Consider the following 125,421-nt stretch of genomic DNA (forward strand, 5'->3'; position numbering starts at 1 on the left):
AATATGCTCCCCAGAGAACCCCCAATATAATGCTCCACAGTGGCCCCACACAGCATATCATACTCCCCAGAGCCTTGAGCCACTTCATTTTGATGAATACTTGTGAGGTTTTCCTGTTCATTTTAGAGCTGAAGTACAGTATAATAATTGGAGGCCCAGAGGAGGTTAGGAAAAATAACAAACAATTTTACTCACCTTTCCTTACTTCTCTTGGACATCCTTGTATTGCTCCGCAGTCTCCATCTTCAGGTCTACGACTGATGTCATGCGTTCCAGATATCACTGCTGAGGCCTGTGATTGAGCTTCAGAGGTGACGTCTGGTTGGTGTGATGTCAGCTAAAGGCAAGAAAATAACACCGGTCTTCCAGGAAAGGTGAGTAAAAATGTTTATTTTTACAGACCTCCCCTTGGCAGGCTTCTATTGGAAAAGGGCCCTGCAGCATATGACACCAGGCCTCTTTCCATCATTGATGTGGCTGGGCCTCATCCGGCGAGGCCCCTTTTGGGACAGGGTCCCCAGGCAATTGCCAAGTTTGCTCCCACTAACATTGGCCCTGCCTAAAGGCACTCAATCTTGCATTCACTCTCCACTCAGGTAGAAAACTGAGCATAAATCACACCGCAACACACTCCACTCACCCCAAATACACTCTGCCACCACCTATGTATTCAGAATCAGAATCAGCAGAAATCCCAAACACTACTGCTCCTAGAAGTCAGATGCAAACATACCGTATTTTTCGGACTATAAGATGCACCCAGGTTTTAGAGGAGGAAAATAGGGAAAAAAAAATTTGAAGCAAAAACTGGTAAAATATTTAATATATGGGAGTTTTTTTTGCGGGTCCAGAAGTACTTTTTAGTTATACCATTTTGGGGAATATCTATTGCTTAGATCACCTTTTATTGAAAAAAAAAACCCGGTGGTTTATTATATATGATTTTCTACTTTTATATATATATTCTAGGGACAGGAGGTGATTTATAACTTTTATTTATTTCATATTTTTAAAGCTTTTTTTTTTTTTTTAAACTATTTTATATTCCCCCCGGGGCTTGAACCTGCAGTCACTTGATTGCAAGTCCCATAGACGGCAATACAACTGTATTGCCGTCTATGGGACATTCTGTGTATTAGTATTACGGCTGGTCATAGACCCAGCCGCAATACTAATATATAGCAGTGACAGGCCTGGGAGCCTCATTAGGCTCCCGGCTGTCACCCGAACAGGTCGGCTCCTGCGATATCGCCGCGCAGGAGCCGGCCTGCAACTTTACAGGTACGGGGCCGGTGGGGACCGGCCCCGGGGGAGAAGAGGCCGCTGATACAGACTGCAGACCCGGCATCCGCTGTACTAGAGAGGCGGATGCCGGGGAGGGATAGACGCCGGGGCCTGAGACATCGCTGCCCTGCCCTTCATGAAGCCAGCGGCGGGGGGACGGAGGAGCTGCTGCTGGCTTCATGCAGGGCAGAGGAGCGCAGCGATGTCGCAGGCCCCGGCACCTGTAATGGCGTCTATCACTTGCCGGCTTCCGCCTCTCTATTACAGCGGATGCCAGGCGCCACATTTGGCCTATAAGACGCACCCTTCTTTTCCCTCCAAATTTGGGGGAAAAAAAAGTGCGTCTTATAGTCCGAAAAATACGGTACTTCAAAAGGTAATGGGTTCAGAGAGAAAAGTACCATTAAGTTTAAAGGTTTAATACCCAAGGGGTTCAGTGCTATATATTAAATATGTTATGTCAGTCCAGGTAGCTGCAACGGGGCTAAGGAACAGCAGTAGGGAATCTCGCCCTGCACTACTCCCACTAGCTATCCCGGTCCCTGCCTCACGGGTGTGGGTCGGCTGTACTCAGGCTAAGCCTGACCCCGACAGCTCCTCTCTCACTGATTCCGTAGGCCTAGAGGGAAGTGGGAGAAGGAATGCCCTATAAGATCTCTAGGGACTGGAGACTAAAGGGGGTCACCCCTAACGAACAAGTGAAGCTGCTACTGACAGGGACGGACAAGGGTGTGCGCTGACAAACAACACAAGCAGCACACAGGAAAAATGTGGGAACGGATGGTACTATTCCGTTATCGGGCCAGCAGCAGCGCAGTTCAGCAGCAGCTTTCGGGACAGCAGTTCAGCAGCGGGAATTACAATGACATCCGAGGACTGCTGGCCCGATGCTTGTGCCCAGTAACCAGTACATCGATGACCCCCCTCCCCCATCCTTCTCCTCCTGCCAGTGCTGCCCCCCAGCTCTCCTTACATCTTCCCCGTACCCTCTCCCCGCCACACGACTAGGCCTCACCTCAGCGCTAGTACCGAGACCGAAAGGAAAGACACCGGGGCTCAATCCAGGCCCTGACAAGAAACACGCCGACTATAGGAACGGTGAGCTACAGCGAGCCGGAGGGACAAACTTTCTGCAGCGTCCGGCGGCTATCTAGTAGCATTCATTGCTCAAGATTTACGGTGAGGCCTATTACAGGGAGAGGGTACGGGGCAGATGTAAGAAGAGCTGGGGGGCAGCACTGGAAGGAAGAGGAGGATGAGGGCATCGATCGATGTACTGCCTACTACACACAAGCACGGCCTCTATCATCGGGCCAGCATCGGCTTAGTCATGTGGCGGGGAGAGGGTACGGGGTAGATGTAAGGAGAGCTGGGGGGCAGCACTGGAAGGAGGAGGAGATGGAGGGGGGGTCATTGATGTACTGGCTACTGGGCACAAGCATCGGGCCAGCAGTCCTCGGATGTCATTGTAATTCCCGCTGCTGAACTGAACTGCTGTCCCGAAAGCTGGTGCTGAAATGCGCTGCTGCTGGCCCGATAACGGAATAGTACCGAACGGATTCCCCCAAACCAATATGGGAAGGAACCTTACACTAGGAAACAAACACAGGGAAACTGAGTAGAAATCAAAGGATAAGGCAATTCACTCACACAGTCAATTACACACAGAGGGAGGATTGGTGAACACAGAAGGGAAAACTAACACACCAACTCGTTCACCCAAACCTCCCAAAAACCAACCACAGAACTTCCTATATCTCAGACAACCTCCTGCTAAGGCCTAGCACTGAAAAGAGACACTCAGCACAGAACCATGGGAGGCATGGGTTTAAATACAGATTAGAGACCACTCCTCCCAGGTGCAAATGGGAGGACAGACTAATAAACCAGGAAATAAAGCTGCCTACCCACAGTATGCGCGTGAAAGTCAGAAGGTGTGCACCAATACCCACGAAAGGACAACCCCGCAGCGCCAGGATGCCACCCCAGACACCGCGCAGCCAAAAACTCCCCAGGTAAAAAAAATAGAAAGCAATGAACCTAAATACTCCTAACAAAATACATACAAATAAAAGACATGGATGACATGCAAACAAAACAATATACATTACAAAAATAAAAAATAAAAAATCCAAGGCATTCCCAGTTTTTCTAAGGTGATGCTCCTGGCTTGTGCTTAGCCATACTTGGAAATGAACTGTTCCATCTGCATCCAGCAGAGCTGGGAGCCACAGAGATCTGAGGTCACTGTCCAGTCACAACCCCCACTCTTGTATGCCTGACTGGATTTCAATAGGAACAACTAGCTGAAAACCCATAACCCTGAAACCCTGACCTGCAGGATATCTGGACTTGTGATTTCAGGAAGGTAATAGTCTCATTCCTATACATGCATACCAATGTAATATACTCATGACACACACATAAACAATTTATGCTCTAATGATATACTATATATGTACATATATATATATATATATATATATATATATATCTATTAGGATATATGTACAGGTGGGCTTTGATCACAGTATTTTGAATTATTTTATTTGTGGGCTGAATAAAGAAACATGTTTATTAATTTTTATATACAATATTGTGTGTGTTTCTTTTTTATGTAAATTATAAAATTTGGGAACACATCAGATTTACAATATATAAGCCCATTTATTTTGTTGACTATGAACGACAGCAAGCAGAAATCTAGAAAACCATGAGGAATTGATAGTGAAAGTATATTGAAAAATTGTATTAGTTTTCATTAAAAAAACAACATTTATTTGTTGAAACTGGGTGACCCCTTTAAACATCACTGTCTGGCAGTGGTGACTCTAGAGAATCTGTAGATACAGTCCAATTTCAACAGTAATAGTAGTTTTTGCAGCACAGCAGGGTACAGTCAATGAGAGTACCATAATTGCTATTGCTGAGGTCATACCCTGGGTGTGAAGGTAGCGTATCAGATGCATTAGCAAGAGACGACTGACCAGCTTTGCTCATGGTAGCTGATCCAGGTGGTTTGGCAACATCCAGGGGGGATAGACCATGAGAAAGGTCAGGAATCGATTTGTCCACCTGGAAGCTGATCTGCAATAACCTGGCACAGCTATCTGGCCTTGTCCACGCTGTAGTTCAGGTGTTAGTAGCTGCTTAGAAAAGCCGTTCAATTGGGTGCCAGGTGTCAGAACTAGGGTTAAGCCAATCTTTCAGGATCGTTTTTAAAATCCGATTTTCAATTATTTTCCAGCCGATCCCAATTGTGAAATTTGCTCAATTGTCAATCGGAATCTGATCTTTTCTGATCCCGATTGCTCAACCCTAATGCTAGCTTTTCCCACAATGATTGGCCAGTGGCCAAGCCTTGTGGGAACTAACGTGAGACCTCGATCCTTGTGAAATTTGCTCAATCGCCAATCGCAATCCGATCATTTCCAGTCCCGATCGCTCAACCCTAGTCAGAACCTGACCGATGTGGAATCAATGACCTATCCTACAGGTACGCCATCGATATCAACAGCTTAGAAAATCTCTTTCAGAAATTCTTTATGGTAGGCACACTTCCTGTCCTAAGAACTAATTTATCTAAAATCTCTGAAGTTGCACTCACTACAAAATAAGAGTTTTATATTTCACAATTGTTTGTTCCAGAACGGCAAGATGCTTACTAAATACAGAACATTTAGTGCCTCAGTCAGAGACCAGAAATGGCACTTGAGGCTCATAGGAAGAACAAGAATTGTGTGATTTTTGGGATTGTGCCATTCTATTTGTCGAAATTACGTTAAATTTACGAGCCAATTTGAACTGAAGAAAAGCATTTGGTGCATATTATTCTACATTGAAAATCAAAACCAACGATCACTAACTAGTTTTAAGATTTAAAAGGTATGACATAGTTAGATATGGTTATATTTTTCTGGAAATGAGCTTGTACCACATGCATGGATAGCTGAGTTGAGAAACCATAAAAATGGAGAGTTTTTACCAAAAATTAAGTTTTTGAACAGACAAAAAAGCTAGTGCATTTTAGAAAACACAGTGAGTTGTGTTTGTTTTTGAATCCTCTCCCATTATGTCCCAATTCTGATATTTTTACAATGTGTTCTTGCATTCAACTCTTCAGTAATGCGAAGGGTCTGTAGTTCTGTGGATTTTTTTGCCTACAATTGAATGAAGTGATCCTCTATTCCTCATGTCAAGCTTTGACTTTTGACCACAGCGGCTTTTGTCTGGAGAGGTTTTACTGATCTTTGCATACAAAGATACAATCACAGAAACCATAAACCTCAACGCCCTCAGGTCACAGATACCCTAAAAGGCACGCGGAGATACGATCACAGAAACAGTAGACCTCAACACAGTTGGGTCACAGATGCCCTACCAGGCACGCACCAACAATTATTCACATTTGATACTATGTATGGTCTGATTTATCATCCCCCCCCACAAAAAAAATAGAATAAATATGAAACATATTTTTTAGAACAGCCCAAGTCAGAAAGTTTTCTCAACCGTGATATACACTGATGAGCAAAACGGTAACAATGTTTAAAACTTTTGACTTTCAGGCTGCATGTCTCACCATCCACTACAGCTTCGAATATTAGACTACCATCATTTTATAGACAACTATTTTGAGACTTTATCATACATAAATTTGACTTGCAACTATTTACCATATGATTAGATATGCAAATTTCTGTAATGTAATGCCATTATTACTCTCTTGCTCCTCAAAATCAAAATTTTTATTATTTTGTTAGCATTTTGTAAATCCACCTTTGGTTTTCAACATCGCCTGAATCCGTTTGGGCATGCTCTTAATCAGATTCAAGCATCTCAACTTAAATCTGATCCCAGGTCTCTTCTACATATTCCCAGTGTTAGTGCATACTGTCCACTCACTTGGGTATGAATTCAGCTTTTTCTTCAACTCTACAAGTGTTCAATTGAGATGAGGTCTGGGGACTGTGGGGGCCAATCCAGCACCTCTACTTCATTGCCATTGAACAATGTATTCGCTAATCTTGATGTATACTTTAGGTCATTGTACTGCTTGAACACTGTCGCCCTTTTCAAACCCATAGTACTTGAGTGTATGACGTAACTCATCTTGTAGGATATCCACCATTGAGACCACCATCGTTCCTGGTCAAGTATCCAATGCCTTTGGCTGTGAAACAACCTCATATCATCAGGTTTCCTCCACCAAACTCGATAGTTCCTTCAATTTCTCGATCCATTAGCCCCCTTTTCTCTTGTTTCTTCCAGACCAATTTGCACATATCAGAGCCCAGTCTATTGACTTTCGTCTCATCACTCCAAATCACCCATTTCCAATCCTATACTGTCCTAAAGTCAAGATGATGCTTCTTATGACGATATTGAAGTCAAGGCTTCTTTACCTTTTTTTGAGCCATCATTGCAAACTTGTGTAATGCGTATTGCATGGTGTTTGTATGGACGTCAGTGATCGCACTAATACGAAGCATATGAGCCACCTCCACTGCTGTGTTTGTTGTGTCAAAACTGATAGACCTTGTAATGAGCTGACTTAATGACTCTGACATTTATGAAACAGAAACTAATGAATATGGTGCAATTTTTTTGTGCAATGTAGACTAAGTATAAAATGATGTAAACTTGTGAATTTCAGACAATTTACTTTGTGCGCCATAAATTTCCATTGTGTGTTTGTCTCCTCAATAAGTGAGAAATGATTAGAGTCCGCTTATTTTGTGCCAAAAATTATAAGGTTTTTGATGTGAGCGCCAAATATTTGTCCTTTCAGCCTGTGAGTTTTTTTGTCTACAGATTTTGCCTCTAATTTTTGTCGCATGGTGAAGCTTGATACTTTTAGTCAGACGGTATTTGAGTCAGAATTTCAGAACTTCTAGAAACACTCCATATTTAAAGGGATTCTACCACTAAAACACATTTTTTTCTAGTTAACACGTCGGAATAGCCTTTAGAAAGGCTATTCGTCTCCTACCTTTAGAAGTGCTCTCCGCCGCGCCGTTCGTTCAAAATACCGGTTTGTACCGGTATGCTAATGAGTTCTCTCGCAGCGATGGGGGCGTCCCCCATCGCAGGAGCAGCGATGGGGGTGTCCCCATTGCAGCTCGAAAACCGACCGCAGCGCCGCCTCTATGGTCTTGCGTATCCTCCCTTTGCTTCTTCAGCGTCCTGTCGCACGCCTGCGCAGTACGCTCTGTTTGGCGAAGATTGCCGAACGTACTGCGCATGCGCGGAATTGCGGTCCCTGCCATAGTGCAGGCACTGCAATTTCACGCATGCGCAGTACGTTCGGCAATCTTCGCCGAACAGAGCGTACTGCGCAGGCGTGCGACAGGACGCTGAAGAAGCAAGGGGAGGATACGCAAGACCATAGAGGCGGCGCTGCGGTCGGTTTTCGAGCTGCAATGGGGACGCCCCCATCGCTGCTCCTGCGATGGGGGACGCCCCCATCGCTGCGAGAGAACTCATTAGCATACCGGTACAAACCGGTATTTTGAACGAACGGCACGGTGGAGAGCACTTCCGCAGGTAAGAGACGAATAGCCTTTCTAAAGGCTATTCCGACGTGTTAACAAGAAAAAAATGTGTTTTAGTGGTAGAATCCCTTTAAGAAGGTCCATGTGACAGAAACGGAAAGTTCGACAGTATTGATAAAAGTGAAACAATTGTGTCTATTCAAATGTCTATTTTTTTAAACGTCTGTTTTTCACGGCTGTCAAAAAAACTGTCATGCACTTATCTTTGTCAGTCGAAAATGGACAAAGAGCCATGTGAACGGACCCATTGAAGTTAAAGAAGACCTTTCACCTCCTGGGGCTCATGCGGTTTAATACACTGCTAGAAAGCCGACAGTGCGCTGAATGCAGCGCATTATTAGCTTTCCCGTTCTGTGCCCCAGTGAAAAGGTACCAATGCCGGTACCGTAGCTCTTCACTGTCAGAAGGGCGTTTCTGACAGTCAGTGAGGAACGCCCCTCCTCACAGTAGCATCTATTGCATTGTACTGTGAGAGGGGACGTTCCTTACCGCCCAGCCAATAGGCGCTACTGTGAGGAAGGGCGATCCTGACTGACTATCAGAAACGTCCTTCTGACAGTGAAGAGCTACGGTACCAATATCTCTTCACTGGTGACACAGAATGGGAAAGCCGATAATACGCTGAATTCAGCTCACTGTCGGCTTTCTAGTGGTGTATTACACCGCATGAGCCCCAGGAGGTGAAAGGTCCTATTTAACAAGTTTTATAATGGCCGTTTCAAAAATGGCCATTGCATTATTCAGTGCCATGTGAAGAAGTGCTGGCTCTGCACTTGCATAGCCAGACACAGCAAATTTTAATGGACATTGGGTCCGAGAAAAACGGCACGGCCATGTGCATACACCACACGGAGCAAAATATAGCTAGAACACACTGTAGGAGAAAAACACAGGAGAAACATTTGTATTTTTGCCTTCCCTATTCATTATAATCTGTGCTTGGCTCTCCGTTGTTTGAGTCTGGCCCTGAATGATGGCGAGGCAGACACCAGTGAACCCCATAGATTATAATGGAGTCCATAAGGTGTCCGGCAGGGGGAAAAATCCTCCGTACAACGTAGACTCCAGTGCAGATGTGAACTTTGCCTAAGTCTATATAGGTAGATAAGGCTCGTTCACATCTGCGCCCAGTCTTTGTTCATACAGGTTTCTGTTTCCTGCACAAAACTGAGCAGGAGATGTAATCCTGCAGGACTCTTTCATACTCATTCATTTGAATGGGTTTGAAAGATGTCCGGCCGTGAGCGCCGTTGAGCGTTTTATGCTCTCCGCCGCGAAAGTTTTTTTTAAAAATCAGACACAGAGTCGGACATGCAGTACTCTGTCTCCGATTTTAAAAAAACGGTTTTGCGGCGGAGAGCATAAAACGCTCACCACCGCTCACGGCCGGACCCGGTCTGACAGCCGAAGATGGAAAGCTGAGAACGGATTCCGGGCGTTAGTGTGGACCTAGCGTGAAAATAACATGCTTCGTTTTTCAAAAAAATGTTTCTGCAGAGTTTTTACAATATGAGGATTTGTGAGCCATAAGAAATGCAAAGCAATACAGGCTTTCTTTTTCAATTAAAAACCGCCATGGAAAAGCTGTGTGTGAAGGTGGCTTAAGGAGTGTAGAAGCTGGGAAGGTATTCTATCCTATGTATTCTATCCTATCCATTCTATCCTATTAGAGGACACGACAATACGGACACACAGGACTCCTCTCCAGCTCTGCACCAGGACACCGCACAGGACACGCTCGTCCTCAGTGTATCCGTGTTGCACAAGTCGCAGTGTAGCGTGACAACGACTATCGGCACATTCCGGGAATACCCGATCACAATAGCCACCTCCCTCGGCGCAGCCCGAGATCGTCCAACCTCGGAAACGCTCGGGAAGTTTCGGTTTCTTCCGGGGACGCGAGTGTAGCCAGTGAGAGGTGAGTGAACGAGTACTCGCCGCACCTTGCCCTGGAGTTTGTGAGCCCGGTGACTGACAAGTGTGTGCCAGCTGTCCGCCCGCCCGCCTTCCGTGACACAGGTAATGGAGGCTGCTGAGGAGCGCGGGGCTTCACCTGAGCACTCTAGTACTGCATGAGGGGAGGGAGGGAGGGAAGAAAGTGCGAGGAGCTGAAAGTTTCCTGTTAGGATGCCGGTGCGGCCACTGGTGGCTGCATGGAGGTGAGGACACAGGCTGACTACTGCTCTCATCCTGGGTGTGCGGGGAGTCGTCGTGTCTCAGTGGAGGACACATTGTCAGGTAATGAGGAGAGGTTGTGTGTGTGAGGCCGGCTCCTGTGCCACATCTGCTGATGTCATTGTGACCAGGACATGCTATGCTGTGCCATGTTGATGCTGCCAATTTGCCTACAGTATAATAGACTTCCCTGTCTACAAGTTTCCTCCTGTGCCTACTGCTGCCCAGGGGCACAAGTAGGAAGTCAGGCTTTTATTACATATATCATATTAATACATACAGAAAACCAGAGACGTCATCTCCCCCTCTGAGACGGGAAATCCTACACCTGGAACCCCTCTGACCCCCAATACCGTCATATAGTATGTGAATGCCATATAATGCTGCACGTAGGCAGTTTTATATAAAGAACCTGCATATACTGAATGAACTGTTCAGCTCTGCTACAGCTTGTGGTGCAGTACTCCGATGACGCTGTATGATGTCATTATTAGGAATGATGGGGGGCCTCTGCCCAGAATATTGACAGCACTAAGCATGGATAGCTAGCCACTCATCATTGCTACTAAATCTAGTAAGATGGAAGCCACACAATGATCTAGAATCTCTAGTCACTGACTACATGAAGAGGGCACTGTGCATTATGGGCACACGACAAATGCCTATATTGGCAGTAAGCATAGCTTTAGGTTTAATGCCCTATCAGATTTTAACTGCTTTCTTTTTTTCCGTGTTTTTGTAGAACATGAAATCCTTCAGAAGGAAAGGGCTGATCTGACTGTTGTTTCCTCCTCGGCAGTTTGATTTATATAATCTTTGTTACTGGTCTGTGGGGCAGTGCGTGTCTCTGAGATCTAGGCAGGGTGTCTGCGAGTTTGTGTACAGACTTTTTAAGGGTCTTGTCAGCAATGTCTGCAGAAAAACTGGAGCTGCCTCTTCTTTAGGAAGCAGATTAGTACAGTCTGAAAAGCCAAATCACTATCAGACTCCCTGGCACCAAAACAGTGACGTGCTGGGTGCCCAGGTGAAGAATTTTTAGTGAAATATGGTAATTTGCTTATTCATACACTATAATAATTGAGTTGTGTTTAATAATTCTGTGTGTAAAGATGTAGTAGAGCTGTATTGGTCATTGAAACTTGCATTGTTTGCTAAAGTCTAATGTAACACCAAATATTGCTGTATAGTGAAATGTGCAGGATGATACACTCAGCTCTACTATATCATTATTTAGATGGTTGAATGTCGTGTGTCTTTGATTCTTCGGTATAAATACTTTGTGTTTCCTTTAGGTTGGCATCATCTTCTACCTTGCTGTCTTTGCTCTGTAAAGTGCCCATTTCATGTCCATCACTTCTGGAGAGCTTTGTGCTACATAGACACAGCGAGAGAACATGGCGAGCGGTGGCTATAGGTCACACACCCCATCATCTTCTAATACAACAGATTTTCTGGAGGAATGGAAAGCCAAAAGGGAGAAAATGAGGGCAAAAATGTACGCTGCTGAGACTGGGGGAACCTCTGGGGCCACGGACATAGTGAATAAACCTAGCACAGAGATGAACAATAATAATAACAGCAGCAGCAGCAGTAGCAATGCCCCTAACAGCAATATCCAAGCCACTTCTGCCTCAACTGTACTTAAGACCCCAGCTATCCGGAGGACAGAAGAGGACCTGCCCATAAGCACCTCTGTAGGACAGCAAAGGAAAGCCCCAGGTCCTGTCCAAGATGGTGTAACTGGAGGGGCAACCCAGGATGAATCACCACCACCACCTGCATGTCAGGAAAGTGCAAGTAAAACAAAAGACAAAGGAAAAAGCTCCAGTGGTCCAAGTGCCAGGAAGGGTAAAGGGCAGATTGAGAAGAGAAAACTCCGGGAGAAAAGAAGATCTACAGGGGTGGTCAATATTCCATCAACAGAAGTAAGTTATTTGAAACAATATCCATATATATTTATGTATTACTGAGAGACCTTTTTGAATGGCCTTCCCAAAACTGCATTGAAAAGAGGCCATCCCAAAAAAGTTAGCAGGTGTGCATCATATTTGGTGAAACTGAAAATTTACAGGTAATCTGTTCTGCTCTGGATTAGTTAAAGGGGTTTTCTGGGACTTATTAATTGTTGACCTGTCTGACACTTGGGCCCCGGCCGATCAGCTGTTTGAGGTGAGCGCTGCAGCCCCTTCAGTACTTGCCAAACACAGAGCTGTACATTTCTGAAGTGACTGAGGATGCTGTGTGACCAATGAACATGATGTGACGCCCTGTGAAAGGGAAACACAACACTGTCACTTCAGCCAGTTGATCTGCAGGGCTCCAGGGTGTCAGACCCCAAGAGATCTTAACTTGATGACCTATCCTAAGGGCAGGTCATCAATTAAAAACTACTGAAAATCGCCATTAAAACAATCAGGGAGATCATGGTGAATATTTTTTTTTACTTCTCGATACCTCCTCGGCATTAATATGAATATTTCCCTGAATAAGGCTGTGTTGTACTGACACTTACCGTAGTTAGAAGTACTGCTGGGCCATGGAAACAGCTGAAAGGACTACCCTACACTAGGACTAGCTCACCTTCTATTCTGATGCAGCATGCTTTTCTCCCATCTGACTTCTTGAGGATACTAAAGGTAATAGGGGATTCAGAAACTGCCTGGGGGGTCTGCTGGTAATGGCATATTGCAGTGATTTTCATTATTTACTATGATGGGAAAACTCAAGGTGGCGGTAATAAAATGTCTGTTTTATTAATGCATGCTTTCATTGTATTTGCCAAATATTATTTGTTTGTATTCTCTAAAGGCACTTTGGACAATTTGTGCTTGTTGTACAAAGTACTGGCATAGTACATAAGAGTGAGTTGCATCTTAAGTATTAAGAAGTGGTCCCTGCATCCCAGTTATGGGTTGGTGTGGATTTCAGCTGTTATTTGTGCCAAAAATGTTACATTTGTCGAACAGCGAAGCTCCATACCATTATTGCCCATTCCACAGCCACTTTTAAGAAAAGTGGCAAGCACAACATAAACAAGGGGAATGTTGCAAATTTTGGTATAGATACAGGTATGTGCCAAAAATGTTGACTTTTATGTCACATTCTGGCCTAAAATATAGAGTATGATAAGTTCTCATTGTGAAAATGAGAATACTTCCACATATGTTTTCTCTATTGGAAGCAGCGCTGTATGACGGGGGCTGCAGGTAGATACGTGTGAAGTCCATACTATTTCACTTCAGTGTATGGCAAATAGCAACTTGTCAGCAAAATGTCCCTGAACCAGTGCAAATGTGAATTTACATTAGAGAACTCTCCCCATCTAGGAGGTTCTTTACATGGAGTCAGGGTCTGCCCTGTCCCTATAATCATGTGCTTGGTTGTGCAATCTGCTTAGAATTAAGAACAGTCTGTACCCGTGGAAGAAATGCCGTCTAATTGCTGCCGCCCACTCGCCAACTTTTTTCTTTTGTTACAGTGTATAGTAGCATAACTGTCCGAACTGTGACCAGAGAGGCCTTAGCCATGTCCTTGGGGGTATTGTCTACAACTCTTCTGCCACTTTATAGCCCTAGAAGCAGTGAATTGGTTCAGTGGTACATTATAATGCATTATAGGAATCTGCACTTATTTTACATACCACTGGGTTATACTCAGAAGATGCTGAATGACATTAGAAAAAAACTCAGCTTTTTAGCAAATCAGTACCATTCTAGTACTGTAGCTCAGCCTTGTTCGCTTGAATGGAGAGAGGCTGCAGTGTTAGATGGATAAGCATGGCGCTGGTCTAGAAGTAAAATATATCTTATAATGAACTGTGGTTGTGATAACTTCCGTAGGACTTATTCATGTTTTTTATTATCTATTTTTAGAGCTCCATTAATTCCATCATGTTTTACATGAAACTATTTTAAAACTTTGTGTAGCGGCAGTAAATTTAGCTCTATTAACAGGATCAAACTCATCAAGGGCAAATATGGAGCCTTCTGACCTAAGGCCTGAGATGTGGTTTTCAGTAATGACATTATACTATGGAATTGCTGTTCACACAGCATCCTCATTGTTGTATTTAACACATGTTTATAAGATGGAGCTTTAGTTGTGTTTGCTGTAGTATTATATAGTGATCAGTTATTGCCTGGATGGTAATACAATAGTTTTGTTTTGTCACAGTCTCCTGTGGCATCTTACCTAGACAATGCTTTTTGTAGTGCTGACCCTAGCATATCTCCACCTCTGCTTTATAGGCATACAACTATTGAACAGACTACGAATGTTAGTTAGGGAGACTTTCAGGCATGTTTAGTCCAAAGCTTAAAGGGGTTGTCCAGCTTTCGCAAATATATGTTGTAGTTTGCATAATGAAAAGTTATTCAGTTTTCCAACATACTTTCTATAATTATTTGGTTTTCTAGATCTCTGCGTGCTGATATTCACTGTCTACTTGCAGTGGATAAAAATCAGTCCATAGTCATGTGATATACGGTCCCATGGTCATGTGATGGACACACAGGTGCACAGCTCATTACAACACGCAGCTCTGATTACTGTGCTGTGAGTATAACGAGCTGTGCACCTGTGTGCTCATCACATGACCATGGGACCGTATATCACATGACCATGGACTGTATATCACATGACAATGGACTGATTTGTATCCACTGGTAGTAAATAATGGCAGCAAGCAGAGATCTAGAAACTGTGAGGCATTCATACAGAAAGTATATTGGAAAGTTGTACAACGTTTTGCTATACGAACCATAACCTTTATTTGCTGAAGCTGCCTTCAAGGCCTTCTTGAAGCTTATGATTGTGTGGGACAGTCTTATGTGTCGTGGTATTCCAGAGTATGGGGGAAGCACGGGAGAAGTCTTGGAGGCAGCTGTGTGAATAAGAGCTTCGTGTCAGTTTATGTCATAAATTTTCACTGCATAGTTCTACATGTAAATTGTTGATTTCACCACAAGTTTCTCAGCAAATTCTACAACATCTTTTTTTCCATTCAGTTTCTACACATTGATCAGCTTTAGGGACTGTTCTCATCACATTTTGACCGTCAATTTCATGGAATAGTTTTTCGGATAGAAAAAAATTGATGCTAAAAATTAATAGAAACTGATGACCCTTCATCCACGTATGTTAAGTAAAAAGTGAGCAGTTTCTGTAGAATAGAAAAGTAGGACATATCGCACTTTTGTGTTCCATGAGAAAAAAAAAGTGACATGAACTGCTCCATTTTTATCTATTATTAATGCCCATTGCTCTCATCCCGCACAGGTTGTTTATTTTATTTCTTGAGTAGTACATGTGTTCATGTACTATATTATCTGGATTACTAGGGCGTCCTATTCGTCTGTGTTGTAGAGTTGCTTTTCCTAAGTTTGTGAGCACACAACACCTTTGTAGTTTCTAGTGTGACATATGTTGTGCGCTCCGGTGCCACTCCTTTGTACACATGCTATGGCTGTCGGGCTGTCCTTTCCCTCAGGGCAATCCTGTGTAGATTAAACATTTTGTCACGCTTGGACACCAAGCAAAGTGGAGAATTTAAAGATCTTTGTCAAACATTGAATACAGAAAGGCTTGGCAACATTTACATCATATAGAGAAGAATGCTAGTTCAGTGCTACTGCTTCCCGGCCGCAGCCAGCATTATTACACTATAGGTTTCTGTAAGGTTTGACGTCTGAAGAAGTTTTTTCTTTTTCTTCCATTTGTGTACTAATCAAACAGGAAGAGTTAATAAGATAAGAGCGGATGTTCCAGTGCATTCTAGCTGAATACGTGTATACTGCACTAACCTATATACCTTTGCCTGGACATCTAGTGCACCGAGCAGAACTGGGTTGAGGTTGCTTGAATATACAATCGTGCCCATCTTATTTCACTTCTTCTATAAGTATAAGAAATAATTATATACTTTTATTATTAATAATCTTTTTTGTAAAGGAAGTCTGTCAGCAGTAAAATTGTTATAAACCTAATCCCAGTACCTTCTATAGTTTCCAATTATATGCCCTGTTATTGAGCTGTGGAGACCCATTTCCATGTAAATCATATACAAATGAGAGTAGGAGTGCTTTGGGGGGTATGCCTTAGCTTGCCTAGGTTTTGGTCTCCGCTTTAGATTCCTGAGCAAAGCACTTACCGCACACCATGTCATGGCCAGGGATATGTTAGGCCGTATTCATATGAAAAGGGAAAATGTCTGTGTAATGGCTGTTTTTAACACCACGCTGGGGGAAATTTATCAAGTCCAGCACTCCAGAGTTCTGGAGAAAAAAAAGACAGGGTTTTGCCACTTTTGAGGGAAGGGGGGGGCAGAGTTTTAGTGACTTTTTGATGCTTGTACCACTCTTTCCGATTTTTCAGAACTGGGTGTGTTTAGCCTGTCTAGCTGTTTGGGCTCCAGATTTGTCAATGGCGCAATTGTTGTAAATTCACTCTAGTCAGAGAAGGTATAGAAGGCAGGATAACATTTCAGGACTTATAGAAGGGCCTAGTTTATCAAACATCGTATGACAGTTTATACATTTGGCAAAAATTGCGCTATTGAAGACTCCAGCAAAATGGAGTTTGAAAATTGTCTTTATGAAAAACTACCCCCATTGATACCAATGTGGAAGCCGTTCACATATCATTTGTTTTAGACAGTTCGTTTAACAGACCATCAAAAATGACTGCGTGTCCTGTCTCTGTCATTTTCATGGATCCCTTAATAGACTGAACCCTATGAGGGACCTCTAAAACGGTTGCCAATTGGCTGTAAAAGAACGGACCATTATGATTGTTTTTTCAAGCCTTTTTTGTTCCTCCACAGTCATGTGAATATTGCCTTGATAGCTGTGATGCCCATCTTAAGAAACCACTTTATGGTGATTTATATTGCAATACCCATAGATTTCTATTTGCAATAGCCATAGAAAAGATTTCATTCATTCTGTCAAGACTCTCTTAGAGGAATGACGTGACTTAATAAACATTACACCCTTCTAGTAATGCACACATTTAGTGACTGATAGTGTTACCAACACAAATAGTCATTACAATCTAACAATTCATTATGACTGTTATATCCCCTCATTCATTGGCAGGAAATCCAGCTTTAATAAAAGATTTTCACTTATAATATGTATGTGTATGTATGTATGTATGTTTATGTATGTGCGCGTGCATTTGTAAGGGGCGGATTATGTATGATATTTTAGGGTTGAAAGAAGTTATAGCAGCATTAGGTCTCTTTTCCGTCACATGCGGGAGATCCATTATTAGATCAGAAGAAGAAAACATTAAGTGCAAAAAAAAAAATAATTCCTACTTTCATTTCAATAGCTGAAGTATAGTGCTCGACTGTCTGGGCAGCACCACTGAAACGAATGGCAATGCACTTTCCAATCATTGCTACATTCAGAACATGGATCAAAACATCCCTAGTCTGGTGGATTGGTGACAAGCTGCTAAAATGCGACAACCCCTTAAATCTTCTCTTTTTTTTCCTTTCATCCTATTTTGTCTCATGTTTCAATAAAATTGAGAAATAAGGACATAGTAAAGATTTATCTGTTGCTCTATATTCACACCAGGGTTGCCTCTTTTGTTCTGGTCTGTTGGAGGACCAGAACAATGGAAAGGTGGACCACTAAAATAGCTGTAACACACAGTCCAACAATCCCTATTGACTATAATGGGGTCCTTCAGGTGTCCCTCCTTTTAAAAACTGAAACTGTACTTCATGCAGAACTTTTTCCATCCTTTGATTTTTAGGTGCGATGGAGTCTCCAACAGAAATTCTGGTACAGATTTGATCGGAGCCTTACAGGAGCTCATTCCCCCCCACCATATCCTGTGTCTGTCTATGTGGCTGCTGGTTGTGTAAAAACCAGCTCCCATTGACTTGAATGGGTGCCGGCATACAAGCACTCCCCATTGAAAGCAATAGGGAAAAAAGCCTCCCATTGATTTCAATGGGAAGCGCTTGTATGCCGGCACCCATTCAAGTCAATGGGAGCTAGTTTTTACGCGCTCATTCTGAACGTGTTTTAGATAGGTGAGTGATGTACATCGGATTTCTCTGGCACTCCCATTCAATAGAAAGGAGCAGTGTGCATGCTGTCCAACCACCACTCCATTCAGAAGAGGATACAAAGTTTCCCCATTCTCCTGATCAGTGGGGGTCAGAGCAGTTGGACCTCCACTGATCTACAGCTTATCCCCTATTCTGTGCTTAGGGAATAAAATGCTTTAGTGGCAAAAGCCCTTTAAAGTACAGGTACAGAGACCGAGAAGACTGTTTTGTTTTGAGTAAATGAATCTACTGAAGACAAGAACCTGCACCAGATACAGAGGTAACGGTGCCAAACAAGGAATCTAGTGAGCCACACTGGTAATGTAGCCCCCAAGTACTAGAATGGCCACAATACATAAATAACATAGATGGTTACTTTGGCACAGATACGTTGGTAGTTTGGCTTCCCTTCAGCCAGTCATTGGCACCTAATAATAGTAATACTAATGATGAGGAATGTAGTGCGGGTGAGTCCTGCCCCTTGGGGGCCACAAAGTGATGAAGCCAGTATATAAATGCCACTTATGACTCTTACACCAAAAAACACTTACCATATTGATCAATTCCAACCAAAGTATTTTCTGCACCTCCTGTTGAGTTTCTCATGGGACTACATTTACAGATCAGCAGAAATGAGATAAGGAAGGTAATGCTATTCAGGCTTTCTTCTACGAGGGCAAGGAAAGTGAGAACTTGGTATTCTCGCTCCCTTGGGATCACAGTGTACATGTATTGTCAAGGCTTTAACTAAGAGGGTAACCTTATTTGGTTCACCACGTTTATTAACTGTTTTGGACACTTTTGTGCTCCTCACTTGACAAATCTAGTTTAATGGGAAAGTCATTTAGTTTAGCTGAGAACTGGTGTTAGTCTAAATCTGATGGCCCCATGTCTAATAGTGACCAGCGAGGGGGCGCTCACTGGTTGGCTGATATTATGTGCAGCATAAAGGTGGCGTTTATAGGTAGCACATCACCCACTGTAAGCAGGGATGTGATGCCAACAATCAATGTATAATGAGAATCCACTTTGCATTGGCCGTATAATATATATGAAGCAAATGAGTGTCAATCTTACCATCTGCCAGTGTCATCCCATATTCTCTATCATCTACAGATCACCAGAAGTTGACAAATATTTTCTGCACAAATGTATTTAAAATTCCTTAGAGAATTTATCTGTGTATAACAGTGACTGGTTGGTATAGCCCACATTAGATGGAAGCTATAAAGATACCGTAACTGGAACAAGATAGGTAGGTGCATTCCAACAATTGAGAGCCATACCCACTGCTTCCAGCATTTTGTATGAGCTTATGGTTGATGTGTGTTAATACTATGCGGCTGCAAATTCCACTCATCGCAGTTCCTTTGTTTTTTGTTTTTTTTTCCCATAAAAAATGTAGCTCATATTGTAGATCAAAGACTGGTGAACTCCCATCAGTGTCAAGATACAGCCGTCTGTAGCTGCACTGACCTGGAACAAGATGAGTTTGTTTTTAGAAGTTCACTTGAAGAACTTTATTACTGAAGGTGATTCCCCTGGAGAATTAAGGGGCAGGCATTAGATGAGCATGACTGGGTAGATTTGGAAGTTTCAGCATGCAGCTACAAGACCAATGTCTTACATAGGCTGTGGCTGAAGACGTATCTGTTAGTAACTCAATATCTGGGCGCCTGTGGTAGAATAGAAAAACAAAATGTATTCCTATTCAATAGTTGGTATAACCCAGCAGATGTTTCCTTACGGATGGTATTGATCGACACAATACTCCCAGATGCTTGTTGAAACTCCTGGTGTATGTGACCCATCTGTTGGGCCAGTATTCGTCTGTCTCTATCTCCCAGTTTCGGGGGTCTGCCGATTAGGGGCACATTCCAACAATCACTGCTCATCCATTAGTGAGCTTATTGGAGGGGGTCTGACTGCTCTATCCAGAGATCATCTGATTCCATTGTTGCAGGGCTATTGCTACTAGCAGAATGGTGGGCAGGGCTGTGCAGTCGGTAGGCCTCACCACCTGCTCCATTTCTTCCATAATGTTGTTAAAAATAATCTGACCACTCAAAATTTATCCCTACTCATGGCATGAGATTAAATGGCTAGGTTATTTTTTGTGTACTCTTAGACATAAAATAAGAACATACTAAACAACCCCTTGAAACTAAAAAAATAAAAGTCTCTGTTTCCAATTAGAGTGTAAACTTCCCCTTATATTCAGAGACTTAAACCCACTATCGCCCAGTACTGCTTACAAATGAGAGCTTGTTACGTTAGGTTCACACTAGTGTTCGGGTTTACTTTCTTTAGGTCTGCTTGGTGACCCGAAAAATGGAAACCCTATCCACTTAAAAAGCAGTTTCTCACGGACCCCATGTCTGTAAAGGGGCTGCTCGGCTATCTGCCCAAAATATTTATCTGCGTATTTTTATTGGAATGTGGGCTGGAGTCCCTACACGGTCACAGAACGCTAATGTGACCGCAGCCTTACAGATAAGGTCATAGTCTCGTTTATGACTAATTGACCAATAATCCCGGGTAACTGTCGTTGTCCTAATTAATTAGGCTGAGTGCCAGGCAGTAAAGAAGTCGCACCACTCTGTATTGGTATTCGTTCTTTTCTCAACCAAAGAATGTATGCTGATGCACTTTTTATTGAGAACACGGGGTTAAATAGTAGCAGAGAAAGGAAGTGATATAACAACCATGTAAGTTTTCATAGTTGTTCTTGATTGGTATGGTACAGCTCCATCAAACAGAAAACATGTAAGCAGTTCCATATATAGCCAGCTACTCCCGGTCCTGTGGGGTAACCTTGGGGAGCTGTCTTCTGGCAGCAAGACAAACCTTTGTTTTTCTTGCACCCATCCTGGATACAGGCGCCACCTTATCATATAACATTATAGCAGTTTCAAGCATAAGCAACTATATTTAGCATTCAACTTTTAAAGGATAACAATGTTTTTTCATACATTACATAATTATAACCTTCACATTACAATATTTCCATCCAGGTAATACATATCAGTTTGAATTTCTAGAAAAAAAGGTGTTTTTAGGTTGTGTTTAGCTGACAATTGACATGTTATCAAGTTGATATGTGAAGTTTTTCCATCCATATACAAATATAAGTTATTTGTCATGCGACACACATACATGACATTGTACCCTATCTGTGTGTGTATATGGAGGACATTCACTTGTGTTTCCAGCACTGGTACTGACAAGTCTTTGATAGTTGTATGATTGTAGGTTGTTTTCTAATGGAGTATTGAATGGATTCAGTTTCAGTGGGATGATGCAGGTTTATCTCTTCTTTCTTCTAGCAGTAGTAGATTGTCATACTTCATGAATTATTTACAGACATTGTTTTTCTGATGGCCATAGATCCTTCTTTCCATGCTATCCACCCACACTCCCCTTTTTATGATGACATTGTGGTTTAGGTGCTGTACTGTATATGGTGACCTTTAGTGGAATTATAATGCCTGACATTCCTGAGCCCGCACCTGTGTTTGTCTAGTCTCTTCATAAACATTACATGTAGGTGTTTGGTTTCTCAGCATACATAGGAGCACATGCTGCCTTATTGTCAGGCTACAGTAACTCCGCACATTCCTCCGGAGCACCACTCTCACATGACCTGGACCAAATACAGCTTTTTATATACACATTTTCATTGTAGCAGCTTTCTGGCTTGTTTGTCTTGTATTGTCACATTATTTTTCTAAATTTGATTATTATTTTATACAGCAGCTATTTATCTAGTAGCAAAGGCTATGTGCAGTGGCGTGACTAGGAATGGCGGGGCCCCGATCAAAGACCTCGACCGACAGACCCCCCCCCCCCCTGTATTCCTGCACTCTCTATTATGTACCATAGTGGCCCCTACACACAGTATTATGCCCTATAGTGGCCCCTGCACATACTATTATGCCACCATAGTGGCCCCTATACACAATATTATATCCCACAGTGGCCCCTGCACTTACTATTATGCCACCATAGTGGCCCCTATACGCAATATTATATCCCGTAGTGGCCCCTGCACACAGTATTATGCCCCATAGTGGACACCTATGAACAATTATTATACTCTGGGGTCTTTTCAGACCCCAGAGTATAATAATTGGAGACCCAGGGGGGATACTAACATAAAAAACACTGTTACTTACCTATCTCCAACTCCACTGCAGTCCTTGGTGGTGTTGGCCATCTTTAATGACGTCCGATGACCTGGGATGTCACAGAAGTAGGCCCGAAGCCTGCCCGGGGAAGTAACAGTGTTTTTTATGTTCTCTTACCTCTCCCAAGCCTCCGATCATTATACTTGGGGGGGGGGGGGGGGGTCTGAAAAGACCCCAGAGTATAATAATAGTGTTTGTGGAGCTCCCGACGTCACTTACCGATCCCGGCCCCTGCCAGGATCAGTAAGTAAATAGGGCCCGTTACCATCCGGAGTAACTCCAGCCGGTAACGGCCTATTAAGAAAAAACAAAAAACGCAGCGGTAGCAGCTGTCGTCAGGCCTCTAATGTCCCAGGCCCTGTGGCAGCCGCTACCCCTGTAGTTACGCCCCTGACTATGTGGTGTCATTTTTGCTTGAATGCAATATTTGAATGTAGAAAAATCTGTTTTACCATTTTAATACTCATTAGATGGTAGATTTACTTATAATCTAGCTTGTAATGTGCCAGAAAACTGGTGCAGATGTCTTATACCACATTTATTATTTGTTTTAGACACTTTTGAACAGTGCGTAAAAGGGGACTGATTTGTAAAGTATACAAAACTGGTTGGGTGGGAGGGATGTAATCAACTAAAACAATGGTATGCAGATTTCAGGTGGTATTTATAGCTGGTTTTGAAGGGGAATCTGTCTCATAATCTGCTCCAAATTCCTCCTTGTGAGGTACAGGCGAAGATGAAGAGTAATTTGAGTCAGACATCTGTCTCTATTCCTCTTTGTTTCTTCGTCCTCTGGCTGCCTAATCCATGGGGAGCTAGTTCCTAAAAGAAGAGTAAAATGGATCCACGCTTGCACAACTCTTTTGAACAGTTTTCTTTATTAATGCCAATACACAACACAACGTGTTTTGAGGCCACAGGGCCCTTTATCAAGTGTACATTGGTTTTACACTTTTCTCTGGCATCATCCGGATGGCTCTTTGACGGTGGCGATCCAGCGGCTTCTACAAGCCTAGCCTCATGATCTTCCATTCCTGTACACTAAGGCAGACAAGAATTTTCTGCTGACTTTTGGGCAGAATCTGCCTCAAAATTGCCATCAGATTCTGCCGTGTGAAAATTCTCTTAATATTTAGATATTTAATATGGTCTGAAATTGGTTATATATTAGTGGAAATTTGGTTATACAGTGCGTTAGCTAGAAAACAAGACAACACTTGTCTAATCACTCTTTTCCCATACCACCATGGTTTAAGCTGACATTTATATCAGTGGGATCATCAGATCATCTAATATGAGTGTGTTCTCTCGCACTCCGATTCTTTATTATCAGGGAGTATTATCCAGTGCCTTCTCTCCATAGAGCACACATGCATGTGTATGTGAGAGTTGGGAAAGAGAGGGGCCGGCCAGATGCTAATGGCCAACACTACAATATTACCAAGGAGCCATACATTTACTATCTTTCTAGTCCATTATTGGCTGATGTAAAAAAGTATACAGAAAGCAAAGAAGGTCAAGTGCGCTCAATAAGCAAACCCCAAATATATAATGTTACAGACAACAAATCTTTTCAATGAGTCTCAACCTCATTTCATCGGGCAAATGTGATGTTTGTGTGCCCTATAGGTGGAGGACCCTCAAGATCAGAAAATTTTAAAGGAAGCCTGTCACCAGAAGCCAGCAAATCTGCCCAGCCCCCCAGATAGATAGGTTAGGGTCCTCCCCTTGTGAATTGGTGCCTCCATCACTATTTATGTCAATATATAAACACAGTCTTTGGAGCAAACGACTGATTTGCATACTGACAAAAACTGGAATGTCTTGGGGACAGAGGCACCAATATACAAGAGGACATCTCCGTTTGATTCAGGTGACCCTAACCTATGTCTCTGCTGGGCTGGTTTCTGGTAACAGACTTCCTGGAAGTGAACTTTATCATCCAGCAATCTTACTGTACAAATAATTACTTTTTATTCCTCTTCTGCATTTATATAAACTTGATCTATTTCCATAATGTGCCATAGAATATCATTAGTGTTTTGTTGGTGGACCCAGGGTTTTTTTTATTTTTTTTTTATTAGAACTAAGAGCCTCCATTTTTCTAATATGACACTTTTTTTTTTTTTGCTATAACAACATTAGAAAGGGCTCTAGCCTCCATATTTTTCTTATAAAGGGTGCCTTGCCTAAGTCATTTGTGTAACTGTGAATTCTCTCAGCGTGCTATCGAATGCCTTATCTCTCTATATCACTTCACAAGTCAACAAGTTTCTCCTCTGACATCAACAGTCTTAGTTGTAGTTGACATGAACAACGTGTGAATTTCTGCTTCATAAATCATAAATTTCAATAAATCACAGGATTTATATGGAATTTATCAGATTAACATTAATATAGTATTGAGGCTAGATACAAATCTCTTACTTCCAATAAAGTCAGTCACATTAATAGAATCGAAAAGCTCTGAGCTGTTCTTGCCTCTGGACATCCAGTTGTATTGTACAGCGGCCATCGTAAAATCAGACATTGCAATGTAAAGAGAATTGGGAAATCATTTGAGGGAAAAATGTACACAAGTTTTAGGCACCTCTTGTTTAAGTAGAATAGGATGAGCAAAATGTATCACTCAGTATTCCTGCTCCCTTGTATTTGGACAAAAATTGTGTGCGTTTTGGTTTTTTTTAGGTTGTATGTCATAAATTGCACTTGCATGGATACTCCATGTAGACTAAACCGCTTTTCACCAAAAAATCAAGCTGGTAACCTGGTAAACCGTGAGATAGTCATGGTGTTAAAGGGAACCTGTTCCCATCTAATCTTTAGGCATCATTTTATGAGCAGATTGATATATAGTTTTGTGGGAAACTTTCATGTAACTTGTATTTTATGACATTTTTTTCTCTTTCTATACTTTGAGTCCAGTGGGTTGACTGCTATCTCTGTATACATAAGTCATAGAGTGGAGGCTGCCACTGACTGATAGGAACACCCACTGGACTCCGTATACTCCTAAGCACGGAAAGAATTGAGAAATAAATGGATAAATAACAATTTTTACTGAATCTTTTCACACTAAACCGTTCCTCAGTCTGCTCTGCTCCGTCTCTTCTATGTATTTTCATGGTAACAAGTTCCCTTTCAGCTTTAACTCTACATATAGGTGTTGGGCATATATATACTAAACAATTTTTGTGCAGACTTGGCAAACTCCTCTAATTGAATAGTAAACCCTGGGAAATAAATACTGAGGTGTCTAGTTCTTCAGGAATCAGGGGGGTCGTCATCATGAGCCCTCAGAAAATGGAAGCAGCGTGGCGATCATGACATCCCTACCTCAGCACCCTCACAAATCGCTGATATTTCCTGAGGTAACTGCAGCTAATAGACATTTCATCTTCAGCTATTGCTGCTGCAGAATTGCATGACCTGTTCGAATGAATAGCTGGCCATGTGCTACAAAAATGGCTCAAATCTGCCAGAATGGAAGTCACTCTAATTCAGTGGCTTTCTCTTGTAGGTCATTTTCAGATATCTCAGAAATTGCACAGTGGTAGGTTAGTATCTGCAAATAAGAGCAAGGACACATGTTCAGTTTTCTTTTTTTAATGAACTTTTTGGAGCCCAAACCAAGTTTGGGTCATAAAGGGTGAGAACCAATAAAGTACTGGTGTTCCTTATCTTCTTCTTTAACTCCACACCCACCCACACCCTGAACCAGTCAGCAGTTCCTCCAGCCTCTGAATGTCTGGAGCTGCAGTCTGCATCTATTCTAGTGATAGGAGCAAATTGTTTCTGTTTCCATTCCGCTGCAGCAGCCTCTGGCCCCCTAAGGCTGAGGGTATTACTGATCTATGTGGGGCTCATGGGTTGGACCCCTACAGATCGTATACTGATGACCTATCCTGTGGGGTCAGGAAACCCCTTTAATAAATGGAGCTTATGCTGGAAAATATATATTTGAAAATACTAAAAACTGGCATCTACTAGAATTAAGGTGCTACACCGTTTTTCTAATGGAAGTAATCCTAAATGTGTTTCCATCTTCTTGACCTGGACCTATTTCTTTGGTAAGCTGAAATGAGGGGTGAAAAATTATTAATAAAGCACCATTCTTGATGCAGAAATGGTGTACACCAAAATTGTTCCTGTTTTCAAACTTCTTTTTTGAACATGTGCCATAGCATATATTTATTTTTTACTCTTTTATTATTTTTGAATTTGTTAGGTGAGGTGAGAGATTCCGTCAGTGTCAAAATGACAGCTAGAAAGTAAAACATTGTAAGCAGACATGTAGGTGGTATGTACTGTACCAACTTACAATGTAACTGTATTATGGTTAGAATTCTAGATACAGAATCTACAATCAATCTAGTTACAGTGACATGCAAAAGATCTCCCAGTTCTGTGTCTTCAGATCCCCAGTTCAGAGTCTTATGTAGGTGCTTCATGGTTCTGTTACATGTGATGCTGAGCCATAGTAATAACACCTGGATTAGTGAATTACCAGGCTGCACTGGTGCATGTTGTGCTTTCAAGGTGCAGGGCTATTGGGGCAATTAATGGTAATCTTTGTGTGGTTACTGCAGTGCCTGGTATATTCACATGTGGCAGATATATATTGCAGTTCTGAGACTTTTTGTTTGTCGCATGGTTGATATGACATATGCAGTTGCCACACTGACCCTCATACTAATCAGTAATGATTGACTTAATTTTCTCCTTATGACAGTCACATCCAAATTAGGAAAAAAAATACAGAAAATGTTTCTCTTATATTATAGATTCTGAATTTGTTTCAAATGAATATAGTTGACGCATAGCTTTGTTGTTTTAAAGGGATTCTACCACTAAACCAACATTTTTTCTAATTACTACGTCGGAATAGCCTTAAGAAAGGCTATTCGTCTCTTACCTTTAGACGTGGTCTCCGCGGCGCAGTTCCTTAGAAATACCGCCGGCCATTTTTGGGAGGCCGCTCTTGCTCTTGTAGTTCAATACAGGAGCGTACTGCGCAGGCGTCGGGGGTTGGACCGAGACAGGAGACAGAAGAGGCGGGGTTGCAGCTGACGATGGAGGCGTCGCTGGAGTGAGCTCTTGGGCAGCAGTGGGGATGCCCACATCACCGTTTGAGCGCTGGGGCCCGCCCTCATTGCTGTGGAGAACTGGTCTCCATGGTGCCGTTCCTTAGAAATACCGGTTTTAACCGGTATTTCTAAGGAATGGCACCATGGAGACTACATCTAAAGGTAAGAGACGAATAGCCTTTCTTAAGGCTATTCCGACGTGGTAATTAGAAAAAATGTTTTACTGGTAGAATCCCTTTAAGTCACTTATGCCGCGTCTAACTTGATATATACTCCTTGACAAAAACAAAAAAAAAATAATGCACCCAGATAGGCATTGTCCAGTTGACAGACTGACAGGGACATCATTGGACTAAGACTAGTAGTATCATTTGAACTGCTGAAAAGCAGGAAAAGCTCCCATAATTTCCTCACCAAACATCTAGACACAGGGACATCTTCATAAGGGCTCATTCACACGAGGCAAGAGGGGATGGATTTTGACACTGAATCCACCTCAAAATCCGCCACCTCACAATAGAGGTCTATGTAGACCTCTAACGTTCTTTTTTTCCGTGAGCGGTTTGTTCCTGCTCATGGAAAAAAGAAGCGAGCTGCCCTTTCTTCAGGCGGATTTCGCAGCTGATTCAGCCGCAGCGTCTGCCTCGCAACCGCACCCTCCGGATTAGGCCCATTCATTTGGGCCTACTCCAGAGCAGGAAGCCACAACTGTTGGAAGTCACGGCAGGCGCGTTTTGGTCTTACTCTGACACGGCTTCCCGCATCAAAATCAGGACTAAAATACATGGTCATAATTCCTGTGTGAACTAGCCCTTACACTCCCCTGTCTCTAGAGGCCTGGGCATTTTCCATGCACGGGCAAGAAGGAAACTTTGTGTCATTGTGCTCAACACGTGTTCTGACATTGACAGCCGGCCACCATTGTCATCATTTGCAGTGGTGGTGTGAATGAGAACCTGGACTGCTACAAATTGGAATCATATAGTCTTTAGTGACAAATCCAGTTTCTGTTTGGGATCCAGTGACAGCCATGTTTGAGTATAGTGGCCTTGTGGTTTCAATCCTGCCATTCTTATGGAGAATCACACTACCCCAACTGGTGGTGATGATCTGGGGAGCTCTCTCATACGACAGTAGGTCAAACCTAGTAGTGATACAAACGACATCAACAGTTCAACCTTGTGTGCAGGACATCGTGTGACCACATACATTACCTCTCATGGCAGGTATTACAACTGACATCTTCTCAGCAGGATAGTGCTCACCCACACAGAGCAAATGATATCCGGGAATATCTCTGAGAGACTACAAGAGTTCCCTGATCTTCCCAGTCACCAGATTTATTTCTAATTGAGAATTTCTGGCACCAAAATCTGTAGGCATATGTGCTGCAGGATACCATACGGAACCTCTATGTCTCCATACCCAATCATATCTCATCTTGAGATATATCTAGATGCGCCCCAACAGGGTACTAGAGCCTCCTGTCACTTGTACAGTTTCCCCCTCTTATATACATTATCAATTGTATATCATTACATTCACACACACAATTTTTTTTTTTAGCCCAAATACATATAAATTAATTTAAAAAAATATGGCCATGCAGTTGCACGTAGTCTAAGTCTCTGTTTTTATTACGTCTGGCAATTCTACTACTGTTATTTACCAAATGGTTGGCTCTGTAATGTGGATGATAACTTTAACAAAGCTATAGTAAAGCATTATTAGGTAAGGGAAAGGCGAAGGTGACTCTGAAGGCTTATATTATTCATTAGAGTAAACTGTTCATGAATAATACACTTGCCTCTGCATTCCCTCTGTGGATCTGATGTTTTACACTTACATTATGTACGTTTTACTTTTACCTGATAAAGGGAATTCTAGTTTTGGTTCTTTAAAGTTTAGCTCTTTTACTAAATTATCATTATTACTATATGGAAACGTGATTCCGTTTCACAGCTTTATCCCATACTGGATGAGAGGAAGTAGAAAACCATCAGGTGTAACACTCAAGGAATGTTTCTATTTTTAACCGCTGAGATACAGTTTGTGACACCAAGTGTCCTTTCTGTGGCCACACTGGTCCTGGTCATTCTCCAGACAAGAGGTATAATGCACTATAAGCAGTGATCCCAATCCAACACAGTACCACAAAATAGTACTTTTAAATTAAGAGTGGTTTTATTTAAAGGCAAAAAGTGTTTTGGCCTAGCCCAGGATTTGGTCCTTATGCTCTCTGCTAAAGGATTATTAGTATAGCTATTAATATCTAATTACAATATTAGCAACCTACTATATATTCATTATTCCTTTCCCCTTATATTAACACTTATTTCTGTTCTCTTTTACAATATGACAGTGCTTACATACGGCTGTAGACACACACAACCTCTTAACCCACCTTACAACTAACTATTCCGGGACATAGGTGGTGGTGGTGTGTGTGTGTGTGTGCGTGTGTGTGTGTGTGTGGGGGGGGGGGTTAGATATGAATCACTGGGGAGAAGGGGAGCAGTAATGGATGAAAATAAGGTCTTCAGGGGAAGGAGAAAGAGCATTGGGTGAACAAAGAAAGATAAACTTAACTGGGAATCAGCTCCTGTTGCTGCATGGAGATTGGAGCAGTGTGCTAAGGACAGTGAGAGACCGCAAGGTAGCTGTAATAAGGGGAAAGAGGCTTATACAAAGTCTGCTTGTACGCTGATTCCCAGTAGTCTATTGGGTTGGATGCAGAACTTCTGGTGATAAGGAGATCTGCTCTTGTGGGGTCAGTCAGCTGTTCTTTTGCCCCCTCCTCCAACTTTATGCCCCTCTTTTTATCCACATTTTAGCCATTGACTACAGTGTGAGCCTTACCTGATTGGGTGCAATGTGTTTGTGTACAATGTGTTTGTGTACAAGTCTGATATGGTTGGTTGGGATGGTGCATAAAGGCACTGGTCCTGTGTGAAGATCAGCTCGCTCTGTATACCATCCCAACTACCCACCATGTCTGGGAACACAAATGCATCCATAGCTACGTATGATATAAAATGTATTTGTATAATTTCCAACAGTTAGTTTGTTTCTGCACACAGAGTATAGTTACAGAAAAATTCTGCGTCCGTTCCCATTGACACTAATGTAAACATCATGATGAAATCTTCTGTCATATTTGTTTACTTTTCAGCAGAAGATACCATCATGTTGTTTACATTAGTGTCAATAGGAACTGACACAGAATCAGTCTGTGACCATTCTCTATGACAGATTAATGTCCGTTACTGTCATCCTATGACAGCAATGGACATTAGTAACGGTAGATACGGTACAGGTATATTGGTACCAGTTATGTATAAGTTTATTTATTTTTTAATAATAAAACATTATCTAAGGGAAAAATGTTTTTGTTTTGTTTTTGTGGGTTGCAGTCAGGTGTGGAGTCACTTAATAAGCTAAGAAAATGTGATATTTTGCTAAATGTGGTATGTGCTCATACCGCTATGTTGTATGGATATGTGCGTCAGAAAATCCCTTTACGTGTATAAAATCTTCTATTCTACCAGCTTAGTGCTGTGGCACACGGACCCTACTACATGACCTATCCCTATTAATACTATTGTCTCATCTGCTCAGGGTCACCTTGGCAAAGATTTAGTTGACGTGCAAGCTTGTACATGTATGACTGTGCTCTGATGTTTTTCTCTTTGGGTGTGTATATCATGTGAGAGAGTCTTTGGATGTTGTCAGCATTTACTTTAATATTTTATTTTCATCTTGCCACAGTGTGTCTGATCTCTCAAGCTGTTTGACTTGGCTAAAGCTGTATCAACCAGATTTTCTTTCTTGACTTTGATGTTTCTGTAATGAGTGAATCGTACCAGGAAATGCTTATCCACGAAGAAAAATATCTAGCGTAAATTAAATGGGCATAACTAAAAGTGTATGAATGAGTATATGAAAACTATACAGTACTGGGTAGAAATACAAATCTCCAGCTCTTTTCTGCATATTAAAAAATAATGTTATTAAATAGTCATTAATAGAGATGAGCGAACACTAAAATGTTCGAGGTTCGAAATTCGATTCGAACAGCCGCTCACTGTTCCGAGTGTTCGAATGGGTTTCGAACCCCATTATAGTCTATGGGGAACATAAACTCGTTAAGGGGGAAACCCAAATTCGTGTCTGGAGGGTCACCAAGTCCACTATGACACCCCAGGAAATGATACCAACACCCTGGAATGACACTGGGACAGCAGGGGAAGCATGTCTGGGGGCATAAAAGTCACTTTATTTCATGGAAATCCCTGTCAGTTTGCGATTTTCGCAAGCTAACTTTTCCCCATAGAAATGCATTGGCCAGTGCTGATTGGCCAGAGTACGGAACTCGACCAATCAGCGCTGGCTCTGCTGGAGGAGGCGGAGTCTAAGATCGCTCCACACCAGTCTCCATTCAGGTCCGACCTTAGACTCCGCCTCCTCCGGCAGAGCCAGCGCTGATTGGCCGAAGGCTGGCCAATGCATTCCTATGCGAATGCAGAGACTTAGCAGTGCTGAGTCAGTTTTGCTCAACTACACATCTGATGCACACTCGGCACTGCTACATCAGATGTGCACTAGAACCCCTGTGCAAACTCAGTTCACGCTAATAGAATGCATTGGCCAGCGCTGATTGGCCAATGCATTCTATTAGCCCGATGAAGTAGAGCTGAATGTGTGTGCTAAGCACACACATTCAGCACTGCTTCATCACGCCAATACAATGCATTAGCCAGTGCTGATTGGCCAGAGTACGGAATTCGGCCAATCAGCGCTGGCCAATGCATTCTATTAGCCCGATGAAGTAGAGCTGAATGTGTGTGCTAAGCACACACATTCAGCACTGCTTCATCACGCCAATACAATGCATTAGCCAATGCTGATTGGCCAGAGTACGGAATTCGGCCAATCAGCGCTGGCTCTGCTGGAGGAGGCGGAGTCTAAGATCGCTCCACACCAGTCTCCATTCAGGTCCGACCTTAGACTCCGCCTCCTCCAGCAGAGCCAGCGCTGATTGGCCGAATTCCGTACTCTGGCCAATCAGCACTGGCTAATGCATTGTATTGGCGTGATGAAGCAGTGCTGAATGTGTGTGCTTAGCCAGTGCTGATTGGCCAGAGTACGGAATTCGGCCAATCAGCGCTGGCTCTGCTGGAGGAGGCCCGATGAAGTAGAGCTGAATGTGTGTGCTAAGCACACACATTCAGCACTGCTTCATCACGCCAATACAATGCATTAGCCAGTGCTGATTGGCCAGAGTACGGAATTCGGCCAATCAGCGCTGGCCAATGCATTCTATTAGCCCGATGAAGTAGAGCTGAATGTGTGTGCTAAGCCAGTGGAGTCTAAGGCGGAGTCTAAGATCGCTCCACACCAGTCTCCATTCAGGTCCGACCTTAGACTCCGCCTCCTCCAGCAGAGCCAGCGCTGATTGGCCGAATTCCGTACTCTGGCCAATCAGCACTGGCTAATGCATTGTATTGGCGTGATGAAGCAGTGCTGAATGTGTGTGCTTAGCACACACATTCAGCTCTACTTCATCGGGCTAATAGAATGCATTGGCCAATCAGCGCTGGCCAATGCATTCTATTAGCGTGAACTGAGTTTGCACAGGGGTTCTAGTGCACCCTCGGCTCTGCTACATCAGATTGCTACATCTGATGTAGTAGTGCCGAGTGTGCATCAGATGTGTAGTTGAGCAAAACTGACTCAGCACTGCTAAGTCTCTGCATTCGCATAGGAATGCATTGGCCAGCCTTCGGCCAATCAGCGCTGGCTCTGCCGGAGGAGGCGGAGTCTAAGGTCGGACCTGAATGGAGACTGGTGTGGAGCGATCTTAGACTCCGCCTCCTCCAGCAGAGCCAGCGCTGATTGGTCGAGTTCCGTACTCTGGCCAATCAGCGCTGGCCAATGCATTCTATTAGCCCGATGAAGTAGAGCTGAATGTGTGTGCTTAGCACACACATTCAGCTCTACTTCATCAGGCTAATAGAATACATTGGCCAATCAGCGCTGGCCAATGCATTCTATTAGCTTGATGAAGCAGAGTGTGCACAAGGGTTCAAGCGCACCCTCGGCTCTGATGTAGCAGAGCTGAGGGTGCACAAGGGTTCAAGTGCACCCTCGGCTCTCCTACATCAGAGCCGAGGGTGCGCTTCAACCCTTGTGCAGCCTCGGCTCTGCTACATCAGAGCCGAGGGTGCGCTTGAACCCTTGTGCACACTCTGCTTCATCAAGCTAATAGAATGCATTGGCCAGCACTGATTGGCCAGAGTACGGAATTCGGCCAATCAGCGCTGGCCAATGCATCCCTATGGGAAAAAGTTTATCTCACAAAAATCACAATTACACACCCGATAGAGCCCCAAAAAGTTATTTTTAATAACATTCCCCCCTAAATAAAGGTTATCCCTAGCTATCCCTGCCTGTACAGCTATCCCTGTCTCATAGTCACAAAGTTCACATTCTCATATGACCCGGATTTGAAATCCACTATTCGTCTAAAATGGAGGTCACCTGATTTCGGCAGCCAATGACTTTTTCCAATTTTTTTCAATGCCCCCGGTGTCGTAGTTCCTGTCCCACCTCCCCTGCGCTGTTATTGGTGCAAAAAAGGCGCCAGGGAAGGTGGGAGGGGAATCGAATTTTGGCGCACTTTACCACGCGGTGTTCGATTCGATTCGAACATGGCGAACACCCTGATATCCGATCGAACATGTGTTCGATAGAACACTGTTCGCTCATCTCTAGTCATTAATATACATATGTCATGGTCTGTCAGGTGGCATATCCCCCCTTATTTCTTCTACGTTCCACACATAGACCTAGACTGTAATATATTGAAAGTATTCGGCCTTCCTTGGAGTTTGATTTAAATAAAAAATAATTAAATTAATTAAAAAATAATTTATGGCAGAATTTACAGGTAGAGACATTTTGGGCATATCTATATGACATGTTTTAAAGATTTGGATCCCACCTCTAAAACCTGCACCTGCCTCAAGACTGGGGTCAGGACTGGTGTGCACAGTTCTCACTATTTCCTTCTGTTGAAGCATTGCACTTGCCTGTTCTCAGAATGGAGATAGTTGCACATGTGTCCATCTCCCTATTCACAATAGCCATGGGATGGCATTCCTGATCGACCCCCTTCCCCCCATACTGAAGACAGGTCCCAGAGAAGGTACTTGAGTCTATAAAATGTTTATGGCTATGCTATACATGTTTGAGATAGATATACCTCTTTAAGTCAGTTTCAAGATTGATAAATGAAAGCTATCTTTTCTTTACAGTTCTCTTAAGAATAATATGGCTTCTTTCATGTAAATGAGTGTGGTTTCATTCTCGACTTGTTCCATTTTACAATGGATTGTCTGGTGACAGAATTATCTGACTGACCCTGTGCTTTTAGTGGAATGCTGGGGCTTCAGTGAAGGTTTTAGTCTTTCCTCATCCATTTCCTTGGTTTTGCATTTTCATACTGTGCACGCATGGTACAAGAGTAGAATAATAAATGCTTGGTGAATGGCAGCCTTGTCTTTGGAATTGTTATTTCATACTTGGTCTCTTCTTACTAAGGAATGGGAGCCATAGTTTCGATCCTCCAGGATTTAACCTGATTAGTTCAGCTTGTTTAACACTATAACAATGGCGGGTTACTCCGCACATGCTAAAAATCAATCCTTAGTATGATTAAAATGTAGTCTTTAGAGAATGTTTGCCTTGCCCTCTTCAGACAACTTGTTAAAACTTTTATTCAGCCCTTTTCTTCAGTTAAATCTTTTCCTGTGTCTTTTTTTTTTTTTTTTTTTACTTATAGTGGCCACCTTTATAGATGCTATAATATTTTTTATCGGACTACAACGGTGTCTTGCTTCTATAATGATAAGGATGATGGTTTTCTCCAAAAAAGTTTTAAGGCCATCAAAATACAGCTAGAGATTCACTTTCCTACCGTGTTTCCCCGATAGTAAGACACCCCCGATAGTAAGACGTAGCGGGGGATTTAGGGAGGTCGGCTAATGTAAGACATACCCCGAAAGTAAGACATAGTGGGACTTTCGGGGTAAAAAGAATATAAGACACTGTCTTACTTTCGGGGGCGTGTTACTACTGTATCGGGGAAACACGGGGCTCCGCTGTGCTGTGAGAGCCGGGAGGAACTCCCCGGAGAGGGAGGGGGCGTTCCCCCCGGCTCTCACAGCACAGCGCTGTGAAGAAGGACTTTGCCGGCATCCGCTTAACCCCCCGCGTGCCAGCCGCTTCTATTCATTTCAATGGCACGCTTCCATTGAAATGAATGGAAGCGCTCGGCACGCGAGGAGTTAAAGGGATTTTTCCATTAAAAGAAGTTCTTTCCTCTGACCATGTCGGAATAGCCTTAAAAAAGGCTATTCGTCTCCTACCTGTTGCCATAGCCAGCGCTGCCTTCTTCCTCAGCTGCGTCCGCCCCGTTTGTGTCCCCGTGGGGCCTCATGGATGACGCATGCGCAGTCGGCTCTAACAGGCTCTCGCAGCCAGAGCCGACTGCGCATGCGTCATCCATGAGGCCCAAAGAAGAGACAGACGGGGCGGACGCAGCTGAGGAAGAAGGCGGCGCTGGCTATGGAAACAGGTAGGAGACGAATAGCCTTTTCTAAGGCTATTCCGACGTGGTTAGAGGAAAGAACTTCTTTTAATGGTAGAATCCCTTTAAGCGGCGGCCGCCGGCAAAGTCTGCCTGCCGCTTCCATACATCGCAATGGGAGCGCGCTATTCAAATAGTATTCGCGCATCTCTAACTTCAATTGTAAGAAGTTACAATTGAAGTTAGAGATGAACGAATACTATTTGAATAGCGCGCTCCCATTGCAATGTATGGAAGCGACAGGCAGACTTTGCCGGCGGCCGCCGCTTAAAGGGATTCTACCATTAAAAGAAGTTCTTTCCTCTAACCACGTTGGAATAGCCTTAAAAAAGGCTATTCGTCTCCTACCTGTTTCCATAGCCAGCGCCGCCTTCTTCCTCAGCTGCGTCCGCCCCGTCTGTCTCTTCTTTGGGCCTCATGGATGACGCATGCGCAGTCGGCTCTGGCTGCGAGAGCCTGTTAGAGCCGACTGCGCATGCGTCATCCATGAGGCCCCACGGGGACACAGACGGGGCGGACGCAGCTGAGGAAGAAGGCGGCGCTGGCTATGGCAACAGGTAGGAGACGAATAGCCATATGATTGATGAGGATGATGATGGGGGGGGGGGGAGGGTTGTTGGTTTTTCCAATATAAGACATACCCCGAAAGTAAGACATAGTGGGACTTTTGGGGGTAAAAAGAATGTAAGACACTGTCTTACTTTCGGGGAAACACGGTAGTAGCCAAAACAGGAGACAGGTTGTGTCATCTTCCCAATAGTACTGATAAACAATACAGTGGGCTAGGGGTGGGAAATTAATCGAAAAATTACTGATAACCAATGTGCATGATGTTTATTTCAGTTCTGTTATTATAGTTGATGTGAGCTTTTACCTGTAGTTTCGTTCAGACCAATAATGTCTGAACCGGAACTACTATTATATTCTGGTGTCTATGCTCCTCTCCAATGGGCCTGCGTAGGGGTATGAAAACATAAAAAAAACGGTGTTACTCACTTGTTCTGGTCTTCATCCTCTTCAATTATCTTCCAGCCGCCTGAATGATCTTGGAGAACTCAGAGGCCTGTGATTGGGTCTGAGCAGTCACGTGACATTGTGTTACGTGTTGTGTGACCCTCATGACCACTGAGGCCATATCAAAGACCTCAGTGATCTCTAATGTCAAGGAGACCAGAAGAGGAACATCGCTGCGGTCAAGCGGAGATGAGTAAGGGTAAGTTCACATAGGGTTTTTCGGTCAGGATTTTGAGGCAGTATTTGCCGCAAAATCCTGACCAAAAAGACGGCTCCCATTGAAATCAATGGGAGCCACTCATGACTTTTTTCTGGGAGCCGACTTGTTCTTGCTCCCGGAAAAAGAAGCAAGATGCTCATTCTTCAGGCCGTTTCACCTCGTGATTCAGCCTGAAGACACTCCCTCCTCCCAACTAGGCCCATTCATTGGAGTGCATCGGCATTCAGTCGCAGCTACTCGTATTTTGGACCAGAACCTGAGACGAACTTACCCTAATACTGTTTTTTATATTTTGCTCCTCTACCATGGGCCTCCACGTATTATATTCTGGAGTCTGAAGAGACCCCAGAGTATAATTATAGCTGTTCCAAACTGGATATATTTGGTCAGGTTTTCCGTCACATACGCATATTTTAAAAGGGGTGTGGCCTAAATTATCAACGTTAATTGTAATCGAGTTAGAAATGCCAGATTAATCCCAATTTTGATTTAACTACAGTGGACTTGGAGTTATGTGTTGGTTGTATTCATGAGGAGAGCACTTCCATCACATCTCAGGCTTCTGTACACATGTATAAAGACAAGGCAGTCATTACACTTAGCAAACTTTTGTTCCTAGAAATCTAGCATACAGGCAGGAAAGCAGGACCACTATTATATAACGCAGAGTATTTCCAGTAATACAAATTTTCTGTTTTGTAGGTTATATGTAAAACTGTAAAATCTATTTGACAGTGAACCTATTGCTTTATACTTCCTTATAGCTGGCACTGCTTGATAAATCATGTTATTTCTGATTAAGATTACAATTGGATTGCATTCCTATTGCTGGGATTCAGTTAGAAGTGAGGTAAAATCCTCTATTCATGAAATCCATTTATCTCTATACCACTCTGCCGATTTTCTGTTTTGTGTTCTTATGTAAATAATCAGCACATAACCGGCACCATTGACAGTATAGCAAGTCGGTGGGCAGTAGACTAACCTCCATCTAAATGCAGCATTAATTGTGGGTATGGGGATAAACTATGGTTATTGTGATCATTCATTCCCATACAGTGTGCATATTCTTTTCCTGCCGACAAGGATAATATGCATGCAGTCAGTCCCTGCAAACAACTGTGGAAAAACAAACAAAAATAAAAGGAAGTGCAAAAGAGAAAAAACGGATAAACGGAAATAGCAGACATTTATACAGAGGAGAAACAGCTTAATGTGTACTGAATTTGTAACAACTTACCCTGCAGCACCTTCAATATGTTATATATATATCTATCATATATTGTGGGGAAGGTAGCTCGGTAGCAGCAATGGTGCGGACACAACCAGTCAGAGACAGGAACACTATCTGGTGCAAACAGGTTTATTTGAAAAAAATAGCAAAATAAAATAAACCTTCACTTCAGGTACAAAAACGTCAAACAAAAACCTACCCGTCCAAGTACTAACTAAACAGAACAAAGCTAACTATATGTGTGGCTTACTACCAGACACACCAACAAACAGATAGCACAGTTAAGTCTCACCAGTGTCTCAGAATTGTTGGGCAGAGCCAGCCACTTCCTCTCGCTCCTAGGATCTGCCCTGAAGTGCAGGCTCTGCAACCTTTTAGGGCCCATTAACAATCCTGGGACCTGAACATGGGGCTGAGGCCTACACAAGACCCACACTGGAAAACACATATGTCAGAAGTCTGGGGGAGATGTACTGGGACTCCGGGACTCTGCCTGTCACCTTCTCATAATATCTATCTATCTATCTATCTATCTATCTATCTATCTATCTATCTATCTATCTATCTATCTATCTATCTATCCAATTTTAATTCCCCCACAGGAAATGTGGTAAAGAGCACAAAACACATTAGATTAATATTTGAACAGCATTATCTTTTTGAGAACATGGTATGGGCGCTGCAAAAACGTCTGTTGTAGCAATTACATTTGCCTAATTGATTTTATAGTTTAAAATGTGTCACAATGAATTTAATAGTATAGCAGTTTCCATACAATAGAAATCTAGTCTTACAATATGTACAACCAGTCCAACATATATACATCTTTTATAAGTGCTTAGTTTACAGCTGTATCTAACATATGACTGGACATGTGAATACAGTGCTGTATATTAGGCTAGAGATAAGTACCTATTAATCTGTCAATTACAGAAGTTATAATTAGTGACGAATTGTGTGTGTGGAGAATAGAGAGATACCGAGCACACTTATAGTGTAGATGGTCTATTATAAATATATAGATGAATTATCTGGTGTTTATGAAAAGAACTCAGGACCTGGTGGCCTCTCACCTGATCGGGTTGTGACTCCGTTCACAACTCCGTTTTCAGCAATATTAGGCTTCGTCAGAGTGAGAGTGGCAGCACGTCTCTATAACACTGGTCAAAAACCAGGAGGATGCACCAATGGAAGAACAAAAGGACGGCGCTCTCAGGTCCAAAGGAATTTATTCAAAAAGAAGATTGCACAACGCAAAAACAGTTGCCGCGTTTCGGGTCGGAACCCTTTATCAAGTGCGTAACTAGTTAAAAACAATAAATATAGTATATGTATAAAAAACATGAATATACAAAGACATAATTTAAAAAACAGATTAGCTTGTCAAAGAAAAAAACAACAGACCACGACGTTATTAGGCAAGAAAATCATTTACCTATAAACCCAGAACCTATAAACAAATTGTTTTATTTATTGTTTTTATTGTTTTTAACTAGTTACGCACTTGATAAAGGGTTCCGACCCGAAACGCGGCAACTGTTTTTGCGTTGTGCAATCTTCTTTTTGAATAAATTCCTTTGGACCTGAGAGCGCCGTCCTTTTGTTCTTCCATTGGTGAATTGTGTGTGTGTGCGTGCGTGCGTGCGCGCGCGTTCGGGGGGGGCATGAAGAACCCTATCCAGAACTATGTATTCCAAATACAATAGAAATATAGATTGTTTGAACTACCAGCATCACCCTATTGTCTTTATTTATGATTAAGTCATTGTATAGCTGCTATAACCCAATTACAACCCAATTTCACTGCTGATACCATGTGTCAGGAATTCCCTTCCTTCTTCAGCTTGATGTCGGATGCCTGCGCAGTACGCTCTGTTCGGCGAAGACTTCGAGGAACGTACTGCGCATGCGCGAAATTGCGGTGTCGGCACTATGGCCGCAGGCATGCGCAGTACGTTCGGCAAAGTTCGCCGAACAGAGCGTACTGCTCAGGTGTCCGACATCAAGCTGAAGAAGGAAGGGGAAGATACAGAAGAAGATAGAGGCGGCGCTGCAGTCGGTTTTCCAGCAGCAATGGGGACGCACCTATCGCATCTCCTGCGCTGGGGGACGCCCCCATCGCTGCGAGAGAACTAATTAGCATACCAGTACAAACCGGTATTTCAAACGAACGGCGCGGCGGAGATCACTTCCAAAGGTAGGAGACGAATAGCCTTTCTAAAGGCTATTCCAACGTGTTACCTAGAAAAAATAGTTTTTTAATGGTAGAATCCCTTTAAATAAAACCGGTGTTTCAGCTATACTAGAAATCACACAGACTTTCCCCCTACTGGTGACAGCTTTGGCATAAAGGGGGGACTCTAAAGCCTAAACTGCATTGATAATTATTCAGTGCAGTCTCCATGGCTAGAAAGGCTAAAAGACCTGTGATAACATTACCAAGAGGCCACAGCTCCTTCCTCTGGAGTCAGCAGGCTGAATGCTCTAATCTGGAAGCAGAGGCATCATAGACTGAGGTAGGAATCTCTTCTCTTATTGCCTCTCTCTGTTATGGGGAGGCTTCTGACTGTGGAACTGGGGAATGATTTGCTGCAAGTTTGGAAGGTTTTATTTGTGGAGAATGCTGCTGCCTATAGAGAAAAGGAGGAGGCTGTACCTACCATTAGGAGAGGAGAATTTTTGGGGCAATGCTGTCCTGTGATGTTTGGCACTTCTGTAGAGCTATTTTGCTGTGGGTTGAGGTGTTCACTGTGGTATTTGGTACTACTGTCTAAGTATTTTGTCCTGCATAGTGGTATTTGCATGGCTGTGCGAGAATGAGGTGTTCTACTGCAATGTGGTGCTTAGCACCCTCCATCTGCATCTGTCTCTCTTTACTGTAATGTTGAAAACAAGATGGAAGCTTTCTTCTATTTTGTTTTTTTTTATTTTTGGAAGAGAAAGCCCTCACACAAATGAATTTGGAAAGGAATTTGAGGCAGTCTTCCACCTCAGATTCCTCTCCAATTTCCAGCCCTTTGGATCCCATGGCAGAAATCCAAAGCATAGTTCTGGCTTTCTCCCACAGCTTTGCTCACTGATAGGTCCCAGGCTCAGTGGGGCTCATCAGCCTGACCCCTCACGTCCGCACCACAGACTCTGTGGCTGAATCAGTGGGAACAATGAAACATCCTGAAATAAGGGAAGCTTCCATCATGGCCTTCTATTGAAAACCATTAATTTCCAGCATTCACTTAAAGCTGATTTTGAGGTGGAATCTGTTCCATCGTATGAATTAAGCCTAGGAATGGAACCTACACTAACAGACTTGTCTCTTGGTCCTAGTTCTCCAGGACAGTTGGGGCAGAGTAGGTAAGAATTTGCTATATTCTATAATTTAAAACTGTCATGGATGAAGTAAATGGAGATGGCCACACTCCTAAATGTACATACATGGCAAAGGATTCTATTGCTGAACTTGGTTGTCTCCACTAGGTACCAGAAATAATAATAAGACAACATGGTGGACAGTGGAGGAGGAGAATCAGGAAATAGTAGAGAAAAAGAGTTAAAATTTTTGATTGCATATAATTATTTTCTGTTGGATATCACTTTAAATTCACAATTTAGCCAGCGGAAATATTTAACAGAATACTTATATGACCCATTTGCCTAGAACTGCCTAGATTGATGAAAATAACTCAACAAAAACTCTTAAATTTTTCACTTTTCTGCTGATATTGATTTTTATCTCTCCCATAAAAGTCTATGAGGGCAACTCAGCGTTTTCGTAGGTTTTTTTCATGTCTAAAAGGGCTGCAACAAGGCACATGAACAAAAAAACTTTACTTCCCTCTCTCTGGGCCCCACACATCCAGCAGTAGCATCATTGGTCCTTCAGGTCACCCAGTTGATGTCACCTGTGATGTGTTAGCCAATCACGAGTTTCAGTGGTGACTTCTTCACAAACTGCAAGTGACTGCTGTGCCATACGTGAAGAGGCCTCTGGCTGCAGCATTCACCTATAAATGAATCAGGGGACCTGTAAATCAGGCCAAATCTGGTGCTGTTGGACATAGAGGACTGGGGAGAGGTGAGTAATTTTCTTTATTTTCATGGCCCCTTCAGTAGGCATATTAAACATGAAAAAAAGACTTGGGATAGCCCTTTAACATAATGTGTTTTTTCCCACATTGTGGGGATTGTTAAGACTATAAAATGTTTTTTTTTTGTGTGTGTGTTTTTTTAAAGGCTGCTTTCACCCTCTCACCATCCTAAACCTGCCATGTTTTGTTTCATTATGGAATACCTGAAATGTACAGGAGTAAAGAGGCCCTATAGCATTTCTTGATAGTATAATCAGCAGAATAACTTTTGTTGTGAAGTGGTTAAACAGTGAAGACGTCATTCACAACAGGTTACCTCCAGCAATGACACACCTTAACCTGAAGACAGATATGCAGTGAATAATGATTTTTTGGGTATGAAACTAACCTGTAACATTGCTATAAAGTCGATTTTATGTGCAATAACTAAAGTATGGTTAAGAACTCAACTTAAATGGGTAAAGTATGGCTTTTTCCATACCTGTAATTCGACTTCTGAGGGATTGTATGTATTTTTGCTCCAATGCAATCTGAATTTTGCCTTGATAATGGTAATTTTCTCCTTTACCTCTCAGCCACTGCACAGAAACGTATTAATGTGTGTTATATTGGTAAAGCTATTTAATTGCCGGAGCATGTTTGCTCAGCTATTTCTTTTGTCAGCAATGCCTGGAAATGCTGTGATCTGCTCTTTAGAAAGGAAAATGTCACCAAGCATAATGAAATCTAATTCCTCTCACTGTTCTCTTCCCTGTGTGAAGTGTAAAACAGCCAGATAATGTTAGAACTTTAAGATCAAAGGCCCCTAAATGCAGATATAATAAGACTTGGAATACTGGTGGGAGAATATTTAGGAGCCGCTTAGAAGCCGATAGTAAATAAAGACTTCCATGAGCTGCCATCATAAAGCAGCATAGATGTTTGTTTCGGCTAACACTTGGCACAACATTGTACACAAATGCGATTGTGTGTCACTCATTGAGCTAAGCCACTTCTACCTTCCAAGTCCTGCTTCTTTTTGACTCTGTTATCACTAATGTTTTTCTACAGTGGACAAGGGAGCTGGCTCATGAAACCAAATATCACAGATAACTTTGTGAACTTACCCACAACACTAGCATGACTAATCCATGTTTCCAGCTCAGTACACTTCCAAGTCAGAATTCACTCTAACAAGTCTTGCATCTATGAACATCAACCACTGTAAGAAATCCAATGTTAGTTACATAGGTTGTAAAGACAAGGGTCGATCAAGTTCAACCCTTCTCTATATAATGATTGATACTGATATACTGTCAAATAAAATGAAAGTTTAATCGAAGGAAGTCTGTACATCAAAAATTCACCCATGCTGCTGAGTTTATATCATTTTTTTTCCAGTTTTTATATAAAAATGACTGAAAAATATTTTATTACTACTGTTTAAAAAAACAAGAATAGAGCATGAGTTAAGTGAAAGGACTGAAGGGGTGGTCGTACACATTATGCCCGGTTCACATCTGCACATGAGTTTTTCATTCAGGGGTCTGCTTGGGGACCCCTGAATGGAAACCTAATCCACATAAAAAAAGCAGTTACCTCAAGAAACCTGCAGACCCCCATAGACTATAATGGGGTCCATGTGGTTTAGACAAGAAAAAGGTGCTGCTTGCAGGACTTTTCTCTCCACATTTTTCATATGGAAAGGGGAAGGGCCCGAGTGCAGTTATGAATCGGGCCTTAGTGGCACCTTCTAGAGAAATCCAATCATGTTGACCCCTGTATATGATGCCTTTTGATGAAAATACAATACAGTGTACAAGTAACCATATGATATAGTGTGTTATTCAATAGGCAATGTACATTATAATACTCAAGTAACAATTCTATACAGTGTTGTCAACAACATAGACAGGCTGGCCCCACAGTGACTGAATAGAGCACCAGTCCGGGAAGAGTCATAGTAGTGAATGGAGCAGCAGTCCTAGAAGAGCCATAGTAGTGAATGGAGCACCAGTTCTAGAAGAGCCATAGTAGTTAATGGAGCAGCAGTCCTGGAATAGCCATAGTAGTGAATGGAGCACCAGTCCTGGAAGAGCCATAGTAGTGAATGGAGCAGCAGTCCTGGAAAAGCCATAGTAGTGAACGGAGAAGCAGTCCTAGAAGAGCCATAGTAGTGAATGGAGCAGCAGTCCTAGAAGAGCCATAGTAGTGAATGGAGCAGCAGTCCTAGAAGAGCCATAGTAGTGAATGGAACAGCAGTCCTGGAATAGCCATAGTAGTGAATGGAGCACCAGTCCTGGAAGAGCCATAGTAGTGAACGGAGCAGTAGTCCTAGAAGAGCCATAGTAGTGAACGGAGCAGCAGTCCTAGAAGAGCCATAGTAGTGAACGGAGCAGCAGTCCCAGAAGAGCCATAGTAGTGAATGAGGCAGCAGTCCTAGAAGAGCCATAGTAGTGAATGGAGCAGCAATCCTAGAAGAGCCATAGTAGTGAACGGAGCAGCAGTCCTAGAAGAGCCATAGTAGTGAATGGAGCAGCAGTCCTAGAAGAGCCATAGTAGTGAATGGAGCAGCAGTCCTGGAATAGCCATTGTAGTGAATAGAGCAGCAGTCCTAGAAGAGCCATAGTAGTGAATGGAGCAGCAGTCCTAGAAGAGCCATAGTAGTGAATGGAGCAGCAGTCCTAGAAGAGCCATAGTAGTGAATGGAGCAGCAGTCCTAGAAGAGCCATAGTAGTGAATGGAGCAGCAGTCCTAGAAGAGCCATAGTAGTGAATGGAGCAGCAGTCCTAGAAGAGCCATAGTAGTGAATGGAGCAGCAGTCCTAGAAGAGCCATAGTAGTGAATGGAGCAGCAGTCCTAGAAGAGCCATAGTATTGAATGGAGCAGCAGTCCTGGAATAGCCATTGTAGTGAATGGAGCAACAGTCCTAGAAGAGCCATAGTGGTGAACGGAGCAGTAGTCCTAGAAGAGCCATAGTAGTGAACGGAGCAGCAGTCCTAGAAGAGCCATAGTAGTGAATGGAGCAGCAGTCCTAGAAGAGCCATAGTAGTGAAGGATCAGCAGTCCTAGAAGAGCCATAGTAGTGAACGGAGCAGCAGTCCTAGAAGAGCCATAGTAGTGAATGGAGCAGCAGTCCTAGAAGAGCCATAGTAGTGAACGGAGCAGCAGTCCTAGAAGAGCCATAGTAGTGAACGGAGCAGCAGTCCTAGAAGAGCCATAGTAGTGAACGGAGCAGCAGTCCTAGAAGAGCCATAGTAGTGAACGGAGCAGCAGTCCTAGAAGAGCCATAGTAGTGAATGGAGCAGCAGCCCTAGAAGAGCCATAGTAGTGAATGGAGCAGCAGTCCTAGAAGAGCCATAGTAGTGAATGGAGCAGCAGTCCTAGAAGAGCCATAGTAGTGAATGGAGCAGCAGTCCTGGAAGAGCCATAGTATTGAATGGAGCAGCAGTCCTAGAAGAGCCATAGTATTGAATGGAGCAGCAGTCCTAGAAGAGCCATAGTAGTGAATGGAGCAGTAGTCCTGGAAGAGCCATAGTAGTGAACGGAGCAGCAGTCCTAGAAGAGCCATAGTAGTGAATGGAGCAGCAGTATTGGAAGAGCCATAGTAGTGAACGGAGCAGCAGTCCTAGAAGAGCCATAGTAGTGAACGGAGCAGCAGTCCTAGAAGAGCCATAGTAGTGAATTGAGCAGCAATCCTAGAAGAGCCATAGTAGTGAATGGAGCAGCAGTCCTAGAAGAGCCATAGTAGTGAACGGAGCAGCAGTCCTAGAAGAGCCATAGTAGTGAATGGAGCAGCAGTCCTAGAAGAGCCATAGTAGTGAATGGAGCAGCAGTCCTAGAAGAGCCATAGTAGTGAACGGAGCAGCAGTCCTAGAAGAGCCATAGTAGTGAATGGAGCAGCAGTCCTAGAAGAGCCATAGTAGTGAACGGAGCAGCAGTCCTAGAAGAGCCATAGTAGTGAGTGGAGCAGCAGTCCTAGAAGAGCCATAGTAGTGAACGGAGCAGCAGTCCTAGAAGAGCCATAGTAGTGAATGGAGCAGCAGCCCTAGAAGAGCTATAGTAGTGAATGGAGCAGCAGTCCTAGAAGAGCCATAGTAGTGAATGGAGCAGCAGTCCTAGAAGAGCCATAGTAGTGAATGGAGCAGCAGTCCTGGAAGAGCCATAGTATTGAATGGAGCAGCAGTCCTAGAAGAGCCATAGTAGTGAATGGAGCAGTAGTCCTGGAAGAGCCATAGTAGTGAACGGAGCATTAGTCCTAGAAGAGCCATAGTAGTGAATTGAGCAGCAATCCTAGAAGAGCCATAGTAGTGAATGGAGCAGCAGCCCTAGAAGAGCCATAGTAGTGAATGGAGCAGCAGTCCTAGAAGAGCCATAGTAGTGAATGGAGCAGCAGTCCTAGAAGAGCCATAGTAGTGAATGGAGCAGCAGTCCTGGAAGAGCCATAGTATTGAATGGAGCAGCAGTCCTAGAAGAGCCATAGTATTGAATGGAGCAGCAGTCCTAGAAGAGCCATAGTAGTGAATGGAGCAGTAGTCCTGGAAGAGCCATAGTAGTGAACGGAGCAGCAGTCCTAGAAGAGCCATAGTAGTGAATGGAGCAGCAGTATTGGAAGAGCCATAGTAGTGAACGGAGCAGCAGTCCTAGAAGAGCCATAGTAGTGAACGGAGCAGCAGTCCTAGAAGAGCCATAGTAGTGAATTGAGCAGCAATCCTAGAAGAGCCATAGTAGTGAATGGAGCAGCAGTCCTAGAAGAGCCATAGTAGTGAACGGAGCAGCAGTCCTAGAAGAGCCATAGTAGTGAATGGAGCAGCAGTCCTAGAAGAGCCATAGTAGTGAATGGAGCAGCAGTCCTAGAAGAGCCATAGTAGTGAACGGAGCAGCAGTCCTAGAAGAGCCATAGTAGTGAATGGAGCAGCAGTCCTAGAAGAGCCATAGTAGTGAACGGAGCAGCAGTCCTAGAAGAGCCATAGTAGTGAGTGGAGCAGCAGTCCTAGAAGAGCCATAGTAGTGAACGGAGCAGCAGTCCTAGAAGAGCCATAGTAGTGAATGGAGCAGCAGCCCTAGAAGAGCTATAGTAGTGAATGGAGCAGCAGTCCTAGAAGAGCCATAGTAGTGAATGGAGCAGCAGTCCTAGAAGAGCCATAGTAGTGAATGGAGCAGCAGTCCTGGAAGAGCCATAGTATTGAATGGAGCAGCAGTCCTAGAAGAGCCATAGTAGTGAATGGAGCAGTAGTCCTGGAAGAGCCATAGTAGTGAACGGAGCATTAGTCCTAGAAGAGCCATAGTAGTGAATGGAGCAGCAGTCCTAGAAGAGCCATAGTAGTGAATGGAGCAGCAGTCCTAGAAGAGCCATAGTAGTGAACGGAGCAGCAGTCCTGGAAGAGCCATAGTAGTGAACGGAGCAGCAGTCCTAGAAGAGCCATAGTAGTGAATTGAGCAGCAATCCTAGAAGAGCCATAGTAGTGAATGGAGCAGCAGTCCTAGAAGAGCCATAGTAGTGAATGGAGCAGCAGTCCTAGAAGAGCCATAGTAGTGAATGGAGCAGCAGTCCTGGAAGAGCCATAGTATTGAATGGAGCAGCAGTCCTAGAAAAGCCATAGTAGTGAATGGAGCAGCAGTCCTAGAAGAGCTATAGTAGTGAATGGAGCAGCAGTCCTAGAAGAGCCATAGTAGTGAGTGGAGCAGCAGTCCTGGAAGAGCCATAGTATTGAATGGAGCAGCAGTCCTGGAATAGCCATTGTAGTGAATGGAGCAACAGTCCTAGAAGAGCCATAGTAGTGAATGGAGCAGCAGTCCTGGAAGAGCCATAGTATTGAATGGAGCAGCAGTCCTAGAAGAGCCATAGTAGTGAATGGAGCAACAGTCCTAGAAGAGCCATAGTAGTGAATGGATCAGCAGTCTTGGAAGAGCCATAGTATTGAATGGAGCAGCAGTCCTAGAAGAGCCATAGTAGTGAACGGAGCAGCAGTCCTAGAAGAGCCATAGTGGTGAATGGAGCACCAGTCCTGGAAGAGCCATAGTAATGAATGGAGCAGCAGTCACACATGTACACTGATGCTTCGTTGACAGGTAGAATGCAGGGGGACTTTCAATCCCCATTCTCCTGGTGTCTGTAATGGAATAATCACTTTTAAGAATAGTACAGCCATATCCAGTTTCGGACATCCTCTTTAATAGAAATGACTGAGATAACTGAGACACAGCTTATGCAGCACTTGCGATAAATTTTAACTAGATTCTCTTGTCTGTCAGTCATATAAACTTTTACCCAGATAAAAATCTCTAAGTCTGAGTTATGACTGAAAGGACAAAGGCAAACATGTTTGTAAAACTACCTAATAAATTTGGAGAGAAAACACAAACAGGAGCTGCCACAAGTTTTTATTAGCTCAGATGATTATCACCCCATATGATGATAAATACGTGTTGGAGGGTTTTTCCATAGGAATCCTATATAGTACTTGTCTCTAAAGTTTCTGAAGGTTGGTATAGAATCACAAGACTGTGTGGCTGCTCCCAGTAAGCTCTTGTTTCCTTTCATTCAAGAGAATTTTGTCTCCATGTAAGGAAGAATGTGTACTGATTGTGTTTAGGAAAACATTCCTCCTTAACCTTAGTTGCACACTCAGCCTTCTCTTTCCCTAACACCATCATTATGGCTTGAGTAAAATCCTAATATATTAGGCAAGCTCTGTAAATTTATTGTGCAATGTAAGAAGAATTTTCATACTAACCCTTCCTCTATTTTTTTTCCTACAACTACAAATTTGACTAACCAGTTCATACTGCAACTTTTATATTTATATACTATGTATGTTGCAGAGATTTGCCTGTGGAATAGCAAGGGACACTTAAGTAAGACTAAATGATTTATAGGAGGGGATCATAACCATCTGGAAAATGGGATTGTGAGGAAACGTGAAAAATGATCTGCATAGAAGTTATTATCAGACACCATAACCCAAATCATATTTACCACATATTGTCAATTTTTTCAGCTCTTTCTTTGGTTTTATGTAGATAATTTAGTCCAGAGATGGAGACGAAATACTGGTAACAGAATCTGGGCCTATGACTAAAGCAGCTCTCCAGCTATGCTGTATGCAACAATGCAAGGCAGTTATTAAAGCGGATTCAAAATATTGTATGGCTGATGCTGTAATCCCTTGTCTAGTACTTGTACCCATGTCTATGTCCTATTTATAGATGATGTCCCCACAGGTCCTGGAAGCTGTACCATCTGTTGCTGATGGGAAAACAATGGGGGTGGGGTGATCTGACTGTGGTTGGTGGGGATGTTGTAGGCAGTAGGGGAGAGAGGGCAACAGATTAGGAGAGAGGCAGAGGAGAAGCAGCGAGGCATTTTGACATAAGAAGTAGGGCAGAAGAACAGAGGGTGGGACTTTGATGAATCTAAGGCCATATTTCTAGTTTTCAATATTACCTGCAGTCAGCAAAGAGAGACCTTCTGCTCCCCACAGATAATATTGAAAAGCAAGGAAGACAAACCCATGCTTGAAAAAAGAGGTCACACTGTGATCATGCAAAAGCAGGATAAGAGAAGACACTGGCCCAGATTTATGTGGCTACAACTAGACACTGATGTAAACTTGGTGCATCTTTGGCGCAGTGTTTGGTCATTTTTGGTACATTGTGGCACATCTAGTATGGACTAAAATATTTAGACATGTTGATGTTCATTCTCAGAAAAAAGGACATAGTCCATATCAATATCTCCGTGAAGGTTATAAACAAGAATACAGATTTTAGATTAAAAAATATATGATACCTTATAAGATACCATAATGTATAAAGTGCACTAGCATCACAAGGAAACAAAAGGGCCACAGAGCAAACGGTGAGGAAAAATACAAATTAAAGGGTTACCGCATCCCAGCACGTGCCCAGATTCTTCTGGTAATCTTCTTCATAAGGAGCTAAGCAAAACTTTTTATGGGTAAGGTTAACCTTTTAATCTGTTTCTTTTCCCACTGTCACCTCTCTGGCCCTGCGTGGTTAAAATACATCTTATGTGTTTTATTTGCTTGATACATTAAAAAAGTTGTAGCCAGAAGTCAGAGTCAATGTCTGTCTTTAATGTTTTTCTTAGAGAGAAGTGGTTTGTGGAAGAAGATAAGCAAAGATAGATGTAGCTAGAATAACTTAAGTATCCTAAACTGGCCGTACACTTAGATTCGGTGAGTCAGTGGGTCTCCTGGCTTTCTCCAACAATTCCAACATGCACAGTACTATTGTTCTCAGATGAGATAAGTGCTACCAGAAGTGTCTGGTGCCTGGACCCACCTTACTCGCCTCTCTTCAGTCAGAACACATGCACACTCAACTGAGCATGTGTAACAAGCTCTTGTTATCTGCACTCCTTTGTATTACAGCAACAGGAATGTCACTTGGTCATTTATTAGGTATTATTTGGTTTGTAGGGTCATCTGGAAAACATATCCATCAGAACACCATTTATTTATTTCTCTTTCTCTTGCTTATATAGCGCCATCATATTCCACAGCACGTTACAGACTTTTTGAGTCACTGTCCCATATAGGGCTCATAATCTACATTCCCTACCAGTATGTCTTTGGAGTGCAGGAGGAAACCCCACAAACATGGGAAGAACATAAAACTCCATGCAGACGTTGTCCAGAGCCACGGAGAAGCTTTATTAGATGTTACTGTTTATCAAACACAGTTACAAGAAAAGTGCCCCACTATCCAGGTATTTAGTGGTACTGGCAAATGCAGAAGCAGGCATACTGACTGTTTCTAGCAGCAGCAAATTGTCTGAGTTTTACAAACTGCTCTTGAAGTGCTTTTATAAAGGACCATCTTCCTCTACAGCATCCAACGCTGAGGCAAGCGTAAATATTATTCTCAGCAAACCCAAATTGTTTCTGACTTTTCATCTGTTAACTTCAGCTGCAATACAAATTGATCTCCAAGTCTGTCAGCGTTTCAGTGGCTGCAGTTTATAGCATTTCTATCTCCAGTTCATAAATCCTGTACAAACAAATAGAAGGCTCATGGACCAGAATCCTCTAGTAGTCTTGCTTTGGAAAGAATCATTTTTCAAAATCCTGATAGAAATATTAAGCAGCCACTGACTGGTTGACAATGGCGGCCGCACCACTTTACTGTGTATCAGTTTTGATCAGTCTGCCTCAATATCATATACTTTCTTCAAGTAGTAAGGTAAGATTACTTTGGCATCTAGTCAGGGTATATTATAGGTTGTATCTTATTACTGAATGGACTAACAGATATGAACGACATGAAAACGCTTCTAGATATATTGCGGTGAATTTACTATTCCCTCTATGCCAGAATTCTTGTTTAAGTGGATCTTTAGTCAATATGCGCCACAAATGTACAACTTCCAACTTTCTACGGAGACCAAGGTGGGCTTGGGTGCACATGGTTTAGCCCAACAAATTTTCTACATAATATATAGCCGTTCCTGACTGGCGTAGAGTGCCCATGTAAGGTACAAGAGTGTGTATGATTTATTAAGAGGCCGGAGTGTACTCGAGCCCCCACTCTTAATGAATTCGCCCCAATATGTTTATTTACTCTCCTCCATGCTGTGAAGATAAGCCTAAGGGCTAGTTCACACGTGAGTTTTTTGGTCCGGAATTTCACACGGAGACCACCTCAGATTCCAGTCTCAAAAACGGCTAGCCGCGTCTGGATGCCGGGGCAGTGCATCAGCATCCAGTCGTGGCATTCCGCTCCGGATTAGGCCCAAATGATGGGCATAGTTGGGAGATGTCACGAGGCGGATGAATCCACCTGAAGAAAGGGCATGTCGCTTCTTTGTTCCGCGAGCGGGAACAAACCGCTCGTGGAAAAAGGAAATGATCGGCTCCCATTGATTTCAATGGGAGGCGGTTTTTTGAGCCGGATTCTGATGCATTCCGCGTCAAAATCCGGCCCAAATAACACTGTGTGAACTAGCCCTAATATTTTTGACTGATTTCTTTGATTTCCCTTTATCTACTTATCTAGGACTCATATGATGTAGCTTTAGGTCATATTTATGCAGAAATCTAGAAATATCTGAAGGGTGCACAAGCTTTGAAGCACCACTGTAAACTGGGCACAATATATTTCTGTGTTATCCATTTACTAAAGATTATTTTTGGAGAAAGTGTTTTTTCTTACTAGTATGTTGTATAATAATAAAGCACAGGCAAAGAAGCGTGCAATGTAAAATCTCCTCCGGACGTAGATAAGAACAATATTGTGAGCTAAGAGTACAAAGCTTTAACCTTATAAGGCAGCTGCTTCACCACCACATCTGAGGAACATTCTTCCAATAGATATTCAAGGAATGGTTTTTTTTCACTTCCCAAAATCCACCGAATAATGCAAGCACATGCTTTACATTTCCACATTCAGAGTAGACATTGGGCTACATTTATTATCATGTACATTTATTGTTATTGCAACGCGTTTAATGAACTACATATGTCTCTAAAGGGACTTGTCAGTGAAAAGTTCAGCAAACTCCTATAATGAAGGGGAAATAGATTTGCTATATCTCCTACATTGTTCTAATACCAGAACCGTGGCTGACGTGTTTCATTTTTAGTGGTGTATTTTATAAGGAAAATCTTAATACTAGAGGTAACCTGTCACCGCCTTTTACTCTCATAAGCCACCACTTATACGATAGTTTGTTGGGTTTTTTTGGGGTTTTTTTTAAAAACTTTTTAACCATGTCCTTATGAGTATCTAATGTATGTAGATCAAAAAAGTGCTGTATGGAAATAAGCCGCTAGGATAAACGGTCACATTGCCCATACCCTAAATACACTCACTGTGAACCATGGTTACATCAACTCAAGCCTGCTCTGAGGTAAACTGTCCTCTGCTTTAGGCCCGATTCACATCTGCGTTTGGGTCATTCCGTTCCCCTATCCGCATGAAATATTTTCTCTCTGCATTTTTCGAGTAGAAACCACACAGACCCCATTATAGTCTATGGGGTCCGCAGGATTCCTTAGGTAACTGCTTTTTTATACAGAATACCGACTGCAGATGTGAATCGGGCCTTATCTGTGCACTTCTCATGTCTTGGTTGCCAGTGGCGCATCAAAGGATTCCAACAAGACCCTTTTGGCATCTATCAGATGAACAAGAACTTTATAGATATGCTTAATGTATATGGACAACTAATAGCACTGGGATATACATAGTCTAGATTTTCCTTTGCTCTAGTTTTGATAAATCTTCCCCCATTGTTTTTAAGCGTATAGTAGGTAGAAGTCTCCACATTTAAGATGCGTTCTCTCTCATTAACCATTTGGGCTCCTACCTGCGGCCACACCAAGTATTGTGTTGCAGCCTACTAATGGTCATGGCTAATGGCTTATCAATTGCCTTATATGAGAGGATATTACATACCTAGACTTAGCATATATTGTTCTAGAACAGGCACAAGATTTGTTTTTAGGTTTCTCCCCTGAAACTGCAGTAAGTGCTGTAATTCAGTCTGAGAAATGGCTAAGCCTTGGTAGAAGTTGAGACCTCCCAGGATGATCTGCGGTAAACTCAGTAAGCATAGGTTGTTATTTGGTTGATTCTCAGTACAGTTAGATTAATAGGAAGATTATACTCTAGCACCAGTCACTTTTTGCTTTCTTCTCTTTGCAGCTTATGTTGTAACTTACACAATGGTGTCCTTATGACTGTATGATGTGCAAAAGTACAAAGTTCACGTTTATTGTATGCAGCTGAGTACGTGGTTTATGCTGCGAAATTATTTTCTTTCCTATAGTTACAGATTATGTCCTACAACAAGGTAAAGTTACTAATGGATACCTGTCAGCTGGAAAAAGCAAAAACATTAAAAAGTGTTGAACAATTTTCAACTGTTCCCTGCAAATTGTGCAAAATGCTTTGTCTCCTACAAGAGTAACACACAGACTTTTGTGAATTTGGCATGAGCGCTATTTGTTATCAAACACGTCGTAAATTTTTGTGTGTTGATGTATTTTCTATATCTTCTGTCTTGCATTTGGATATTATGCTTTATATTCTTTATTAGGACTATATAAGACTTATTCATCTACACTATACAAATTGTGCAGACAAAATGAGACATTATGGTATAATAAATGAATTCACGCAATAGGAGTGACAGCCCTGCTCGCAAGAGCTTACAATCTATGAGGAATAGGGGGTGACAGACGAGGTAGCAGGGGTGGCATAGGAGGTAGCATTATTTATACAATGGTCCAGCCATTCATATGATAAAGGTTACTGTAATTACACAAATAAAGCTGGGGCATCATGGTGGCTCAGTGGTTAGCACTGCAGCACTGGAGTTCTGGGTTCAAATCCTGCCAGGAACACCATCTGCAAGGATTTTGTATGTTCTCCCTGTGTTGTGTGGATTTCCTCCCATTCTATAAAGACATACTGATAGGGAAAAAAATGTACATTGTGATCCCTAACAAAACAAATAAAGCTATATGATGCTATCACCAGTGTCCTTTTATGAACAGATCCAAAGTGCCTGGGCATCCATTGCAATAAAAGCACCATGTCCTGTGGGATAAAGAATGTGTGTGTTTGTATGGGGGGGGGGGTGCGGGGGTCATTTTAGGGAGTCTAACGGCAGAAATGTTTAATTAGGAAATGTAACAGGCCTTCTTGAAGAAATTTGTCTTTAGCATGCGCTTTGAACTGTGTAATCTGATTGTCAATGGTAGAGTATTCCAGAAAAGTGGCCTGGCCCGGGAGGAATCTTGGAGATGGGAGAGTTAGTTTCTTATAGTAGAGTATATTAATCTCCAGTCATTGACTGAACAGAGAGGATGGTTTAAATTGGACAGAGATTTTTTGTGGATGAGGGTGATCAGTTATATGTAGTAAATAGACCGTGCAATGACTTGCACTGTCACCCAGTTCTATGAATGTTATAAAATGTTTTTAGTTGCTTGGTCTTTGCTATCAATAAAGATTACTGTATCTTGATAATACTGTGAAATAGTGGTTGAGTGTCCTCTTTTCAATGGCTTCCTTTCTTATTTGCTGTCACTGTAAAATACACAGATGATTTACTATCTGCATAGTCAATGTCACAAAATGTCATTTACATGTTTGTTTGCAACAATTGAACCTCTAGCTACAACACCTAGTGTTTGTGTCTGGATAATGTTCCCCAAACACCTTACATACAATAAGTAGTGCTGTGCAAATGTTAGACAGAAAGAATCCCTTTAGGAATTGTATTTTGTTAAATGACAAACATAAACTAAGTGAATGCACAAAACAGAAATCTAAATCAAAGCAATATTTGGTGTTACCACCATTTGGCTTCAAGATGGCAGCAATTGTTCCAGGTACACTTGCAGACAGTTTTTGAAGGAACTTGGCAGATAGTTCCATACATCTTGGAGAACTAACTGCAAACCTTCTGTGGACGTAGGCTTTCTGAGATCCTTCTGTTTTTCCATGTAATCCAATGTAATTGATGATCTTGACGTTGAAAATGGCAGATTCTTGTATATCATACAGGCAGTATTATAGTAGTCCTATTCTTGTGCGATATACACGTATTTATTATGATGATGGGGGCATACATTTACTTTATTTTACTCTATTATTTTTAGGTTTCTTGTTAGTTTATTTTTATCATTTAGTCTGAAAAAAAATCTGTGCAAGGTTTGCCTTGACAAAATAAAGAGATTCTTGCGCTTTTTGCTGTATTCTCCGTATAAAGTCTGTAACCCATGTGACCTCTCATGTCAGTGACTTGAGAATCTGCAGTGTGTCATAACATGTTTACAGAGCAACTGCTGCCTGTGTAGGCTGTCGGAGGATACCATCTCACAGTCTAATGTCTAATTATTCTCTTCTACTCCACCGGGCAAATGAAATCCCCCTCTGTGTTTTGTGAGCGCCGCCACAGTAAATTAGGATTTCATATCCAAGTGATTTTGGCCCATTTCTCCAGGCTGTGCTCAAGGTAATGGGATGGTATTTCTGGCCAGCCATTGTACAGTGTACATTGAGAATAGAACGAAGAGGAAACAAATGCTCATACAACATAATTTATATATTTATATATCTTTATAACCTTTTATATGTACTATTTATTTCTAATATTTTTGGGACTTTGTACAACTGATAGTCATTTGTTGTTTCAATTTTTTTTATTTCAAACAGCATATCAAATATGTTATGAAATGCACAAAAGAATTAAGATCCATCCATCCCCTCGCAACTGTTTCCTGTAGAAGTACTATAAGTATAAGGATATCCAACCAATACCTTTTACGCTTAGAATATAACATAGAAGTCCTTTATTACCCTTTTGTGAGTCCAGACAAATTTTAATCCATCTTTAATCTGACTGCTTTTAACATTTGGTAACATTTTTTTTTCTAGAATAAAGCAACCCCTATTTTGTTTAATCACTCATGCCTTGTCTAACATACACCCATAAGAAATCCACTCTGAATCTAAGCTTTAAAAATATTACGACCTGGCTTATTATTCCATTGTGCCAACTAAAGAGTTCAATCAGACTTCTCTTCTTCTCCTAAGAAATGTGGTTAAGTAACCAATTAATGCAACGTAAAATTAGGAATGGCCGGTGTTCGGTATTCCTCTGGATATTGCAAAAACCTTTTGCTTAATCCTTACCTATTTGCCCCATATCAGTTTCTTGATACTTATCTCTAAGAACCTATTTGATATACATTTTGGACCATTCCCAATCACATAAAGTACTTCTGGTAATATAACCATTCTCACAATCGATACATGATTATCAGGTAGAGGTGCCCTGTAATAGTGGTCTGAATGAAATATTTCATATATTACTGAGTGAAAGCTCCATATACCCCCCAATTTTTTTTTCAATATTAGATGTTTTTTAAAATTCCAATACATTGATAGGCATCTTCTATAAATAAGGCCTGGTTTACATCTGCGTTCGGTATTCCGTTTGGGGAATCCGCATCGAGAACCCCTGAACGGAATACCGAATGCATTGACAAGTGGTGAGCAATGAAAGCACCCCATAGTCTATAATGGGGTCCGTATGTTTTCTGCGCGGTGTCCGCACAAATCATGCAGAGAGGAAAGTACTTCATGAACTACTTTTCCCTCCCCATGTTCCGTGCGGACACCACACGGAAAACACGGACCCCATTATAGTCTGTGGGGTCCTTGTGCTTTCATAAGCTCACTGCTTGTCAATGGGTTCGGTATTCCGTTCGGGGGGGTCCCCATGCGAACTCCCTGAATGGAATACCGAAATCAGATGTGAAGCAGGCCTTACAGTACATTATGTTTTATCACAAGCTCACATTGAATGGATCAGTTAATTCTTCTGTTTTATGTATGCAGAGCCCTGAAGATGATGATGATGAATCTGGACAGAAAGAAAGAAAGAGAGAAGATTCGGTTACCCAGCAAAACACCCTCCAGAATGAATCCTTAAGTATAGATCCAAATGACTATTTGCAGTCGGTAAGAGAATATTTAGCACTGTTTTGTACAGTCCCTCTAACCACTCTATACATTTGTGTCATATTTTTGGTGTATTTTTTAAAGGAAATATTTTATATTAAATGGGTTTTCTGAGGTGGGGGGATGGTCCTGATCACCAGACAAGCTAGAATCTAATTCACAGCAGAGATTAGAGGCAGCAGACGCGTCAAGATAGACAAGCACATTTTTTATTTTGAACTATTCTAGCCTCTCCCCTGTCTCCATCAGAAAGGCATTCTTCTGTGAGTGGTCGAAGGGTTTTATGGACAGTGATGGGCTGGCAACAAAGAAGGGAGAGTGAAGTAGATGAGCAATATGCGCAAACGGTGTGAATGCTGTTGTTTGGGTCAGTTCTGTGTGGCAGCAATAAACTGTCATTATAATGTGTGGGGTTACTAAGGGGGGTTATACTGTTTGGGGGCACTCAGGAGCATACTATGTGTGGTAATAAAGAGCAATATACTCTGATGGGGCACCAGTCGGCTAGTATATGCTATTAGATCCTCCCCCCAACATAGTGTTATGTTCCTTAGTGCCGCTCACACTATATATTGCCCCATTAGTGCCCCCATGCAGCATAATGCTCCTTATTGGCTTTACACAGTATATTAATGCTCCTTATTATACCTTCCCCACATACACTCATATATTGTCCCATGATATTGTGCAGTGGCCCCGATAGATCATTATACCATTTGGAGGCCACTAATGGGACTTTATGTGCCTTTTGTGAGCAGCAGGAGCAAACTCTTAGCTAATAATCCCCTTTATCTTCACAAGCATGCCAGTGACATGGACTCTTCTACCTCATTTGCAAATCAGGGAAGATTGACACAATGTAAAATACTATAATGTTTTACAATGTAAAATGGCCTAAAGCTGGGGTGTGTCTAATAGTCGGATGTGTCTTGTTGTCTTAAAAATACAGCATGTAGGTAAAGATTCTGTAGATCTTGTAATTTATTACCATAAACCACCACTTATTCTGGCCTTGAGCTTCCAGTGAGCGGCCCAACTCAGTGATTGACTCTTATTTCTGTGTCCACACCTGTCAGTCACTATGTAGGACTACCCACTAAACCTGTAAGGATAGAAAGGGCAGAGAATTAGACCAGCCAACTGCACAAAATGACCCACAAATGTACTTGGCTACAAATATATTTGTATTTTAAAGGTTAGCATTTAGTTTTAAAGCTCAACTCCACCGAAAGAGCATTCACGTGAATGGTGCTGAGCTGCAATACCAGACGCAGCCCATGATCTGAAAAGGAGCTTTATCTGAACACCTCCCATTATCTCCAGGTTTGTGCTGTTTACTCAGTGTCATTCAGTCACACATATGTGAGTCAGAATCTCAGTCACAGATAAGTGTAATGTATTTGTACTATACATAGGCAGGTAGACATGTTCAAGGTCACTCCAAGTTCTAATATGAATATAGATTCTGCTATAAAGTGCCACCCACAAGACACAATTCCTTTATTATTCTAGTTAAACCTTACTTTACCTGTAGCTGTTGTAAATGGTGATACTTATTTTGGTAAGATCAACCATTCTTAATGACTAACTACAAGATTTTAGAATTAATGTTAATGAAACAAGTTGAAGTTGTCATTATTTACCGTTTTATTACATTACCATGAAGTATACTGGATATATATATATGATTGTAGAGTCGGAAAGGCCAAATCAAATTAGCTCTTCTCTAGAAGGAAGAAAACTATTGCACTAACATGACCTCTTCTGGGGAGAGCTAATTTTTATATTAATTCTAGAGAGCTTTGCCTGTTTTATTCACTGTGCCAATATGGGCTACAATTGCAAGAAAAAGTAAGTAAGACCTTGAAATGAACGGTTTCTCTGCGTCACAATTAAGGCCCCATTGAAAGTTTTTTTGGCTGATTAGTAGGAACGCTTGTTACCGATCATCAATCTATAGTGACAGTGGGGGCTACATAGTGGCTCAGTGGTTAGCACTGCAGCCTTGCAGCGCTGGAGTCCTGGTGTTCAAATTCCACCAAAAAAAAACATCTGCAAGGAGTTTGTATGTTCTTCCCCGTGTTTGCTTGGATTTCCATCCCATATTCCAAAGACATACTGATAGGGAAAAATGTACATTGTGATCCCTATATGGTTCACAATCTACAAAATAAATAAATAAAAATCTATGGTAACAGTGCTACTACACATCTGCCTATTCAAATAACTCCTCCTTGATGGCAAAAAGAGAGCTTTTGCATCACCTTTTATAGCGTCATTTTTAGAAAGTAGCTCTCTATAGGTCAGTGCCTGTTTTTCCTAAAACGTAAGGTCATATTCCGGGATTAAAGTGTTCCTGTCACCAGGAAAATGCAGTGTAATCTGCAAGCAGCATTTTATGGAGTAGGTGAAGCTGAGCACATTAATATACAGTATAGTTTTGTGGGGAAATATAGTATAGCTTGTCATTTATCTATCGAAAAATCTCTGCTGTTTTTAATGCTATAGCCGATCATCAATAATTGATAAACCAGCAAAAATATCGAGCCCTCACGTCTCCCCAACAATGTCTTGGGACGTGATTTGCAACAGGTAAATCAATTATTTAGCAGCGCACTGATGCATAAAACTTAACATTTATTCATTATTATTATAAAAAGTGCTCACAAACAATAACTTTAAAAATTCCAATATTGGAGATAATACATAGAAAAATGCTCATATGTGCTAATGAGCCCACAAAATAGAGATTTTTTTGGCAATGTCACTTTAAATGATAACCATAAAGCATACTGACCACCAACTGTTCGTTATAGTCTGCCTAGTAAGATGACAAAATGAACGGTCTTACCAGATGTCAGGAGTGGGAGTCTCATTCAGGACCAGGCCCATCACAGGAGGACGTTCAATCCCTGTTGTTTACCTGCCGATGCGTGCTAGCCCCCATTGACTCCCGCCCTGACAAGGGCAGTCCCAAACTAGCCCTCAAGCAAGACCCTAGTTGTCCCTACGCGTTTCACAGCGCAGTAATGCACCGCTCATCAGGGGACCTTACTTTAAACTGCTAACCGCAGACTCCTCTCATCTCAAACTCATGCCCACAGTGGTAGGACATCTAGATAGTTCAATCTCCTAGCGCTCGCTAAGTGTAGTGACACTGGCAGCACCCGTTACTCCAATCAAGAACTTTAAATACCTTTGTGGCGCTCCTCCCCTTACCTGTATTGCCAGGGGGTAAATGGATACCATTCCGATTTTGGCGCCATCTCGCGCATACTCATGACGCCGCTCGTATCGACGTACTCCCAGTATTCATGTCTCACGGGATCGCACTCCCGATCCCGCGCATGCGCAGTAGTTTGCCGCACGGAGCTTCACAGCATACTCCGTACATGCGCAGTAGCGCTTCTCTGTCTATACAGACGTCTGAATGAGGAAAAAGGGTTTGCACAAATCCAATCAGTGCACTCCAGCAATTATAAACAAACATATAACCCCTAGTTTCAACAATTTTCTATCCCCATCCCCCATACTTTCCTAGGAACGGTGAGTATATTGTGAAACTAACCTCATCCACCTCATTGCTCATTAAGCATTTACTAAACCAGATACTGTCCCTCTTTATTGGTCTGTACGCATACCCTAAGAAATAAACTTTTTAGTAGTTTTCACAGAAACTAGAACTCAGATGCCGAGAATTTTTACGGCTAAAGAGATTACCCAAAAATCTCCTAGATAAAGCAGCAATAATTTAGTTGCTCATTCAGACCCCGTGGAGACTCCGTTTTTAATCTAAATATCCATTTGGCTTCTCGCTGCAACGTCATTTTTGACCAGTCCCCTCCCCTTTGATGTGGCTTAACCAGATCAATACCCATAAATCGTAGACAGTTTAAATCTCCCCCATGACAGGAATTAACATGTCTCGCAACTGGTGTATCCCTCTGATTTCGTATGTCCCCCAGATGCTCACCAATCCTTCTTCTAAGCTCCCTATTTGTTTTGCCTACATATTCTAACTTGCATTGACAAGTGATCTTATAGATCACCCCTCTTGATCTACATGATATGAAATGTCTGATTTCAAAGACTTTTTTCAGAACCTCAGAAAAAAAATTGTTTGCCTGTCTCCAGATTTTTGCAGGTAGAGCATCCACTACATTTAAAGCAACCCTTTGGTGGGGACAACCATGTTGGATTCTTTTGTATATTCAGGTGACTATGCACCAGACGATCCTGCAGGGATCTACCCCGGCGAAACGTTATCTGTGGTCTATCTCCAACTGCCGCTTTTATATCTGGGTCAAGGGTTAGAATATCCCAGTGGCGCTGCAATATTTTTCTCACCTCCGATGCTCCATTGTCATATGTTCCAATTACACGGACCACGGGTCTTGCTTGAGGGCTAGTTTGGGACTGCCCTTGTCAGGGCTGGAGTCAATGGGGGCTAGCACGCATCGGCAGGTAAACAACAGGGATTGAACGTCCTCCTGTGATGGGCCTGGTCCTGAATGAGACTCCCACTCCTGACATCTGGTAAGACCGTTCATTTTGTCATCTTACTAGGCAGACTATAACGAACAGTTGGTGGTCAGTATGCTTTATGGTTATCATTTAAAGTGACATTGCCAAAAAATCTCTATTTTGTGGGCTCATTAGCACATATGAGCATTTTTCTATGTATTATCTCCAATATTGGAATTTTTAAAGTTATTGTTTGTGAGCACTTTTTATAATAATAATGAATAAATGTTAAGTTTTATGCATCAGTGCACTGCTAAATAAATGATCATCAATAATTGACAGCCTCCTCTGTATGGCCAGAGATATGTACAGAGATAGCTGTCAATCACTGATAAGACCGCCTCCTTGGCAAAGAAAGAGCAGAGATTTTGGTGAATAAAATATAAATGATATCCATACAAACCTATACATCCATCTGCAGCTCCTCCTGTTCATTGATGTGAGAAAAACATCACACGTGTTTAACACAATTAAAAACAGAATATGTATTAGGACCTTAGTGGAGCCAATGATCACCTGATGTAAAAGCTCTTGCGTGTTCATCAGGTGATCACTGGCTTTCAGTAGGACAAAAAAATAAATAAATCATTGATTGGCAGCAGCACTTCATCCTGTGTAACAAGGGCTGTGCTGCTGGCAAACAATGAAAGCACATTGAGAAAATATCTTCAGCGGTTGATTCTTCCTGCATGTGTTCTGTATGGACCTGTGTAATATGGTGGTGCGGAGCAAGTGCTGATTGACACATTTTGTTCCATCAGTGCTTGTTTAAAAAAAAAAAAAATCTTATATTTCAATACTGCCTTAATAGACAAACACTTGAACTGTTCATGTGTTTTATTGAGAATGTTAAGTACATTGCAAGGAGAAAGGTAAGTTAAAGGGGTTGTCCAGTCTCTGCTATTGATTGACGTATGGTGGTCTGTTATTGTACCCCGCAGATCAGCTGTACTGAGACAGCCTGATTCCTGGTATTTTTTACATTGCAGGAGCCTAGCTGCTCACTTCTGCAAACTGTAGCAGCAGGTGTAGTACTACAGCAGTGCCTATAAACTTCAGTAAGTGAGCAGCATGGCTCCCGGCATGTAAACAATACTTTGAGACATGCTGTCTTGGTACATCTGATCTGTGGAAGTCCTTGGTTTTGGACCTCTGCAGATCTAATATTGATGGCCTATCCTATGGATAGGCCATCAATAGCAGAAACTGGACATCTTCCTTAACCTTTTGAGTTATTGACTTCTCCAAGAGCAAATCGCCAAAAGATGTAGTTGCATTCATGGCCTTTGCTCATTAAATAAAGGCACACTAACCCTGGTTACTGACAATTTTAAGTTATGTAGTTAGTACAGTGGAAAGAAAAGTTATAAAGTTCAACTAAAGGATAGATGTACTTCTCAAAAAGAAGTTAATGTGAACCATTATTCAAGGCAAACAACTTTCAGAAGATCTTAGAAGACATCTTATAAGAGAAGTTAACTGAGTGTTCATCAATCCTTGGTTAGAAGAGTTGCCTGTAAATGATGAGAATTAAGAACTGTTGCTACGCTCCTTAAACATTGCAGTCTATATTAAGTTTGCGTGAGACCACCTGGATTTTCCCAATGCTTCTATTAAATTTATTTGTAACAAGGGCTGTGCTGCTGGCAAACAATGAAAGCACATTGAGAAAATATCTTCAGCGGTTGATTCTTCCTGCATGTGTTCTGTATGGACCTGTGTAATATGGTGGTGCGGAGCAAGTGCTGATTGACACATTTTGTTCCATCAGTGCTTGTTTAAAAAAAAAAAAATCTTATATTTCAATACTGCCTTAATAGACAAACACTTGAACTGTTCATGTGTTTTATTGAGAATGTTAAGTACATTGCAAGGAGAAAGGTAAGTTAAAGGGGTTGTCCAGTCTCTGCTATTGATTGACGTATGGTGGTCTGTTATTGTACCCCGCAGATCAGCTGTACTGAGACAGCCTGATTCCTGGTATTTTTTACATTGCAGGAGCCTAGCTGCTCACTTCTGCAAACTGTAGCAGCAGGTGTAGTACTACAGCAGTGCCTATAAACTTCAGTAAGTGAGCAGCATGGCTCCCGGCATGTAAACAATACTTTGAGACATGCTGTCTTGGTACATCTGATCTGTGGAAGTCCTTGGTTTTGGACCTCTGCAGATCTAATATTGATGGCCTATCCTATGGATAGGCCATCAATAGCAGAAACTGGACATCTTCCTTAACCTTTTGAGTTATTGACTTCTCCAAGAGCAAATCGCCAAAAGATGTAGTTGCATTCATGGCCTTTGCTCATTAAATAAAGGCACACTAACCCTGGTTACTGACAATTTTAAGTTATGTAGTTAGTACAGTGGAAAGAAAAGTTATAAAGTTCAACTAAAGGATAGATGTACTTCTCAAAAAGAAGTTAATGTGAACCATTATTCAAGGCAAACAACTTTCAGAAGATCTTAGAAGACATCTTATAAGAGAAGTTAACTGAGTGTTCATCAATCCTTGGTTAGAAGAGTTGCCTGTAAATGATGAGAATTAAGAACTGTTGCTACGCTCCTTAAACATTGCAGTCTATATTAAGTTTGCGTGAGACCACCTGGATTTTCCCAATGCTTCTATTAAATTTATTGCCACATAAGTTTACAGGTTAAAGAAGTTCTTTACACAGAGGTTCCATTACTTTTCTCTCTACACTATGGATGTTTACTTAATTTTCCCAATAAAGACTTGAACAGTACAAGTGTTATTAGGTTAGTTGGATTGTTTTTCTATATAATTGTGACTTGGATGACTACCTAGACACATTGGAGTACGAAGCAATCCAGGAATCAAGTTCATTCCAGGGGCATTCACTTACTTTTTCTTGCAATTTTAATTCCATTTCTACAACAGTTCTGCTGACATTATTTCTTCTATGGGCACTTCAGATGTAGGTAATGCTGTCACACATTTCAGCACTCTGATACATTTTAGGTTTAATTTTCCCATTGCTTGTGTGGTGCCAACTAGGGTTGAGCGAAAAGATCGGATCCCGATCTTTTCCCACGGGATCAAGGTCAGAGGTTATTTACCACAATGCTTGGCTACTGGCCAATCATTGTTAGCTTTTTCCCACAATAATTGGCCAGTAGCCAAGCATTGTGGTAAGTAACCTCCGACCTTAATCCCACGGGAAAAGATCGGGATCGGAATCCGATCTTTTTGCTCAACCCTAGTGCCAACATATTCCACAGCTTTATACAGATTATCTATCATATCAGTACCTCTCCCCAATGGGGTTCTTAAGCTATAATCATACAATAGTGAATGATGGCCGTGTGACATCCATTTCTTTAATATGCGTGACACGGCAGCATTGAATTCATTGTATGTGAATGGGCACTATTCACATGACCGTTATTTTCAAAATATAGATCATGTCCTATTTGTGCCTGTTCTCAAGGATCCCTCTATACACTGTAATATATGGGGTTCCGTGACAACGTGGGGTGCAAGACGGTCATCAAAAATGGATGTTCTTTACGGCCATTTTGCACATCGGTCATGTGAATGTAGCCATAGTCTAGTTATGTTATTGCTGCAAAATATTATCAACAAAATGTGAATTTTTGATGTGCACTTGTAGTAGCATAGTATATGCATCGTGTAAAGATAAATGGGATTCATGAAATTCCAAGTGTACTCCTTTATTTTAGGCTGCGTGGCTAACATCATCACATTACTAGACACAGGCAGCAAATGCTAGAGAGCGAATGTTAATAGAGTGAATCTGTATAGTTATTGCATAGACTCCTTCCTGTGACATCCAGGTCTGGCTGTTTAACTGTTAACTGTATTTGCCCAGTGAGTCCAATTTGGAATTTGAGATGTGTTTTTAATTGTGACTGGATGGTATGTGAAGAATGTGGAGATCTGATGTAGTGCATGCTCCCTAGTTAGTAAACAGTAGTCTTACGTGCCGCCTGCCTCCCTATTATTGCCAAGAATGTAGAGAAACTAAACCATTTCCAGGCAAACTGTCTGCATTAGTCCCCTTTCCTGTGTATATTATTGAAACATGTGAATAGATATACATTTCATTCCTGGAGCCTCCTTTAATCTGTATATTAGTCCTTATGTCAAGCCTGGTAGTGCCGGATGTGTTTGTGTTACTGTACTACGGATCATACATAGCGTTAGTACGGCTGAAAAAAGGCTTATGTCCATCAAATTCAAGAAGGGGCATGGCTGAAGGAAAGAAGTGTTCCATACATTTCCATCAGATCATGTAGAACTGCCCTCTATACAGTGGCTGCCTCTAAGCCCACCACCATTTTAAAGAGCACATTGCAGTAATAAACCTCATACCTTTACTTTATATGTCATGTTTGTAGATTGGGAGAAAAACAACTTTAAAGTCTTATGCAAATGAGGCAGTTGGTTCACTGGGGGGTGGAGGGGCCTTCAGCTCTGTGGTGCACCAATTTTTACCACTGAGACTTCTATTATTTGCTGCCTGTGCCACCCTTGTGCAGTGAGAGTTGATCTTCCCATTGTTATGATATCACCGATCCTACAAAGATATGTTGTTTGTCACTGTAATGTGCTTTGTAACACAGTAATGGCAGTTGTAAGTTAATGTCTAACCTATTTAAAAGGGTTTTCGAGGAAATCTAGAAAACCCAGGATCTGCTAGGGTAAAATAAAAAAACAAAGCAATACTCGCCTACCCCCGATCCTCTGTTCCAAAATCAGATCTTCCATGCAGGCTTTGGCCAACCTGAAAGGGCTCAGGTGACTGAGGGGGTTAATCACTGGCCTCGGTGGTCACATGTTGGGTATTGATGCTACATCACCTCTGGCCTGACCTATAAAGATAGGTAGGCATCTGACACAGAGGAACCTTGTCTGTTCTCACAAGTTGGTATACTAAGAACAGAGTCGGAAGCATTATATAGCTCTGTTCTCCATGTAGAGACTGTGCCGAGTAACTGCAGCTCAGCACCTATACAAGTGATCAGGAGATGAGCTGCAGAACTCCACTCTGTTCTCCATATAGCGACTATGCTTTATGCTTCTGGTTCTCAGTATAGCAGCTGCTGAATATAGCTGAAAGGCAGGGGTCCCTGGTTTTAAACGAATGCTGATCTGGATAGGTGGTCAATATCATTTATCCAGAAAACCCCTTTAAAAAAACAGACAGTGACTAACTCATTACAACATAATGCATAAATAGTTGCATGTTGGTGGTGCTTTATGTTACCATTGACCTTGGTTGAACCTCACAGATACAATACATCATAGGAATAATAAATGTACACTGTGAATGATCTACTTTTGGATGCATCTCTGTGTGGTTTGCTGCATAAAACTTAAGTGACTGAAGAGGATATGATTCAGCAAGTCACATAAACTGCACTTACATTTGATATACATAAGACACATTGTGGGTAGTCAGATTTTCCTTGTTTTACGCTGATGTAAAAATCTTTGGATTTTGGTTAAAGAAAATGACTTTTCAGCAGTTCTTCAAACCCACATGTACATGGTTCCCAATACCACTGTTTTCTAGGGCAGAATATCTAGTTTCTGGTTATTGTGATGGAATATATATTATTTAGCATTAATATATGTTTGTTTCTCGTTTGTTTAGGAAAGAAATGTGCCAAACAGATATACAAGGTAAGAATGAGGAAACCTATTTATCATTACAAATGCCTGATTGGATAAAATTATAATACATCCTAATAAAAAATAGCAGGTAACGTTCTGTACTGACTTGTAACTGCACATGGACGTTACCTGTTATGGACCCCGTGTGGGTCTGTAAAACATAAGACGGGACCATGCACGACGTGAGCCGTGCAGTATAATTGTTTACAGAGATTTTCACATTTCTGATGCTACTCATTCAGCTTATCGTACATGTAGTATTGCAACTTTGTGCCATTCAGGTGTGGAATAAAGGTGCGCGACCCTGCACCCCTGCTAATAAGTAGATGAATTGATGGAAACAATTGCTACAACGCCTGTAATGATCCCTTAAAATACCTTTTCAGCTGGGTTGCTGAGAGTTGGATAGGCTAATAGTTGGCCATCAGTATTGTGATCCTGAAAAACCCCTTTGATGTAATTTGAAGCTTATGTATACTCCACTTCCCTAAAACATCTACAATTTATACAGTGGCGTAACTACCGTGGTAGCAGCAGTAGCAGCTGCCACAGGGCCCGAGCCATTAGGGGGCCCGGTGACAGCCGCTACCGCTGCAGTTTTTTAAAAATATTCTGTTACGGGCCCTATTCACTTGCCAATCCTGGCTGGGCCGGGATCGGCAAGTGACACCACGGGCCCCACAGGGGCCATCATTATACTCGGGGGTCTTTGCAGACCCCCGAGTATAATGACCGGCAGATCGGGAGAGGTAATAAACATAAAAAACTGTTACTTACCTCTCCGCGATCCTGCCAGGCCTCCGTCCTACTGTTGTCTGACGTCTCTGACGTCACATGAACCCGGCATGCTTCCCGGGTCATGTGACGTCCGACGTCATTAACGAGGAAAATGACCTGTGAGCGCCGTCCTGCCCTTTTCCTCTGCTGTTTCCCCGGTTGACACAACTGGTGCCTTTGAGACGTGCTGCTCCCCATACCTGGTATCATATACACCTTAGTACGGAGTTGTGAACGCTGTCACAACCAAACCAGGTGAGAGGCCACCAGGTCTGATACATTCATTACAATTATCCAAAAAGGTGAATCGACTATCTACACTATAAAGTGTGCTCGGTGTTTTTCTATCTTTTGCGACGTCATTAACGAAGGATGCAAGCGGTGGTCAGCACAGGAGGACAGCACAGCACAGGAGCCGGGGAACAGGTAAGAAGCAACAGTGTTTTGTTTTTTTTTTAATGTTTTTATTCCCCGGGTCTCCGATTATTATACTCTGGGGTCTGAAAAGACCCTAGAGTATAATAATTGTTTATGGGTGTCCACAGAGGGACACTATTGGGGTTAATACTGTGTGCAGGGGCCACTATTGGGGTTAATACTGTGTGCAGGGGCCACTTTTGGGGTTAATACTGTGTGCAGGTCCACTATTGGGGTTAATACTGTGTGCAGGGGACACTGTTGGGGTTAATACTGTGTGCAGGGGCCACTATTGGGGTTAATACTGTGTGCAGGGGCCACTATTGGGGTTAATACTGTGTGCAGGGGACACTGTTGGGGTTAATACTGTGTGCAGGGGACACTGTTGGGGTTAATACTGTGTGCAGGGGCCACTATTGGGGTTAATACTGTGTGCAGGGGCCACTATTGGGGTTAATACTGTGTGCAGGGGACACTGTTGGGGTTAATACTGTGTGCAGGGGACACTGTTGGGGTTAATACTGTGTGCAGGGGCCAGTAAGGGACATAATAGAGTGCGGAGGAGGGGGTCGGTCGAGGTCTTCGGCGTCAGTTGGGATGGGGGGGGGGCCCATGTCAAAAGTTCGCCACGGGGCCCCGCCATTCCTAGTTACGCCACTGAATTTATATATGCATAAAAGACACAGCCCTGTCATTTGTGATTGGCGAAAAGGTGGATTAGGCACCCATTATAACTTCCAATTTGCCCCCACCCGAATATTTTGCATCCCCACTCTTCTCTCTCACAAGGGAGAATGCCCCAAAAATAGAGTGGTAGTGTTGTGGCTTGAATACTGCATTTACCTTCCATGTCTCCTTGTGTCTCTTCTGTGCATGGACATTAGTTTTCAATATTAGTGTGAATTTACTGTGCCCTGTAAGTCCCACTGAATAGTCAGCGTATACTGCCTTTATCATGGTGACATATGGGTTGTGCTGTGATGGTGTTGACCAATTGCTTCCAGGTAACTAGTTATTGAGTACAGCAAATGTTCTGTAGTCATCAGTCTTGGATGTGATCATAAAACGTTTGCTACAGCAGTAATATTTTTGAGTACACTTTTCAACCAGAGTGCTCCAAAAATCTCCTTGAGATTTTTCTAAGTGATCAGCACGGTCTAACCTTTCATTAGAGGGAAGTGTGAATGGTTCACTAAGCTGCGACTGCACACACAGTCTGCGATGGCTGCATTGACAATTATGCACCCTATGAAGTGAAAAAATTGATAGTAGATTGAATTTTTTTGGTATTACATAGCAATAGAATATCTTGCTGCTGTGAAATTGGGATGAAAGGACAGTGTTTTTAATTTTTCAAATTGAGCTTTCCTCTTTATTCCTGACAGGTAAAGTATAGCATCCAAGAAATACTGTCCTAGAGCAGTACAAAGTGTATGTTGTACCTTTTCTAATCCACAACTAAGGGGTATAATCCATACTAACATATACCCTTGTGCTTTCTCATTCATTATTGCACAACTGGAACTTGTAATAAAGTAATGGGCCATAATATGACTTGGACATCTGACATATCTTATTATTAAGCATGATATGTCACTGGCTGAAATTAAATATACATGTGCAAGGCTGACTGGATACAAAAAAAAAAGTGAAAAAAGTGAAAAAAGTCATTTAAAAAATATTTTTTTTCAATGATTTGTCATTGCTTTTTGTTGTCTGTGATAACATATCATGTCTTAACAGTTTAACCAATTGTAGAAGTTTGGGTTACATCTGTTTATATACTTCTCAGCATTGGAAGTGTAATACATATATGCATAAAATGCTATCTGTGAGACTATTAATGTTTGACTGAGGAATATTATGCCATACCCAATGCACTTGGGCACACACATCAAGAGTGGCTACTGGGAGCTGTCTTTGCAGTTGCCAAAAGAGATGCAGCAGGCCATTGCAGCATCTTTAGATCACTTAGGTTTCTCACAGTAGCAGAAGCAATATGGAGCCTGGAGTTGTCCTGTATAAAAACGACTCCTGGGACATGTTAGTGATATGGACACACCAATGCCGAGCTGGTAATGCGCCTCGACGCACCTCTTACTGTCATTTTCCTAACCATTGGGACATGCAATGTTAAACAGTGCTGACATCTAGGCCTGGACATATAGACATTTGGCAGAGTGATAAACCAAGGATTTTGTCACCCTACAACACTTGTTCCAATGTTTGAAGTTTCATGTGGCTAAAATGCTTAAAAATTGATTTTTTTAGATTTGTATCACATTGTCCTCCTTGGTGTTGCAATGTCAGTGTTGAGAAGTGTATGTGTGTTCATGAAATGTATAGATTAAAGGTGTTATCCTAAGGATAGGCCATCAATATTGGATCGGTCAGGGGTGCTGGGTTTCTAATTCCTGCAGATCTAATATTAATGACCTATCCTAGGCCATCGATTGTAGAAAGTTGATAACCCCTTTAAATTAGTAGGGCCTGTATCAGCACCATGGAGAGGGTATAGCATGGTGCAAGAGATCCAGTTTATGCTATAGATGAGCTCTAGGTTATTCAGGGCACTTTATAGGGATCTTTCGCTTTTAATTCATAATAACACTGAATCTTTGTGTACGCTTTGAAAGCATATTTATGAATACAACATCCAAAACAATTTTTTGCAGTTTTTTATGAAGCACCATTCACACTGAGTTACAAATGGCTATTTCTGGAGATAAATTGAAGCAAGCAGTTATGTCTTGGCAAGCATAATAAACACCTTCAACAAACCGCTTCATTGCTGGAACCCTTGTCACAATGGAATTTGACCTAGTACATAGATTATTTATCTTAACAGTACTTAAAATTCATGTTTATTTTTCAAAACCTAAAAAAAAATACATATTAAAAGGAAATCTAGCAATGCAAGCAAATGGACCTAACTTGTCTGTATAAAACAGAACACCACTAATGCTAATGATTCCTGCCTATTAAGTCCAGTCACATCCTCGTGAGGCTTGTAACAATAAAACCCAAGCATTGTTCCGTGGGTTATATTATGCCTACATTGGCATCTCCTTCACTCCCTATTGTTCATTGCTGTCTATCCTATTAAATTGAAACCTCACGTCAATATCTGCATGTTTTGGCTTGTGCTTCTTCCTACATTTAACATATTTTTAAATCCCAAAAAAGAACAGAACAATCCTAAATATGGTAAAATAAAGTGTCCTAAATTCCTGTTATGTTAATATGTTTGGAAAGCTCACATTTATTGCAGAAGAGCAGCTTGCCAGGATATGGTTCTCATTAGCAGACAGGCAGCCTACTTTTGTTTCCTTAAGTTACAAGCTAAGTGAAGGGCCTAATAGTTTATCCTTCCAGTCAGATAATATTGATGGCCTATCCTCGGGATAGGATGTTTTCATTAGATTGGCGGGGGTACAGTTCTCCGCATCCCTGTTGGTCTGCTGTTATGAAGGGGCATCAACGCACAAGACTGGTCTTGTGTCACCGAGCAATAATCTCCAGTTCTATAATATCAGGAGCCACAGAAGGAACACCCTGGGAGAAATTTCTCAAGACTGGTGTTAAAAAAAAAAAACTAAATAAAATGTAAAGTATTAAAATAAAAAAACACCTGACGCTAGCTATAGATAACTATGTTTTCTGTTGCTGCATCCATAACCCCCCATATTATAAACCTAGAACATTATTTAATACCGTTGTGATTGCGGTGAAAATTTTTTATTTTTTTTGTCACACTGTAGCCCAAAAAATGTTTTTAAAAAAATTATCAAAGTTGCATATAACCCAAAACGGTAACAATGGAAATTTGTGAAAATGAATCGGACATAGATTCTCAAGGATTTTCACTCCTTGTTTGACTCCAATGAATAAATAGATCACTGTCACCATGCCAATGCCCCTGGCGCTCTTTGCCTGTCCATCATATTCAAGAAACTGTTCTTCTAACCGTATGTGTTGCTGCCACATTGACATTACTAAGGCTATTTTTGGGTTATAGAGCTTGAAAGTAGTTGAATAAGGTCCTAGGACACCTCAGATCGTCATACATGACTTTTCTGGGCAATTTGAGAATAGGGAGTAACTTGCTTGCTTGTTTGTCCAACTGATGGCACCCTCCCATGAGAATTGGGTTTGCCCTCCATAGTGAACGGAGAGGAAAGTCGAACATACGCTGTTCCAGACCGTTAATTGGGAACGTCTGGAGATGACTGAAGCATGGCGATTCTTCAGCACTTCCCATTGAATGCAGTGCTGCTGTGCATTTCATACCGGCTGCTCCATTCAAACTGCAATGTTCTTGTAATTGGTTAGGGTCCCGGCTGTTGGACCCCCCTCTCATTAGAAAGTTACCCCCTCTCCTGTGGAAAGGGGATAACATCTTGTGACTGGAAAACCCCTTTAATAAATTAACAACTGAACTGTTGTGGGAGCGGGGAGACCTTGAATACCCTCACAATGTCCAATAAGAGCTGACAGACTGTATAGGGACACCCAGTGTATACATACGTTATGTTTTTGTTTTTTTTTTTGTTTTTTTTTTTTTAGGAGGAACATCACAATTGTTATTTCATGCTAGCGGACACATCCTTTTTATATGATAATTCAGAAACAGATTGCACTGTTATCTTTGGAATAAATTGTAAAATGTAGTAAAATTTTGAGTGTTTTTCAATAAGGAAATATCCTGAAAACTCATGAAACTTTCTTCTTTTTTATCCTTTACAAATACTCTGCATTGAAATGACGGCCTCACAGACTACGTGACAGTTTTTCATACCGAGCTAGCATACATTTGTGGGAACTGTTGCTTTTTTTTGTTGTTTTATTTCCCAAACCAGATAGTTTTACAAGTTTCTTGGCCTGAAAGCACTTCTAAAAATAAAACATTCCAGGGATAATAGGATAAGACAATCCACAGCGTCCCATATTCATCTTTAGAAAGATAAATAATTGTTTTCCTTGGCACAGCCGTCTAATTTTTGCCAGAAGTTAAACAGCATTGCACCAATCTGGTTGGTAGAAGACGAATGTTGCTCTGACTGATGTTTTGGACACAGTCTCCGGGTTACTATTCTGCCAGTTGGCATAGATACATAGACAATAGACGTTTCATTACTCCTTACTTCTGTTTAGGTTACACTGGCTTCAAGCAATACACAGTGTTTGTTGTTCATACTGTAGTAATCATATTAACCCATGTATTTACATAGGGAAATTAGCCAGAAAGCTGATTCTCTGATAAGTTATCCGTATATGGTATAATGGATGCAGAGGGATCCCTGCCAAGAAGTATGAAACGTTATTTAATCCACTTCTATTAGATATCGTCCCAAGAATATTATTGCTTTATTTTAACATATACTTCAATTTGTATTTAGAAAATATTAAAACAAGGCATTTATTTAAAGAAAGTTGTTGAACCCTATTATTCTAATAATTGTATTTTGGAAAATCTTATTATTTTTACTGTCACGTGTGAAAAGTTAGAAATAAAGCAGATGTTGGATAGACTTAAATGTCTATTCCCATCTTGAACAGTTATGGTATATGTCGTAAATGATTGCTATATGTGGGATTCATAACTCTCTCACGAACAAGGGGCCACCAGCTGCTAGAAATTAAAAGGACACTTTTGGAACTCCAATAGAAGTAAATAGAGAGAGCCATACATGTGCAACCACCTCGCCATTCACAGTGAAAATGGTGTTTGAGGATGGGTTTCAGAAAATCAAAGTAATTTTTTGCATGATGAAAATCTAAAAATCTCCAACATACTTACCTCTCACAGTTTTCTAGATCTGTGCTTGCTGTCTTTCTTTTTTTCCTTTAGAAGCCAGAAGCCACATGCAATTCATAGCCTGCTTTATATGGCTCCTCTCTCTCCAGTCTCACTGCAGACCAGCGTCCATACTTTACTGTGGCAGTTCTAGATTTTTGGCACATTTTCTCAATCCCATATGTTACATAGAAATGATCAGCCTTAGAGTTGTTTGTTTATTGTTTTTTCTTATTTATTGTCAATCAGTTTTAGGGTTCGTTCACACTTGTGCTCGATGTCTGGTGTGTGTATTCTGCCAGGTTTCTGTCTTCAGCCCCAGCGAAACTGGACAGGGGACAGAAACTTGACGGTCACCTTTAAAACCCATTTGCTTGAATGGGTTTGTAAAGGTGACCACTGGTGTCTGCCTGCGGCCTGTCTGTGGGGAAACCGTTTTTTTTTTTCTTTTTTTTAGTCAGACACAAAGTTGTACATGCAGGACTTTGTGTCTGGCTAATAAAAAACCCGTTTCCCCGTGGATAGGCCACAGGCGGACATTGGCGGGACACTTTACAAACCCATTCAAGTGAATGGGTTTTAAAGCTGACCACCGTGTTTCTGTCCCCTGTCCAGTTTTGCTGGGGTTGAAGACGGAAACCCGGCGGAATGCACACACCGGACACCGAGCGCAAGTGTGAATGAACTCTTACTTAGACATTATCTCTAAGCTGCTTTTACACAACAATGGTTTGTAGTAGTATGTGACCCTAGTGTGGGCCTAATACTGCTGCATTCACTCAGTATTGTCCAAAAGGTATTTATTCAGGGTTATTTTGGAGTTATGGTCAAACTAATAAGGGCTAAAGTCTTAGTACTCTGGCCAATCCCATTCAGGATATGTGGTGACTAAAGAGACGGGTAGGTACAAAGCACAATTGTTCCTCTGCCATTCAGCCGGTGTTCTGCCGTATGTCAGGTGATGCCCTGCCATAATCTCCATCTTTTATTCCTCATCAAAAATGCAATCAGCCAATGGACATTGGCACATCAGCAACACCAGCAATTGGGAGTGAGGGTTCTTAGCAGGGCAGACATCAGAAATTTCAGGGTCCCAGGGTTTTTGGAATATGTTGGTTGTGGCTCTGATTTTTAAATTGATACCTATTCTCGTCCATATTTTTTTTAAAAAATCCTGTTTTATTTTGCAGTGTTAATAACGCCCCCGACGATGAGGTTTTAAATCGCCACTCTCGAGGTGACAGGACCACATGTAGTCGCATCAACAAGGACGCAGCTTCTAACCAGGGAAGTTCAATAGAAAAAAAGATTGAGGAGCTTGAAAAGGTAAGAGATCATTTCACCTCAGCTGCCCACTTGCCAAAACATAAAGGCAAATATTTCAGTATGTGTGACATGTATGCTTCACAGGAGCTAGCTAAAGAGAGGCAAGAAAATCTAAGATTAGTGAAGATGATGCAAGACAAAGAAGAATTAATTCTGAAAATGAAGGAGGAAATTGACCTACTAAACAGAGTAAGTTCCTTGGTTAATAATGTTATATGTTTTTCTTATGTATAGAATATTTCAAAATAGTTATGGCGGTCCTTAGTGCCCCAGTATACCTTTAATACAATGGATTCCTTTATTTTACTTATTTAGATAGTGCTAACATATTACATAGCACTGAACATAGATTGTAATCATTGTCATTGGTACCTATCACCACTGGCTCACAATCCAAGGCTGTACATCAAATCCAGATCCCTGCACTGCAAAGCAATAGTGCTAAGCACTGAGCCGTGTGTGGTCTACAGATTCATAGTGTCACATATTACATATCTGCTAGATCCTGCTCAAGACAAGTACGGCTGCATATAATATTTCTGTACTCCTCTAAGCTAAGGCACTATCAGATGGCCATTTGTAATGCAGAGCTCATAGCTAGGCAGTGACTCATTGAAAAGAGGGGATGTTCCTGTGATACTCGGAGAACTCTTACTCTGCACAGAAGGACATCAGTAGATTGTGCTTATCTCAGGTCTGGACATGTGGCACCCAATTTAAGCCCACACCATAAAAGCAGACAGGGGATTACATTGTGATCAACATAATTGGTTGGGGATTATAACTTCTTTTCTCTCGCTCGCCTTTTTTCTCCTCACATTCTTACCCTACCTTTCTCTCTGTTAGTAATGTGTTCCATCGAGAAAGAGACATGCCCAAATCCTTTCATGCCACCATGCATGCCAGCTGGCTCGTGCTATACTATGCTCACTGTATTTCCATTGTGTTTAGAATGGCTTCTTCTAATATTTTTAAAGTACAGTGATTGGGACATTGTTGCTCACAGTTCAGTCCCTGTTCTCTTAAGGGCATTCTGTAAGGATATCCATAGTTAATGTTATTATTAATAATTATATATTTGCTCTTTCAGCAAAGCAATACATACAGTAAGTTCTGTATGCACAAAAATAACACACTGTTCACACATCTACACATTTTAAAACCTACTCGGAATGGTTTAAAAATAGAAAAGAAAATCCATTCTGTCCTCAGCCATCCACTAATGCTCCCATTCCAACGCATATTGAATTTCCACTGGTCTTCACTTCCTGGTAGCAACAGCCAATCTCTGGCTGAATCAGGTCACCTATGAGGCCATTGATTGGTTGAGCAGCCATTTTGTGCGATTTGAGATAAGACGAGGAAATGGAGACCAGCAGCGACTCAGGAAGGAGCAGGGGATTAGTGAAGCGAGTACTGCTTTTATGTTTGTTTTTAACCCAAAAATTAGGCCCCATTGGAAAACCCCTTCAAGGCTAGGGCTAAGTTGTAAAATATAAAATGGTAGAAGGACTGGTTAACAAATTCAGCAAAAAATGATATGGTGCAAAGTCTTTGCTATCACTGCTTTAATAAAACACTTAGGATGTGTTATTCACAAGTTGGAGAAAATGAAGCAAATCAAAACATTCAACAGAATGTATCCAGTAAAAACACCCAAGATGCATAGGTTCATCATTTTTGGAAATGCCTAAAGACTTGATTTCTTATGGCCCATTTAAAACTTTTTCTTGATTTCTTACTTATATGCGATTGTTACGCTTGTCGTCTCCTGTATTTATTATGGCATCAGATGTAAAGTTCTGCGCTCCATTCATTACGCTTCTATTTTATTCATTTATCGCCATGTTTTTCCTATTCTTGCTCCTCAACTGCTGTGCAGTAGGCCTTTATTAGACTTCTTTTTCTAATACAGTTCCCACAAAACAATATTACACTAAATTCTTCTTTTCATTTTCTACCTAAGGATTTGGACGATATAGAAGATGAAAATAAACAGCTAAAGCAAGAAAATAAGACGCTTCTGAAAGTGGTTGGCCAGCTGACAAGATAGAAGACAGATTGACAATTTGCTGTGGAAACAACACTACTGATTTTTCTCGAGATGCAAGGGGGGGGGGGGGTTAGCATAGGTGAAATTGGTTAAGGGTATCTTACAGAAACCTCTTCGATGAAGGGGTGTACCCAGTGCTTTTCAAAATTTGATAAAATAGTAGAATTGTATATTTATTATTATTACTACAGACTGTGTTCTTTGAAGTAACAAATTGCACCAGCATTTTAAGGTTTCTAGCTCTTTGAAACACAATGATTTTGCACGGTCATGGATGATCAGGTGACAGTTTAACAATTTTGTGCAGTTTATTTTTCATATCTGGACAGATCATTATCTTTCATGGTCTCTTCACCCCATCATAGGAGAGACCTCTCATGAAATCTGAATGTCTTCCTTAATGCATTTAAGTCAAGTATGCCCAAGGAAAGTACAATGGTCAGACTTAATTGCCCCACCCATAATGTCTAGAGAAATTCCCCGAGGACAAAGGGTGAATGAAGAGGAATGTAAACCTAGTCACTGGAAAGGAATGTCTCATGTCTGGAGAGCTCTAACCTTTACATTTATAATATGTAAGGTTCCTTTTCTCACATTTCTTCACATCCATCCACATTCTGTTAATACAGCACCCATAGAAGGCACAGTGAATGATGCTTAGGTACATTGTCCTGACTATAGTATACAGAATACTAGTATCATCTTACTGTATTATCACCACTGGAAGCAAAGCTGTACTACATTTTAGGTATGCGTATATAAAATGATTGGGTAAATGCAGTTCACAATGAAGTAAAAATCGTTTACATGTACCCATATCATTCCATGTGGCTCTAAATATTACCTTGTAATGAATTTTAACTATAAAAAACCCTATATAAACTATGCCAAGGAGCATAGTCCATTACGAATGATATTTATGGGAGAGAATGCAGTTACCATGTTCACAGGGTAAAATTTTGTTGCCATGTGCATACTTTGTCAATAGGTTTGGCACCACTAAACCACCAGCATGCCATTATGCAGCTATGGCTCAGCAAAAGATGACCCTGTGGAAATTGTCTGTTTCAGGATTAGTTAGAAAGAGAAGTTAGAACTTACTGGAGAGGAGTCATGGACTCCAGTGGCATCAGCATGTGCCATCAGTATGTTTTTTAACTCTTCCTTTATTTAAGCACATACGTTACTGCAGTGTGACCCTAGTGCCATACGCCACCCATAGGGCACTGTCTGCTGCACATACATACATTTAATGAAGCCTGTCTACAGACAGGTTTCAGCACTACACACAGGCCCTAAAGTCTTTGTTCATAACAGCAAGGTGAGAAAGCTCCGCCCCATCATCCCTAAACATAGATGATAGACTAAAGTGCGTGAAAAAGGACCTTCATTGGAAATGGCTTCTCTGGGTGATCTAGTACAGGATTATCTGAAAGCAATGGCTTCGCATTCATTATAAAGTATTGGAAGAACAGGTTTCTTAAAGGGGTCATCCAGAGAGTTGGAATTGACCTGCGTGGTGGCTGGAACCGTGGGGTGATCAGCATCATCTGATTTTTAGGACCAGGTACGTCTAATGCAACTTCCAGGATGACCCCTTTAAGTTATTTGTTGTCTTTTGGTAAACCATGTTTAATACTTAAACAACAATTCTGCACAACATATATATAGTATATATATACCACACTTCTTTAAAAGACTCATTACTGTATTAACGTATACTATTCAGGATAGCCTTGTTCATTGGTGGCGTAAGGCAGATTTAGATAAATGCCAAGTATTTAAACATATTATTTTCTCTCGGATTAGTGGAGTATGGTTGATGGTCTTGGGAAATGTGTAATATCCAGATGAATGAATCATCAGCCAGGTGTAACTTGTAGTGGCTGAAACTGAGAGATTTCTATATTGTTCACACATCTTGTTCAACTAGCCTGTTCTGGTGTCGCAGCTACAAAGCCCTGGTGGAAAAAACAAACACTTTTACATACAACTTTAAAGACTTAGTTCAGACTGAATCTTATTGAAATGCACTCCATATTAACCAACACAGATTTTTGCTTTGTTTTTTTTTTCTTTTATATATAACATTGAACTAATATTCAAGAAACCTGTTTTGCCCAACTTTAGATATGTCTGCCATGTAGGCTAACTTGCATTCTCTTTCTTGAAACGTTTGTGGAGGAAATAGTGAAGGGCCTATTGATTTGTTTTCTCATCAATGCATGCCCGATAGCATAGGCTAGCCACCCAGTCAGCTGTTATGTCAGCCTACTGCTATGGGCAAGGATGTACCTTGGTCTCATGATAGGAACATAAATTGATGCTTGTATAAAAAGCATCAGCATGTCGTAGGACTTAACAGGGAAACATAATAATATTGATTTGGATTGTATTATAATTCAGAGATGTATTCACAGGTCTGCAAACCTGAAGCTTGTACAGATCTGTACCGAGCACTACAACATCTGCCGTTGATGAAACCAATTATATCATCTTGGGAGATGTTTTTATAATAAACGTGTTGACTGTTTCCAATAATATTCCAGAGAATTGTGAATATAGTTGTGGACTATATAGGCTATAAATCATGGCCAGTACAACATAAGTAATTTTAATGGCATTCATATATTAACATACAACGTAACAACTTCCATTGCTACTGTTATCATAATGAAAAAATAAAGCAAAATGAAATCCAAGTCCTTGTTGCAGGTGAATATACCGCCCAGCCCTATAGAAAGTACAATAAGTGTGTACAAGATGGAGCAGGTGACTGTGCGGCACAGGCCGTTAGAAACCACTCCTGTGAAATACCCATACAGCTTAAAGAAATCTATCTGATCTCCTTCAAGATATGGCTGCAAGGAGAATATAGCAATTTAAAAGCAAATATATTTACATTGAAATAATCTTTACACTGGTACAGATATACTTGGGTCTGTGAGTGTGGGAGGAATTAAGTTTCCCTTCAGATTGGTTCTTATTGAAGCAATATATGGATTATGTGTAGTAGTAATCATTTGAGAGAGTAATAATACATCAATCTCTGTACAAGTGGGTCAAAATAAAGGCTGTCATTTGGATTCTGTAACATTGTAATTGAATGCTGGAACTGGTAAGGAATTAGTCATCTCTGAAAACAAGCACCAACATTGAGGTTTAGGAACTATGGTAACTCTGCCTCGACTTTACCACATAATCTCTTTCATTCCACATAGACTGGTACATTTTCTGGCCAAATATGTATTTAATGTTACTTTTCTCTGCATTTCAGCTTAAGTGTTAATATGATTGTTCCCAAAATGACCACATAGGATTGCAGCTCACTGCTGTGGTAGCGAGAACATTCCATTTCATACAATGAGGAGAAGCACTTTATTTAATGGAGTTATTCTACATCAGACAGCTCAATGCTGACAAACGATCCCATGAGCTTGTCTTTTAGATTGAAATAAAACACAAATTTAGAAATACAGATTTTTAATGTAACATACTGAAGTTTTATTTTAGATGGTTATTTAGTACACTATTGATGATTTTTTTTTTAAGCACCACCACTAAATTGTATGTATACCGTATTTTCCGGACTATAAGGCGCACATAAAAACCTACAATTTCCTCAGAAATCGTAAGTGCGGCTTATAGTCCGGTGCGCCTTATATATGGATGGAAGCGGCGGCAAAGTCTGCGTGCCGCTTCCATACATACATAAAAGGCACCGTAAGGGTGCATTCACACTACGGAACGCCGGCGTGTATCACAGCCGTACACGCCGGCGTTACAGCAGGGTTGCCGGACACTTCCTATTCATTTCTATGGGAGCCGGCATGCGAGCGCTCCCCATAGAAATGAATGGAAAAAAGCAGTCCATTCATTTCTATGGGGAGCGCTCGCATGCCTGCTCCCATAGAAATGAATGGGAAGTGTCCGGCAGCCCTGCTGTCACGCCGGCGTGAAACAGAACCCTGAAACAGAACGTGAAACTTACCGAGCGGTGCAGGACGGGCGAGCGGTGCAGGGCGGGCGGGCATTCAGGCCTCCTCTTCCTCCGATGTCCTGACCACCTCCTCCGGCGCTCGCGAACTGATAATGGCCTGGGCGCATGCGCAATATCATAATGCTTCTACTACGGCTACTGCGCATGCGCCCAGGCCATTATCAGTTAGCGAGTGCCGGGGAGGAGGACGGAACATCGGAGGAAGAGGAGGCCTGAATGCCCGCCCACCCTGCACCGCTCGGTAAGTTTCACATTCTGTTTCAGGGTTTTATTTTAAAACGGGGGGGGGTAGTTTAATGTAACTTTTACGGTTGGGCTCTATCAGCATGATTTTGCTGATAGAGCCCCTCCTCGCCTGCCGAGCGCTTCCAATAGAAGCGGCTGGCACGCGGGGGGTTAAGCGGCCGCTGGCAAAGTCTGCCTGCCGCCGCTTTCAATAACATATAATGCGCACCGGTGCGCCTTATATATGAAACGAGACGGACTATAAGGCGCTCATGGGCAATGCGCCTGATAGTCCGTTAAATACGGTATGTGTGTGTAAAATTATATACATACTGTATGTGTGTGTGTATGTATGTGTATATATATATATATATATATATATATATATATATATATATATATATATATACACTCACCGGCCACTTTATTAGGTACACCTGTCCAACTGCTCGTTAACACTTAATTTCTAATCAGCCAATCACATGGCGGCAACTCAGTGCATTTAGGCATGTAGACATGGTCAAGACAATCTCCTGCAGTTCAAACCGAGAATCAGTATGGGGAAGAAAGGTGATTTAAGTGCCTTTGAACGTGGCATGGTTGTTGGTGCCAGAAGGGCTGGTCTGAGTATTTCAGAAACTGCTGATCTACTGGGATTTTCACGCACAACCATCTCTAGGGTTTACAGAGAATGGTCCGAAAAAGAAAAAACATCCAGTGAGCGGCATTTCTGTGGGCGGAAATGCGTTGTTGATGCCAGAGGTCAGAGGAGAATGGCCAGACTGGTTCGAGCTGATAGAAAGGCAACAGTGACTCAAATAGCCACCCGTTACAACCAAGGTAGCCAGAAGAGCATCTCTGAACGCACAGTACGTCGAACTTTGAGGCAGATGGGCTACAGCAGCAGAAGACCACACCGGGTGCCACTCCTTTCAGCTAAGAACAGGAAACTGAGGCTACAATTTGCACAAGCTCATCGAAATTGGACAATTGAAGATTGGAAAAACGTTGCCTGGTCTGATGAGTCTCAATTTCTGCTGCGACATTCGGATGGTAGGGTCAGAATTTGGCGTCAACAACATGAAAGCATGGATCCATCCTGCCTTGTATCAACGGTTCAGGCTGGTGGTGGTGGTGTCATGGTGTGGGGAATATTTTCTTGGCACTCTTTGGGCCCCTTGGTACCAATTGAGCATCGTTGCAACGCCAAAGCCTACCTGAGTATTGTTGCTGACCATGTCCATCCCTTTATGACCACAATGTACCCAACATCTGATGGCTACTTTCAGCAGGATAATGCGCCATGTCATAAAGCTGGAATCATCTCAGACTGGTTTCTTGAACATGACAATGAGTTCACTGTACTCCATTGGCCTCCACAGTCACCAGATCTCAATCCAATAGAGCATCTTTGGGATGTGGTGGAACGGGAGATTCGCATCATGGATGTGCAGCCGACAAATCTGCGGCAACTGTGTGACGCCATCATGTCAATATGGACCAAAATCTCTGAGGAATGCTTCCAGCACCTTGTTGAATCTATGCCATGAAGAATTGAGGCAGTTCTGAAGGCAAAAGGGGGTCCAACCCGTTACTAGCATGGTGTACCTAATAAAGTGGCCGGTGAGTGTATATATATATATATATATAGTTATGTGTGTGTTAGATGTAGGATAAACTTTACCTATATATGAATAGCTTGTCTTATACTAAAGTTAGAGACAAGAAAATAGAAACATAAAAGAGTAAAGATTGTGCTAAAAACAATGCCCATGTCTCTTCCTTTTGGATCTGCGATTGCTTTTAACATCTACGCTACTGCATACAGTTAGTTGGAAGTATATATGCAAACATGTACATAAATTAAATGGTATACCGCTTACACATACATCTATGTATCTTAACAATAGGCTCTAATAAAGACTAGCTGTCCCTATAGACCTATTTCTAATTTTAGGGATGTTGGTCTGAGATCTGCCAGGATTGTAGAAATATTCTCATCCAAGGAGCTAAAGACTCATCATTGATATGATTGTAAGTTTCAGTGATTCATAGATTTGGCCATATAGTGTACATGAAAATCCTTTTCACACTTATATTCCTTGTCATTTAATGTCGTTTCTGTTTCAGAAGCAGAATTGTGGTTAAATATTTGTTCAATGTTATATTTTGGAGGTAGACTGATTCTGCCTTGGTGAAACTGTTCCAGTTTTTAGTTATTAAACTGCCCTGGAAAACTGCACAGTGGTTATGGTGGGCAACGAGACTTATTTTATTTTTTGTGGTTAGATGGTTTTCATAATTGAGGCTCATTGACCCAAATTTACAATTGTGGTTATGATTAGATAACACATCTTTAGCACAATGTGGTTCATCTTTGGTGAATGTAGCCTGGGCTACAATTTTTCTACTTGGTGGACATGTTGGTGTGGTTTCTTAGTAAAACGTGTTGTGGCTTAAATGTGCCATGTTGCACAAAAAAAATCATCCAGAATTGTGTTACAAACTTCTAGCTCAAAGTAGGAGTTCTATAAATGTAGACCAGGCAGTATAAAGACATATCCAGCTGTGATAAATCTGGTATATTATTAGACTGCCTGCCTAACTATTAGTAAATCGGGGCCATTGAGTTTTATTTTTAACATTCAAGAGTCTCTCATGATATAATACACAAAAAGGTCAGAAGTAGAATTTATGAAATCTTATTTGTACTTCCAGTGCGTCTACCTTGTTATATAATACTAGTGACATTTCCAAATGACATTTCTGTGCAGACCATATATGTACTTGAGCCTCTTATATGAAGAATTTTGTAGCAGGGCATAACAGGGTTGTCTGGAAGTATAGTTATGTCAAATGGCGGGGGAGAACTATCTTGAAATATACAAAGAATATCAATTGATCTTTGTTAAAAACTCTTCTGCTGTCTCAGTTATAGAAACGGGCTGTCTACAATATGGCTATATTGTTATATGCAGCTGCAGATACCAGTTCTTTATTAAAAATTCTGTAAGTTTTTGCCATCAGTAGTTTATCTGATTTAAGTTAACCCATTTGAGCATACCCTTAAAGACCCCCACATTAATTTTTACACACTTTTTTTCTTTCCTTCACATAACCTCATTTTGTCCTGATGAAGAATTTTGGATCGGGCCAGATCTTCTTCGTGGGTAGATTTTGAGACAAGAACATTGTGTGGTTGTCAATTGTTAGGATTACATAGGAAAAAAAATATTTAGCTATGTTACTACCAAAAATGGATTGTCTCCCCAATTTCTTTTTAACATGCTTAATCCTTGTACCCATCATCTTAGAAGATGCTAATTGTTAAGGACAGACCTCTGGAACTCTGACTGGTCCAAGAAATGAAGAGGCAGAGCTTCCTTAAGAACTTTTGTTGGCAGCATTGGAGCTTTATTGTAATTTCTTGCAAAGCTGGCCACTGGTAGAAAGACTGCGCAAGGGAAATCTGTCAAGGGAGCCTTAGCACTTCTCTTTATTGGTACCAGTCGCTTGTCTTGATAGGTTCCCAATAGGTCAATGCTAATGAAATGCTAATGAAACAAGAAAAAGATGGAGACAATGTGTGTTTGTTAGTAGTATAAACACATACAATACAAAATCACCTACAGGTCTGTCAGTCTTGCCCGAACACAAACATATGGAAGAGAAAAACCAACACAATGGCTTTTACTTCTGTCCAACTGTTGTAGCTTTATGTACAATCAACCAACCAACACCTCAGCGGTCTAATATCTAATGTGTATGGCCAGCTTTAGTGTCTATTGAAAGCTGACACTTGTTGTCCACTTATGGTTGGCACATATTCCGGGTCAGTATTTTTGTTCCACTAGTCAATTAAGTTTCATTCCAAAATCCAATACATTTGCGTAAGAAGTGGCTGACCATGTTATCAGTGAATGGCGAGATGGTAAATTCCCATTTCCTTACCAGTATATGCATTTAGGTACTTTTCCCCTCACATGTGTTGAGGTAACAGTTGCAGCATTTGATTCTCATTTTTCTGTAGAGAAGATTTTCGTAGGACTTAAAAATGTAAATTGTTTTATGTATCATTTCTTACGTGTGTACTACAAGATGTGAAGCAGCAATTGTATTCTCATATATGTATAAATTGGTATATTGAATTGCAATGACTTCTTTGTAACTCTAAGAACTCTGACTTTTCTATGTTTCACAGTCATGAATCTTTCAGTCCTTTGTATACAGAGTAACGTACACCTTGTAGTGCATGTACAATGTTTACCTGTCACACAACAATAAAAAAAAATTGACACTGTTTCTATGAAGACTGCTTCTTATATACTGATTCTTGAAGAAAGCTTGATTGTACAGAATTCAGTTCCTTACCTCCACTATTATTCCTTATCTGAATTAAAAAGATTTCCTCCATTCATGTCATATATATGAATTCCGCTGCTATTTAATAGGAGATTAAGGTTTCATCATATTGAATTTCACTAGGTTCACACCTACTATCTTTGCTATGATGGACACAAACCGAGCCCAAGATCCCCCCATGGATTATAATGGGGTCCGTTGGATTTCAATCCTCTTTAACTGAAATTTCCAAATAAAAAGGTTGAGCTTGCAGACGTTTTCAGACAGATCTGCGCCTGAGTGTGACACGTGAACCTAACTTTAGTTGTTTGCTGTCAGTGAATGAGAACACTTGTCACATGTAGAGGTAGAAACCTGCACATAGCTAGTCTGGATCTCAGCTGAGACCTCATTGAATCCAGTATTTTTCATAACCTTTTTGGCCAGTATGGTGAAACAGACTGTTTAGAAGGGGTTTCAGCATCCATTCCTTTTATTTTGCGCTATGGTATGTGTGTAAAGCCATAAGGAGAGATGTTTACACACTTATCTCTTTTGAACCTCCGGCCTTATTTTCCCAATCCTTTGTATTAGAACTATAAGCTCTACTAGCAGATCTACTCCTATTGTACCAGGGTTTATTTTAGTGACGTCCATGTTTGGCTTTTGTTAGCATAGTTCTCTATCTACAATGAAAGTACAGTGTGTGCTGTCTACTGAAAAATAGTTCTGCATCATGTTGCCTTTTGTGAAGGTTATATAGCAGGTGATTATTGTATGTCAGAGGTTAGAGGGAAATATTCAGTGCAGCCATTAGTCTACACTAGCTCATTATGTCCTATATTCATAAGGATACTGACCACAGGGTCATTTCTAGTAGGAGCCATATGATCTAGTTTGAGAGTATTCATCTAAGAATATGTAGAATCAGGACTCTATAATTATTGGAAGAATCTTCCATCACATCTAGGCACCTCTGTGTGCTGTTTGGATATCACCTGCCTGACATTTTCAGTGCTCCTTGCATCATTATGAGGCTTATGTATTAAGCATTTTAGCATCAGTGGAACTGCGTGCTTAAAGAAGTAGGCCAAGACTGTGCTATTGATCACCTAAAATCTCTGTCCCTTGCACAGTTCCATACTTAGATGATAACATTCGGCAGCTTAAGGCTAAGGTCCCACGTATCCTGCCACAGCTGAAAAACACTGTGGTAAAGACCACAGCAGAAACACCCCATGTTTTGCTCTGCAGCATTTTTAATAGAAAGAAGCAAAAAATCCTGCGGAAGAAGAAGAAAACCCTGCGGACTATTATACCTATACGGGAAATACCAGAGTTTCCTTAGGCATAATTGATATGCTGCGATTTACAGCATTTCCATTGCAAGTTTTTTTTCTGCAATGTGTGGATGGGAATTAGCCAGAATCCCATCCACTTTGCAGGTACGTGTGTCCCCGGCCTTAAAGAGGACCTTTCATGGTTTGGGGCACAGGCAGTTCTATATACTGCTGGAAAGCTGACAGTGCATTGAATTCAGTGCACTGTCAGTTTCCCGATCTGTGCCCTGGGTAAAGAGCTACCGGTCCCGGTACTGTAGCTCTTTACAGTCAGAAGGGCTTTCTTGACAGTCAGGTGCGTCCTTCTTCAAAGCAGCACCTATTGCGCTGTACAGTGGGAGCGTGGAGGAACGCCCCCTCCCTCTGCTCACAGTGCTCATCCATAGACAAGTATTATCAGGAGGGGAGGGGGGCGTTCCTCCTCGCTCACACTGTACAGCGTGATAGGCACTGCTGTGGAGAAGGATGTACCTGACTGACTGTCAGAAACGCCCTTCTGACTGTAAAGAGCTACGGTACCGGGACACAGATCGGGAAAGCCGACAGTGCGCTGAATTCAGCGCACTGTCGGCTTTCCAGTAGTATATAGAACTGCCTGTGCCCCAAACCATGAAATGTCCTCTTTACATTGACATTCGATAGAGCTAAGTTGCTTCCTGAAAACTATTTTGGACGTTTTAGGGGTTGTCCAAAACCTAGTCATAATGGATACTGATCACCTATCCACAGGATAGGTCAGTCAGTATCACATCAATGGGGGTTAGACACCCGAACCTACACCAATCTGATGATTCGGCTTCTGGAAGTCATATACAAGGTATACGTCCAAAAGCAGGTCTGTTTTTATTGAAGAAAATGGGAGTAGAGCTGCAGTTCCAGGTGTCACCACTACAGTTTTTGTAACTGGAAATCAGGTTTATAGGATAGAAATTGGATCTTATTAACACATTAGAGTCTAGACCGTTTATAGCTGCATCTCACAAAACATGTCATAGTGTTTTAAAACACATAATATAATACATGGTGCAGAACATTCGTGAGTTCCAGGTAACATATATTGGTGTACAGTGGTGAGCTGGTCAGTTAGTAGCACCTGCCTCTCTATACTCTACTAAGACACTAGCAATCGGTCATTGCCTGCTCACATTAAGCTTACTCTTCTGCAATGATCACTGGTAAAGCCATGCAAGGACACGAACAGATATACAGCCTGGTGAAAGAGCTTCCTTACTTTGTGAGTGGCATCACTCAATTTACTATGTAGAAGGTGTAAACATAGTTTATATGTAAATGATGCTCTACAGGAAGGTACAGTATACACCAGAGAAGTAACGTAACAGTGCGGCAGCTCTGCGGCTGTACAATCCAGTATAAATAAGTTGGATCAGGCTGATGGATTTTTGGAACTTGTCATTTCAGCCCAGCACTTACCAGTGGAGGTTATGATGAGACTCTGGCTGTAAAGCATAAAAGTGTGAATAAGGAACACCCTCAAATGAATTCAGGTTATCTGACAAAGTGCGAAGGACAAGAGGACATCTGTTTACTGTCTGGAATTTAGTAATCCATCATATACATAAGCCTACTTTATATTTAATCACACTAGTTAATAAGCCTTGCACGTCTTTAAAGCCCATTACACATTTTAACAGAATTGTTCTCTGTTGTGGGGTGAAAAACCTAAGACCTCATGTATCTATATGGCTGTGCATGCAGGAGACCTCAGAGTCTACAAGTCTATATTAAGTATAGACTTTACATGCCTAGAAGCAATATCACCTTAACAAGGCACGTCATACAATATGGCAAGTTTTTCTTACCTCATTGAATCTCTATGATAAAACCTCACATGGAATTGGCATAGAATGGTTGCAGACTATGGGCACCGTATTATGTATCTGTACAGCTCAAATCTGTAATATATTTGTGTGCATCAAAGCAATTGGATGGAACGTTTGAGGTAAGAACAGAATACATACTATGCATATTATTTAACAAAGGGAGCCTTCACACAGAGTAAACGCTCCACTCATTCTGAACGTGAACTCATTCAGAATGAGTGGCGTTAAAACAGATCCCATTGATTTCTATGGGTGCCGGCATATGCACGCTACACATTAAAATCAATGGAAGTTTTTTTTTTTTTACATATTGCTTTCAATGTGATATGCGCGTATACCGGCACCCATAGAAATCAATGAGATCTGTTTTAACACCATTCATTCTGAACGAGTTTACGTTCAGAATGAGCGGAGCGTTTAGTCCGTGTGAAGGCTCCCAAATACTGCAAAGATTGATGGCTAAATAACCCAATTGAAATAGTTTTTTAATGAGGCCCTGCCTCTGGACATCCCAGCACCAAAATGGAAATCTGGTGTGAATTATAGGCATCCATGGCCTACCCCACTTCACAAACATTTTTACAATATGGCGAGCCAGGTGTGGAAAGGGTCTTCCACCAAATTTATGCCACAATACCATCCCTCTATGCCAGTTTTCTGGTGTAGAAGGATTGATAAATCTCTCCAATTGTTTCTGTCACCTCCGCAGAGTCGTACGGGGCTCTCAACGGTCTACTATGTGTCAAATCGCCGCAGATTTCAATGTGGGGCACCAGGACCCCATTTCCACCAGGACTGTATGCCGACAACTGCACCGCATAGGCTTCAACAGTCAACGCCCGAAGCCTCATGAAGCCGTGGATCCTGCATGCCAAGCGGGAGGTGGCTCTGTCATGGTCTGGGCCGTGTTCACAATCTGGCCCCATTGTCTGGATGCAGGGATCAATGACCAGTGCTTGATATGTTCAACTTATGGCAGACCATCTGCACCTTTTTCTGGTGTTGGATTTCCCTGATGGGGATGCTGTGTACAAACAGGGCAATGCAACATTTCATTGCTCGTTGGTAGCACGGGACTGGCTTAATGAACACACGAGTAACCTCACGACCCTGAATTAGACTGCCTGCTCGCCTGACTTCAATCCCAATAGAGCATTTATGGGATGCTGTGGATACCAGTATGCACTCCATGGACCCAGCGCCAACTACACAGGACCAATTTTGGGTTGCAGTGCAGACTGCATGGATCAATATCCCTCCAGAACTCTTCCAACACCTCATGGAATCCATGCCTCCTTGTCTTGCTGCAGTTATCAGGGCTTGCAGAGGGGCAACCTGCTATTAACAGCTATTAACATCCAGTATCTTCCCATGACTTTTGGCCAATGAGTGTATCTTGTAGGCTGCAAGCCACTTTAGGCTAGCAGTCTACAAGGTGCCGTCACAAGTCATTTATGTTACAGCTAAGGTGGCACTATGTAGTGACATCATTGTACCTTCCAGCACTGGAACGCTGACGTATTATTTGTTGCTAGGGATCCTGTAGGCCACAAGCCACTATAAGCCTGTAGCCTACAGGTTATAGAATGGCAGAGCAGGAAGCTAACAGCATGTATTTCATTTGCATCAGTGTTCTGTAGATGCCAATACAGTTGAAATTATAGTGTATACTTGTAGGAGCCCCAGAGTGGGCCCCGGTCTGCTGCCCTGCCTCCCTGCCCCCAGTCTTAGCTGTATATATTTAATGGTAATGTTTATTTCATGGCTTAGTACAGGTATGGAGAATGATCCTCTGCACAGTATGTATATACAGTAGGCATTGGTTATATTACATCGAAGGAATGTATTTGCACATCTTCTTGATGATTCATGTTGATACAAGAAAGACTGTCTTATGAGATCTTTAGTGCCAACGCCCAAGGAGTCGTATCCTGCATTTGATCAGCCTACACAAACAAGGCAGCAGGCAGTGCCAGAGCCACTCATTCTAAAAGCTTCCTGTCCTGGCTATCACAGTGTTCAATCTACATAAGGAGAGAGTTCTGAAAAGTGCAGCAATGAACTGTTCTCTAAAGGTTCTTAGTATGGAGCAGTGTGACCTAAATGTCCACCCAATCATGCGTTATACTATGACAGAAGCAATTTAAACGTATTTGTTTGAGCAATACATTACATTTTCATTTGGGTAACCGTATGGTGATCAAATCATCGTAGGTTTAATGCAGTTACCCAAATAATATTTTATGTTACTTGTCTATCTATCAACACACAGTATACCAGTCATGTCCCAGATTAAAGTAACTGCTGTGATACTTCTAAGATAAATGAAGTCTAAGTAAAGAATTCTGGGTGGTTCTTGCGACCTATTTACTATTACTGAAACATATTATACATGTAGGTCAATACACCCCGGGCAATTTATCCTGCAACATGTAATGCAGATAATTTCATGAATGACAAAAACTTAAAGCGTGCTTAGCACAATAAAGTAAGACTTTATAATGACAATTCCAACAGCCAGCAAAACTAAATTTAGAAGAAATATACAGTTGGGCAGTGCTAAAAACATTACAGTAATAAACTAAAGAAATATAGGGCAGGAAAATTGTGTAGCACTCGGCCCTTCCAAGCCATGACTCAGCCCATCAGAATTCAGATCCTCTTCAGTTTTACACCTGGCTGGTCTCTTACATGCCTTTGTGTAACTTTAGGGACTTTTTGAAATATTTTTGACACATTGTTTTCTACACAAAACAATCTCTGTAGAAAGCATTTTTGCTGGTAATTAACATTTTTCCATGAAGTTTTATCCTTATTCTTCAGCGTGTAATTGCCAAAAGCTTGTTTTCTGCCTGGTGATATCCTGTAATTTACCACATTAGTAATGTATCAGTACTTCCCTACAGAAATCTAATATATGTGTCTGTGTACTGTGGCCTATAGTAACTTCCTTCCCTTGTAAAACTCTGCCATGGAAAAGATCCCCAGGGCTCAGTGGCCTGAAGAGTAAGAACTTTAGGGATGTAATATTTTTATTATATTTGTGGCTATGTTTCTGACAAGTGCCAGACCTTAGAGAGTTCCAGCATTTCTAAATGTAATAATTGGTAACTGATGAAGACATAAGACTGTCTCCACTATGATGGTCAGAGAAAATCTTTAATTAGTTTATAAATAGCTTTATTTATATTTGCAAAAATGTTCAACTTTCCATTGTGTTCAAACTGTGTTCTCAGGCACTCCAATTGAAGTGAATGGGGGCACTGGAAATAGCAGAGTGCTTTACTTTGGGCGTCTCAAGAACTTCCATTGAAGTGAATGGGAGCAATGTCCACCACCAGTCACATCCATTTTCATTCAGGCTGAATGCTATATTCCTGTTTAATCAAGCAAAAATGGATGGGAAATTAATTAATTAACCTATCTCTATTATATAAGCAGAATGTCATGCTTTGGTATTAAACACAGTATTAAAATCGGAATGGATAGAGACAAATGCCATTTTGAGACAAACCTATCTTTGAATTCATATTCATAAGGCATTGACAGTATATACACTTTCCAATATAGCCTTCGTTTTATATATATATATATATATATATATATATATATATATATATATTTGTAAATTTTGACCCTCCGCTTCATGCTAAGATTATACTCTGGAGTCTCCTTGGGCCCAGGGGAACTTCATTGTCTTCTTCAGCCTGCAACTGATGTGATGTGCCCAAGACATCACTGCTGGGGTCTGTGAGTAGGCATAAGTGATCAAGTGACGCGTACTGACATCAGAAGAGCCCTGGAAAGTATGCTAGGAAGCATCAGAAGCACAAGAGAGTATAAGTATTTCTTATTTTTACGTCACCTCACTTGGGCTGGCATCTATTGGAAAGGGGCCCAGTCACACTCCAGGCCCATTAACAACATGTATTTCAGTTGGGGAAGCAGGCTTTCTCCGATCGCTATCATGGTGGTCTGAGGCTCTGGACATCTCCAGCTGGCTGCAGATCCTTTACCCCTCCTGGCCAGGTCGTGGTCAAACCTCTTGCACCCATTATGCCACTGAATGTGCTGTTCTAAAACATATATCTCAAGGGAAAGGATTGGTGATTGGTGAATGCATGGTTCAGCATTTGTGACCCAAGTTGTTGAGTTGATGGGAGTGTCAAGGTCTACTGGTTCCATAATCATATCACATTATGCAAAGAGCTGCAACACGTTCAGATAGAAGCAGCTGTATGAAAGTCAAAGCTTGGTAAGGATATTGTACCATCACCATAGACATCATACATGAGCAATACAAGACTAACAGCATTCACTGATCCTGATGCCCTTAAAATTGCTTTCAACTCTGCAGTAATTTGAGGGGTTATGATTTTGTATTTTATGGCTACAATCAACAAAGCGCTCATCTATCCCACATACAATGCTTTGCCTTTCGACCAATGGAGAAGTGATCAGAGAACCATTGATCCTCTGTTATTCCGACTAAGAATTGATAAATAAATTGACTACTAGGTGTTACTAGCCAGGAGTGTGTCCTTACATAGTTTGACACTGTCCAATCAGTGCTAAGAGATTCAGTGGATGTAGAGACAACCCCTTTGACAAGGGGAATGTTAACACAGTGTTAATTTATTCATCAAATTCCAGTAGGAATGACAGAGTGACAGTGCAACTCAGTTATGTGAAAAATCCAGAATTATTATCCAGAATTATTTATTGGGGAATACTAATTAAATACTGTAACAGACACGTCAAGGAAACTGACAGGTCCTCTTTAAACCTGGCCTATTTATCTTCAAGGACACTTCAGAGCCTGTGCTACAGAATTAGTCACAAATGTTTGGATTAAACCAGATCCAGGATAACACTTGAGACTGTAATTGAGAGGTTTCAGGATTTGGCTGATGCAATTAATGGTACTAAGAAAATTTGGGTGATTCAGCCTCTTCTTGTGATGGCATTCTATTGTATTATGTGGTCAGGGCATAAGCTGACAAAACTACACAATTCCCATCTGAAAATTAATGCACTGCAGTGAATATCCTGCACCCTTAAATATGACAATATTTTATCTAAATAGGTAGGGATTATGAGCTAATTCATTTACGAATATGTCATTATAGTCGTTGAAATTCTGAACTTCAACTGCCTACAATTTTGCAGGAGGCTGCTTAGCTCCCTCTTGTGGTGGCGACAAGTAACCAAGCTTGATATATTTTAAATCTGCGTGGAGACATTTTATGCACCTGTCTCAATCCCCTGTGTATTGGGTGGAATTGTACTTAATTTATTATACTCATACCTCTTAATAAATGAGGTACATGGCAGGTCTTCTGTATGCCACAAACTCAAATCTATTCCACTAGTTTATATTGAATTTGATGGGCTAATGTGGCCATGCCAAGCCCCAACCAACACGCACCCTTTTCATAAACATGGTATAAGCGGTGCAAAAATCCCAAAAGTTATTTTTTAACCAATTTCTGGCACATAAACAATGATATATTCCTCCTATATCTATACATGGGTATGGAAGCTTTGCACAGAAAAATGGAGCAGTGAAGGAATATGTTTTGACATAGACATTACATACAATGTATTTCACCTAGTATACAAGTGTGGTATAATTACATGGGAGCTTATGTAGATGTGGAAAGTGTTGTTCTGTGGGTGTGTCTAATGTTCTAAGATGCTTTAGGATGTAATGATACATATACACTCATATATATATAGGAATTATGTAAATGTGTACATGTTGATAACCATAATACACCAATGGACTTTTGGAAAAATCTATCTCTCCAGCAGATTACATTCTAGGCAGGGCTTGGACCAGGTATATTGGTACTCTAGGCAGCTAGACAAACTGCACCCACCTCCATTCATGAGGATCAGAAAAATGGGGGAAAATAAAAGTGTAAGGGCTAGTTCACACGTGAGTATAAGGGGAGGTTTTTGACAGCGGATTTCGCGTCCAAAACCTCCCCTTATAATGGTGGTCTATGGAGACCGCCGGGCTTCTGTTCTCCGCTAGCGGTGAGCTGCTGCTAGCGGAGAAAAGAAAGGACATGTCCTTTCTTCAGGCGGAAGCCGCGCAGGTTCAGCCGCGCGGCTTCCGCCCCCGGCAGCTCCCTCCTATGTCGGCTCATTCATTTGAGCCGACAGCAGAGGGTTAAGGCGCGACAGCGATGGTCGCGGCGGGCGGGTTTTGACAAGAGAGAGACGCGGCTCGCCGCGTCTCTCTCTGTGTCAAAACCCGCGCGGGCAGTTCACGTGTGAACTAGCCCTAACACACAGTATAATGTCCCCTCAATGGTCCCTGCATAGGGGTCCGGGGAGCGAGCATGGCAGATCATTCACTGCTCTTAGGTCTGCACTCCATGATCCTTCTCTGCTCTAGGCTCTGCTGCCAACATTAAACTGACATAGTGTCCATAAGGGAACATATCACTTCAGAGCTCAGGCCTTGGAGCAGATATGGTCCGGGTACCTAAGACACTCTCCAGGTCTCTCATAATTAATAACTGCCTTCACCAGAGCACTGATGGAAGCCCTCACCAGTCATAGGTGGTGAGGTGACATCCTAGGCAGTCTCTTAACTTCGACTGTCATCTCAGGCAGCCCTGCTATAGGGATTCTGAGGACACAGCATCTATCCATACATCACATATGCATGTACACTTTTATTGTAGCAAAAACCTTTTAGGCTACAACTCAGAATATATCATCAATAAGGTCTAATAGGCTTTGTAAAATGACAGAAAAGAAGTACACCATAGTGACAAGTGGTTGGCTGCAAAGTCAGCACCAAGTGAGGTCTTAGCGTCTTCTGAAAATCATTACCATGCTAGAGCCTGGGCCCAATAGAGAATTTTCTGGCATTGTCGTGGGTCAGTCTGACCCTGTTAGGAACTGACATTCTATGCTGTAGGGGCTTCTCAGACTATACAATTATGATTCTAACCGGTTGGACTATATATATATATATATATATATATATATATATATATATATATATATATATATATAAAATTTCCAATTACTTTAAATTTGCAGGATTTTGTTCCATATGCACACTGTACGCAAGCACTGAGTAGAGATGATGCTTTATTTACTGAGGCCTGTGGGAATTCTTAGATACTGTACTTCCTTATCACTGTTTGCCCTGCTGTCAAAATGTGCTATAGATAAGGGTATATTTCTCAGCTGTGCTTAGTGGTATTTATGTTATTTATATAATTTACTAGTTTCGAGCAAGTTACATGTTATTTTTAATTTTTATTTAAAGAGGACCAGTACCCAATTTGAACATGTTTGCTTTAGTACAGTGTTTCCTGTGAGTCGAGTAAAGGGGGTGGTGAGCTAAAATGAGAAAGTTCTTCTCCAGACTGCAGGACTGCTAATTGCCAGCAATACCAATTGCCAGTATTTTGCATACACAGAGCTGTATAGAGGTAGCAGTGCTAAATATGTGGGGAAATTGAGATAGCAGGACTGAGTGTGTGGGGAAAGATGGCAGGGATGTAGATAGAGTAGAGCTGAGTGTGGGGATAGTGGGTGTACCAAAACTGAGTGCATTGGGGAAATGTGGCTTTAGCAGAACTGAATGTGAGAGGGAATGTGGATATAACAGATGAGTGTGTGTGGGAGAATATGGAAGTAGTTGAGCTGTGTGTGGGGAGGTAGCAGAGCTATGTGTGTAGCAGGAGTGTGTGAAGAAGGAAGACAGAGTCTTCATAGCAGATCCGAATATAGATGACATTTAAATTGGTTAATAGTTGTGTGGAGACTAGAGATGAGCGAACAGTGTTCTATCGAACTCATGTTCGATCGGATATTAGGCTGTTCGGCATGTTCGAATCGAATCAAACACCGCGTGGTAAAGTGCGCCATTACTCGATTCCCCTCCCACCTTCCCTGGCGCCTTTTTGCTCCAATAACAGCGCAGGGTAGGTGGGACAGGAACTACGACACCGGTGACGTTGAAAAAAGTAGGCAAAACCCATTGGCTGCCGAAAACATGTGACCTCTAATTTAAAAGAACAGCGACGCCCAGCTTCGCGTCATTCTGAGCTTGCAATTCACCGGGGACGGAGGTTTCCGTCCAGTTAGCTAGGGGTTAGATTCTGGGTAGGCAGGGACAGGCTAGGATAGGAAGGAGAAGACAACCAACAGCTCTTATAAGAGCTAAATTCCAGGGAGAAGCTTGTCAGTGTAACGTGGCACTGACGGGCTCAATCGCCACAACCCAGCTTTCCGCGGATCCTGAATGGAATACACTGACAGTGTATTCCCGTATACCCGATATATACCCCCGATACCCGTTCCAACGGTGTGCCCCCCCACCTTCACCCCAGAAATACCCTGAAAGTCCCCTAGCAATAGAATTGGGGCTATATACACCCACTATTTTTGCTACTGGCATATAGTGCCATTGTCTCACTGGTAATTCAAAGAATATATTGGGGTTACATATAACTTCAATTCCAGGGAGAAGCTTGTCAGTGTAACGTGGCACTGACGGGCTCAATCGCCGCAACCCAGCTTTCCCAGGATCCTGAATGGAACACACTGACAGTGTATTCCCATATACCCCATATATACACCCCAAATCCCCGTTCCAACGGTGTGCCCCCCCACCTTCACCTCAGAAATACCCTGCAAGTCCCCTAGCAATAGAATTGGGGCTATATACACCCACTATTTTTGCTACTGGTATATAGTGCCATTGTCTGACTGGGAATTCAAAGAATATATTGGGGTTACGTGCACCCACAAATTTTGCTACTGGTATATAGTGCCATTGTCTCACTGGGAATTCAAAGAATATATTGGGGTTACGTGCACCCACAATTTTTGCTACTGGTATATAGTGCCATTGTCTCACTGGGAATTCAAAGAATATATGGGGGTTACGTGCACCCACAATTTTTGCTACTGCTATACAGTGCCATTGTCTCACTGGGAATTCAAAGAATATATTGGGGTTACGTGCACCCACAATTTTTGCTACTGGTAGATAGTGCCATTGTCTCACTGGGAATTCAAAGAATATATGGGGGTTATGTGCACCCACAATTTTTGCTACTGGTATATAGTGCCATTGTCTGACTGGGAATTCAAAGAATATATTGGGGTTACGTGCACCCACAATTTTTGCTACTGGTATATAGTGCCATTGTCTCACTGGGAATTCAAAGAATATATTGGGGTTATGTGCACCCACAATTTTTGCTACTGCTATATAGTGCCAGTTTCTGACTGGTAATTCAAAGAATATATTGGGGTTACGTGCACCCACAATTTTTGCTACTGGTATATAGTGCCAGTTTCTGACTGGGAATTCAAAGAATATATGGGGGTTACGTGCACCCACAATTTTTGCTACTGCTATATAGTGCCATTGTCTCACTGGGAATTCAAAGAATATATGGGGGTTACGTGCACCCACAATTTTTGCTACTGGTATATAGTGCCATTGTCTCACTGGGAATTCAAAGAATATATGGTGGTTATGTGCACCCACAATTTTTGCTACTGGTATACAGTGCCATTGTCTCACTGGGAATTCAAAGAATATATGGGGGTTACGTGCACCCACAATTTTTGCTACTGGTATATAGTGCCATTGTCTCACTGGGAATTCAAAGAATATATGGTGGTTATGTGCACCCACAATTTTTGCTACTGGTATACAGTGCCATTGTCTCACTGGGAATTCAAAGAATATATTGGGGTTACGTGCACCCACAATTTTTGCTACTGGTAGATAGTGCCATTGTCTCACTGGGAATTCAAAGAATATATGGGGGTTACGTGCACCCACAATTTTTGCTACTTGTATATAGTGCCATTGTCTCACTGGGAATTCAAAGAATATATTGGGGTTACGTGCACCCACAATTTTTGCTACTGCTATACAGTGCCATTGTCTCACTGGGAATTCAAAGAATATATTGGGGTTATGTGCACCCACAATTTTTGCTACTGCTATATAGTGCCAGTTTCTGACTGGGAATTCAAAGAATATATTGGGGTTACGTGCACCCACAATTTTTGCTACTGGTATATAGTGCCATTGTCTGACTGGGAATTCAAAGAATATATGGGGGTTACGTGCACCCACAATTTTTGCTACTGCTATACAGTGCCATTGTCTCACTGGGAATTCAAAGAATATATTGGGGTTACGTGCACCCAAAATTTTTGCTACTGGTAGATAGTGCCATTGTCTCACTGGGAATTCCACAAATAATTTGGGGATTCATTCACCCTACATCTCAGGCTCTTGCCATATTCACCCAGGTTGTCAGTGCTGCACCAGCTCGTTCCCAGACAGCTCGGCCCGAAAAACACGTTACCTATATAGAGGATTTGGACAATGAAGACAACATGTTCTAAATCTAATGTCTGCACCTTCTCCAGAATTAAAATAAAGGCAGCGTTTAACTTTCAAATAGCACTGCACAAAGGAAGAGCTTATCAGCTTGTCTCATGACATGCTACTGAAAAGTGTCATTTGTGTATCTTAATGTAAATATAGTTGTATAAGCTTTTTGGGTTTTAGGCACTGCCAAGTTATTTATTACCACCCGCTCCCTTATAATGATGATGACGCCAAAGTCACTGTGGGTGTTCAGAGCTCACAGCTTTGGTTGACATTTGTCTTGCTCTCTGTCGGTACCAGCTGTCTTTTTGGATATCGTAAAGTTATGTTGACTTTATTAACAGCTATAGAAGCTTTAGCCAGGTTGTGACGGTGTGTAACCCTAACAACACTAAGTGGGATGCACATTAATAGTCAGTCTATGTACGCTAAACGTATCACTGAAGTAATTTTTTTTCCCTCTCCCCTAATATAAGAAAGGAACAGACATTAGACCTAGACCGGGGTTCGAGGCTTGTAAAAATCCAGTATTATTTGTTCTTCATGATGTGAAATATGTGTTGAAAAGCAACCCAAGATGAAGTCAGCCATGTGTGCCAGTGTGTTACTTGGCATGCCTTTGCTGGCCCCAACTGTAAGGGTCACTCTCCATTTCCTCCATTTTCCACTCCCCTTCACACCATTTGTGGTGAAGCAATGGGATGCACTGAAGTGCACCCTCTAGCCTCGTGTGGGACAGGGACATCAGATGCCACTCCAACCCCCTCGTCTTCCTCCGCCAGCCAACGGTGCGAAGATGAGAGGAGTGTGCTCTGAATGTTTTCTGCCTAGCAGAGGCTAGTTCTCACTTACGAAAATGGCCCCACTTTGACCTGTATATCAGGCACAATGGTGTAGGTTTCAAAGAAACATGGCACCAACAAGTTGAAAAACGTGGGCCATGCGTGGACCGTGTTTGAGTCTGGCAAGCTCCAGATCTGCTACCAGGTTCCAGCCATTATCACAGGCGCAAAAATGCCAGGCCCCAGGTGTAGCAGGGAAAAAAAAATGCCATCTCAGCCAGGATGGCATCCCTGACCTCGGAGGCACTGTGCTGTCTGTCCCCCAAGCTGATCAGTTTCAGCACGGCCTGCTGACATCTCCCCATGCCAGTGTTACAGTGTTTTCCGCTACTAGCTGGGGTGGAGGTTGCAGCATCGTAGGGTTTCAGTCTACTCCTGCCATGAATTTTGGCCTGGGAGAGGAGATAGGCCACCCCAGTTTGCACCCGGGGAACAGACTCCACCACATTCACCCTGCCTGTCATTAAAGATAAGCACTGCAGCATCCCTGACCACATGCGCTTGTCCATGTGTCGGTGGTCAAGTGGACCTTGCAGCAAAGCGCAGAGCTCTGGGCCCGACTGATGTTATGGGACACATGCAGGCGCAAGGCAGGGACAGCACACCAAGAGAAGTAGTAACGGTTAGGCCCAGCATAGGGAGGTGCCCCAGCTGCCATCTGCTGACGGAAGGCCTGGGTCTCCAGAAGCATAAACAAACACCAACATCTCCAGGGCCAGCAGTTTATCGATGAGGCTGTTAAAGGCTTGGGCATGGGGGTGGGTTGTGTTGTACTTCTGCCTGCAATTAAAAGCTTGGGAAATGTGGAGTGGCTGGGAAGAGGCGCATGATGGTACAGGCCAAAAGGGCGCATGAGGGTGAACTCCCCAATGTGTCAGAGATAGGTGTGTAGGTGTCCTTGCATCATATACTTGCACCATATTTGGCTTTGGAAGTTAATTTTGTGCCAAAAAGTGGTTAAGACAGCGATCCCTCAGCTACTCCCGTTACACTGTCTAGTGAAATTACCATCTTTGGAAGTGGACCACCACTTGTAAGATCCCAAAGGAAGCAGACAAGAGATGTGCAGTGCAGAAAAAAAGATGAGAAAATAAGTGTAGGCTGTAGAGCACAGAGGGATCGGAGAGGACAGAGCTGGTGTCGGCCAGGTATTCCCACAACATGCGCCTATACTTGTCCCTCCTGGTGACACTAGGCCCCTGAGTGGCAGTAATTTGTCCAGGGGGGCCATTAACGTGTTCCAGACCTAGGAATAAGTCTTCCAACAGGGTAGAGTTTTGCATGCCTTTGCTTCTACCCACTGTTTTTGCTGCTTAGCTTCCCTCCACATCTACACTGCTTTCACCCCTAAACATCACCCCAGTTTATGCCTTTGTTTCTACCGTTTTTTTTGTTGAATTAGCTTCCCTCCACATCTACACTGCTTTAGCCCCTAAACATCACCCCAGTTTATGCCTTTGCTTCTACCCTGTTTTTTTTTGTTGAATTAGCTTCCCTCCACATCTACACTGCTTTAGCCCCTAAACATCACCCCAGTTTATGCCTTTGCTTCTACCCAGGTTTTTTGTTGATTTAGCTTCCCTCTACATCTACACTGCTTTAGCCCCTAGACATCACCCCTGTCCATGTGGGGTCGGTGGCCTCGTCATCCACCAACTCCTCTTCCAATTGCGCACTGGCCCCTTACTGCAAACCGCACATGACCACAGCTTGCCCTGATGGCAACTGTGTCTCATGATCCCCACTTAGGTCCAGACAAGTCGGTGGCGGGTCCAAAACCCCAAAATTGGAAGGAAATGGCGGATGCTGCAGTATTTCTAACACCTGTTCCTGGTGCTCGGGCCTGGTCTGTGTTGTACCCTGCACCCTGCTTAACGCAGCTGCCATATCCGAAGTTGTGCTGAGCGCATGCTAATGTTTCGTGTCCAGTGCAATGGATGGGATGGGATTTCACATAAGTCTGCCACCCATGGCCACTCATGGTTGAGCAACTGAGGGAGTTGACTTTGACGAACCCGAGGGTTTTGGAGTTGGAACTACATCAAAGGTCTGTGCTGCTCACACACTCTGCTCAACACATGATATGTTTAGTGCCAGCAGTGTGGAGACGTCGCACAACAGCCGTTGTTCCAGCAGGTACAGGCGTTGTAGAAGTGCATAGAGGCTAGCAGCGGCAACTATAGACTTTAAAAACTATCCGCACAAGCGCCACACTTTCACCAGTAGCTCAGGAACATTGGGGTACCTTTTTCAAAAGATTAGCAGCAATGAGTTAAAAACGTGGTCCAGGCATGGAATATGTTGCAGGCTGCCAAGCTACAGAGCCAATCCCAGGTTACGGCCATTATCACACATGACAACATGCCTGGGCCCAGGTGCAGTGGCAAAAACCACATTGCCGTCTCATCGAGGATGGCATGACTCACTTTGTAGGCAGTGTGCTGTCTGGCCCCCAAGCTGATGAGCTTCAGCACAGCCCGCTGACGTCTCCCCACACCAGTGTTGCAGCGTTTCCAGCTCGTACCTGGGGTCAATTTAACAGCGGAGGAGGGTGGTGTTTCAGCCCTCCTCCCAGGAATGTTGTGTGGGGAGACAAGTCAGGCCACCACATTTTGCGACCCGGTCCACGCCTCAACTACATTCAACCACTGTGCCCAAATTGAAAGGTAGCGTCCCTGTCCGCATGCACTTGTCCATTCGTAACTGGTCACATGGAACTTTAGGGCTAAGCGCTGAATTTAGGGACCGCCTCATGTTTGGGGGAAAGTGCTGGTGTGGACGGCACAGTGCGGTGGCGCAGTAGACACTCTGCCGAAAAAGGGCAGAGTGTCCCCCAGCCGGGATTCCAACATCTCCTGGGCCAGATTTCTTGAGATGAGGCCGTTGAAGCCTTGGGCATGTGGGTGGGTTGCGCTGTACTTTAGCATGAAATGAAAGGCTTGGGAGATGGGGAGTTGCTGGGAAGAGGCGCATGATGGCGCGGGCAAAAGGAGAAATGGCAGGAAAAGGTGAGGATAAGGGTGAACTCCCCAAAGTGTCAGAGGCAGATGTGGAGGTGTCCTGGCTGCTGGTCTGGACTGCAGCGCCAGCCCTGTCAACAGTGGGAGAGGCAGTGGCCGCCAGGCCAAACGACGATTATCCTGCGCTTGCTCTCACCCACTGAGCCCAGGGCTTGCCTTCCAAATGATAGCACCCGCAAGAGGTGGTGAGATTCCTCTCCGCAGATCTCCAACCCATCTTGGACTTGCAAATTGCACTAAATTTGTCATGTAACTGACATGTATATGATGAGTCTATCCATTGTCTGTTCATTTTGGTGAAAGTCAGCCTGTCAGCTGACAGACAGCTGTGCTTGTCAGTGATGATGCCACCGGCTGCTTGTACCCCCAGTTTTTGCTGCTTAGCTTGCCTCCACATCCACACTGCTTTTGCCCCTACACATCACCCCTATCCATGCCTGTGCCTCTAGCCATAAGTCTGCCACCCATGGAAACTCATGGTGCAGAAAGTGAGGGAGCTGACTCTGAGGAACCCTTGGGTTTTGTAGCTGGTACTCCATCAAAGGTCTCTGCTGCTCACACACCCTGCTGAACATACGGTATCTAGGGTTAGAGCGTGTGGTGACCTCGCACAACAGTAGGTGCTTCAGGCAGATGTAGGCCTTGCTGGAGTGTATTGCGGCTATTTTCACCCTTAGCTCAGCTAATTTGGGGTATGTTTTTAAAAATCATTGCACCACTACATTGAACACGTGGGCCAGGCATGGAACGTGTTGGAGGCTGGCAAGCTCCAGAGCCCTCCAACAAGACAAAAAAGCCTGGCCCCAGGGGCAGCGGGGATAAACAAATTGCCATCTCATCCAGGATGGCATCCCTGACCTCAGAGGCAGTGTGCTGTCCGTCTCCCAAGCTGATGAGCTTCAGCCCAGCCTGCTGACGTCTCCCCACACCAGTGTTGCAGCGTTTTCAGCTCGTAGCTGGGGTCAATCTAACAGCGGAGGAGGAGGAGGGTGGTGTTTCAGCCCTCCTCCCAGGAATGTTTTGTGGGGAGACAAGTCAGGAAAATTCTTGAAACAGGGGAGAGTTTTGCATCTTTGCCCTTGCTGCCTATGGACATCCCTTTGCCTCTAGCCACCATTTTCCCTGCTTTGCTTGCCTCCACATCCACACTGCTTTTGCCCCTAGACATCACCCCAGTCCATGCCTTAGCTTGTACCCCCAGTTTTTCCTGCTTAGCTTGCCTCCACATCCACACTGCTTTTGCCCCTAGACATCACCCCAGTCCATGCCTTAGCTTGTACCCCCAGTTTTTCCTGCTTAGCTTGCCTCCACATCCACACTGCTTTTGCCCCTAGACATCCCCCCAGTCCATGCCTTAGCTTGTACCCCCAGTTTTTCCTGCTAGCTTGCCTCCACATCCACACTGCTTTTGCCCCTAGACATCATCCCTATCCATGCCTCTGCCCCTAGCCATAACTCTGCCACCCCTGGAAACTCATGGTGCAGAAACTTTGGGAGCTGACTTTGAGGAACCCTTGGGTTTTGTAGATGGAACTCCATCAAAGGTCTGTGCAGCTCACACACCCTGCTCAAGATATGGTATTGTAGGGTTTCAGCTTTTATGAATGACGGACAACAGCCTGTGTTTGGACAGATGTAGGCCTTGCTAGAGTGTTTTTAGGCTAGCAGCGACTCCTGTGCACTTGCAAAAGTGCGCGCACAAGCGCCGCATTTTCAACAGTAGCTTCGGTACATTTGGGTATGTTTTCAAAAAACTTTGCACCACTAGGTTAGACGTGGGCCAAACATGGAACGTGTTGGAGGCTGGCAAGCTCCAGAGCCGCTACCAGGTTCCAGCCATTATCACAGGCGTAAAAATGCCAGGCCCCAGGTGTAGCAGGGAAAAAAAAATGCCATCTCAGCCAGGATGGCATCCCTGACCTCGGAGGCACTGTGCTGTCTGTCCCCCAAGCTGATGAGCTTCAGCACCGCCTGCTGACGTCTCCCCACACCAGTGTTTTAGCGTTTGCCGCTAGTAGCTGTGGTGGAGGTTGCAGCGTCGTAGGGTTTCAGTCTACTCCTGCCATGAATTTTGGCCTGGGAGAGGAGATAGGGTACCTCAGTTTGCACCCCGGGACCAGACTCCACCACATTCACCCTGCCTGTCCTTAAAGATAAGCAGCATCCCTGACCACAGGCGCTTGTCCAAGTGTCGGTGGTCAAGTGGACCTTGCAGCAAAGCGCGGAACTAAGGGCCCACCTGATGTTGAGTGACACGTGCTGGTGCAAGGCGGAGACGCCACACCGGGAGAAGTTGAGACGGCTAGGGACGGCATAGTGAGGTGCCACAGTTGCCATCAGGTCCGGGAAGGCGGGAGTTTCAACAAGCCGGAACGCCAACCTCTCCTGGGCCAGCAGTTTAGCGATGTTGGCGTTCTAGGCTTGCGTGGGTGGGTGGTTAGCGGTGTATTTCTGCCGGCGCTCCAATGTCTGAGAGATGGTGGGTTGTTGTAAAGAAGCGCCTGATGGTGCCTTGGATGGTGCAGGAGAAGGAGATAAGACAGAAACAGGGGAGGATGAGGGAGAAGTCAACAAAGTGGCGGAGGCAGATGAAGTGATGTCCTGGCTCGTCCTCTGGAGTGCATCGCCAGCACTGTGAGCAGAGGCAGTGGCATGAACGGCGGGCGACGTTTGTCCTGCCGTTGCTGCCTGCCACTGATTCCATTGCTTGGATTCCAAATGACGGTGCATTGAAGTGGTGGACAGGTTGCTCTTCTCAGGGCCCCTACTCGATTTCGAGAGGCAAATTGTGTAGACGACACTATATCTGTCCTCGGCGCATTCCTTGAAAAAACTCTACACCTTCGAGAAACGTGCCCTCGATGGGGGAGTTTTTCTGGGCTGGGTACAAAAGGGAACATTTTCGGACATTCCGGGTCTGGCCTGGCTTCGGCGAAGCTGTTGACCTCTGCCTCTAGCTACCCTTTTTGGTGCTGCACCTGCCTCAACATCCACACTACTTTCCCAGCTTGACATCCGCCTTGTCCAGGTTGGGTCGGTGTCCTCGTCGTCCACCACCTCCTCTTCCAACTCCTGTCTTGCCTCCTCCTCCTGCACAATGCGCATGTCAACTGGCTGCCCTGACAGCAACTGCATCTCATCGTCGTCAATGAGGGTGGGTTGCTGGTCATCCGCCACCAAATCGACCGGAGATGGAGGAGACTCTAGTGTTTGAGCATCTGGACACAGATACTCGTCTGTTAGGTCCGTGGAATCGCGAAATGGAGGGGCAGGTTGCGGTACAGTCAAAGGAAGGGAGAACAGCTCTGGGGAGCAGGGACAGTTGGGGTTATTGTTCTGGGAAGATTGGGAATTTTGGGTGGAAGGAGGACAAGACTGTTGGGTAAGAGGAGGTAGAGGCTGACTGGCTGGTGGACAATGTGCTTTAAGCGTTATCCGACAGCCATTGTAAGACCTGTTCCTGGTTCTCGGGCCTACTAATCTTTGTACCATTCAGCCTAGTTAATGTGGAACTTTTGTGCAAAGCGCAGAACTTAGGGCCCGCCTGATGTTAAGGGACACACGCTGGTACAAGGCTCAACTCACCCTAAGTGCCAAAAACACTGCTGGTGCAAGGCTGTACTCATGCCAAGGGCCTCAATCTCTGCTGGTAGCACAGCTTAAGGTCCTGTAACTTTGTTTGGAAGGGCTCATGTTAAGGGCTAGAAAAGTGAATTTTGGAAGGTCTTACCACATCACACACACACACACACACACACACACACACACACACACACACACACACACACACACTCACACTCAAAATGACAGTTAAGGGTGAGGGCTTTTGGAATTCCCATTGCCTATTCCATTTGTGGTTGTCATGGGGAACGTGATTTAAAGGGGTGGTTGTTACTGTTTGTTGAGCTTAAATTGGGGTTTGTGTCCATCCATTTGGGGAGTAAAGAAGGTTTCCAGGTATTTTCCCACTTTGATAGAGGTTTTTTTGAATGTGGAAAGTGTGTAGTTGTTAGGCAGTGATGTTGGGGTAATAGAGGGTCTTTGGTGTGTTAGATGCCCCCAGACATGCTTCCCCTGCTGTCCCAGTGTCATTCCAGAGGTGTTGGCATCATTTCCTGGAGTGTCATAGTGGACTTGGTGACCCTCCAGACATGGATTTGGGTTTCCCCCTTAACGAGTATCTGTTCCCCATAGACTATAATGGGGTTCGAAACCCGTTCGAACACACGAACATTGAGCGGCTGTTCGAATCGAATTTCGAACCTCGAACATTTTAGTGTTCGCTCATCTCTAGAAAACTGGCATAAGAGGGTTGATAAATTTTACCTTTTCCACCATGTAGGTACATGACCTCTGTATCTTAGTCTGATTAGTTGGAAGAACCATACAGCCACAACCCTAATGTGGTCCCTTACGTGGAGGTGTTACCAGCTAAGTGTGTCTCTGCAAATCAAATCCAAAAAGCTTTATTGTCACGTCCAAATATACATTTGGCATTGCCAAATCAAAGATAGTGATTGGTATGGTCGGGAGTGGGGGGGGGGGAGGTTGGGTTGGGGTGTACGGGGGTGGATGGGTGATTAGAGGGGGCAGTAATGGGGTATAATATAACAGTCCATGGGGTTTCATCTTCCCCTCAGTTGGTGGCAGGTGGACACATATTGGACTGCGATCTCCACAGTGGCCTCCTCTTCTCCCAGTAGGATGTAGAGTTTCCTCTTCTCATCTACAGAGGTGAAATCCGGGCTGTAGGTAGAGAGTCTTTGGAAGTAGATGGCCTTCACAGCTGAGTATTTGGTGCAGTGCAGCTGGAAGTGGGCCTCGTCTTCTAGGGCCCCCTGGGCACAGTGCTGGCACAGTCTGTTCTCCCATGGCTTGTACATCTGCCTGTGCCATCCCGTCTTCATCTCCAGGCTGTGGGTGCTCAGTCTGTACAGGCTCAGGGTCTGTCTGTTTGGGGTGGGGTATCTTTTCCAGGTAGGTGGCCTGCATACCCTGACATTGTCTAATTACTGCTGGCTGTGCCAGACTATGTAAGGATACAGCCCTTTGACTTAAGGGAACAGTCTCCACTGGAGACCAAAAGAAGTCTCGCCTAATAGGGGGTCCTGCTTTCAGAAAGTTTGGGAACCACTGCTTTATCAAATATATTTATTCCCTAGGAGATTACAATTGTAGAACATGTTTTCTTATCAATTTGCATCAAACCATTCCCTTGGTATTGCACCTTGCAATTTATTAATACAATGAGACCTCAGAGTTACTGTTCCCTTTAGTCAAAGGGCTGTATCCTTACATAGTCTGGCACAGCCAGCAGTAATTAGACAATGTCAGGGTATGCAGGCCACCTACCTGGAAAAGATACGCCACCCCAAACAGACAGACCCTGAGCCTGTACAGACTGAGCACCCACAGCCTGGAGATGAAGACGGGATGGCACAGGCAGATGTACAAGCCATGGGAGAACAGACTGTGCCAGCACTGTGCCCAGGGGGCCCTAGAAGACGAGGCCCACTTCCAGCTGCACTGCACCAAATACTCAGCTGTGAAGGCCGTCTACTTCCAAAGACTCTCTACCTACAGCCCGGATTTCACCTCTGTAGATGAGAAGAGGAAACTCTACATTCTACTGGGAGAAGAGGAGGCCACTGTGGAGATCGCAGTCCAATATGTGTCCACCTGCCACCAACTGAGGGGAAGATGAAACCCCATGGACTGTTATATTATACCCCATTACTGCCCCCTCTAATCACCCATCCACCCCCGTACACCCCAACCCAACCTCCCCCCCCCCCCCCACTCCCGACCATACCAATCACTATCTTTGATTTGGCAATGCCAAATGTATATTCGGACGTGACAATAAAGCTTTTTGGATTTGATTTGCAGAGACACACTTAGCTGGTAACACCTCCACGTAAGGGACCACATTAGGGTTGTGGCTGTATGGTTCTTCCAACTAATCAGACTAAGATACAGAGGTCATGTACCTACATGGTGGAAAAGGTAAAATTTATCAACCCTCTTACGCCAGTTTTCTGCCTTTCAAAATTCACAAATATTGGTGCACCCCGCTCCATGGTGTTTTACTGTGATGCTCCTTAGTTACAGGGATTCTCTCTGAAACTGCCTTTAGAAAAAAAAAAACAAAAAAAAAACATACAGCGGTATTTTAAAGAGCAATTTTACATTTACTTTTTTGCTCTCCACATTTGTGCATCCTCCTCCATGTATAGCCCTATATATAATTTTCCAGGACATGTTTATGAACACAGGTTACGATATAGCTGTACAATGAAACCCGTGTCTGGGAATTTAGGACTCAATGACGACAATATAAAACTGAGTGCAGCTCTATGGTCATCTAATGTAGCTAAACATTAGGTGAGTCAGTGGCATTATAGTGTAATCCTTCCTGTCAAACAATGGAAAGTTTCTCCAGACAGCCTCTAGTAGAGTAAATCCACTTTTATATTGAAGTGATAAATTTTACTGCAAGAACCATTGTGTAAAAGTAGAGCGCCAAACAAAACAGATGCCTGGCAATTACAGTAGTTCTTAGTCCAATATGAAGAGACTTCAGAGGGGAATAAGAAAGGAAAGTATGCCAAGCAGACATAGATCAACATCTAATGATATCACAACCTTAGTCCATATGTAAATGTTTAAAATGAATTTCATTTCTTTAAATATTTAGTTATTAATGTATATAAAAGGATAAAGTAGTTCTTCTTACCGGGTGTCAGCCTGTGCCTTTCTGCTACCTCAGGCCTGGAGTTTTATTAGAAGTTCTGGGCTATCAGGATTAAAGGAGTCTGTCAGCAGGAATGATGACCGTACTTTGTAGGGCGGCTTCTATCATTTCCAAAGATGCCTTTCTTATTCTGCATTGCAGCTCCATTTTCATAAAAAATATTATGTAAGTTACCTGTAAAGGACTTTAAGGATGTTTCTCCGTCTTCACTATCTACATTAGATAATCGCCCCTAACTGCTTCCCAGCTTTGCTCCCTATGGCTTCAGTGACTCCTCCCACTTTTTCTGCAGTTGGGGGAGGGAGTTTATGTAGAGTGGAGAGAGAAGCCTTTGTAGGACTAATGCCCTTTCCAGCTATTTTGCATAAGAATAAAACAATGATTTTCATAAAAATCAAGCTGCAATGCAGAATAAGGGGGGTGGGCGACTAATCATTTTAAAAAAATATGTTAAAAAAAAAAAAAGCTAACATTTCCCTGGATTTCAGTTAGAAATAATTAAACATACAAATTATACATTCCTATGTCCAAAAACACCAAGTCTACAAACAAATGGAGATATTTTTCCCATATGGCTAATACAGTAGTGTGTGTGTGTGTGTGTGTGTGTGTGTATATGTGTGTGTATGTATGAACAAAAAACCCCAAGAAGACCCAAGCCACCATTTTGCCTCCCATAAATTTTTTTTAATGGAAATCGATATAAACACCTGACATTCCCCAAAATGGTATAACTAAAAAGTGCTGGCCCTGAAAAAAAAAATAAAAATAAAAATAATGCAGCCCTGTCCATGGAAATACAAAAAAAGTTATAGGTGTCAGAATATGGTGACTAAATTTTTTCACTTTTTTTAACCACTTCCGGACCGCTCATAGACTATATACGTCCGGGAAGTGGTTGCCTAGTTCTGACAGGACGTACCTGTACGTCCAGTCAGAACACAGCAGCTGCACGGAAATCGTGCAGCTTCTTTCAATAGGAGCTGGCTGTAACTTCAGCCGGAGCTCCCAGAGAGAAGACAGGGCAGATTTATTACCTCCCCTGCCTTCTCGATCACTGTGTATACAGCGCTCAATGAGCTGTGTACACAGCTATGGACGCTGCTATAATTCAGCTGCCCTCTGACCCGGCGGACACGATCCGCTGGGAGCAGAATCTTACATGAGCTGCTGGGTCTTACAGGACCCCAGATCAGCTCAGTAAGCTGTATATACAGCGTGCAGGAGGCTGGATTTCTCCTGCATCTGTGGTTAAATGTAACAGCCCCAGTTATAGGAGAAATCAGCCTCAAGTACAAAAAATAAGTGATCAGATGTCCCCAAAGGTCTCTTATCACCTTATGGGGACACAATCTGGAAAAAAAATAAAAATAAAAATATAATAAAAAAGTTTTTAAAAAAAGTAAATAAAATAATAATAAAAAATAAATAAATAAAACGCTAATAAAATGCTGTTATTAAAGGTTATAGCCCCACCCCCGACGACACCATACAAAATAAAAATTACCGTAACGGAGAGGAAAAACTATATTATAAAGTTTTTCAGTGACACTTTGTGTTATTAAATTTAAAAAAAAAAAAATTGAAAACCAGACACAATTCCTATTTTGTTTATATTTTCCTGCATATAAAAAAAAATTAAAACACATTCGAAAATAAAGATAACATAAAAATAAAGCCCTATGTGTCCCCGAAAAAAAGACGCAAAAATTAGTTGGAGACATACGGGAAAAATGTTACAGACCTCAAAACCACACATACAAAATAAACCTAAAATGTGTCTGGTCCTGGACCACAAATTGGCCTGGTACTGAAGTGGTTAAAGATATTTGTAAGGGGTTAAAAAGTAAAATGACCAAACAAACAAACCACTATATAAATTTGATTTCCCACAAATTGTACGGACCCATAGAATATAAGTGACATGTAATTTTGTCTGCAGAGTAAACTCCATAAAAACAAAGCTAGTAAGAAAGTGGCACTAATGGCACTAATGGCACTAGTAGCACTAAGAAAGTGACCCCTAATGGGTCACAGTCTCCTGTAGATGTGTACAAAATATCTAAATAAAAAAAAGTAAAAATAAACTATGTATCTTGCTGTAAACTGTAATTTATGCTAAACACAGCTGAGAACAGGGTGTAACTACCAGGGTAGCAACGGTAGCGGCTGCCACAAGGCCCAGGACATTAGTGGTCCAGCGGGCCCCAGATTTTCTTTTTTTAATAGACCGTTACCTGGAGTAACTCCAGCAGGTAACAGACCCTATTTACTTACCAATCCTGGCTCCTGCTCACGTCCGCCAGTGCGTCCCCTTCTGCATAGGTAGCTGTGATCAGGAGAGGGGATCAGTAGGTAAGACCGCGGGCCTGCAGACCCCACAAACGCTGCTATTATTATACTCAGGGGTCTTTTCAGAGGGAGGTAGCTGTGTCTTTGGTATGATGAGAGCAACAGTAACGTCCTCATTGCATCAAACAGCACTTTAGCATATCAGAAAAACTGCTAAGATCTCAGCAAAAGAGGCGCCGATCAAGAAGTAGAAAAAGCATTTTATTCACATGAATAACAGTTATCTGACTGTGCTTATAATGCAATACATATTGTGCTGATGAGACTCTTTAAGCATTTAAAATATACTAAAATACATATATGAACAGAAAAATAAATAGATCATGTAATATTCACATAATTCTTCAATGCAAGTTAGATGATGGAAATATATTATGATCAGACAATTGTTCCTATGGACATTCCAATGATGGGTTTCAAAAGAGACTCCAATTAGAGATTAGCGAGTAGTACTCAATTGAGTAGGTTTTCCATCAAATATTATGGTATTCGAAATATTCGTACTCGGTCGAATACCACACAGTAAATGCAGTAAAAATTCGATTCCCCTCCCTCCTTCCCTGTAGCAGTGCTGGCCGTGCGCTCAGCTTGGCTGCATCTCTGGAGTAGCCGAGCTGAGCGCACGGCCAGCTCTGCTTCATCTCAGGTGTAGCAGTGCTGGCCGTGCACTCAGCTCAGCTGCATCTCCGGTGTAGCCGAGCTGAGCACATGGCCAGCTCTGCTACATCTCAGCATAGGAATGCATTGACCAGTGTTGATTGGCCGAATGCCATACAAAGTACAGCATTCGGCCAATCAACGCTGGTTCTGCCGGAGTAGGTGGAGTCTAAGATCGGTCCACAGCAGTCTCCATTCTGGTCCGATATTAGACTTCGCCTCCTCACAGACGAGACTCTGGCAGAACCAGCTTTGATTGCCATTCAACGCTGGTCAATGAATTCCTATGGGAAAAAGTCAGCTTGCGCATATCGCAAGTTGACAGAGATCCCGACCAGATAGAGCCCCAAAGAGCTGGGTGAATAACATTCCCATCTAAATAAAGGTAATCCCTAGCTAACTCTGCCAGTACGTCTATCACTGTCTCACAGTCACATAGTTCACACTCTCAAATTAACCGAATGTTAAATCCACCATTCGTATAAATTGGAGGTCACCTGATTTAGCCAGTCAATTACTTTTTCCGTTTTTTTTCCGATGCCTCCGTTGTCGTAGTTCCTGTCCAACCTCCCCTGCACAGTTATTGGTGCAAAAAAAAGCGCCAGGGAAGGTGGGAGGGGATACAAATTTTTAGTGCGTTTGCCTTGTGGTATTTGATTGGAATCGAATACCTCGAATGGCCTGATATTCGATCGAATATCTATTCGATTTAACAGTGTTTGCTCATCTCTAATCAGGGTCAGACTGGCCCACCGGGGAATTGGTGAATCCCCCGGTGGGCCCCGAGCCCCGACTGATAAGTCCTCATTGTACTAATGCAGATACATTAGTCAGGGGCCCCCAATCGAGCACCTAACCAATGCATCTGCATTTGCCTCAACACACACGGGCCCCCATTAGCTGATGCTGAAGCTACACATAATGTCCTCCCGATATAGGGAAAGTATATATCGGAGGACACGTGTGCAGCTTCAGCATCAGCTATAATGGCTGCTCGTAATCCTCTCACTGACCTGCTGCTTTCCTGTGAGGACCTGCTGTGCTGCCCGGACTTCCTCCTTCCCCCTCCTCCTCACAGTGAGTCGTCTCTCACATCAGAGCATGTGGGGAAGACTGGAAGTAGTCTGCTGTGATGGTAAACTTTTCTGGAAAATGTGAGTATATTATTTTGGTAAAATCTGTCTATTTAATAGATGTACATTTGTTTAAAGTCTTGTATATTGTGTGAGTACTGTATGTTTGTATACAGGTATGTATATACAGTATAGTATAATGTGTAGGAGTGAGTGTATGTATATATGAGAGTATATATAGTATTCATACATTCATATAAGTATATATATGACATATATGGCATATGAATGTACAGTATATAAATGTATATGTGCGTATATATGCTATAATAATTTATATATGGTATATGTATAAGGCCTGGTTCACATCTGCGTTTGGTAATCCGTTCGGGGAGTCCGCATGGGGGCCCCCCCGAATGAACTATGAAAGCATTAGCAAGCGGTGTGCAGTGAAAGCACATGGACCTCAAAAACTATAATGGAGTCCATGTGCTTTCTGTGCGGTCTCTGTACGGAACATGCGGACAGGAAAGTAGATCATGAAGTACTTTTCTGTCCGCATGTTCCATGTGGACACCGCATGGAAAGCACACGGACTCCATTATAATCTATGGGGTCCATGTGCTTTCACTGCACACCGCTTGCTAATGCGTTCAGTAGTCTGTTCGGGGTGTGTGTGTGTGTCTCCATGTGGACTCCGCAAATGGATTACCGAATGCAGACGTGAACCAGGCCTGAGTGTGTAGGTATATAGTGTGTGCAGTCCCATCCACGCATTGCAGAAAAATACACGCAGTGGACACACTGCAATTTCTAAAACTGTTGTGGTTTTGGAAATTGCAGCATGTCACTTATACCTACATAAACACTGGCGGTTTCCCTTTAGGTATAATGGAAACAGAAAGTCCTCAGAGGAAACGTCTGTGGAGTTTCTGCAATAAGCGCTGTGGGAAAAACTGATGCGTTGCCGCCAGGGTTTCACCACAGCATTTTTTTCTGCAGGATGCTACATGGGGTCTTAGCCTTATAGCGTAGTATACAGTATATATATATATATATATATATATATTTTAACGTAGATTGTGAGCCGCATATAGGGCTCACAATGTACATTTTTTCCCCCTATCAGTATGTCTTTTTGGAATAGGGGAGGAAATCCACGCAAACACGGGGAAAACATACAAACTCCTCGCACATGTTGTTCCTGACAGGATTCGAACCGAGGACTCCAGCGCTGAAAAGCTAACCGCTGAGCCAACGTGTTGACCCTAGTACACAGTATATTGAGATGATCAGGATGAGGCCCAACAGCGAGACGCAGCTCAAAAACCCTGTGGAATAAATAGCAGCAAATCTCAATGTATTTTTTCCACAGCGTTTTTTATTGAGCTTTTGATGCATTTTCCCAATACTTACTCTCAATTGCGCAGCTGAAAGTAACCGGCCATGTTTTTAGAAGCGCACACATTTTAGGGTTTGTGGCTGTTCCACATCTTTTTTTCCTGCAGTTTGCGGATGAGGTAAATTTATTACATTTCATTCACTTTGCTGCTTTTGTAAAACACATATTTTTTTTCTATAGTAGCCAAAGACGTTGTTTCTGCAATATGAGGTTTGAGGTATTTATGGCTTATACTGAGCATAGGCCATAAAAAAGATTAACCCTGCACAACCCCTTTAATATGTCCCACACATTTTAACATCCCCCTTCTGCACAGGATGTTACCCCATCACTGCTCCCACACGATATAATGGCCCCATCACTGCTCCCACACAATATAATGGCCCCATCACTGTTCCCCATACATTATGGGGGACCAGTGAAGAGACCACTGTATTGGGGGAGACCAGTGAAGTGGCCATAAAAAATTTGGCCCAGACATTCCCTTAAAAGAGGTTCCCTGTCGTCCCTACCAGCGGCACAATGTGGGGTATTTCGTGCCCCTGTGTGCTGGTAGGACAGGCGGAATTTTAATTAGCCATGTATTAATTTCACATGGCTTGTTCCCTTTAAGAGGGCACAGATACCTCCCCCCTGTGCGTTTTTTTCTGTCCTGTGTAAAGGATCGGACAGGTGGGGAGGACTCTGTGTCCTCCTAAAGAGAAAGAGTAAGAAGAAGTTTCAGGTACTTACCTGCTCAGACCTGTTCAGGTGTCTTCAATGATGCACTCTGCCCCTTTGGACTTCTGTCGGTCCTGCAAAGAGAATAGGTAAGATTAAAGTTACCTATTTTGCCCACCTCCCTCACGCAATCCTACCTCCTGTTCCCCGGCATCCAGTCCTGCTGGGCTTCGGAGCCGCGCGCAGCCAGCCGGCGTGTTCGCGCGGCTCCATGAGGGGAACTTCCGGTTTTCGCGGAACCTTTCCTCTGTGTAGGAGGGTTCCGGCCGGTCGTTTAGAAGTGTAACACCGGCAACTTCCGGTTTTCGGCATTCGCCGCTCCGGGACCACGCGAACAGCAGCGTTGGACACTGGAGGTCCTCAGGAGATTAAGGTACGTGCCAATGTAGTTGGCTCAAAGGGGGAGCGTGACTTGAAGGGCTAGGAGTGTTATGAAGGGCAAAGGAACGGAGCTTTTGACTAAGGCCACGCCCCTTCCGGATATGGGGCTGTAAAAAGGGGGCAGGTTGCATCCCTCATTGCCTGCTAGTCTAATCCCTAGCTGGTTTCTCCGCTGTGGCTTGTGGTTACCGCTTCAATTTGCATTTATTCTACTGCAAACTCTGCTGAAGGTTGGTAAGTGGCCTGCAGAAGCTGGGTGAGTCTCCTCATATGGTTCCTTGAATGTACTCCTCTGATGTTTCATATTCCATGCTTAGGTATCGCTGAAAGCTAGCTTCTATTTGTCATGTCTTCCTCTTCTACCCCTCCCGGGGATCAAGTAAGACGGAAGAAGTCTTCTAAAAGGAGACACCTGGCTTGCATTGATTGTGACGTTCCACTACCTGATGGTAGGTGCGGTTTTTTCGTCTGCTAATTCTCCCAATGGTGGGAGTATCCTGAATGTCATTGTTTTGCCTTTAGGCTATGACTGGTCACGCTGCCAGCAATGCAGGGGACCTCTGCGGGAGGAACCCGTTACCAGTGATATGGTAGCATGGGTCAAGGAGTACATGGTGAGTACGGTTGCCGCAAAGAGGGGAAGGGTCCCCTCCGGCTTCTAAGTATCCTTGTGTTTTTTGCAGGATGATTCTTTAAAGGATATCCGTACTTCACTGGCTCAGCTCACCAAGAAGCAGCGCGTGGAAAGGCGTTCTGCTTCACTGCCCTCCCTGGAGCGCCTCCAGGTGGAGGAGGTGTCCATATCATCGGACGATCAGTCCTCCTGTACCAGCAGACCAATTTTCCATCGGGAAAAGACTAATAAACTGCTGAAGGCCATCCGGTCGTGGGACCAGGTTGGCGAGGGGGAAGCCTCTGCGTCCACCTCTGGGAAGCGGAGGGTTTTCCAAGTGGACGCCTCCATGGCCAGCCTAATGGAACAAGAATGGAAGCAGCCGGAGAAGGCTTACGTCACCACCAGAGCTTTCAAAGCAGTGTATCCGATTGATCCCTCCCAGCTGGATCGCTGGGGTCCGCCACCCAAGGTGGATTTAGCCATCTCTAAGCTTTCCCGTCGCACTGTCGTGCCCATCGATGACGGGTCAAATCTTCAGGATTTGCTTGATAGAAGAGTGGATTCAACGCTCAAGAAGGCGTATTCGTCTGCTTCAGCCCAGGTGACGGTGGGCATCGCCTCAACGGAAGTAGCTGATAAGCTTCAAGCCCGGCTGGACCGCCTGGAACGGGATATCGACTCCGGGGTTAACAGGGACGACATCCTGGCATCCATGGGGGAGATCCGTCTCGCTACGGATTTCCTGAGAGAATCGGCAAGACAGCAGGTGAAGCTGGCTTCCAAGGCCATGGCCCTCAATACCGCCGCCAGGAGGCCCTTGTGGCTCAAACCTTGGCGGGCTGATGTCGCCTCCAAGTTTTCTTTGTGTTCCCTCCCCTTTCAACCTGGGAAGGTTTTCGGCCAAGGGCTGGACGATCTGATGGAGGGATTGGCTGATGGTAGAGGGAGATCACTACCACAAGCAACCAGAGAAAGAAGGCCTCCCCCTTCTAGGGGTCGAGGCTCCACGTCTCAATACAGGCCTCAACAAGGAAGCCAGAGACGCCCCAGATACCGTCCGAAAGGGGCGGGTCGCGGGATCCCCAAGGAGGACCCTAAGAAGAAGGGGTTTTGAGGAGACGCCGCTCTCTGTGACCAGCTCTCCCGTAGGAGGGCGCCTTTCGAATTTCCTTGTGGCATGGCATCTTCACATTCTGGACCCATGGGTCTTTCAAGTTGTTCAGCGAGGATACGCAATAGAGTTCTCCCATCCTCCGGTGGATCGTTTCATCACTACGCGGGTCTTACCAGCCCTACAACAAGACTGCCTGGAGGCTTCCGTCGCAGAATATCTCTTAAAGGGGGCCCTGGAAAGGGTCCCTCCTCCCGAAGTGGGTCAAGGAGTTTATTCACCCGTGTTCTTGGTTCCAAAGTCCACAGGAGGGTGGCGGATGATTATAGATCTTCGGTTCCTCAACCTCTTCATAAAGAAAAAACCTTTCAGGATGGAGTCCATAGACTCAGTAACCAATTTCCTATTGCGCAACGAGGTCATGGTCACCCTGGACCTGAAGGATGCCTACTTACATATCCCCATCTTCCCGCCACACAGGAAATATCTACGTATAGCCGTTCTTATGGCTGGTCACAGAGAGCACCTACAGTTCACTGCTCTGCCATTCGGCATATCGTCAGCTCCGTATGTATTCACCAAGATGGTCGCACCAGTTGCCGCCGCTCTCAGACTTCAAGGCCTCTTCGTGGTTCCCTACCTCGACGACTGGCTTATAAAAGCTCAGTCTACTTCAATTCTCCATCACCACCTCCAGATAGCCATCGCCTTCCTCCAGGAGTTAGGTTGGCTGATCAATTGGGAGACGTCAGAAATAGTGCCATCCACCCGGAAGAAATTCCTAGGGTTTGTTCTGGATTCCCAGAGCATGCAGATTTTCCTATCTCGTCCAAGGCGAGCAAAAATAGAAGCTTCGGTTCGGGGCCTCCTCAGGTCCCGATGGATCACCATTCGCACCGCCATGCGGGTCCTAGGCCTGATGTCTTCTTCAGCCAAGGCGGTCCCTTGGGCTTTATGGCACTTGCGTCCCCTTCAGATGGAAGTGTTGAGAGCCTGGAACGGATCTCCACGGGGACTGCACAGGAAGATCTGCCTTTCTCCCGGTACCCGTCTTTCCCTCAGATGGTGGAGACACCTGAAAGACGGAAGGTCCTCGGTTCAACCTCGTTGGACCCTGTTGACAACAGATGCGTCCCATTCGGGATGGGGAGCCCACCTGGACGGCAGGACTGTCCAGGGTCTGTGGAGGAATCCAGAGGTAGGAACCTCCAACCTGAAGGAGCTAAAAGCAGTGTATCTGGCGCTGAAGTACTTCGCCCCCTTTCTCGAAGGGAAGGCAGTCAAGGTCCGGTCAGACAATATGACGACGGTAATATACTTGAGCAAACAGGGCGGCACCAGGGTTCCAGCCCTACTGAGAGAGGCGAACTTGATCTTCACGTGGGCAGAGAAGAATCTGACCCACCTATCCGCTGTTCACATCAAGGGCTCCCTGAACATAGTAGCGGATCAGTTGAGTCGGGGTATCCCTGTATCAGGAGAATGGTCTCTCAATCAAGACATATTCCATCAGATTGTCCAAACATGGGGCCTTCCGGATGTCGACCTCATGGCAACCCGACTCAACGCCAAGGTGGAAACCTTCTGCTCTCTGTACCAGGAGGACAATGCCTTGGCAGTGGATGCCCTGTCCATCCCATGGAGGTTCAGGCTGATATACATTTTCCCTCCAGTTTCCATCATACCCAAGGTATTGATGAAAATCAGACAGGACCAAGTCTCGGGAATTGCCATAATCCCGTTCTGGCCGAAAAGGACTTGGTTTGCCCAGCTCATGTGGATGAGTCAAGGCAGGTATTGGAGGCTTCCCCCCCTCCCAGATCTGGTGACACAAGGAGAGCTGAGACACCACGATCTGAGGAGATTCAATCTGACAGCCTGGAGGTTGACCAGTCCCTATTAAGGAATAGAGGACTGTCTCAAGGCGTCCTAAGGACTTTAGCCAGCGCCAGAGCCACCTCGACCAATAAGAATTACCGTAGGATCGGTAATATTTTCCAGGCCTGGTGCACGGAACACGAAGTGGACTCCTCCGATCCCCCTGTGAGGGCGATCCTGGATTTCCTGCAGGACGGCCTAGACAGAGGGCTTGCAGCTTCTACCCTGAAGGTACATGTAGCCGCTTTGTCCGCCTATCTGGGGAGGCGGTTGTCTCAGGATCCTTTAGTGAGCACCTTTATCAAAGGGGCAACTAGGCTGAGACCAGCAGTTTCTGCTCCTGTCCACCAATGGGACCTCAGCAAGGTCCTAACGGCACTTTGTGTTGCTCCATTCGAACCTCTGGAGGAGGTGGATCTAAAGTGGCTGACCTATAAGGTATCTTTTCTCCTCGCTATCACCTCGGCAAAAAGAGTAGGGGAGCTTCAAGCACTCTCATCGGAAGCTCCTTACATTGCCTTCTTTGAAGACCGTGTTCAGTTGAGATTTCTGCCAGGATTCAGGCCGAAAGTTTCTTCTAGGGCGAATGTGAGTCAGCTCATTTGCTTGCCAACCTTTTTTCCCGTGCCCACTTCCCCTGAAGAGGAGAAGTGGCATACCCTAGATTTAGTCCGGAACCTGCAGATTTACCTTCAGCGCACACGCGCTTTCAGGAGATCTGAGAACTTGTTAATAAATTATGTAGGGGGCCATAAAGGCCGCAAGGCTTCTAAGGTCACCATCTCTCGCTGGGTGAAGGAAGCAATCAAGTTGGCGTTTGTGAGTCAGAACTTACCTCCGCCGACCGTCCTAAGGGCCCATTCGACGCGGGCAGTATCGACCTCTTGGGCAGAGGTCAAGGCTCTCACCTTGGACCAGATTTGTGCAGCAGCATCCTGGTCTTCAGAATTGACCTTTGTGAAGCACTACCGACTTGATCGGTATGGCTCAGAAGCTACTGCCTTCGGGCGTACTGTATTACATTCTGCTTGTGTTTAATCTCCCACCCTTATGGGGATTACTTGCTATTTCCCCACATTGTGCCGCTGGTAGGGACGACAGGGAACAAAGGATTATGTAGATAATCTTGTTTCCCTTAGTCCTAACAGCGGCACAAGGATTCCCCCCCTATTGTTGTTTATTTTGGAATGTATGTATTATTACTTGTTATTTACGCACAGGGGGGAGGTATCTGTGCCCTCTTAAAGGGAACAAGCCATGTGAAATTAATACATGGCTAATTAAAATTCCGCCTGTCCTACCAGCACACAGGGGCACGAAATACCCCACATTGTGCCGCTGTTAGGACTAAGGGAAACAAGATTATCTACATAATCCTTTGTTGTCTATAAACTGGAGTGATCACTGTGGTGGCCATCAGGGAGGTGTAAAAAAAACAAAAAAAAAAACAAAAAAAGTATACTCACCTGTCCCTTGCACCCTGTTGTCCCCCGCCTGTGTCTGTTCAGTCTCATGGTCTCATTTCTGGAAATTCTTTACCTAACTAGTCTCAGTGATCACATGAGGTGCAGGTCTCCCAGCAAAGAGGCGCCAGCACGAGACCGAATGGACACGGGCGGCGGACAATGGAGCGACGGGGACAGATGAGTATTCTTTTTTATTTATTTGTTTTTGATTTTACACTTTACGCCAGGGACATGAGTTGCTCCAATTCCAGGACAACCATTTTAAGGGCTCGTTCAAACAGGGAAGTTGGCAGCGGATTTTGAGGCAGAATCTGCCGCCAAAAATTGCTCCCAATGACTTTAATGGGAGCCTCTCGCTTCTTTTTTTCCGCTAGCTAGTAGCCGAAAAAAGAAGCGAGCTTCCCTATCTTGCCGCGGATTCCGCGGCTGAGCCAGTCTCAGCATCCGCGGCGCGAGGCTCTGGCCCATTCATTTGGGTCTAATCCGGAGCGGAATGCCACGACGGGATGCCTGGCATCTGCGACAGAATGTTCACACGCAGAGTTCATGTATATCCGTGTGAACTAGCCCTAAAGGATTTATTCATCTTTCTAATATTGATGGTCTATCCTTAGGATAAGCCATCAATATTACATCTGTGATGATACAACAGCCAGGACCTCTGCAGATCAGCCTTTTTCCAAGACCAAGCAGTTACAGGTAATAGTAGCATTTATAGGAGCCATGCTGTCCGTTTGCCATACAAGGTGTAGCAGTACATTTAGGTAGTGCACATGGTATAATAGGTGAGCAGCATGGCTTCCAACATGTTATTACCTTTAGTCGTCGTGTCTTGGTACTGCCGCTGATCTGCAGGGTCCTGGTGGTGGGCCCCTAGAAACAACTCCACTGGTGGGCCCTAGACACCCCAGTCCGACCCTGTCTCTAATTGTGGTTACAAATGTACGTCATACACTAGCAGCCATCAGATTTCTATATGTATTATTTATTTATTATACTATTCTTAATGTTTTACTTTTCCTGCCAGTGGATACCAGAGACACACTTAGAAATATCAGAGTGTGGAGTGCACTGGCTATCTATAACAGAGATCCTCATACATTATATAACCTTTACATGCTGGATGAACCTGGGTTAGAGCAGATTAGTAGGTGTAAGGGAAAACAACCTGGGTTACTTCACAGGCTGAGAATGTTCTCTAATCCTTTAAGGCCTTTTCAATGTCATATTTAAAAAAATCAGAAGTGAATACCATCCTTTCCTTTTCCACATCTTGGTGATCTATTCTTACAGAATCCCTTTCATTGGCAGGAGCAGCAGAGCCCTAATCCTAATCACACATACATGCTGTACGGCTGCCAATGGTCATTACTGGAAATCCATGGCTCGGACTGCAGATGAAAGATGTAGAGCGCATTTTACATTGATGTAGAACAATTGACTACATAAATAACACAACTGAGTCATAATATAATTAATGTTTAGTTTATACATCTTACATCAATCTGTCTATATCTAGTCCATTCTATTTCCAAGACTGTCTTTTATTAAAAAACTATAGTGGACAGAATACCCATTTATCACCTCTCAAAAGGATAAGGCATAATTCTCTGAATAGAGGGTCTGATCACCCCCAACAAACACAAGAACAAGGGTCTTAGGTGCCCCAAATGAATACAATGGCAGGTTGTGCATATGCCCTACTACTCTATTCATCCTTAGGTCTGTGCAGAAGAAAAGCCGAGTACAGAGATCTGCTATAGAACTGAGTGGAGTGGCAATCATATGTGCAATCTACTGTTACATTCATATGAGCACGAGAGCCCATATTGGTACCATCTCTTCTCCAGGTAAATGATGCATGCACACATGCCAGTTAACATGACAACAGCAAAATGTAATTCATCAGAATATCAGTCTATCTTCAAATGCTCCGCGTTCGATTTCTGATAGTTAGTTGCCCATTTTAGATGCTTTTAGTGGCAGTTGGGGTCAGCATTTATCAAAGCTGACATCTTATCCAACAATTTATGCTATAGGAAATACTCCTTTTGTACTGAAACAGATGGGCTAGCCTTTATGGCCTATACGTATAAATGGACCTCGAGCTACTATGACCCTGTGACTGGTACACGTTTGCCTATTAGATCTCTTCTGAGGAGTAACTATTAACTACTGCACAAGATATGCCTTATTGGGGGAGGTAAAAGTTGCTCAGATCCTTACACTCGCCCATTTTACCTGCTTCCAACTCATCAACTTCGTGAACTGACTATTCATTTGACAGGTGCCATTGTAACAAGACAATACATGTCCTTCACTTCACATATCATGTTATGACTGATCGGTGTAGATCGCTCACTGTATTGTATCTATTTAAGAACATTGAGAACCTGGCTTTGCACCAGTACATTCATTTACAGT

General features: G+C 42.9%; 1 protein-coding gene across 3 annotated transcripts; it reads left to right on the top strand.

Moving 5' to 3' along the window:
- The first annotated feature begins 9,733 nt into the window (after positions 1-9,733).
- On the top strand, positions 9,734-80,203 carry PAWR (pro-apoptotic WT1 regulator). Of its 3 annotated transcripts, none has more exons than XM_075274304.1 (7): positions 9,734-9,857; positions 11,306-11,938; positions 57,913-58,035; positions 68,196-68,224; positions 76,397-76,532; positions 76,617-76,721; positions 78,499-80,203. In XM_075274304.1, the coding sequence occupies exons 2-7, from the start codon at positions 11,408-11,410 to the stop codon at positions 78,583-78,585; spliced, it is 1,011 nt and encodes a 336-aa protein (XP_075130405.1). In that variant the 5' UTR covers positions 9,734-9,857; positions 11,306-11,407; the 3' UTR covers positions 78,586-80,203. The 3 variants fall into 3 exon arrangements, with proteins under 3 accessions (XP_075130405.1, XP_075130407.1, XP_075130406.1); XM_075274306.1 differs by having other exon boundaries at positions 9,738-9,756; XM_075274305.1 differs by lacking the exon at positions 9,734-9,857 and adding an exon at positions 10,002-10,076.
- The last annotated feature ends 45,218 nt before the right edge of the window (positions 80,204-125,421 follow it).

Source organism: Leptodactylus fuscus, chromosome 5 (genome assembly GCF_031893055.1).
Source record: "Leptodactylus fuscus isolate aLepFus1 chromosome 5, aLepFus1.hap2, whole genome shotgun sequence".
NCBI classification, from domain to species: domain Eukaryota; kingdom Metazoa; phylum Chordata; class Amphibia; order Anura; family Leptodactylidae; genus Leptodactylus; species Leptodactylus fuscus.

Bases quoted from the DNA above. Each gene is read 5' to 3' on its own strand.
- PAWR (XM_075274304.1), top strand. From the start codon at position 11,408: ATGGCGAGCGGTGGCTATAGGTCACACACCCCATCATCTTCTAATACA. The intron at 11,939-57,912 runs GTAAGTTATTTG...TTATGTATGCAG, and splicing joins TCAATATTCCATCAACAGAA to AGCCCTGAAGATGATGATGA. The intron at 68,225-76,396 runs GTAAGAATGAGG...TTTATTTTGCAG, and splicing joins GTGCCAAACAGATATACAAG to TGTTAATAACGCCCCCGACG.